Genomic DNA, 132,011 nt, shown 5'->3' with positions numbered 1-132,011 from the left:
GATCCCCATTCAAGCAGGGGATTCTGATTTGTGACTCTACTCCTAAATAAATAACCATCTATTTATCAACTCTGAGCTAGTATGGGATTTCTTTTAAGTGTCCTTCCAATAGAGCCTTTTATCATAATGTATTAGAAAAAGAGAAACAGACATTTGGGGGAATATTGGACACTGATTCTAAAGTTACACTAATTTTCAATGTGTAGCCTTGCAATCAGAAAAAAAAGACACTTATGAAAGTCAAGCAATTAGGCCTTGATAGTGGCTAAGAGCACTGTGTACTCTTCAGAGGACTGAGGTTCAATTCCCAGCATCTAAATGGTAGCTCACAACTGTCTGTAACCCCAGTTATGGAGAATCTGGCACTCTCACACAAACATACATGAAGGCAAAATACAAATGAACATTAAAAATAAAATAAATCTTAAAAAAGGAAAGTCAAGCAATAAATTAAATGGTTTGTAGTGAGCCTGTGGGTCTATAAACACAACCTTGTGATTTTCCCAGTTTAATATCACACAATTAAAATAATCATAGCTGGTTCACTGACCTGATGAGTGAGGGCTATTATAGTTCTTCCATATTCCAAATAAAAGTCACTAGAATTGTCTAAAAAATACCTAACAAAGCTAACATATCATCCCTAGAAGATTGGTGTACCCCCTCATTGACAAATATGAATGGCAGTGTCTTCCAATGCTCAATTTGACTCAATTCCATCACCCTGTGAACCCAGGTGTTTTAAGAGGTTTAGGGGTCTAATGGATTATTATAGTTTTGACTTCATGATTGTCTTTGCCACTGTTCTATCACTTTGAAGAGACACCATAACAATGGCAACTTTTATAAAAGAAAGCATTTAATTGGGGCTTGCTTACAGTTTCAGAGGGAGTTCATTTTCATCCTGGCAGAAAACATTACTTGGAGGTGGTTCATTTACAGCTTCAGCTTCAGAGGTCCCGTCCATTATGGTCATGACAGGGAGCATTCAGGCAGGCGTGTACTGGAGCTGAGAGTGCTACATCTTGCAGACAACAGGAAGTCGACTGACTGTCACATCCAGTAAAGCTTGAGAAAAAGACCTCAAAGTCTTCTCTCACAGTGACACACTTTCTCTAACAAGGCCACACCTTCTAATAATGCCCCTCCCTTCGGGGGGCATTCTCTTTCAAGTCACCACAACAGTGCTATCAAGTCTATGGTAATAGTAATGAAGCTATTGACACTCTCTAAGGAATGGAAGAAGGAAGAGTCGAGAGACCCCTCCCAATATCCCCCATTATCCAACTTCAAACACTCTCAAGAGGTATAAGACTACATAAGAATTGGAAGGTTGATTGAAATTGGAACTTGGTGCAGCTTTCCTGAGAGCACCATCCATGATGGCGTGGTGTTTAATAGTGGCACAACTGTTTGGGACCACTCACACTCCCAGAAGTAACACCTCACCCATAATATTCTCTAAGAAAGCCCAATAAAGTCACTGATCTCATCAAGTCATATTTTGGTGACATTGTACTTTGGACTGTCATTGGTGCTCACCCGGGGATTAGAAATCCATTTATTTCCGCTGGGCTGCTTCCTAGGGCCATGTTTGCGTCCGTGGTCCTGCAGTGGCTAGGGTCTGTGCCACCTGAGACCATGTTGGTGCCTGAGAGCCATGCTGCTACTGGAGCCATAGTGATATGGGTGGCTTTTGCTGCCACCCGAGTCTACGATGACATCTGGGCCTGAGCCCAGGTCCATGTCTGGCTCCTGTTCCTGCTACAGCTGGGGTCTGTGATGATGTCCACAGCCAATGTCAGCAGAGGGGGGTTACAGTAACTACGCATGTGGAAATTGGAGTGCTACACTGAGCCAACTCCTCCCTTCACTGGCTCTGGGTTAACTGGCTCTGCCTCTGACTGGATACTGCAGCAGGAGAGCTCACACACACACACACACAGAGAGAGAGAGAGAGAGAGAGAGAGAGAGAGAGAGAGAGAGAGAGAGAGAGAGAGAGAGAGAAGATGGCCCCAACCTCTCAACACAGGCATGCAACTCACCGGGGCAGCACACTAGAGCTGTTGTTGGGAACACTGTGTGCAGATCATGAGGGTATGAGAGCAGGAGAGCTGATACTGCCCACCCTCCCACCTTGTCTGCCATGTGGGGGCATGGATGAGAGAAAGATGTCCCCCCCCCACCTCACCTATTACAACCTGTGAATGTGAGAGAGTTGACACTGAGGTCACATGATGAAAGAACTAGCCCTGACCCTCACCAGTTGCATCACACAAGAGAACAGGCCCTGCACCCCTCTCTGGGGAGCACACTAGAGATGACCCTGTTGTCTATCAGGGGCACAGGTGAACCAGCCCTGAGGGTGTGAGAATAGGAGAGTTGACCCTGGCCCCTCACCTGTGTGCCTCCTACAGCAATTGGGGTACAGGGCCCTGCATCTTGTCTGGGCAAAACAGTAGAGCATTTGAGTATGAGTGTGGTGTAAGTGTGGGTGACCGAGATCTAAAGACCTGAGGGCAGGACAACTGGCCCTTTCCTTGCTGCAGGCTGTGGTGGGTGAGCTAGCCTAGCCAAGACAGTGCTGGAGAGCTCACTCAAGCAGTGACAATGAGGGAAACCTGAGGAGCTGATCAATCCTCTTACCACCCAGGCCCAGAAGCAGGGTTATGAACTGATCCACTTCAACATCCACCCCATCTATATGAACTTTTGGAGCATGTGAAGGGAATGAACCTACAGCTCCAAAACAACAGGACATCCAAGAGGAGCCCTCATGAGAGCCCTGGTGAGACAGAGTGGTGTAACAGAAGCCAGAGAGCTTAAACCAGACCAATGACTTGTGGCAATGCACACTTGCAAGTAAAGATGAATGGACTAAAGGGTAATCCGTGTGACTCAACAGGCAACACTACAGTTTCCAGGACAGGATCCTCTCGATAGATAGATAGATAGATAGATAGATAGATAGATAGATAGATAGATAGATAGATAGATAGACAGACAGACAGACAGATAGATGGATATATCAATCTCTCTCTCAATCTCTCAATCTCTCTCTCTCTCAATATCTATCTCTCTGTGTTTTGTTTCATTTTTGTTTTGTTTTATTTCTTTGGTTTGCCTGCTTTTTTCTTTTAAATTTGGTTTTGTTTTGAGAGGTTGTTGCAAGGTCAGAGGGCAGATGTGAGGGGATATGAGAGGAATGAAAAAAAGAAAGGAATTTGTTTTTTCAGGAAAAGATAATGTGGCAGGAAACGTCATAGAAATTGATAGAGCAGCAGTAACCTTTTAGGATTTTGTTATTGTTCACATGAGTTGGTAATATCTTGCAATATTGGAACAAGTTTCTCCAGAAGGTCAAATGTGCTCTGAATCACTGCCCACTGTTGCTCTAGTAGTCATGACTCCTAGATCCAAAGATCAAAGGTGAAAATGAAACCAGAGAATAAGACCACCATGGTTGAAAAGGTGTGACAGAGTTCCTAATACTCTGAGTATTCGGTGGAGACTTCTCACATGGTGGATGACTAAAAGCAGGGCAAACTAGGTGGTCCATGGTTACCGTTTATCTAACTATGGATGATATTAATTTCATGAGTTGAAAGTTCTAGTGGAAAGAACTTGCTGGCCAGGTTTTCCCAGAGTAATGCTGGCTTTTCTTTTTGTCATTAGAAAGTATTTTGTAAAGATGAAAATTTGAAATGTTATGAAATATATATATATATATATATATATATATATATATATAATGTTTCTCACCAATCTTTTCATTTACTGATTATTTTATCCTTCTATGGTTTCTATGCCTTTGATGGGTTACAGTATATTTCTACAGCTAGTTTTGGTGTTCTTGGTTTCCTAGATTTAACTACTAAGGGCTTATTTAATTTGATCTTTTTGAGAATTTATAACAAATTCCAATCATTGTCTGAACTCTTCTATGGTTATTTTCACATCCTGAAAGGGGGGATTGTGCTTATGAATTTTTTCTTCTCAACTTGACTCAAACTACAGTCAACTGGAAAGAGAAAACTTTACAGTTACTGCTTCAGTTTCTGCTTCTGCTTTCCTCAATGTTGGAATCAATGTGATCAGGACACATAAACCAAACTTTCCCTGCCAAATTGTGTTTGGTCATCACTTCATCACACAGTAGAAAGCCAAGTAGGAGAGAAATTGGTAACAACGAGCAGGCAATTATTGTGACAGGCCTGCCCATGGTGTTTGGGGGAGGATTGTAGAAGTGTTTGAAACTTTGGACTAAAAATAAATCCATCAATGTTGACAGATTAGTGGGTTATTCTGTGGGAGCCTGGCTGTTGAGAACCGAGACCAAAGCAGATGGTCTACAGGCCTGACTTGTGAAGTTTCAGAGGAAATAGAGACTCCATTCTCAGGTCTGTTCATGTGATGGATTTGAATTGAGATATTGTGGTCTGTGCTTAGCTGGGGATCTGAAGAATAATCCATGATGAATAAGCTACCAGTCCTGCTTAAGCAAAGTCTTTGCTTTACTGGGACAATTGATGCTGGGATCAGCTGTGATTGTGAAGAGACAATAACACTGAGTTGAAATTTTTTGGGAAATGTTTCCTCAGGGTTAGCACACAGAAACTGTGGTCCAAAGAAAGCCAAGGCTGCTGTTAGATCCAGGGGGTCATGCAAAGATGGGGACAGACCAAGACCATCAAAGTCTAATAAACCAGAAGCAAACTTTAAAATAAAAAAATACTACAGGGCACAAAAGTTTAGTTTAGCTGTGACCACAGCCAGAGATAGTGTTTGTTAGGCTGTGACCCAAGGCTGGTTTCTGAACCCATCTTTTTATAGTAGGGGCACCAAGCATTAGGTCTGAACAAAGAAATTTTTACAATCTTGCCCTGAGCTTCAGGTCAGTCAATGGAGACCCTAAGGGGAGGAGTGAGAGTTGAAAAGGACAAGAGATACAAGGGATGGAGACAAGACAGGATTCTGATTAAGTCTCATTTATTAGGGGAGTAAACAGGGTAGAAATGGGGTAATGGGAAGAAGGGAGTGGGTTCTAACTTCAATGGGTAACTAGGCAGCTACCATGAAATATGTTCCAGAGGAGATTACAGTGAAAAACACTAATTACAAGGAAATACATGTTTTTAGCAATTAGTCAGAAAAAGGGACTGCTAGTAAATTTAGAAGGTTAGTAAATCAGAATAATTGATTCTTAGACTGGGAACTTAGAAGATATTAAAAAGCTTCTCACATAATTTCACGGTAAAACTCAGATACAGATTGCCTTATGTTACAAACTTCTTTTTTAGTTAAACTAATGTTTGTGCTTAACCTATTGCCTTCTTTGGTACTTCCAGATAGTGTTTACTGAAGCCCTGTGCCTCCCCTTTGATGCTGCCAGTTTCACATAGCAGGGATAATGCATAACCCAGAGGCCATATATCTATCTCCTAAAAGGTGACTCAGCTCATACCTGTAGGCTAGCTCTCAGTTTTCAGAGAGATGCTTTGGCCTTGTAAATAGAGCTCTGGGTTGTAAAGTCCACTGTTAATAGTTAACCCTCAAGCTGCAGAGAAAGCTGCTGACAGTCTGCTCTCATTCTCCTAGGCTTACAACTTTATATTTCTTTATTTCTACATTTCTATTTTTGGAATCTACACCTCTATTTTCTTATTCTTGGACTCTTTATTTCCCCCTTGGATTTGTAACTCGAATCAAATCTTTGATTCATTTTTATTAAAGTCTCTCTCTCTCTCTCTCTCTCTCTCTCTCTCTCTCTCTCTCTCTCTCTCTCTCTCTCTCTAAGTCTGGTAGCAAGGTGAACTGTGTCTAGACTTTGGATTGGCTCTAAGAGGGTGAGACCTGTGACCTGAATCTTACAGAGAGCTGAGAAGGCAGCTGAAGCCTTGGTTGCTGCTTTTAAGCTGGCAAAGCTATTAGTTGTCAAACTGCATGAGAGTTCTGAGAGGAATACATTTTACCTGAAGTATCGATTTTTAAAAAATGACAGAGACTTACTTGCTGTCGGTCTAGACAGCTACCCTGGGGTCTTCCATGGTCGATGACTTAGACAACTCGAGGCAGTCAGTTTTCCAGTGTCCTGTTTTCTCCACCATCCGAAAAGAGTCTTTACAGTAGTTGAGGTGAAAGACAAGTTTCTTCAACGACTAGTGCTGCCACTTTTTGAGTCAATTATGAGTAGATATTCTTTTGTGCCCATCTGTCTTTTTTGGAGAAAGTAGAGGAGCTGTGTGGAGCTGACATGTCTCTCTATTATAAAAAGCTTTGTAGTAAAACATTTAAATTCCATTTTCTGCAGATCTCTGAGCATTTGAGGACTGTCTGTCCATTAGCTATATCTGAGCAGACAACCCTTGCAACCAGCTATTTGCCCTAAGAACACAGGGACTAGGTAAGGCTTATCTCTGTAATTAATCATATTAGTACTTAGCATGACTATGACCAACAGCTTGTCATTTATAAGCTGACTCTTAGCTTGCATTTCTTTTTTCATTTATTTATTCATTTATTTATAAAAATTTCTACTTCCTCCCCTCCTCCCAATACCCTCCGGCTCCCCCCACTCCCTCTCCTCCTCCCTCTCCGGTCCTAAGAGCAGTCAAGGTTTCCTGCTCTGTGGGAAGTTCAAGTTCCTCACCCCTCCCTCCAGGTCTAGGAAGGTGAGCATCCAAACAGACTAGGATCCCAAAAAACCACTATATGCAGAAGAAACAAGTCCCAGTGCCATTATCAATGGCTTCTCAGTCAGCCCCCGTGTCAGCCACATTCAGAGAATCCGGTTTGATCACATGCTCGTTCAGTCCCAGTCCAACTGGCCTTGGAGAGCTCTCATTAGATCAGTCCCCTTGTATCAGTGGGTGAACGAACCCCTCGTGGTCCTGACTTCCTTGTTCATGTTCTCCCTCCTTCTGCTCCTCATTTGAACCTTGGGGGCTCAGTTCAGTGCTCCAATGTGGGTCTCTGTCTCTATCTCCATCCATCATCGGATGAAGGTTCCCTCTGGTCCTGCCTTCCTTGCTCACGTTCTCCCTCCTTCTGCTTCTCATTTGGACCTTGGGAGCTAAGTCCAGTGTTCCAATGTGGGTCTCTGTCTCTATCTCCATCCATTGCCAGATGAAGGTTCTATGATGATATGCAAAATATTCATCAGTATGGTTATGGGACAAGGCCAGTTCAGGCACCCTCTCCTCTGCTGCCCAAGGAACAAGCTGGGGACATCTCCTTGGACCTGGAAATCCCTCTAGAGTCAACTTGCAAACCCTAAAATGACTCCCTTAATTAAGACATTTACTTCCCTGTTCTCATATCTATCCTTCCTCCCTCCTCCCCATCCCATTCCCCCAAGCTATCCCGAATCCTCCCCTTTTCCCTTCTCTCTAACCATCTCCCCTTACATCCACCCCTCACCCCCCCTCCCCGTGCACCCAAGTTTGCCTGGCAATCTTGTTTACATCCAATATCCAGGAGGATAACTATATGATTTTCTTCAGGTTCACCTTCTTATTAAGCTTCTCTAGGATCACAAATTATAGACTCAAAGACCTTTAATTATGGCTAGAATCCACTTATGAGTCAGTACATACCATATTCCTCTTTTGGGATCTGGGTTGCCTCACTCAGTAATGCGTTTTCTACTTCCATCCATTTGCATGCAAAATTCAAGATGTCATTGTTTTTTACCACTGAGTAAAACTCTAATGTGTGTATGTTCCACACCTTCTTTAACCACTCTTCTATTGAGGGGCACCTACGTTGTTTCCAGGTTCTGGCTATTACAAATAGTGCTTCTATGAACATAGTTGAACAAATGCTTTTGTAGTATGATAGGGCATCTCTTGGGTATATTCCCAAGAGTGGAATTGCTGGATCCTGAGGGAGGTTGACTCCCAGTTTCCTGAGAAACCGCCACACTGATTTCCACAGTGGCTGCACAAGTTTGAATTCCCACCAACAATGGATGAGTGTTCCCCTCACTCCACATCCTCCCCAGTATAGGCTATCATTGGTGTTTTTGAGTTTAGCTATTCTGACAGGTGTAAGATGATATCTCAAAGTTGTTTTGATTTGCATTTCCCTGATCGCTAAGGAGGTTGAGCATGACCTTAAGTGTCTTTTGGCCATTCGAAGTTCTTCTGTTAAGAATTCTCTGTTCAGTTCAGTACCCCATTTTTTAATTGGGTTAATTAGAGTTTTAGTGTCTAGTTTCTTGAGTTCTTTGTATATTTTGGAGATCAGACCTTTGTCTGATGAGGGGTTGGTGAAGATCGTCTCCCAGTCGGAAGGTAGCCTTTTTTTCTTACTGACAGTGTCCTTTGCTATACAGAAGGTTCTCAGTTTCAGGAGGTCCCATTTATTCACTGATTCTCTTATTGTCTGTGCTACTGGGGTTCTACCTAGGAAGTGGTCTCCTGTGCCCATGTCTTGTAGACTACTTCCCATTTTCTCTTCTATCAGGTTCAATGTGGTCAGATTAATGTTGAGGTCTTGAATCCATTTGGACTTGAGTTTTGTGCATGGTGATAGATATGGATCTGTTTTCATTCTTCTACAGGTTGACATCCAGTTATGCCAGCACCATTTGTTAAAGATGCTTTCCTTCTTCCATTGTATACTTTTAGCTCCCTTGTCGAAAATCAGATGTTCATAGGTTTGTGGGTTAATATCCGGGTCTTCTATTCAATTCCATAGGTCAGCTTCTCTGTTCTTATGCCAATACCAAGCTGTTTTCAATACTGTAGCTCTGTAATAGAGTTTGAAGTCAGGGATGGTTATACCTCCAGACTTTCCGTTATTATATAAGATTGTTTTGGCTATCCTGGGTTTTTTGTTTTTTCATATTAAGTTCATTATTGTTCTCTCAAGGTCTGTGAAGAAGTTTGATGGGATTTTGATGGGGATTGCATTGAATCTATAGATTGCTTTTTGTAGAATTGCCATTTTTACTATGTCAATCTTCCCAATCCAAGAGCAAGGGAGATCTTTCCATTTTCTGGTATCCTCCTCAATTTCTTTCTTCAAAGACTTAAAGTTCTTGTCAAATAGGTCTTTCACTTCCTTGGTTAGAGTTACCCCAAGATATTTTATGCTATTTGTGGCTATCATTAAAGATGAAGTTTCTCTGATTTCCCTCTCTGCTCCTTTATCCTTTGTGTATAGGAGGGCAACTGATTTTTTGGAGTTGATCTTGTATCCTGCCACATTACTAAAGGCGTTTATTAGTTGTATGAGTTCTTTGGTAGAGTTTTTGAAGTCGCTTATGTACACTATCATATCATCTGCAAATAACGAGAGTTTAACTTCTTCCTTTCCAATTCGAATCCTCTTGATCCCCTTATGTTGTCTTATTGTTATTGCTAGAACTTTAAGCACTATACTGAAGAGGTATGGAGAGAGTGGACAGCCTTGTCGTGTTCCTGATTTTAGTGGAATGGCTTCGAGTTTCTCTCCATTCAATTTGCTGTTAACTGTCTGCTTGCTGTAAATAGCTTTTATTATAGTTAGGTATGATCCTTATACCCCCAATCTCTCCAACACCTTATCATAAAGGGGTGTTGAATTTTGTCAAATGCTTTTTCAGCATCCAATGAAATGATCATATGGTTTTTTTTTCTTTCAGTTTATTTATATGATGGATTACATTGATAGTTTTGCGTATGTTGAACAAGCTCTGCATCTCTGGAATGAAGTCTACTTTACATAATGGATAATTTTTCTAATGTGTTCTTGGATTCGGTTTGCCAGTATTTTGTTGAGAATTTTTGCATCGATGTTTATGAGTGAGATTGGCCTGTAATTCTCTTTCTTGGTTGTGTCTTTGTGTGGTTTTGGTATCAGGGTAACTGTAGCTTCATAAAAAGAATTTGGCAATGACTCTTCTGTTTCTATATTGTGAAATACATTATGAAGTATAGGTATTAACTCTTCTTGGAAGTTCTGGTAGAATTCTGCATTGAAACCATCTGGTCCTGGACTTTTTTGGTAGGAGGTTTTTGATAACAGCTTCTCTTTCTTCGCTACTAACAGGTCTATTTAGATTGTTCACCTGGTCTTGATTTAACTTTGGTAAATGGTACTTATCTAAAAACAAGACCATTTCTTGTACATTTTCCAACTTTGTGGTATATAAGCTTTTGTAGTAAGATCTAATGATGCTCTGAATTTCCTCTGTGTCTGTGGTTATGTTCCCCCTTTCATTTCTGATCTTATTAATTTGCGTGTTCTCTCTCTGCCATTTTATTAGTCTGGATAGGGGTTTGTCAATCTTGTTGATTTTCTCCAAGAACCAGCTTTTTGTTTCATTGATTCTTTGGATTGTTTTCTGTGTTTCAATTTTGTTAATTTCAGCCCTCAGTTTGATTATTTCCAGTCTTCTACTCCTCCTGGGTGAGTCTGTTTCTTTTGTTTTCCCAGAGTTTTCAGGTGTGCTGTTAAGTCTCCAATGTGTGCTGTCTCCGTTTTCTTTAATTGGGCACTTAGTGCTATGAACTTTTCTCTTAGCACTGCTTTCATTGTGTCCCATAGGTTTGAGTATGCTGTGTCTTTATTTTCATTAAATTCAAGGAAGACTTTAATTTCTTTCTATATTTCTTTTTTGACACAGGGGTGATTCAGTAGTTGACTGTTCAGCTTCAATGAGTTTGTAGGCTTTCTGGGGTTAGAATTGTTGTTGAATTCTAACTTTATTCCATTGTGATCCAACAAGACACAGGTGGTTACTAATATTTTTTTGTATCTGTGGAAGTTTGCTTTGTTACCCAGTATGTGGTCAATTTTCGAGAAGGTTCCATGAGCTGCAGAGAAGAAGGTATATTCTTTCCTATTTGGGTGGAATGTTCTATAGATGTCTGCTAAGTCTATTTGATTCATTACCTCTATTAATTCTCTTATTTCTCTGTTAGGTTTCTGTCTGATTGACCTGTCCATTGGTGAGAGAGGTGTGTTGAAGTCTCCTACTATTAGTGTGTGTGGTTCGATGACTGCCTTGAGTGCTAGAAGTGTTTCTTTTACATAAGTGGGTGTTTTTATATTAGGGGCATAGATATTCAGGATTGAGACTTCCTCCTGATGAATTGTTCCTGTTATGAGTAAAAAATGTCCGTCTCCATCTCTTCTGATTGATTTTAGTTTGAAGTCAATTTTGTTGGAAATTAGAATGGCCACACCCGCTTGTTTCTTAGGTCCGTTTGCTTGGAAAACCTTTTCCCAACCCTTTACTCTGAGTAAATGTCTGTCTTTGTGGTTGAGGTGTGTTTCTTGTAAACAGCAGAATGTTGGATCCTGTTTCCATATCCAATCTCTTAGTCTGTGCCTTTTTATAGGTGAGTTGAGTCCATTAATATTAAGTGATATTAATGACCAGTGGTTGTTGACTCCGGTTATTTTTTTTTATTCTTTTTTTGTGTAGTAGAGTTTGTGTGTTTCCCTTCTTTGGGTTGTGCTTGTGAAGGGTCGCTAGATGTCTGAGTTATTGTAGGTAGTGTTGGCAATGTTAGATTCCTTGGGTTGCGATTTTCCTTCTATTACTTTCTGTAAGGCTGGATTTATGGCTACATATTGTTTAAATTTGTTTTTATCCTGGAATATTTTGTTTTCTCCATTGGTAGTGAATGATAGCTTGGCTGGGTATAGTAGTCTGGGCTTGCATCCGTGGTCTCTTAGTTTCTGCAGTACCTCTATCCAGGACCTTCTGGCTTTCATTGTTTCCATAGAGAAGTCCGGTGTAAGTCTGATAGGTTTACCTTTATAAGTTACCTGACCTTTTTCTTTAGCAGCTCTTAATATTCTTTCTTTAACCTGAATGTTTTGTGTTTTAATTATTATATGGTGAGGGGATTTTTTTTGATCCAGTCTATTCGATGTTCTGTATGCTTCTTGAACCTTCATAGGAATATCGTTCTTTAGGTTGGGAAAGTTTTCTTCTATGATTTTGTTGAATATATTTTCTGGGCCTTTGATCTGCAATTCTTCTCCTTCTTCTACCCCTACTACTCTTAGATTTGGGTTTTTTTTTTATCATGTCCCAGATTTCTTGAATGTTTTGTGATGAGAATTTGTTGGATTTGCTCTTTTCTTTGATCAGAGCATTTATATTCTCTGTGGTGTCTTCAGAATCTGAGATTCGTTCTTCTATCTCTTGTATTCTATTGGTTATGCTTCATTCTGTAGTCTCTGTTTGTTTGCCTAGATTTTTCATATCCAGCCGGCCCTCAGTTTGTGTTTTCTTCATTGCCTCCATTTCAGTTTTCAATTCTTGAACTGTTTCTATTACCTGTTTGATTGTTTTTTCTTGGTTTCCCAGGGTATCATTTATGGATTTACTCATTTCTTCAAACTTTTTGTTATACTTTTCATCCACTGCTTTACTCATTTCTTCAAACTTTGTTATACTTTTCATCCATTTCTTTAAGGGGGTTATTCATATCCTGTTTAAGGGACTCTGTTGATTTCATAATGGCACTTTTTTCCACTTCTTCTGGATTAGGGTGTTCAAGTCCTTCTGTTGTAGGGTCACTGGGATCTGGTGTTTTTATGTTGTTTTTCAGATTGTTGGAGGAACTCTTACCTTGGCACCTGCCCATCTCTTCCTTCAAATGCTCTTTAATGGATCTTTGGGTCCAAGGTCAGGTTCCCTTGTTGGCCAGGGACCTCACTGGCAAAAGGCCTACCTTTCTGCAGGCAGGCTATTGAAACACAGGAACTCCCTCCTGCAGGGTTGCACTTTCCACCCAGTCCCAGCTCCCAAGCAGTCTGAGCTAGGGGATTTTATGGCCCTAAGGAAGGGGAGGAAGGGAGGAATAAGGGAAGGGGTTCCTGGGTGAAAGCTGGGATGGGATAGGAGACGAGAGGGCTTAGCAGGGTGGAGCTGCCCCTGTAGAGTGACCAGGGGGTCAAGGGGGTCGGGTAATGTCTGAGCTCCTCCTTGTCGGGCTTCTGCCATGGGTCAGGAACAAACTCACCCCTCTGATGGATCTTCTGCTATAGGATCAGTGTCCCTTGCTGGCCAGGAATCTCGCTGAGCTGACAAAAGGCCTACCTTTCTGCAGGCAGGCTGTTGAAACACAGGAACACAGGAACCTTCAGGGTTGCACTTACCACCCAGTTACAGTGTCCAAGCAGGCTGAGCTGGAGGATTTTATGGCCCTGAGGAAGGGGAGGAAGGGAGGAATAAGGGAAGGGGTTCCTGGGTGATAGCTGGGATGGGATAGAAGGCAAGAGGGTTTAGCAGGGTGGAGCAGCCCCTGCAGAATGCTTAGCTTGCATTTCTTAACAGTCTATAATATGTTAGCAGCTTTTATAAGACTATGACTTTACATTACATTCTTGTCAAATTTAGTCAAGAATAATGATTTTGAATTGAATTTCTTTTAGTATCGAAATAAAACCTCTTAATCATAGATGATGAGTTTAGTAAAGAAATTGGAATAACTATTCTTTGGGTAATAGCAGAACAAGTTTATACCACATTGAGACTGTCTCCTGAGAAGGCAAAGAAAAGTGATTATATCAGACAATAATAAGAACATTTAGAGGTAAATTTTAAGCTTGGGCAGTCAGTAAGGGCTACAGCCAGTACACATTGAACATGATTAACTTATACATTAGAAATAAACAGTTAGTGGTAATGTTTATACATTTAAACCAGACAAAACTTTTCTTACTTTTTCCAGTTGAATTTTTAGGCAGGGGGAGGGGCTGCAGTCCATTTGAACTTTCCTGTTGGGTCTGCTTCTGCGGCTGCTCCACTCTGGTGTTTCCAAAGTGGTGTGCCACTTTGGAGCAGGAGCCATTATGTGAGACCAAAACCAATTATCATCCAGGAGAAATGATTGACAGTGGCCATCCTTGATACTTGGTATTGTAGTCGTCTCTGCTCACCTCTGTCCTCCTGGCTCCTCCTTGGCATTCGGGTCTGAGACTGCAGTACCTGTAGGGGAGGGGCGATCCTCTCCCTGGTTGTCAGCAGTGTTAGCACAGACAGAAGCCTGTTGAAGCCTGAACTTCTGAGGAAAAGAGTCACAGAGAAGGACTCCTGAAATCCTAGAAGTGATAGAATAGGATCTGAAAGGGCCTGAGGCTCAGAGAAACCTTCGGATATAAGGACTGATGATCCTTTAAGTCTCATTATAGGGCTGTGTCAAATACGGTTGGGAAATTTTTGAATCCTTGTGGCAGGCAAGTCCAGGTGACTGACCACTGAAGACCAGTTCTTGGTCGTCCCATTCAAAAGCAAAAATGGCTGACTCTTGGCTTTAAGAGTTAGGTTGAAGAAGGCATCCTTAAGATCTAGAACTGAATACACTTGAAGCTCCAGGGAGAGAGAGCTCAGGAGATTATAGGGGTTGGGGAACTGTGGTGTGAATGTCTTCAACCCATTTGTTAATCTCCCTAAGATCTTGCACAGGTTGAAAGTCATTGGTCTCTGGCTTTATAACTGGCAGAAGCAGGGTGTTCTACAGAGACTGGCAAGGCACCAGAATTCCATGATCCAGGAACCAATTAATATATTTAGTAATGGCCAACATGGCCTCTGGGGTCATGCAGAACTGCCTCACCCTCACCTGTTGGATACTGACTTTTAAGGTGACTACGACTGGGGGCCCCTGAATTGCTAATCCTGGTGGATTAGTTTTTGCACACACTCCTGGGATGGAGCGCTGGAGTTCAGCCATTAGAGGAGATGACTCTAAAGTGAGAGTCTCTTAGAAGAGCCTGTATTCTTTCAGATCTAGGCATAAGGCATAGACTTCAGGCCATGGGGAGATCGTCACCCACCTCCCAGTGAAATGAATTTGGGCTTTTATCTTAGCCAATAAATCTCTTCCCAGGAGATGGTAAGGGCATTCAGGGATAACTATGAAGGAATACATAATGTTCTTTCTTCCCAATCCTGTGGTCTGTTTGGTGGTCCATGGTTGCAGAGCCATGCTTGTATCCTTGTATCCTTGTATCCCCTTGAACCCACATTTGTTTGTCTGACAGAGGCCCCACTGGAGTTTTTAACACTGAATGGTGAGCACCAGTGTCCACTAGGAAGTCAACAGGTTGCCCCTCCACTTTTAGGGTTACCCAAGGCTTCAATCATCTGGACCTGCCAATTTTAGGACTTTTTGTCCCTTCTTCCTTTGTGGGCATTGCCCCTTGGCTATTTGGAATAGTCTGTTTCCTCTGTCCATCAGATCCCAGCTTTTATCTGCCAGAAAGACTTTAGCCAGTCCCCAAACTTGCTTATCCTCAGGTGTTTCTCTGTTGTTATAAACCTTAGTGGCTATAGCAATCAATTTAGTAAGAATTTTACCTTCAAGTTCTTTGAGTTGCTGAAGCTTCCTCTTAGTATCTGGGGCTGTTCAGTTGATGAAAGCCAGTTTGACTGCCATTTGTCTAAGGTCGGTTGGGCAGTCTAGCAGGTGCTCAGAGACAATCTCGTTAATTGTAACGCCTGCGTCTGTGTTGCCCTCTTGGTACAGTTTGCGTGCCACTGTACCATACACGAGCAGGGCAAGGGCCCAGGTTAGGGAATGTGTAAACAGGACAGTATCTAGGAGATCTGTTAGCACTTGGGGTTTCTCAGTAAAGGAAGGAGTCTGAAGTTTCCAGTTACGCAGATCACTAGTTGAAAGAGGAAATAAACCAGGTGGGGGATGCCATCCTCGTCAGGAAGTGCTGAGGGGGAGAGCAGGAGATACCACCACCCACCACCCCACCTGTGGCTTTCCTGAAGGAGGGCTAAATGGGCTTGACTACAAAGTAGGAAGTTGGGGAGAAGGAGGAAGGGAGGGAGCTGTGCTCTGCAAGGGAGAGGAAGGTCGTGAGTAACTCTGGCTTCACACAGGCTGCAGAGACTACAGTGACATCCTTGAGATTCTGAAAATGAGAAAGAACAAGGTCCAGGGGAGCCTTAGGTTTGGAAGAAGCTTTTCCGATAATGGAAATTACTTCACACACAACCACAGCAAGAAGACTGACAACAAATAGAACAAAAAGAAAATGAAAACAGGGAGAAAGAAGCTGGCAGACACAGAAAAGGAAATGCTGTGCATAGGGTCATGTGATCCTGGTCCAGTCCCAAAAGGCTGCAGCCTCACAACTCAATGGCCAGAGGAGGAGTAAGAGCGTCCCCTATTTTCCTCCAGCTCTGAGATTAGAGAGCATCCGCTAGATCTCCTTGAGCCTCCAGATTGTCCAGACACCAGAAGCTAGAACCAGAAACTTACCAATTGGTAAAAACAGAATAATAAAGTTTATCAAAAACCAGAGACTGAGGTGTCCCCTCAGAACCAGGTTTGCACTCCTCCATATGGGCAACCAAAATGTTGGGTCCAGAGCGGTCGTACAAAGATGGGAACAGACTACCAAATTCTAATAAACCAGAAGCAAACTTTAAAATAATAATAATAAAAAAAAACACTGCAGGGCACAAAAGTTTATCAGCTAGATGAGACGACAACCAGAGTTGGTGTTTGTTAGGCTGTGGCCCAAGGCTGGTTTCTGAACCCATCTTTTTATAGTAGGGGCACCAAGCATTAGGTCTGAACAAAGGAATTTTTACAATCTTGCCCTGAGCTTCAGGTCAGTCAATGGAGACCCTAAGGGGAGGAGTGAGAGTTGAAAAGGACAAGAGATACAAGGGATGGAGACAAGACAGGATTCTGATTAAGTCTCATTTATTAGGGGAGTAAACAGGGTAGAAATGGGGTAATGGGAAGAAGGGAGTGGGTTCTAACTTCAATGGGTAACTAGGCAGCTACCATGAAATATGTTCCAGAGGAGATTACAGTGAAAGTCACTAATTACAAGGAAATACATGTTTTTAGCAATTAGTCAGAAAAAGGGACTGCTAGTAAATTTAGAAGGTTAGTAAATCAGAATAATAAATAACAATAAATCAGACTGGGAACTTAGAAGATAGCAAAAAGCTCACACAATCTCAAGGTAAAACATCAGCTACATCTCAAACTGGTAGCTGATTTTGGTAGTGTGTAAGAGTATTACATATAGTACTGGATTTGGCAGCATGAAATCCATAGGATTTGGTGGGATCAAGAAAGAAGCTGAGGTGAGGCCAGACAAAGTCACTGGTAAAGATACAGTCTCAGTTGTATTGAAAATCACAAGATTGAAGAAGTCATGCAGAGAAGCTGAGGATTGGCACCATGTGGCAGTGTTGGGGTCCCTGAAGAGAGATCAGAGGTTATTGGTGAAGGTGAGGCCTCAGTTGTGGTGGTGATCTCAAGAGAGTGGAGGTTTCAGGACTTGAGACAACCACGAAGGACTGCAGCAGCTGATGCAGTAGAGCCAGCATGAGCCTACGAGCTGGGCTGTGTGTGCTGGGATTAGATGAACCAGAGAGGCATAGCTTGTCCAAAGCCCTTTAATAGTATGATTCCTTGTGACTTTTTCAGACATTGTTATTTCACCCACCTCCTTCTTTCTTCTATATTTACCTCCCCCTTTCCCTAAAGAGTCCTCCCTTTCCCCATATTCTCTATCAGATCAATTGTATCCTGGTAGTCCCCTTTAAACCTCCCACCTTCTTCCTCCCACCATCCTCCTTCCCATTTCTCCTATCAGATGTCTTATACCCTGCCACTGCCTCCTTCCCTAAAGAGCCCTTCTTCCCTAATGGACACATCTACAAAACACTCTTGTACCTAAAGTTCACAGAAGTATAGGCAACTGAGAAAGTCCGGGAATGAGAAAAGTGGCCTTCCCCAGGGAAGAGTACACCAATTGATTGTCCAATGCCAAATAGTCAGCTCTGAAAACACACATACATATGGACTGGACAGGTTATATTTATGAATGTATATGTATATTCATATACGTGCAATAACAAATAGTGAAAGGAAAGAGAGAAAAGAGAGGTATAGAGGGGATTTGAAGATGAAGGGAGAAGTGTAATTAAGTTATTAACTCAAGAAGAAAATGAATACACATATATCCACAGTAAACGGCATATGCTTTGTTTCAAATTCACTTTTGTACTTAAGTCAGTCCCAAAATATCATCAATAATGCAAATTCCATTTGTTGTCCAAACTTTTTAAAAATAAACTTTACATCAAAATACAGCCTGTTAGGAATATTTTCTAATGCAAGCTCTCTGCCAATGCAAATTCCCAATCAAGCCAAATCAAAACAAGCCAAATTAAGAAATATCCAGATTTAATGGGAGTCCTGCGCTCTCAGGTGACCCCCGGGGGAGGGGGGGGAATGGAAGGCCACACTGGGGGAGGGGGAGAGACTATGTGTTCCTCTTTTGGGAGTTCATTTAAATACTCTGTGGGAGTGGGACCTGGCCTGCTGGGATTTGGAGTCCAGACCAATAGAACTCTCAGGCCTGGAGCTGGGATAGATGCCAGGGGCTGGGGTCTATGCTCCCAACTTAATACAGACATGTTCTTAGAGTCAGAACTTCGGTATATGGAGTTGGGGAAGGTAGAACTCAACCCATAAGTATGGTGCTCAGCTCACACCAAGATTATATTTTTTCCTGGAATTTTTTTTTTTTTTTTTTTTTTTTTTTGTATTTGTGTTCTCTCCAATTGCTTTAGCTCTTTTGACTTAAAAATACATCTGGTGAATAATTGTTATCAATGACTCTCATTTGCTGATAATTTTTCATAATGTATTTATTTGCTTGATTGTTTATCATAACACTAGGAACTAAGCCCAGGGCCTCATTAATGCTAACTAAGTGTTCTACCACTGCACCACACTCGCCAGCCCTAGGAAGGCTGAGTGCTAAAACAAAACTGAAACTTCTTCCTCATTCTGATGCTGCTCCAGAGTCCACAGGGCCAGGGCTTGGAAGGCAGAGGACTTTGCAGCTGACGGCCTCAGGGTTTTGTTTTGTTTTGTTTTTGAATAGGATCCTTAGAATTGTTTTTGAAGAAAAATAAGAAAACACAGCTTAAAGTGACTGGTTTCAAGCTTCTGGAATAAAAAAGTTTTCAGAGAAATTCTGGTAAATATCTGAGTTACTAACTCTTTCCTCATTTTTATACCTATGATGGGAAAGCTATTTCCCAAAGTTCTAGCTGTACTTTATATATATGACTGGATATGTGGCTGACACTAACTTTTCAGTGCCTCCCTGGACGGAAATGCTCAGTTAAGTGCAATTATGAAGATGGAACTGGTCGGGGTAATGAGTGGGTTTCTCATTGTGCCAAATGGGCAGTTAAGAAACAGAGACATAACGGAAAGGGAGTCAGGAAATTAAATAACAAACAAACAAAAAGTTGTAGTGGAACCTATGGTCCAGGGTGATTATGTCAATTTCTACATTCCTCTTCTATATAATGTAAGATGTTTTTTAGAGTTTGGTTTGCACTTCATCAAAGGTAATGCCCTCCAGAGCCAGCCATTTGAACCCTCCATCCACATCTACCTCAGGCAGCTACAGAACTGAAGAAGTGGTGGAATCTTTAGGAAAAGAAAGCAACTTTGTGTTGGGCCCCAGCTCGGCAGAACTTCAGAGAGCTGGGCTGGAGCTGCACCTGGGAAAGTCCCTGCCCTTTCAGCAGTCCTGAAGAGCAGCACCTCCCAGGACCCCTGAGGTGAAGGTGTGCTTGCCCTTCTTACTTAGCACCCGAGAGCAGAAAACCAGAGTGCATTCTCCGCATTCTCCGTGCCTGACATCCTGTAGTTGCTTTGAATAATTAACATGGTTAATAGCATGATTTGTATTCACTCTTAACAGGAAGCCGAGGGATTCTAAGCAACAAAGACTTACAATTTGTTCTGGAAAGTTCAAACCAACTGTAGCAATTTAATTTTGCTACGTTCCAACACCACACATCCAGCTGCTCTTAAAATTCGTCAAGTGCAAAGAATTTTAAAGACTTTACTGAATATCAAACATTTGAATCATACATTCTGAACTGCTAGAATGTTGGGAACAAGTTGGCGAATTTTTAACATTTTAGTGTTTCTAAGGAAATTTTCGAAGACTTTAGCATATCATATTGAGAAAAGTTGTTCTCCTTAACAGTTGTTCCCCTTTAGGAAGTAGGCATGTCACCTGTCTGAGAATATGTGTATCCCTTGTGGGATACACTTACTGGAAGACTCTGGTTTTGAGTGGACTGACAGAGGGATGGGCTGCAGAAGGAAATTCCTGATGTACAGTGCTTTCTATAAAGTCTGAGTCTTGCTGAACTTTCTGTTTTTCTTTTTGGCTGCACCCAAAAAGAAAATCTGTCCCCAAGCTTCTAGATAAGCAGAGGGAGAGTGGGCAGTTAAAGACCCTGTGAACCCATAGGGTAAGTCCCTGGAAGGGAGGGCGCTCAGGACAGCAACAGCCCTCATCCAAGGCCATCATGCAGAAGTAGTGGCCTCCCTCTGGGGCTCGGTGCCCCAACAGGAAACTGAGAAAGCATATTGAGAAACCGAACACTTTTAAGAACTACAGGAAGAAATATGCTGACTCATTGTCTTACCAAACTTCCTTTTTGCGTGACCAGTTGGTAGAATCTGGAGTTTGTTCTACCCTAATGAGTGGAATACTAAAGAGATCCCGGAGGGCTAGATCCCATTCTAGCCAAGTACAATAATTACCTGGCAAGATGAGGAAAATCCTTTGACCCACAGAGGGCTTTCAAAAATTCATATTTTCATTCTAAGACAAGAATGTATTCCATTTATTAAGTAAGTTTTTTTTAAGAAGCCAGTATATGACCTGGCATTATAGATGGTGGACAAAAAGCACAAAAACGTAGTTTTATGTAGTACATAGAATAATGGATGAAAAGAATTAAACAAGATAAATAAGTGAAAATGTATGAAATAGTTGTTTGTGATAATTTCTCAATAAATAAAACATAAACCCAGAAAAGGTAGAGGAAATACAGGAAATGGAGTCAGTAAGCCAACAGAGCAGTGCACCATGAGAGGGAAATATTTTATTTAAAAAAAAAAAAAAGAAAGAAAAGAGAAGAGAAGAGAAAAGAAAAGAAAAGAAAAGAAAAGAAAAGAAAAGAAAAGAAAAGAAAAAGCCCTGAAGGAAGTATGTGTTAAGAATAGTCTTAAGACAAGCCTCTTGGCCAAAGCAAATAATTCCAGTCAAACCAAATTAGATCTAATAAAAGATGCCCACGTTTAACGCAGCGCTTCTGGGTGGCCCTGAAAAGCTTGGCGAGGAAAAGAGAGTGAACAGGGCCGGGGCGATCATGTGAAACCTAGAGACCATTTGTTCCTGTTCTGGGCAGCAGCCTAAATAGCCTGTGGGAGTGGTCCTGGCCTTCTCAGAGAGGGATCAGTGCTTGGCAAACTTTCCCAGAGTGGAGTCTCGACAACCCCTAGGGGAGGGGGCTTGAAATGGAGCTTCCTGCTCCACTGCTTCTACACTGTGCTCCAAGGTTGGATACCAGGGCCTGGGGTGATGCTTCCAACCCAAACATCCCAGAGTCCTTGGATATAGGGATGTCAAGGGGCTGGCGTCTCACTTTTGATCAAAGAGTATGGAACCAAGAACCATGATATCCAATGGAATGACAGGGAGAGGAAGAACCCAGACAGGCGCTTGCACTGTCTGCAACACAAAGACCAAGCAGCTAGATCCAATTCAGACGAATGGAAAGCAGCATAGCGGCAGAGGGGTAGCAGCATGCCTGATCATGTGAGGCCTTACACTGTCAATCAGAAGGATGCTACTGGGGAGAATGAACACAACACTGGTGTTTAGCACTTGCAATCCAGTCCCTCCAGGGGGATTTAGAAAAGTCTCTGAAAGGACTGAAAGCAACAAGAGGAAAATTTGTACAAGAGCTATAGAACTCTTCCTGCAATTCAGGAGAGACCAGAGTAGGAGCTTGGACCTGAAGGGAGAGGTAGCAAGTGTTGCTGCAGGTAAAGTCACCAGCTGAAAATTTACCTCACAATGCAAGTAGCACGTGGGAGAGGAGAGCAAGCTTGCAACAGGTTGTTGGGTGTCCATTTATTAAAATAGTTTAAGCATGGGAAAAGGTGCCGTCCAGGGAAGGAGCATTGTTTCCACTGTTCTATAAAGTGTATGTTAAAAATGCTTGGGCTAGGAGATGAAGGGGATACACACAGCACAAACACTTCCTAAACCGTCATCTATCTGGTTGCATTTTAATTTACTGGGACGTTAACTTTGCTGGTGTTTTGTTTGTTCATTTGTTTGTTTGGCTGGTATAATATGTTGTCAACAAGTATATTTTTGGGAAAACTGTACAAGAACTAACTCTGTCCTGAACACATGTGCTTCTTGTTGACCCACGGAACATGACTCTTCCACATTCTAGGTCAAATAGCTCCAAGAACACACATCTCAAGTTTCTAATATAAAAAGAAGTTTTCAGAAAAGCCCTGGTAAGTTTCTAATCTTTAAAGGCTCATTAACCATCTTTAACAGCTGCCTTCAAAAGCCAATTTATAGAGTCAATTGCAATCCCAGCATCTGAGCATCTGGGACTGAGGCAGGAGAATCAGAAGATTGAAGGCAATGTCAGCTACGAAGTGTGTCAGTTGCCCATCCTAAGCTGTATGTGACCCCATCTCACAAACAAACAAAACCCTAAGTCTGAAAACTAAAGCATATCTTTAAAAATATATATACTTCCAAATGCATATGCTATTTCTTATTAAATATTCTAGAAGGATACTTCTTTCATGCATGTACTATTAGATGAGGATGGTGCTAACTGCAGATAGCCTTTCCTTTGCAGCCAGCATGTAGTTAAAAAACAAAAACAAAAAAACAAAAACAGACAAACAAACAAACAAAAAAAATAACGCATTGCTGTAATATACCCTTCAGGAAAATGAAACCAATCGCTCTATGGTTTCATTTCTTCCAAGTGTAAGAGCAGGGTGTGTCTTGGGCTCTGGCCTGGGTTACTGCTCAGACCCAGATTACCTTCAAGTCAGCAACCACGACAACATTCTTCTCTTACTTTGCTGAACCCCACAAATAACAAAGTAAAAGTTCTTTGGGAACAGACTGTAGAATTAAGTATTAATAACAAACTGAACCCCAGAATTGCTCGGTCTCCAAGCAATGCCAACTTCCCCCAGGATCCCACAGTATACTCCAGCATCCCTCCCCCGTGTGAACACAGATTTCCTGTGCATTTCCTCTGAAGAAGGTGAAGGAAAACAAAACTGATTTTCCTGCTATTGTCCCCTTTCACGAAATAACCTGGCTCGCAAGAGACCTATTGTAACCATCACATGGTTTTCCTGATCACATTCCTTTCCTTACAGTCACACAATGGAGCTTTCTGCTCAGTATCAAAGGCCTGCATGTTTAAAAATTCACTGACAGTCCAGGATTTAAAGTTGAAATCATAAAAAGAGCCATTGACAACCAAACCATTGTCAACCTAAACTAAATATGTAGCTTCTGATTTCATGGACATAGAAATGGTTCTTCAGACTGGCAGAGCGCAGTTTACATTCCTGGTAAGAGTAAGAGGCTTATGTCTGATTTCCCACCAAAGTAACTGATGATGTCATTCAAGGGAACTTGCTGCTGAATAAAGACCTCCTTCAGAAAAACTGAGAGTACAATCAACACTACAAATCAAAAGTGTGTGTCAGGGTGGGGGTGTCAGTCATGCAAATTCTGTTCCTTTTTACACTGTGTAAGCTCAGAAGCAACTCTGAGGGACATACACATAATATAACAATTACATATGTCATCAAAATATATATATATTATATATATATATCATCAAATTACAATATTTTTGGCATGAATTATACTCCAGAGTAATACACACACACACACACACACACACACACACACGCATACTCAGGCACACACATACACACTCATAATGTTTTAAGTAAGTTTTTTGTGTGTGTGTTTTTTTTTTCACACGACAAAGCTTTATTTATCCTCAGCGACTTAAGAAAGGCAAGCTCACTGGCGCTTCACTTGAGTATGCTGTCATCTTGAGCTTCTGCCCGTTCTCTTTCAATCCGTTTCAGCTCATCTAGTCTCTTCTTTTCCTCCGCTGCCACCCTCCTCTCCTCCTCTGCCCGGGGCTTTAGGTAACTATAGTGCTTGGCGCCGTAGGCCATGCTGAGGACCAGGGCTGAGTATCGGCCGAGCTTGATGAGCGGAGAGACCTGAACTGGGGGCACCATCTTGTCCGTGACCTTCGCCATTTTAAGTAAGTTTTAACTATGGGTTGGACTATATTTTTAACTGTCCTTGTCTGTGTGCAGCCAGGGAGCCTTGGGTTAGATAAGCCAATGAGATATAAATAAAACACTTTTCTGTCTGCATTCTTGAAATTTAAAGTGGAACAGAATACATGAAAATGTCCTAATTTGGGGATAGAGAGATGGTTCAGTAGATAAGAACAGGAAAGCACTTGCTGTGTGTGCAAGTATAAGAACTTGAGTCTTCAAACACCCAGGAGTAACCTGCCTGTAACCCAAGCATGCTGTGAGACTGGGAGATGGCTGGTTCTTCTAGTTGCCATCTTAACTGCAGTCTGGGTAAGAAAACCTCACTCAAAAAGATGAAATGTAAGTAATAGAGCGAGACTGTCAATGTCTTAAATCACACAAGAACAGGCATATACACACACTCACTCTTACACACACACACACACACACGCACACACACAGAGAGAGAGAGAGAGAGATATGCATGCAACACGTTTAATGCAAATAAGTAAAAATGTAAATACTATTTTAAAAACATTATTTTGTATGCTGACTAAGAATGTTACTGAAACAATGGACAGGAAGGATCAGTGGGGCATTGTCAAAGGACTTTCTGATGTGCTGGGGTTGTAACTTCAGGCAGCTTAAATTCACAGGGTAAGAGTTCTCTTCACTGAGATCAGTCTCACTATTCAGAAAGTTTATTCCACTTCTAAGTCTGCAAGTGAGATGTGAATCTTTCTATTAGACTTTCACCCCTGAAAGGAAATGCACACACACTCACGCACACACAAACACACACACACAGAGCACAGAGACAGACAGAAAGAAAGAGTTCCTTCTTCCCAAATGACCAAGCTTGTGTCAAGCTGACAAAACTAAACAGCACAAGAATATTTACATAAATCTCACAAAACTGGCCAGGCGGTGGTGGCGCATGCCTTTAATCCCAGCACTCGGGAGGCAGAGGCAGGCAGACAGGCTCCAAAGCCACACAAAAAGATGAGATCAGAAATATAAATATGGAAATACCAGTGACATTAGATATGTTAGACCAGGGTGAGTTTAAGTAAGTTTTTCTATACTTATCTCTCAATGTATTTTCACTGTGTTTTCTTCTATCAATTTCATACTTTCAGGTCTTATATTAAAGTCTTTTGATTTTGGGCTGATTTTTTTGTGCAGGTATACAACTAATTTTATTCTTCTAAATTTGGATATTCGTTCTCCTAGAAGTGTCTGTTTCAGAGGCTCCTTTGTTCAATGTATATTTTTGGCATCTTGATCAGCAATGATTTGGCTTGATTTATTTCTGAGTCTTCTATCTATTGGTCTACACTTTTCTGTGTGTGCTAATATCATGCGGTTTTCACTACCAAAGTTTTGCAGTACAATTCAAGATGATGTATTGTGATGCTCACATATTGTTCTTTTAGCTTAGGGCTGCTAAACTCCAGAATATTTTGTGTTTCTATATGAATTTTAAGATTGGTTTTTCTAGTTCTATAAAGAAGCTCTTGGAAGATGGATGGAGTTTGTGTCAACTCTGCAAGACTGTTGTAGCAGAGACACTTTTACAATATTCGTCCTGCCAATTCAAAGCATGGGAGGTTTGTCCATCATTTAGTGTCTACTTCAATTTTTTTTTTTTTTTTTTTTTTTAGTTTCCTGAACTTTTCATTGTAGGGACCACTCACCTTCTTGATTAAGTTTTTTCCTGTACATTGTTTAGACTGCTATGGGTGTTTTTTTTTTTTAAATTTCTATCTCAGAAAATTTGTTAATAATATTCCAAGTTAAAGAATTTTTAATGGCTTTGTGCCTTTCTAATTCACTGAAAGTATTCACTTTCACTGAAAGTATTCATATCAAAGAACTTTCTAGTAGAATTTTTTAAGATGTTTAAATAGGTCCACTACTAAAAAGGATAAATTTGCTTCTTCGTTTCCTATCTGTACCCATCCTATTTCTTTTGTGTTTCTGATCACACTAAAACTTAAGGTATCATGTTAAATAAAAGTGCAGGAAGCAAGTACCTTGTGATTCAGATTATAAAACAAATGCTTTTAGTGCTTGCATATCAGGTATGCTGTCAGCAGGAAGTTCATTGCACATTGTTTGTGTAGAGGCATGCCCCTTCTATTCCTACTTTTTAGTACCTTCTAGAATTAGATATGCCTGCCGGCTTGTTTGCAGCTTCCCTCCGCTTGGTGGGGTCATTTCTGCCCACTTATCTTCACTTTTTGGATATTTCTGTAGCATTTTTTAGAGACAAAACGTAGTTGGTCTTCTTTTTCTAAATTTGTTGTTGTTGTCTTTGACCTGGTCAGTTAGTTTACCTCTTTTTTTCTCGCTTCTCTTTTTTTTATTGATTTTTATTGATCTCTATATTTTTCTTTACTCCCCTCCCTGCCTCTCTCCTCCCCGATTCAACCCTCCCCCAAGGTTCCCATGCTTCCAATTTACTCAGGAGATCTTGTCTTTTTCTACTTTTTTCTTCCCATGTAGATTAGATCTATGTAAGTCTCTCTTAGTGTCCTCATTGTTGTCTAAGTTCTCTGGAATTGTGGTTTGTAGGCTGGTTTTCTTTTATGTTTAAAAACCACCTATGAGTGAGTATATGTGATAATTGTCTTTCTGTGTCTGGGTTACCTCACTCAAAATAATGTTTTTGAGCTCCATCTATTTTCCTGCAAAATTCAAGATGTTGTTTTTTTTTTCTGCTGTGTAGTACTCCATTGTGTAAATGTACCACATTTTCCTTATCCATTCTTTGATCGAGGGGCATTTAGGTTGTTTCCAGGTTCTAGATAAGACAAACAAAGCTGCTGTGAATATAGCTGGGCATATGTCCTTGTGGCACAATTGAGCATCCTTTGGATATATACCCCAAAATGGTATTACTGGGTCTTGAGGAAGGTTGTTTTCTAATTTTCTGAGAAATCATCACACTGATATCCAAAGGGGTTGTACAAGCTTGCAAACCCACCAGCAATGCAAAAGTGTTCTCTTTTCCCCACAACCTCTCCAGCATAAGTTGTCATCACTGTTTTTGATCTTCGCCATTCTTACAGGTGTAAGATGGACTCTCAGAGTTGTTTTGATTTGCATTTCTCTGATGACTAAGGATTTTGAACATCTCCGTAAGTGTCTTTCAGTCATTTTAGATGTCTCTGTTGACAGTTCTCTGTTAAGGTCTGTACTCCATTTTTTTTATTGGATTATGTGTTCTTCTGGTGATCAGTTTCTTGAGTTCTTTGTATATTTTGGAGATCAGACCTCTGTATGATGTAAGGTTAGTGAAGATCTTTTCTCATTGTGTATGCTGTCACTTTGTCTTCTTGACTGTGTCCTTTGCTTTACAGAAGCTTTTCAGTTTCACAAGGCCCCATTTATTAATTGTTTCTCTCAGTGTCTGTGCTGCTGGGGTTATATTTAGGAAGTGGTTTCCTGTGCCAATGAGTTCAAGTGTATTTCCCACTTTCTCTTATTTAAGGTTTAGTGTGGTTGGCTTTATGTTGAGGTCTTTGATCCTTAGGACTTGAGTTTTGTGCATGGTAATAGATACGGTTCTATGTTCATTCTTCTACATGTTGATATTCAGTTATGTCAGCACCACTTGTTAAATATGCTTTCTTTTTTTGATTTGGTATTTTTTACTTCTTTGTCAAAAATCAAGTGTTAGAAGATGTGTGGATTGATATCCGGGTCTTCTACTCAGTTCCATTGGTCCTCCTGTCTGTTCTTATGCCAATACCAGGCTGTTTTCAGTACTGTAGCTCTATAGTAGAGTTTGAGGTCAGGGATGGTGATGCCTCAAGAAGTTCTTTTATTATACAGGATTGTTTTGGCTATCCTGGGGTTTTTGCTTTTCCATATGAAGTTGAGTACCATTCTTGCTGGGATTTTGGTGGGCATTGCATTGAATCTGTGATTGCTTTTGGTAAGATTGCCATTTTTACTATGTTAATTCTGCCTACCCAAGAGCATGGAAAATCTTTCCACTTTCTTCAATTTCTTTCTTCAAGGATTTAAAGTTCTTGTCATACAAGTCTTCCACTTGTTTGGTTAGAGTTACTCCGAAAGATTTTATGCTATTTGTGGCAATTGTGAAGGGTTTTAATTCTCTGATTTCTTTCTCAGCCCTTTTATCATCCGGGTACAGAAGTGCTACTAATTTTTGTGTGTGTATGTTAATCTTATATCCTGCTAAATTACTGAAAGTGTTTATGAATTGTAGAAGTTCCTTGGTAGAATTTTTGGGATCACTTATGTAAACTATCATATTATCAGCAAACAATGAGAGTTTGACTTCCTCTTTTCCAATTTGTATCCTCTTGATCTACTTTTAATGTCTTATTGCTCTAGCTAGAACCATAAGGACTATATTGAATAGATTTGTAGAAAGTGAACAACCTTGTCTTTTTCATGATTTCAGTGGAATCACTGAGAGTTTCTCTCCATTTAGTTTGATGTTGGCTATTGGCTTGCTGTATATTGCCTTAATTATGTTTAGGTATGTTCCTTGTAATCCTGCTCACTCCAAGACCTTTATCATGAAGGGATGCTGTATTTTGTCAAAAGCTTTTTCGGCATCTCATGAGATGATCGTGTGGTTTTTATTTTTCAGCTTGTTTATATGGTGGATTATGTTGACAGATTTTCCTGTGTTTAACCATCCATGCATCTCTGGGATGAAGCAAACTTGATCATGGTGGATGATGGTTCTGATGTGTTCTTGGATTTGATTTGCCAGTATTTTATTTAGTATTTTTGCATCAATGTTCATGAGCTCTCAATTTGATTATTTCCTGCTATCTAGTTCTCTTAGGTGAGTTTGCTTCTTTTTGTTCTAAAGTATTCAAATGATCTGTTAATTCACTAGTGTGTGATTTTTCCAGGTTCTTTATGTAGGCATTTAGTGCTATAAACTTGCCTCTTAACACTCCTTTCTTTGTGTCCCATAAATTTGAGTATGTTGTGTGGTCATTTTCATTGAATTTTAGGAAGTCTTTAATTTCCCCCTTTATTTCTTCCTTGACCCATTGATGATTCAGGTGAGTCTTGTTTAATTTCCATGTGTTTGTGGGTTTTCTGGAATTAGTATTGCTATTGACTTCTACTTTTAAAGCTTGGTGATCTGATAAGATACATTGGGTTATTCCAATTTTCTTGTCCCTGTTGAGGCTTATTTTATTACTGAGTATGTGGTCAGTTTTTGAGAAGGTTCCATGAGATGCTGAAAAGAAGGTATATTCTTTTCTGTTTGGATGGAATATTCTATAGATGTCTGTTAAGTCTATTTGAGTCATAACATCTGTTAATTCTCTTATTTCTCTGTTCATTTTTTGTCTGACTGACCTGTTCAGTGGTGAGAGGGGAGTGTTGAAGTCTCCCACTATTAGTGTGTGGGGTTTAATGCATGATTTAAGCTTTAGAAGTGTTCTTTTACATATGAGGGTGCCCTTGTATTTGGGGCATAGATGTTCAGTATTGATATTTCCTCTTGATGAATCTTTCCTGTGACTAATTGTCTCTTTTGACTGATTTTAGCTTGAAGTCTATTTTGTTAGATATTAGGATAGCTACACCTGCTTGTTCCTTTGGTCCATTTGATTGATATATTTTTTTCCCAACCCTTTACTCTGAGATGATATCTGTCTTTGAGGTTGAGATGTGTTTCTTGTATGCAGAAAAAGGATGGATTCTGTTTTCATATCCAATCTGTTAGTCTGTGCCTTTTTATAGGTGAGTTGACTCTGTTTACATTAAGGGATATTAATGACCAGTGATTGCTATCTCCTAATAATTTGGTTTTCATTGTTGGTGATGTTAATTTGTGTGTTTTTCCCTTCTCTGGGATTTGTTGCTATGAGACCATCAATTGTTTGTGGTTTTGTTGGTGTAGCCAACTTCCTTGGGTTGGAGTTTTTCTTCTAGTATTTTATGTAGGGCTGGATTTGTGGCTAGGTATTTGTGAAATCTAGATTTATCATGGAATATCTTGCTTTGTTCTTCTATGGTGATTGACAGTTTTGCTGGGTATAGTAGTCTGGGCTGGCATCTGTGGTCTCTTAATGTCTGCAAAACAGTTGACCACGACTTTCTGGCTTTCATTGTCTCCAATGAGAATTTAGGTGTCATTCTGATAGATTTACCTTTATATGTTGGTTGACCTTTTTTCTTTGCAGCTCTTAATATTCTTCCTTTACTCCGTATATTTAGTGTTTTGATTATTATGTAGTAAGAGGACTTTTTATTTGGATCCAGTCTATTTGGTGTTCTGTAAGCTTCTTGTATCTTCATAGGCATATCTTTCTTTAGGTTGGGAAAGTTTTTTTCTATGATTTTGATAAATATATTTTCTGTGCTTTTGAGTTGAACTTCTTCCCCTCCTTCTATACCTATTATTCTTAGATTTGACCTTTTAATGGTGTCCCATATTTCCTGGATATTTTGGGTTACGCTTTTGTTAGATTTAATGTTTTCTTTAACTGATGAGTCTATTTCCTCTATTGTATCTTCAGCGCTTGAGATTCTCTCTCCCATCTCTTGTATTCTGCTGCTCATGCTTGCATTTGTGGTTCCTGATCATTTTCTCATGATTTCTGCTTCTATAATCCCTTGGTTCGTGATTTCTTTATTGTCTCTATTTCAGTTTTCAAGTCCTGAATAGTCTCTTTCATATGTTTGATTTCTTTTTCTTGGTTTTCTTTAAGTGATTTGCTGATGTCTTCCAATTTTTTGTTTGTCTTTTCCTCCATTTCTTTGAAGGAATTTCTCACTTCCTCTTTAAGAGTTTCAAACATTCTTTTGGAGTTATTTTTAGGTCTATTTTTGTCTGTTTCATTCATATTTGGTTGTTCATCTCTTGCTGTTGTAGGGTCTTTAAGTTTTACTGGTGTTGTTTGACCTTTGCAGTGTTGCATGTGTTCTTACCTTTTCTACTCATCTTTTCCTCTAATAGGTGTGGTTGGAGCTGTCTGAGATTCTGTTGAATAATCTAGGTACTGGTGAATCCCAAGCTCAGATGGTTGTTTCTTGGTATAGTCAGTGTCACAGTTCTAGTTACCCTGTCAGTCACTGCATGTTCCTGGAGATAGCTCAGCACTCCTGTGCTTTGCTCTACTCCCTTGGAGTTTGCTGTCTCTACTTTGGCCTAGGTTGCCAGCTTTGACCTGTTTCTGTAAATCCTGGTCTGGAACCCCTTCTGCAGAAGTTCCTAGCTTGGAGTTGGACCTGGAAAGGTTTCTGGCTCCAGTCTACTGCCTCAGAGGTCCCAGACTCATGCTCAGACCTGCAGAGGTTCCAGCTTCCTGCCTATTCCCTTTGATGTCCCAGACCAATGCCCGGACCCACAGAGGTCCTGGCTCAGGCCTAGTTCCTGAGGTCCTAGACTCACACCCAGACCCATAGGGGTCCTGGCTCAGGTCTACTCTCTTGAAGGTCCCAGATTCATGCCCAGACCCTCAGTGGTCTCTGGCTCTGGGCTCTGGCTTACTTGCTCAGCGGTAACTCCCCTGTACCTGTTTTGGTGGAGATGGCTGATTCTGGATCTGGTCACTGGCTCAGTCTTGATTCACCAATGTCCTGGTTCTGGGTTGGCTCCTGGGACTGGATTTGCTCCTGGCTTCTGCTCCCAGTGGAGCTTGAGCTAGGAGCCTCTCAGTCCTAGGTAGCTGGTTCAGTCCAACTCCAGTTCTGGTGGAGATCGCTAACACTGAGTCAGGTCACTGGCTCAATCCTGGTCTACCAGTTAGTCTACCTCTTTTAATTGTACAGTTTAAGGCACTTTCACTTAAGATTATTGTTAAGAGGTCTTTGTTCTATTCATAATTTTGCTCTATTTGATTGAATTACTACTTGTTTTATTCTTTCCCTGTTTGTATTAGTGGTTTGTTGGTTTACCTTCTCATGAAATGCTTTGTTTTCTGCACTATTATGGATTATATTGGTTTCATTATTCCTCTATGTATAATAACCCTTTAAATATTTTCTGCACTGCTGGCTTGGATGTCATTAGTTGCCTTAATTTGTACTTGTCTTGAAAAACTCTTATTCGTCCATCAGCTTTAAGAGATAATTTTGCTGGAAATAGCAACTTGCTAACAATATTTTCTTGTGAGCCTTAAAGTACACCATCCCATGCCTTGCATTTATTTAGGCTTGATTATCACAGATCTGATTTATTCTGATGCCTTTGTGTGGGAACTAATATTTCTCTTCCATCATTAATATTTTTTTGTATATTTTTGAAAACTTGACTATTACATGTCACAGAGAAGTTTTTCTCTGGTGTTTTCTTTTGGGGCTCAAAGTGCATCTAGATTGTGTATCTGCATTTCTTTCTGTGGGCTTGAAAAATGTTCTGTAATGATTTCACTAAACTAATTCTATGCTTTTATTCTTTATTTTAGTCCCTTCTTCATCCCATGGATTCTTACATTTGATCTCTGAATGTGTTCCATAGTTATTGAACCATTTGTTCATTTATCTATTTAGTTGACCTATTTGACCACTTATCCTTTTTAAAAGAGGATTTTGAATTATTTTTCTGATATTTTATTTTTTTCTAGCTTCCAGTATTGAGAAGCTGTGAACATAGGGAAGAATCATGGTAACTAATTCCCTACTATGTGTGTGTGTGTGTGTGTGTGTGTGTGTGTGTGTGTGTGTGTGTGTGTATGTGTGTGTGTGTATAATGTGTTTACTTGTTGTGTTTAGCCTGTCTATGAGATACATGTGCCCTCCAGTGTTTATTTTTTTTCTTCTCATACTCTATTTAGTTTGCTTGCCTTTTCTGTGAGTCTTTATAGTTGTTAGAGTTAGCCATTTGTCCTGAGTTTGAGACTGGAGGTTTACAGTAGAGGACAGAATATGCCAACCGGGATAACTATGTTAATAGGTACTTGTGAGTAGGTCCTAAGGAAGACCAGCATCCAGAGTATATTTTGATATTTTAAATAGGCACCTTAGTTAGCCATTCTGAGTTTGAGACCTAAGAGTTAAGTCCCAAAGAAACTCAGGACAAATGGCTGAGGTGCCATTAACATATCAAGACAGACTCTGGCCACCAGGCTCTCTCAGTATCACAAGTACCTGTTACAGAGTCCTAGTTCTTCTCAGGCTTCCCATTCCCAGCCCCTACCCTGAACCTCTTCCGTCCCTGAGCTTGCTTCCCTACTCACATTTCTCATTCATATATAAAGCAGCCTTTTCAGCCACCCACTCTCTTGGTTTCTCTGGGCGCTCTTAGTTCTCCTCTTGGCCTCTTGGTTCTTCTCCCTTTTCTGTTCCCCTCTCCTTCCTGCCACTCCCTCCCCCTTCTCTTCCTCTCTTGTTCTCCTCTCTCTCTCTCTCTCTCTCTCTCTCTCTCTCTCTCTCTCTCTCTCTCTCCTCTCATTACCTGGTTCAGTTGACTGGCCATGTCTAGTCCATTACAGCTTTCTCTAGCTGCCCTAGAGACTCCCAGGTGCCTTTGGTTGTTCTCTCCCTTGTATCTACAATAAAAGACTTCTCCTCCACCATACCTTGGAGCCATTATGTCCTCATTTTCATTCACTGATGAGTTTTCACTTGGACTTTTGTAGTTCATTACTATCTAGAGAGGTCTGTGAACTTCTTTAACCAATATGGAGTTCAGGCAGCTCTTCCAGTTTAACTTGTAGTAGAAGGCACTTGGATCCTACAAATGCATCCCAATAAGAGTAAGAGAGAATGGCACTAGGCTACTGATTGAAGGTAGACTATAGTATTTTTAGAGCTAAGACTATTAAAAATTAAGCGGTAAGTGTTAAGTAAAAATAATAAGAAACAGGAGCTCCACCAGCACAAGAAATCCAATTAGGTCAAATCAAACCAAATCAAAATGTCCATTGTTTTATTAAGAATGACCTAGCACATGGCAGGGAGACAGGACAGCAGGGAGCCCATGCAGACCCGAAAACCATGTGATTCTCCTTTGGAAGTCCACTTAAATACCCTGTGGGAGGGATCAGGACCTGGCATGCTGGGATTTGGAGTCTAGACCAATAAAACTCCCAGGCCTGGGGGGCTGGAATGGATACCAGGATACCCAACTTAACAGTAAGAAAAGAGTTAGAAAAGAAAATGGATAAAGTATGAGTTAGAATTAGGAGACATTATAAAGAAAATAATATAGAGTAAATGCAGGAAAAAGTAAAGGCAGTTATGACCACACTTATTCCAGAAAGATACAAATTAAAACAAAACCACTAAACATCTAAAATGCAAAGAATAAATAAGAAAACAAATGATATTTTAAAATGAATAAAATTAAATAGAAGATATTAGAACATCTAGTGTGTGTTAGTTAATTTGGGAAGAAAATTCAAGGAACAAGGCTTTCCTCTGAAAGGGGTGTTTTGATTGGTAAGAAAGGATACATTGATCAAATTAGCCAGGACAGGGAATTCTGGTCATGTCTGCGATTTGAAAATCATTGTGGTTTTGTTTGTTTTCATGTTTTGTGCTGCCATATCATAAGGTGGTGGCCTTCTACATTAAACCTTTCTTTTCTTTTCTTTATTGTTTTTTATTGAGCTATACATTTTTCTCTGCTCCCTTCATTTCTTTCCTTCTGTCCTACCCTTTCCCATGATCCTCACACTCCCAATTGAATCAGGAAAACTTGTCTTTTTCTCCTTCCTATGTAGATCTATATATGCCTCTCTTAAGGTAGCCTTTGTTGTCTCGGTTCTCTTGGGTTGTGGACTATAGGCTGGTTTTTCTTTGCTTTATGTCTAAAAGCAACTTACGAGTGAGTACATATTATATTTGTCTTCTTGCTATTTCTCCTGGTTGTGCATGGGAACTAGATGGAAAGTCCCTATTGTTGAAGACAGCACACATTTGGATGTAGGACATGGAGAATCAGACTGGAGCTGAGATAGGGACTGTCTTTGTGCTGTCTTTTCTCAGAAATAATGGGTATTTCTCCATTAATAAGGTTCTTTGAATTCTGCAAGTGATGCTTTTAGACAATTGAAAATGTCAAAACAATTATTTAACATCTATTAATCACATATATGTATATGTGTGTGTGTGTATGTGTCAAACTTTCCCTGTAGCACTGCTCTTTGATTGACTCATTTAGTACAAGCACTAATGACAAGAGCAAAGTGATCTAGTGGCGTGTTAGCATTGCTATAAAAATTTTGGTTTATTTGAAATTGGCATGCATTCAGTGCTATAATCTGTAACTTCTTAAAATTTGTGTTTAAAATTGATTCCTCAGGACCTATGTTAATGGTATCTTGCAATGGAGCTTTTGGAGATAATTAGGATTGTATATAATCATGAGGGCACTTAACCCTCATGGTATCTGTAGTAGCTTCATTAGATGAGGAAGAGAGACATAAGGGAGCAAACCTGCTCCACCTCAGCCAGTACTTCTCTGTCTACCTGGGGACATAGAGATCCCAGGCAGCCAGAAGGTGCCCCCTAGGTGCAGCTCCTTCGCCTGGGACTTTCTGACCTCCAAAACTCATAAGGAACTCATTTTTTTAATTTATAAATCACCTAGTCTGTGGCATTCAGTTATAGTAACAGAACATATGATAAAACAATATTAAATATGATAAATAAGAGAACACTGGTATTCCCAGGGGTTCAGTTGAACAGAATCACTCATAGTTTGCATTAGACATCTGGGCTCCCTATCAGTCCTTAAAAATTGAGATTTTTTTAAGTCTTTGGGCTTTACGCAAACCAACCAGAAGGTGGCAGAGTGGCTACTAGAGAGAAACCAGCCAGAAAAAAAGCCTTTCAGGAAAACGTCTTCTCACATCAGAGAATCGAAACTGCAATGGAGACAGCTTTATTTTTTCTCCCACTTCCTTAAGCCCTGACAGCGTCAGACACACCCTGGTACTTTTCAGCCGGCGTGAGCTGGTACCAAGGAGGAAGTATTGTCTGGTAAAGGTTTCATCAAGACTAAATGAAAGTGTTTTTCTCTGACTTCTCAGGAGGAAGAAAATACAGACACCAGACATTTGCTTCACCAAAGTGGACAGTTTTTCCCTTTTTTTTTCAAACATAGAAGAAATCTGAACATTTTGGTAAGTACAAAATCTCTGTTATTATTGGTGTCTACAGCAACCGCTTATTGAACAGGCAGAAATGTTCTTTGTGGCGAAAAAGTTTAAATGTGCTTTAAAACAAAACTAATAATATTCTGAACATAGATCGTCTAGACCCTGTTGTGTTGAGAAAAGAGTATGCTTTATATTAGTCACAGTCTTCTATTGAGATGCAGTTGGAAATCAGGGACACTTCTACTAATACCTCCCAAAGAAAAGCAGCATGTTCAGAAAGACAAAAAAAAAATGTTTTAATGCTTACATATTTTGAAATACACAGCCCCCAAGTCACTCTAAGGACAGGCAGTTTAGAAATGGAGCTCTTGTTAGCTTTTTGAGAGTAATGTCAGATCAGAGCCCTCTGGGAGAGACAGGAAAGGCTGATTTGCTAGTGCTTCCTCTCATAAGTTGGGAATAGGGGTGCTTCATGTTCCTGGTGGGAGTAGAAGGCTTATGTCTGATTTCCCCCGAAAGGAACTGATGATGTCACTCAAGGGAAATGTGTTGCTGAGTTTTGACCTCCTTCAGAAAAACTGACAACACAGTCAACCCGACGAATCCTAAGTGTGTGTCGGGATTTTATATCTGTGTGATCCTGCAGCACCTTTCAGGGTTCTTTTATAGACAAACGGCGTCTAAAGAAACTCTTACTACAGTGACTTGTAGAGAGTTTTGTCTCCTAGAGAACTCTCCTGAAGTAGCCTCTTTGGTAGCACAATTACATCTACAAAGTAGCAATGAAAATGCTTTTATGGGTGGGGGTCACCATAACATGAGGAACTGTGTTAAGAACACAGCACTAGAGGGGCTGAGAACCAGTGCTCTAGAGAAACAGTGTGGAAAGTGAAATTTGTTCAGTTCCATTAGCTAGGAGTGAAAACAGTGTAAATTCACCCTTTTAATTCATTTGCTTACTTTCTCAACCAAATATTCCAGCCAAGATCTCCATGCCTCCACCTCTGACATGGAGACTACACTTTATACTCAGATATGTTTAAGGCATGCAACTTAGGCACAGATAAGTTACCTGACTCATGACTCCACCTTGTACTTTTATGTCACTACACCCGAAGGGGTGGAGACCACGAGTGTATAACTAGGAAAGGTTTTCACTGATAACATTAGAGAGACTCCTGGTGTCCTGATAACATTGGCACCACAACCTTGGTCCTGTACTCAGAAGCCTGGGCACACCAGGCAGCTGGATGGCCATCATGGCTCACACATCATGTCTCAGGAGAGAGAGGGCAGCGGAGGTGACCTGGGCAGAGCAGAGAAAGCAGGTAGTATTTGAGCTCAGAGCCAGACAGTTGCCTGTGAGTGCATGAGGCTTTGCTCTTATACGGGAGTCACTAGTGGTCAGTGGGGTCAGGTGTCAACAATTGCAAATTCAGTAAAGACACAGTCATTTCCTGCCTCTTTTTTCCTTGCACAGAAGTCACATCAACTGTACAGCAGGAAGCAGTGACAGAACAAAGATGGCGGTTCTCTGGCATTCACACAGCTCTTGTATCATGTCTGGGTCATTTCTGTTGAGTCCCAAAGACTTTCATGCACAAAGGTGCAGTCAAAAGATGTGGAAATAGATGCTCTTAAGATCTATGTTGCCTTACAATTCGTTAGTCAAGCAGTATTGGAAAGCTACGATGGTACAAGTGTCAGGAAGTTGGACCTGGCCAAGGTGGGTTACTGTGCACAGACAGGATAGTATGTATCCCCAAAGTCCGGTGTTCTTCAGAATCTTCCCTTTCTGGTCTATCCAATACTAAATCTTCTGGAATGTTATAAATTTATAGAAAATAGTGCACCTACCTGGCCATTTATACATATGAAGCTTAGTTTGGAAACAGAATGCATAATGAATTATGCACCTCTGTCAGGAAAGAAAAGGAAGAAAGTTGCCTTAAAACAAGGTCAACCAAGTGATAAAAGTTACTACAAGGACCTCTAAAGGGGAAGGCAATAGCATTGAGCTGGCTTCTGGCAGAGAAAGCATAGACATTTGGAATGTAATTCAAGTACTTCTAGAGTGATGTGCACTGACCCTGTGATGCTAATGGGAGGTGTGTATGAGGAAGTTGTCTCTCACAGTCCCTTACATGGTGAGCAGAAGAACACTGACATTGTGACAGAGAGTCATCCACAAGGTTCATGTTTGAGAAGCATGCCCTCCACCACAAAATCAATTACATGTAGCATAAGTGTGCCCCCATACACACTCATGATGTTTTAAGTAAGGTTATAACTATGGGTTAGACTATAGTTCTAACTGTCCTTGTCTGTGTGCAGCCAGGGAGCCATGGGTTAGATAAGCCAATGAGATATAAATAAAACACCTTTCTGTCTGCTTTTTTAAAATTTAAAATCAAACAGAATACGCGACAACGTCCTACTATAAGGCTGAAGAGATGGCTCAGTGGATAAGGACAACACTTGCTGTGTGCGCAAGTGTAGGAACTTGAGTTGGAATCCTAAGCTTGCACTTAATAAACCCAGGAGTAGAGACCTGCTTGTAACCCAAGAGAGCTGTGGGGTGGAAATTTGGAGATGGTTGGCTTTTGCTGGTTGCCAGCTTACCTGCAGTCCGGATAAGAAAACTTCACTCAAAGGAATAAAATGGATAGCAGTAGAACAGGACTTCCAATGTTTTGAACCACACAATCGCAGACATATGCACAGACTCTCTTACACACACACACACACACACACACACACACACACATGAATGCATGCATAGGCATGCATGCACACACATTTAATGAATAAGTAAAAAATTTAAATATTATTTTAAAATTATTATTTTGTATGCTGACTAAGAATGTTAGTGAAACAATGGACAGGAAGTGGGGCGTTGTCAAAGGACTTTCTGATGTGTTGGGGTTGTAATTTCCATTTATAAACAGGCGTCTTAAATTCATAGTGTAAGAGTTTTCTCTTCAATGAAATCAGTCTCATTATTCAGAAAGTTTATTCCACTTTAAAGTCTGCAAGTGAGACGTGAATCTTTCACCCCTGAAAGAAAATGTGTGGACACACAGACACAACACAGAGACAAACGAGACAGAGAGAGAGAGAGAGAGAGAGAGAGAGAGAGAGAGAGAGAGAGCACAAATAATCCACAATATATAGCTAAGAATATTGGCTAGAAGCAAGTTTGTCACCAAAAAATCTGCACAGGTATGGATGCAATGTAGTCTCAGGTTGCAGTCTGGGGCCTGGCGAGGTGTTTGTACTTACTCTTGTCTCCTGAGCTGTATTAAAGGGAGGGTGGATACTTCTTCAACTCCTTCAGTTGGTGTTTGTTTCCATGAGCTGGAAGTCTAATCCCAGGTCTACCACTGAGCTATATGCACAAGTAGAAAACGTTGAGGTAAAGTTTTAGAGAAGTCCAGGAAAACAATACTCAGAATGAAGTGTGAGTGGAATAAGCAAGTTGAAGCTAGTCCTGAAATCTGATGTAGAAGTACTGACTGTTTGATAAAATTTGAACACTTGAATACCTTGACTTGGACTCATAATTACCCTCGATTTTGGAGCAGCCTGTGTTGTATTTCTGTCATCTGTTTACTCCATCATGTGCTTTAGAGGCATCATCAGCTTCTTCAGTGAAGGGGGATTTATGTGACAGGAGCGTCTCTCCATGATACAGTTTCACACTGTATTTAAGTCATTTAAGTAGCTTCCCACGTTCCTTGTTCCCATTCCCAGAAAGCACACCCCTAAGCAGAAACTACTGCTTTAGATTACCTCTGTCTGTCCTTGACTTCATGTAAATACACTCATACAGTGTGTTCTCTGTGTCAGTGCCCTAGTTGCCTGTAGCTTGAATTCTAATTGGTCTTAATAATAAAAACCCAGAGTCAGATATTGGGGGTGAATGCTAAAGGCTCAGAGAGGCAGTGCAGCCAGTCACTAGTGAGACCTTTTACCTCAACCAATGCTCAGTCTGAAGGGACCATCTTGTCCTCAGACTTCAGAGACTTTGTCCTCTGACTGCAACTGTCTCCACCAAAACTCAGACTGCACTGAGCTCCTGTCTCCTTCTGCCTTACAGTCCTCCCTCCACCCAGCCATATCAGTCCTGGCTCCACCTCCTTATTGCTGGGATTAAAGGTTTGTATTCCCAAGTGCTGGGATCACCTTTGTGTGAGCTCTGTTTCTCTTTTAGACAGATTCAATCTTATGTAGCCCAGGGTGACTCTGGACTAACAGAGCGGTGCCTCTGCCTCCCAAATCCTTGGATTAAAAGTATGTGCCACCACTCCCTGGCCTCTAGTGGCTTAGCTCTGCACTCTGATCTTCAGGCAACCTTTATTTGTTAAAACCTAAACAAAATATCACCACAGTTTCCTTGCTCTCATGTGTGTGAGAGAACTCTCTGTTTTGCTGAATCAGCACTTTTTGTTTTAACTGAAAATGTTGACTTATGAGGTGAGTATAGACTTAGTTTCATGAAAACACTCAAACTGTTTTTCAGATTTGCTGAAATAATTTGCATTACCACAAGCATTTTCCAAAACCCCATTCACTCTATGCTTTCACCAACATTTGCGATTCCATTGGCATATGTTATGACATCCATGCAGTTTAATTTTTAATGTCTATGACTGGCTAAGATTTTGGAGCTGCTGTAGACTCCAACCTATTGCATTCATCCACGTGATTAGCAAAGGTACTGCTGGTTTGTCATCCTCCAACCAGTCCTGGCTTGTCCTCAGTTCCAAACCAGAATTGGCAAATTGTCCCTAGTTCACCTAGGCAGAGACCTTTCCATTCCCAGACTTGAACACACTCCTGCCATGTCAGCTGTCTTCAGCCACACAACCTCAAAGGTCTACGCTTTCCAAACGTGTGAATCTTGTTTCTTGTCACTCTAGTGGGAACATCAGTGACCTCTGTGATCCACGCTCTTACACTGGACAGTGGGAGTCTTTTCCCTGACTCTTGAGTCAGTTTTGGTAAGTCATATATTTCCTCTCACTTTTCACAGTTTATCCTGTAACGTTGGTTGTGATATCCTCTGATTCACCTAGATTTTGCTGTAGCATCTGGTAAGTTGTTCCATCGCTCTTTATTCTTGATGGATTCTTCCGCATGTGTCAGTTTTATCACCTTGTATTGAGTTTCACTTTTTGGCATGGTTGGGTATCTCCTTTGTGACTGTACTTCCTACTTTTCTCTGTAAATTTCTTCCTTTAACTCTGTTTTCTTCCTCTTTCTTCCCTATTTAAGCTTGCTGTGTTGCATTTTATACTCACTAAATTATCAGTCATTCTTTTATTTTTATAAAAGCATAAAATCCTGTAAGTTTCACAGACATTGATGGTACTGTTTCTTTCATGTTTTGATACTCAAAATTTTCATTACTGTTTACTTTTAAATATTTTCTCTTTAAAGCATGCATGTCTGATTTTTCATAGTTTAAAATTCAACTTTTATTTCCAATCACCACCATCTGAATGCAGTTATAAGAAATAATCATATAGCGAATATACCTTTTATCAAGGGTCCCTCATGGTAAAGTCATTCAACACTACAATACAACACTGTGTTGACATTTGTACATTCAAAACACAAACACTGCAGCACAGACATCTCTCCTGTGCGTCTTTCTAGCTGTGCTCATTCCTCATAACTCCATCTTTCCTTAACTCCAATAGCAACTAATCTGCTGTTCATTATAATGGCCTTGCCATTTCAAGAGTATAATGTAAGTTGCAGTGTAGAGACTGTGACATGAGGGGCTGACATCTTTCTTTCTGCAGAATTCTCTTGGGGTTTATTGTTGTGTGTTGTAGAGTGGATATAAAATATCCCTTGGAGGTTCATGTACTGAAAACTTGATCCTTACAATGTACGGAAATACTGCATCTTAAAAAGGGAGCAGATCATCCAGACTCTGACAGAATACATGAATTAATCCATGGATAGATTCGTGGTTTGATAGCTGTATTGGAAACTAAAGGAAGTGGCCTAGTTACAGGAAGAGTTTTAGCAGAGGCATGCTTTGAAGAGTTTGTTTAATCTACCAGACTCTTCCTCTCTGACTCCCTCTCCCTCTCTGCTGACAAGAGGTAGACAGGTGTTCCCCACTGTGCCTTTCCTCCATTATATTTCTGACCTAACTTTGCTTAACTTAACCTTCTCCATTTCCACCCATTTTCTTCAAGTGTCATAATGTTTTTTTGTGGCTACATATTTCACTATCAAATGTGTGTGTGTGTGTGTGTGTGTGTGTGTGTGTGTGTGTGTGTTTATGTATAATATTTGTGGTAGTTTGAAAGCACTCAGCCTCCATAAGCTCACTGGGAGTGGAAATATTAAGATGTATGGCCTTTGTGGAGGAAGTTTGTCTCTCTGAGGGAGGACTTTTAGGTCTCCTATGCTGATGCTACATCCAGGGACTTAATTCACTTCCTATTGCCTGTGGGTCAAGATGAAGGACTCTCAACTCCTTCTCCAGCACCATGTCTGCCTACCTGCCACCATGTCATGCCATGTCATGATAAAAACAGACTGAACCTCTGAATTGTAAGGGAGCCACCCCAATTAAATGTTTTCCTTTATAAGAGTTGCCTTGGTCATGGTGTCCCTTCAAAGCAAAAGAATCCCTAACTAAGACAATATTCTTTATATTCATATATTCATAGATTGGATATCTGCTGACTGGTTAGCTTTTCTGGTATTATTACTGACATATTACGTATGTACATATAGAAATCTTTATTCTTTCATTCTTTTTATTGCATAACAGAAATAGTATATCTAGATCAAATGTTTCCACATTTAGATAGTTCTTCTAAAGTGAGTATCAGTGAAGAGAGTGGACACACTGGCCTGAGGTTCCCTCCTGGGTGGCCAGGAGAAATCATGGGCCTGTGCAGCACCTGATTAGTTGGGTGATACTATTATAGAGCAAATATATGGTGGGGAGAGAGAGAGAGAGAGAGAGAGAGAGAGAGTAACATGAGGGGCTGGCTTGTTGGGGTTTCTGTTCCGCCCGGTACCCCACAACCGGCAAACCCCAAAGAAAATCACAGACGGGACTCCATAAGATTATAAACTGATTGGCCCATTAGGTCAGGCTACTTATTAGTTCTTATAACTTATGTTACCCCATTATCCTTATCTACGTTAGCCACACAGCTCAGTACCTTTCTCAGCTGGGAAGCTTATATCTTTCCTCTCCGGTGGTCTGGGCAGAACTGGCAGAGGGAGCTTCCTAAAATACTCCCAGTCTCTTTGCTCCACCTCTACTTCCTGTCTGGCTTTCCCACCTATACTGCCTGCCTGGCCAATCAGCATTTTATTAAAATGTGATTGACAGAATACAGATAATTCTCCCACACCAAGAGAGAACTTGTGGAGAGAACCAGATCTGAAGAGGTGAAGGTCATAATGAGAAACAGGCTGATATCGGAGGCCTGCTTGGCACCCTGGACCAGGACCAGGGCTGCTGCCAGGGGCTGTCTGGGTCTGTGGCCCTGCCCCAGCTACAGTATGTGTTGATGTTCATGGCTCCTGTTACCACCAAATGCAGTACAGATGCCCAGGGTCTGCACTACCACCTGGAGCCATGTTGGTGTTGAGGACTACCTTGCAACCCAGTGATGCCAATCTGAGTACCCTGCACTGCCACCTGGGGCCATAGTGACTTCCAGGCCTGGGAAGCTGCTGATGACTATGTTGTGGTCCATGGTTCTACCACAGTAGGTGTCTATGTAGAAATACATGGCCCATGTTGCCCCAGTGTTGCCACCAAAGGTCACACGAATGCCTGGGTTCTGGCTGCCACCTGTAGTCACGCTTGAGTCTAAGGGACATGGTGTTGCCAGGGTCATGTCAATCTGAGTGGCTTGTGCTGCCATCCAGGGACATGGTGTCAACTGGACCTAGGCTGCTGCTAAAGACCATGTCTGGGCCTGTGGCCCTACTGCAGCCAAGTTCTGTGTTGATGTCTGTAGCTTCTTTGCTATTGAAGGCAGTGACTGCTGGGATCTGGGTCGCCAGCATATTGGAGTCCAGGGACCAGGCTGCTGCTGGGCCCATGCTGATCTGAGAGGTAGCATCCAGGCCAATCTGTTACTGATGACAATGTCTGTGGCTCTGCTGCAACTGGGATCCGTGTTGATATGCATTGCCCATGTTCCCACAGAAGTCCATGCAAACCATGTGTTGAACAATGGATTGAGGTGCAATGGCCATGGCAAGCAGGGAGAGCCTCCCTCTCCACTAGAGAGCTAACTCTTCCCCTCATCATGGGTATTGGAGAGCTGGCTCAACCCCTCTTATGAGGGGAGTGGTACCAGGGACCTGAACTGACCAGCTTGGCTACCACCCAGGGAAACATCCAAGATGTTGAGTTGGCATTACCTCCCCCAGCGGTGGCCTGCTGGAGTTCATGAAGTGACTGGCCCTGTAAAACCATAGCCACAGGGTCTTGAGGACTCAGGGCACCAGCAGGACATCTGGGAGAGTGACAGTGAAGGGACAGTACTGATGGTGTACAAGAAGCCACAGAAGGCTTTAATGAGACCAGCAACACATCATACAATGAACATTTGCAAGTGAAGCCATTTGGACAAAAGGGTAGACTGAATGAGACACAGCAGCTCCCAAGGCCACTGTGAGGAATGAAGAGGTGATTGAGAGACAGGAAGGAAGGAGAAGCAAGGAGGTTTTTGTTGCTGATTTTTTTTTGGTTGGTTTGGGTTTTTGTTTTGTTGTGTTATGCTTTTGTCTTACTTTTGTTTGTTTAATTAATATTATTATTTGTATTTTTTAATTTTATCATTTTGTTTTAGTTTTCCTTTGGGGGGGAGGCTACAAGGTTGAGAGGCAGACATGGAAGGACTGGGAGATGAATGGATTGGGGTGCTTGATGTAAAATTCCCAAAGAATCAGTAAAAAATTATGTTTAAAAAATTAAGAGTGAGGGCAGTAGACATGCATGTCTTACTTTCCTGTTTCCCATTTAGTAGACTGCTGATCATATGTTTGCAGTTTGCATGGTTACTTTTATCACCACTGTGACCAAACTGACAAGAAGGAGCCTGGTTTGGGTGGGGGGAAGAGGAGGTTAGAGGGGATTTACCTTAGTTCACAGTTTCATAGTAGGGAAAGCATAGTGATGATGAGAATTTTCTGTATGGCTTGCTCATATATCAGCAGATCAGGAAGAAAGGACCTTGGGGAGGCTAGCTATAACCTCTAGCTTCCCCACTGTGGCCATATAACTGCCAGCTAGGTCCCATGCCCAGAATATTCCACAACCTCCCAAAACAGTATCACCAGATAGGCTCACAGGCAAACCCATGAAGTTGTAGGAGACATTTCAGATTCAAATCATAACATCCCATCCTCATTAGCATCCCATTCCTGACCCCCATAGGCTCACAGTCAACACAATGCAAATATATAAAAATCTCAAAAGTCCTAACAACTTTATACTTCCAAAAATTTCAAAGACGCTAAGACTCAAAGGCAATCATTTAACTATAAGTTCTATCAATGGGGGGAAAGCTATATGCTTCAATATACATAGAGTAAATCTTCCCAACCCATAAAGAAGAATGGTAGCATAGCAAAAAATGATTAAGGATAGTTTGTAGTTTAAGGTATAAAATAATATAAAATAATTATAGAGAAGGTTTAGTATACCACCGAGAAGAATACTTTGTCTGTTGGGCAGACACCTGTTGAAGGCTTAGTATACCGCTGGGAAGAATGCTTTCTCTGTCTGTTGGGCATAGTGTTCTGCAGACACCTGTTGGACACTTGATCTAAAGTATGATTTAGCTCTGAAGTTTCCTTTGCTACACATCACTTTAGAAATACTACCTGGTGGTAAAAGTGGGCTGATGGTTCATGGTTTGGTTTGGTTTTTTGTTCCCTTAAAAAAATGACAAAAAGTAACTTGAGGAAGAATGGGCCTCTTTGGCTTACACAGCCCAATTATATAGTCACTCACCAAGGGAAGACACAGATCACCCCTGAGGGACACTAAGTCAAGAACGTGAACAAGACAGGAGCTGGAGTCATAAGCTGATGCAGACACCATGGAAGAGCAGTGCTTTCTGACTTATTCCTCATGGCTTACCCAGCCTGCTATTTTATACAACCTAAGACCACCTGGCCAAGAGTGGGCTGGGCTTTCCCACATCAATCTTAATCACAAAAATGCCCTACAGACGTTCCTATAGGCCAATCCAATAGAAACAGTTTCTCAATTGAGGTTCCTTTTTCTCACATGGCCATAACTTGCACCAAGTTGACAAAAAAATTAGTAACACAGTTAGCAACTGTCTTAGAGTTTCTATTGCTGTGAAGAGAGACCATGACCACAGCAACTCTTATAAGGAAAACATTTAATTGAGGTAGTGGCTTACAGTTTCAGAGGTTCAGTCCATTCCCCTCATGGTGGGATGCATTCATGCAGATGTGGTGTTAGAGCCCTACATCTTTCAGGGGACAGGAAGTTGACTGAGACATTGGGCCATATCCTGAACACAACAAACCTCAAAGCCTGGCCCCACAGTGATATACTGTCTCCAACAAGGCCATACCCACTCCAACAAAGCTACACCTCTTTAGTAGTGCCATTCCAAAGAGATTATGGGGACCAATTGCATTCAAACTACCACATTTCCCTCCCTGTTCCCATCAACTAGTAACAATATCATAATACAAAATTCATTTAATCAAACTTCAAAAGTACCCATAGTCTATCACAGTCTCAATAATGTTTTAAAATTCAAAATCTCTCCTGAGATTCCTATAACCTCTTAACTGTAATCACCAGTAAAAATCAAAATCAAAAAGCGGATTACATACTTCCAACATATAATGGCACAAGATATGCATTATTGATGTAAAAACAACAACAACAACAACAACAACAACAACAACAACAATCAGATCTCTGTATTAGGAGGCTGCTTGTTTGTTCCCAACTGCCCAGACCATGAAATAATCACACAGAAACTATATTATTTAAATCACTGCTTGGCCAATCACTTAAGTGTATTGCTAGCTAGCGCTTATATTTTTGGTTAACCCATTTCTATTATTTTATATTTTACCACAAGGCTCATGGTTTACCAGCAAGGTTCAGGATGGCAGCTTGTGTCTTTTTCCTCTGGTGGCTCCATGGCGACTCCCTGACTCAGTCTTCTTCCTCCCAGCATTCAGTTTAGTTGCCCCCCCCCACACACCCACCTAGCTCTACTCTGCCCTATCACAAGTCAAGGCAGCTTTTTTATTCATTAACCAATAAAAGCAACACATACAGAAGAACTTCCCACACCAGATCTTCTACTCCATTCACGAGTGAGAAGGAAACACGGAAAAAGCAACAAACGTGCTCAGGAATTTATTAGAGGGGGCGTGCACAAGCCTGGGGAATCAGTGTGCAGAGAGAGAGAAAGATGGCGCTGTCCACCTTTTAAAAGCTGCCTAGCGCATGCACACAGGGGGTTGACATGGCTACCTCATACGCAGATGATGGGGGCTCACGCAAGCATGCAAGGGCTTAGCTGAGTCGTATGTGGATCACACGGGGGTGGGAGCTATAACATCCATTAAGCAGTGCTTAAAGCATTCCACTGTTTTCATAACCCAAAGTACCGAAGACCAAATTCCTCTGAACAAAAACATGATCAAGCCTATCACGCCAATGCCCAATCCTGGTACCAACTTCTGTCTTAGTAAGGTTTTCTGTTGCTGTGAAGAAACAACACAGCTATGGCAACTCTTGTAAAGGAAAACACTTAACTGAGGTGGCAGCTTGCAGTTTCAGAGGTTCAATCCATTATCAACATGGTGGGGAGCATTGTTCCATGCAGGCAGACATGGTGCTGGAGGAATAGCTGAGATTCCTACATCTTGCAGCAACAGGAAGTTGACTGATACACTGGGCACTATCGTGATCACAGGAAACCTCAAAGCCTGCCCCCACAGGAACACACTTCCTCCAACAAGGCCATATTCACTCCAAAAAAGCCACAAACCTAATAATGTCACTCCTTATGAGATTATGGGAGCAATTACATTCAAACTACCATACCAATAACCACCGTGTCAGAATTTAGGAGACTTTTATACATTTTAATATTTGTCTCATGTTTCAAAATTCAGTACATAAATGTTTACAATATTACATCCTCTCAAAGAATTGTTCCCTTTATTAACATGCTGTGGCCCACTTTATCTCTTTTTTCTCAATATTTCTTTTATTGAATTTTTTTCATACACTATATTCTTATCATCCTTTTCCTTCTCATAACTGCTCCAAGATCCTTCACACGTTGCCTCCCATCAGCTGCACTCCCTTTCTACAGAATTATAATAAAATAAGATAAAACAAAAACAAACAAACTAGAATAGGACAAAACAAACAAATGGAAGTTCACCTAAGCAAAAGCATAAGAAACATAGATAGATGAAAAGGACCTCTAAGGTGAAAAATTAATAATGCAATGACAAAATATTATGAGACAAAGACGTCATTGAATTTTGTGTTGGCTATCTATTTATTGTTGGACATTAGGCCTGCAACTGATAGTCATTTACAGTCTTGGGAGACTTCACTAGAGAGAACTAATTTTTCATTTGGAAGTTGCTATCTATTGTAAATAACTTCTGGGTTAGGGATGGAAGCTTGTGTCCACTCTTCCTCTCAGTGCTAGGACCCCGTTTGACTCAGACCCATGCATGTTCTATGCATACTGCCACAGTTTCTGTGAGTTTATGTGTGCATTGGTTCTGCTGTGCTAAAACTTCCCTTTCTTTGGTGTTCTACCTCCCTTATGGCTCTCACACTTTTCCTAACATCTTTCCCCTCCTCCCTCTCACCTTTTATTTCACATAAGCCAGGCTCACATTTTTCTCCTATTCATAATTCACCCTCATCACATATCCCAGTCCAATGCCCCTTCTGGTGTCTTACACTTGTTATAACTTATTGCTATAAATATTTTTAGTGTGCTTGGGTAACTTGTATTATTTATATTTTTAATTCTTTTAAATGGATTCAATAACCTACCCTTTTATCCTATCATATCTCTATCCTCCTTCTTTCAAAGCAAAAACTTTGAATCTATTCTCTTTTGTTCAACTTTCCTCCTGACCTTAACACTTATAACCATCCCCCTAAAACAATGACAATATCTATGAACCACTGAATGACCAAAACCGCCCAACCCACCTCTTGGGAGTATTGGCATCATATTCTTAAAATTACTTACTGCTGTCTGGGGGACAATGGCATCTTTAGGGGATCCTGAAAAGAAAAATTGAGGCTGATTGTCAAGTCTTGGGAGAGGTAGCTTTATTATTTGGTGTCCATCTCTGCATATTGGGAAAGCGAAGGGCTTGTCTCAAGTCCTAGCTAGAGTAGTCTGTGAGGCTGGATCATCTCAGCTAGCCATTTTGAAATTGTTCTGAGCAGTTTGGAGTCCAAAACCGATCTTTAGGTGGTATTTTTTAGTTAGTGGTTTTATCATATTCCTGGAGGAATCATTGCTGTGGGGCCCATCCCCCTTTTGAAGACTTCAAAGGTTGCTGTTAGGCATGCTCATAGTTCACTGCAGAAAACTAATAGAGACTCAAACCAGAAATCATGTACAGAAAAGTAGATGAAACCTTTTTCTAAAATTAGTAAGTACTCTATATGGCCATTAACATCATGACAAAAAGTTTCAATAAATATGCTTGACACTTGGGTGGACATTTAGATTACTGTGACTGTAGGACTTATTTCTGGATTCTCAGGCCTATTCCTATTGGTTTATGAGAGATGTAGTAGGTCCTTCTGTTTGTGTGTTGCTTTCATTAGTTAATGAGTAAAGAAACTGCCTTGGCCTAGTTTATAGGGCAAAACTAAGGTAGGCGGGGAAGACAGAACTGAATGCTGGGAGGAAGAAAGGTGGAGTAAGGGAGAGATACCATGGAGCCACCAGAATCAGAAATGCTGAATCTTTCCTGGTAAGCCACTGCCACGTGGCAATACATAGATTAATAGAAATGGGCTAAACTAAGGTGTAAGAGTTAGCCAATAAGATGTTAGAGCCAAGAAGTGATTTGATGAACACAGGTTCTATGTGGTTATTTCGGGGCTAAGCTAGCTGGGCGGCCAGGACAAACAAGCGTCTCTTTTCCATGTAACATATGAGTCTGTTCTTACGGTAAATCCATGTTGCTTTTGTCACCATGGCTCAGAGTATAATTTGAGGTCAGTATTATATAACTCCACATTGTCCTTCATGTTTAGAGTTGTTTTGCCCTATTCAGGTCACTATTCTGTTTGCTGATCAATTTGGCTTTAGAATTTTTGAGGCTGTTCATTTAATTAAACTATTCTAAGAAAAGTGATTCTGCTACTAGAGACTCTAGTTTTAAATTGCAAAATCCCAGCTTCCACATAGGCAAATCTAAAAGGAAAGTTACCAAAGACAAAAATGTTTGTCACCTCGCTAGCAGCTACTGCTAATTTCAGAATCACAGTTATGACCTGTGAAATGGACAAAAATTAGAAATGACTACCAAGCAGTTTTAAGTTATTCTTGAAAATAATCATATATTTACATATAATTTGTACAGTGTTATAATTGGCTATGTAATTTCAAGGATAAAATATAATGCTAAACTATTATTGTGTTATTTTTCCCAAGGAACAATTTTGAAGTTTTGACATGAGTGAAAAAGTACCGCAACCTAAATTGGTCAAAGACTGGACCAAAGAACATGTAAAAGAATGGATAATTGATCACCTTAACATTGATGAGAAATATGCTCAAATCCTGTTCAATGAAGAAGTGACAGGGATGGTTCTTCAGGAACTAACTGAAAAGGATCTTAGAGAAATGGGGTTGCCACGGGGTCCAGCACTTCTGATAAAACGTATGTATAACAAACTGAATGATTTCCCTGAAAGTGACAATCAAGATTCCAGACAATTAAATAAAACAGAACTCTCAATTAAAAAACACCAAAAAAAGACCAAAAATGAAGAAGAAAAATCAGTTTCATCCAACAGTGATCTTGATCTCAGAGAGATAGCACAGAACACAGAACAAGAAGCAAGTCTTCTGAAAGAAAATGTATTAAGTGGCATAGTGACTAAAGACATGGCAGGTAATAAACCCAAACCAGAACACATGTCTTGCATGCCACATCCCTTTGATTCTTTCCATGATGACAGACGCTACATAGAACATTCTATTCTACAAGTTGCAGAAACAGGGCCTCTCAATCTTATAGACCCAGTACATGAATTCAAAGCCCTCACAAATACAGAGACAGCCACAGAAGAAGACATTAAGATGAAATTTAGCAATGAAGTCTTCCGATTTGCATCAGCTTGTATGAATTCACGTACCAATGGCACTATCCATTTTGGAGTTAAGGACAAACCACATGGAGAAATTGTTGGTGTGAAAGTCACCAGTAAAGACATCTTTATTAACCACTTTAATGGAATGATCAAAAGGTATTTTGAAGACAGTGACATCAAAGAAGCCAGAGCTTGTATTCGGGAACCAAGGTTTGTGGAAGTCCTACTGCAGAACAATACATCATCTGATAGATTTGTCATTGAAGTAGATGTTATTCCCAAACATTCTATATGTAAAGAAAAGTATTTCTACATTATGATGCAAAGTTACACAGACAAAACATGGAAACAAAGCACAGAGAATTCATTATTTGTGAGAGAAGGGGCTAGCTCTAAGAATATCCTGGCCAATGCCAAGCAAAGGGATAGAGAGTTCAAAAACTTTCTAGAGAATTTAAAGTCGTGGACAGCATCTAGAAAAGAGGCTGAAGAACACATGGTGGTGACTAAGAAAGAGAGCGAGGGACTAAAATTAGCTAAACTTTTGACCAGACACCAAAGCTCACTGGATAAATCTTACTACGACTGGTACATTCTTGTAACAAACAACTGTGCACCAAATCAAATAGAGCACTTAGATTTCCTAAAGGAACTTAAATTGTTTGCTGTGCTAGATTTTGATCCTTACTCTCAGAAGAAGGGAGTGGTCAAAGCTTACAGAGAAAGCCGAGTAGCAAACCTGCACCTCCCCAGTCACTATGAAGAAAAAATTACCATGGCAGAGAAAATATCTACTCTGAAACTTTATGAGCAGCCCAGCTGGATCTTCTGCAATGGCAGATTAGACTTACAAAATGATTCATGTCAACCTCTAGAGCCACATTTATGGCAGAAAGATAGAGCTTCTGGGGTCAGGAAAGTGATCTCATTTCTCACGGACGAAAATATAATGGTAAGAGGAAAGCTTTTAGTGGTGTTTCTCTTACTTTCTCCAGTAGAAAACCAGAAAGATCCCCTCATTGAAACTTTCTGTGCTTTCTATCAAGTTTTCAATGGCATGGACAACATGCTGTGTATCTGTGTCAGCTCACATATCTACCAACGGTGGAGTGATCTACTACAAGTAAGACTGGAAGTCAAAGAGGATTTAGCGAAACATAGTATTTCCACTTTAAATATAGAACTGGTCAACAATACTATCCTTAAACTGAAATCAGTGATTCAGTCTTCAAGAAGATTCTTGCCCTCCTGTGGTTCCTCCTCAGTTATCCTGGAGAAAATGGAGGAAGATATCCTGACAGCCCTAGAAATCCTCTGTGAAAATGAATGTAAAGACACAGACATAGAGAAAGATGAATATGAATTCCTGGAATTTAAGAAATTAAGAGAAGAACATTTTTATCGAGGAGGCAGAGTATCCTGGTGGAACTTCTACTTTTCTTCTGAAAACTATTCTTCAGCTTTTGTGAAAAGAGATCGTTATGAAGAACTTACTACTTTAATACAACAGTGTGCAGACTCTCCTAAACCGATATTTGCCAAAGTCATCAACCTGTACCATCACCCAGGCTGTGGAGGCACTACATTGGCTATGCATGTTCTCTGGGACTTAAAAAAGAAGTTCCGATGTGCTGTATTGAGAAACAAAGCAGCTGATTTTGTAGAGATTGGAGAACAAGTAAGCAAGCTGATCAGCTATAAGGCTATCAGCCACCAGGATTACATCCCTGTTCTTCTCCTTGTGGATGATTTCGAAGAACAAGAAAACACCTACGTTCTTCAGAATGCCATCAATACCTTTATAGCAGAAAAGGGTCTGAGATATGAAAAAACGTTAGTAATAATCCTGAATTGCATGAGGTCTCAGAATCCAGATGAAAGTGCAAAATTAGCAGAAGACATTTCACTAAAATACCAACTTTCTCCCAAAGAACAAAGAGCATTTGGGGCCAAACTACAGGAAATAGAAAAGGAACATAAGAATTGTGAAAACTTTTATTCCTTCATGATCCTGAAAGAAAGTTTTGACCCAACTTACATACAAAATGTAGTGAAGAATACACTGAAAGACCTGGACCCTCACAGCAGGAAAGCCCAGCTCATTTCTTACCTGGCATTACTCAACTCTTACATTAAGGATTCTACCATCTCTGTATCACAGTGTGAGCTATTTTTGGGAATCACTTACACCAATACACATGGGAAACCTGAAACTGTAGAAAACAACATGGGAACCTATTCCACACTTGTAATAAGAACAGAAGTTTCAGAGTATGGGAGATATACTGGTATACGTATCATTCACCCGGAAATTGCCCGCTACTGTTTAAAAGAACTGGGAATGAGCTATGGAATGAGTAAGTGTCAAATTGCATTGAATATGTTAGAAGAGAACATATTCTATGACTCTGGATTAGGAAGAGACAAATTTAAGCAGGATGTGCAAACTCTCTTGCTTACAAGACAACGTAGGGAACATGGTGCTGAAACAGACACACTATTTTCCCCATTAATTGAAGAATTGCAGAATGAGGAAACTGAACAGATTTTGACTGCAGGAAATGATCGGTTCCCACAAAATGCATTCATTTGTCAAGCTTTAGCGAGACATTTCTATATTAAAGAGAAGAACTTTAGCACTGCTCTGGTCTGGGCAAATCTGGCCAAAAGGAACGCACCCAAGAATTCCTACATTTTAGATACACTTGGTCAAGTTTACAAAAGTGAGATCAAACAGTGGTTGGGTAAAAATAAGGCCTGTGGAAATATTAGTGTGGATGATCTAACACATTTGCTAGAAATTGCTGAAAAGGCCTCCAAAGCTTTCAAAGAATCTCAGCAGCAAGCTGACAGTAAAGACTATGAAACTGAGGCTTGGGCACCACAGAAGTCCCGAAGAAGATATGACATATACAATACCGCGGGGTTCTTTGGTGAAATAGAAGTAGGACTCGACACTATCCAAATTCTTCAGCTCACTCCTCTTTTCCACAAAGAAAATAAAGTATTGATAGACGCCATGGTACAGTTTTTATCTGGAAAGGGACCCATCCCTCCAGACCCAAAAGATAGCTATTATGCTGTTCTCAGGAACTTTGCATCCCACCTACAGAATTTACAGTCAGACTTGAAACGATGTTTTGATTTTTTTTTGGATTATATGGGTCTTCTGAAGCCAAGAAACACCCCTAAGGAAACGACAGAACTCCTGCTGATTAAGAAAGTCAGCAAGTGTTTCGAGAAATATGCAGAACTTTTTTGCCGTTTGGATACCAATTTGTTACAGGGCAGAGAAGATCTCTTACTCCTAGAAGAGAATTGTAGGAAACGCATAGAAGCTTGGAGAGCAGATACATTTTCAGGACTCCTTGAATATCTTAATCCAAACCATAAAGAAGCAAACAACATGGAAAATATAGTGAAAGACTACACCTTCCTACTACAGCAAGGTATAAAGAAACGACTGACAAAGGAGACCCAAAATTTCATTTTGGCAAACATTATTCTCAGTTGTCTAAAGCCCGGTTCCAAGTACATCCTGCCGTTCAACACGCTGAAAACAAAGCTCCGAGAAGTCCTGCAACTCGTGGGACTAAGTCATCCCTATCCTGATCCTTATTTCCTGGCCTGCCTTCTCTTCTGGCCAGAAAACAAAGAGCTAGATGAAGATTCCACACTCATAGAAAAGTACGTCTCGTCCCTGAATCGGACATTCAGGAGACGGTACAAGCACATGTGCAGGTCCAAGCAGCCTAGCACGCTGTTCTACCTGGGGCAGAAGAAGGGGCTGAACAGTCTTGTCCACAAGGCCAAAATCGAGCAGTATGTCAGAGAAGTACGAGATTCAAATACTTTCTGGCAGAGCGGAGTAGTGTGGGAAAGGAGGGAAGTCAAAGACCTTCTGCGCCTACTGGATGGGCAGGCTGAAGGCAAGCTAATCTCTGTAGAATATGGAAAAGAGGCAAAAATAAAAATACCAGTGACTTCTGTGTACTCGGGTCCACTCAGAAGTGGAAGGAATATTGAAAGAGTGTCCTTCTATCTAGGATTTTCTATCGAGGGCCCTCTGGCATATGGCATAAAGGTCATTTAAGAAGGTACATCAGTCCAAAGATGTTAATTTACAACCATTGTTGTGCTCACTCTTTCTCGTCCATAACATTTGCATGACAATACTGGCTCACTATAATCACAGTTCGCTTCTTTTTCTCTAGTCAGTTATGGAAGACTCCCAGAACTTGGCTCACAGCAGCATCAATCATTCCATATCCTCAATATGCATTCCTGGGTTGACATACGTAGTTAAGATGATCCAGCTGGCTTCTGTGAGTCCCACTCTAAATGGTCAATAAAATCTGTGTACATTAAATCAGTTTTCTGAATGATTTCTTCACTATGAAACCAGAGATTTAACTAAGGAGAATATGTAAGTAGGGCTGGAGAAACAGCTCAACAGTTAGGAACACTTACTGCCCTTGCAGAGGACCTGAGTTCAATTCCCACCACCCATATCAGGTGCCTCACAACTACCTGAACTGAGCATTATCTAATGCCCTTCTGGCCAACATGGATACTTGTGCTCACATGCTCTCTCTCTCTCTCTCTCTCTCTCTCTGTCTCTCTCTCTCTCCCTCTGTCTTTCTCCCTCCCTCTGCCCTCTTTCTCTCTCTCCTCTTACACACATAAAATTAAAAATAAATTTTAATCAAACAGAATCACAGAGACCTCTGCTCTGGGTGGGCTGCTGGAATACGTGTGTGAATGTCTGTATGTGTGTGTGTGTGTGTGTGTGTGTGCGCGCGCGCGCGCGCGTGCGCGCATGTGTGTGTGTGTCAAGTCATCACCTAGGCAGGTTACTGTGCTTCAAGCAGTCACAAAGTTTCCCTCACCTTATCTGACTGATAGTAAAAGCTTGTGTGTAAAGTAAATACTTTGCTCCTCACTCTCCATCAAACCCCCAATAGTTGCATAGTGCACCCCCACCTCTTTACTTTAGGATGCAAAGAACAAAATTCAAAGCAGTCTCTTGTTTGAATTCATTCCATCCTAAGCCCCAATGAGCCTACTCCATTGTCCTTTCTTGCTGCATTCGAAGGCAGACTTTTCCTCACCTAGATTTTAGATCCCATCTCTTTCTTGCCTTCCTTTTTCTATGTATACAGTTTTACTCTGTATTTCTCAACCTGTTCTGGGTGCTTGCTCTTCTCCCCCAAGACTGCCTTATTTTCACCTAACAACCTCCAAATATCTAGTCTGATTCATCAGTCACAATTCTATTCCAGAGTCACCTCCGCCAGGAGCTCTTGCCTGACTGGCTTCCCTGTGGTAGTCTGTACCCTTTCTAGTATCTTTCTAGTACAAGGAATGGCAGAAGTTCCTTCCCAAGTATCTAGGAGCCAGGATATCCTCAAACAGCACACCAGACCTTGGAATTTGAAAGCTAGCCATCACCAATAAGCTACATGGTAAAAGGTATATATATATATGGTAAATGGTAAATAGTAAATACACACACACACACACAAACACACACACATATGTATATATTCTCAAAGGTAACGTAACTTCCCCAGAGTTTATGCTTCTTGTCATCAAGAGGGCTGTTCCCTGTCAGGTCTCTTATTTCCACTGAATCTGGAAGTAACATAGCCCACAAACGCATCCTATTTCTAGAGGCCACAAGTGCAGCTGCCTCTATTCCTAACTGCCACCCTCCTCTACACTACACGTCTCCTCTATTAACAGACTCCCCCAAGTAGCACTGTTCTCTGGAGCATCCTGTGGATGTAACTTTATCCTTAAGTTCCGCACAAGGTAGCCGAGACCAGGCTGTAGCATTTACAGTCTCACATCCCAAGGGAAGACGTAGAGGGGACTTTATAAAGAGAGGATGAAGAACTTCAGATGTTCCTGGGAGCCATAACTGTCTTTATGTCACTCAGGTGAAAAGTCCCTGCCACAGTTTCTAGATCTTGTTATAACAAAAAAGAAAGAGAGAGAGAGAGAGAGAGAGAGAGAGAGAGAGAGAGAGAGAGAAATTGAAGACAGACTCAGAAAAGAACTCACGGTCAATTCATTGGGACTTAGCAAGAACTGGCCAAAGAAGCTAGAGATCTTGACATCTGCCAGGAGGAGAAAGATGGAAGGAGGGAAGTAAGAGAAAGTTAACAGCTTAAACAGAGGGCAAGAAAAATGATACACCCTGGATGATAAGGGGGACACTCCAGGGAAACAATAGAACTCATTGCCTAGGGCCTTTGCACCTAGTAACTTTTATTGAAGGAGATAAAATTGCCCTCCTTCCAGAGAGACCCAGGCTTTGGGTGTAACAATGACAACCGATGAAGAAATATCTAATCTCAATATTATTCATTTTAGCCTTGCAGTAGTTACTCTAGGTCGTCTAAAACATCAAATGTGTCTAACATAATAAAGACAAAAGCTGTGTTTGTCACTCTCATTCCTAGTCTGTTGCCTTGGAATTAGTTTAAACTTCTGGCAGCTCTGAGCCTGCCATTGGTTGATCTTTGGCCATTAGTGGAAAGTGAAAGGATAATGCATCCTTATCACTTATAAAACCAATCCTGGTTTCTCTTTTTTTCTTTTCTTTTTTTTTTTTATTTTGAGACAGGGTTTCTCTGTAGCTTTGGAGCCTGTCCTGGAACTAGCTCTTGTACACCAGAACTCACAGTGATCCACATGCCTCTGCCTCCTGAGTGCTGGGATTAAAGGCATGTGCCACCACCACCCGGCCCTGTTTTTTTTTTTTTTTTAAATCTGGCCACAATAAAAGCTAGGATGGGAATAAAAGCAGTTTGGAGACTTTTCATTATAGCTCTTGAAATCTACTTTCTTTCAAAAACTGTAGTGCCCATCTCTGAAGTGGTGCGGATAATTGTCTGTATTCTATCAATCACATTTTAAATAAATGCTGATTGGTCAGGTAGGAAGTATAGGCGGGTCAACCAGACAGGAAGTAGAGGCGGGGCATTGAGAAAAGGAGTATTCTGGGAAGAAGGAATCTCTTCTCACAGTCCAGCCCAGACCACCAAAGAAGCAATATGTGAGCTGCCCGGCTGTGGAAGGTACCAAGCCATGTGGCTAACATAGATAAGAATAATGGATTAATATAAGCTACAAGAGCTAATAAGAAGACTGAGCTAATGAGCCAATCAGTTTTATAACTTATGGAGATCTCTGTGTGATTTTCTCTGGGACTCAATGGCTGGGGGACTGGGCAGGACAGAAACCCCAGTGAGCAGCCCCTCATGTTACACTGAAGATTGCTATTGTCAACTCAACACTGAAGAGGCAAGCCTCAGGGCACTGCTGAGAAGGGGCAGGCCTCAGGGCACAGCTGAGAAGGGCTGTCTAGTTTAAAGTTGGCTTATGAGGCAGTCTGAGGGATTGTCTTGAGTTCCTGGGCAGGGAGTGGGGACTGTGGGTTGTACAAAAGGGACAGGACAAGATGAGCACTATCATGCATGCAGTAATTCATTGCTCTCTGTTCTTGAGTGCATGCTGTATGACCAGTTTCCTCAACCTCTGCAACTGTGACTCCCCAGTCATGGTGAACTGAAACCTGGAATTGGAGCTTAATAAACTCTTCCTACTTAAGTGTCTTTTTCAGAGTATTTTATCACAGCAACATCAAAAGACCCTAAGACACCTATTGCTAGGATTTTTGACCCCCCATAGGTTTCTTCGTCTTTGCAGAAAGCCCTATCAAGTTGAATTGAAAAGGCAAAACAGGTTTATTGAGCAAAACATCTCCTGGGTAGGTTTTCCAGTCCCAGAAATTTAGGCCAGAGAAGCCACATGCCAGAACTAAGGCAGGGAGATTATATAGGTTGTAGGCGGGGGTGATACTGTGTCCACCACAAGCTGGGCTTGTGCCCAATTATGGTCCAGAACTGAATGCTTTAGGCAGGGACTTGTACAGTTGGCAATTCCAGGAAAAGGATTGCAGAAGCTGCCAAGAAAGAAGAATTGGGCTTGTTGGTGCCTTTCCTTTGTTCAGAGAATCTCAGGGATTGGTTGGGTGTTGGCAGGGGTTAGAGAAACAGGAATGGGCTTTCCAGATCAGGCAGGAGTGAGCAGAAGGTTCCTGCCAAACACTTATCTAGCAGGGACTCACCGACCACTGATCATACCATTTGTCTCAGAGGAAGGTAAGTCTTACATGGTGCCTGGGAAGCAGATGGCTGGAGTTGGTATTTTTGGCCCTTTTCTCACTGCCAGCATCCTCTGCCACTCAGAGGTCATATCCCCTCCAGGAGGTTTCAGAGAGGACTAGCCTCTGCAGAAGTCCCATTTCGACAACTATGTGATAGGCTAAATTTTGCTTATATCTTCCAAGTGCGATAAGGCCCAGGCTACCCTGGAAGGAGAGCAATTGTATACTCCATCAGTAAAAATTACAAGAAATAATTGTACTTTTTCCTTAAAGATATAGGCAGAAGCATCACTCCACCCCAACTAGAATGAAGTTTTAGGATATTATGTGGGGAAGTTCAACATCTCCTTTTAGAGCACTTTTTGCTTTGGCCTGCAACATCTGAAAGGTCACTGAAATACTTTATCTTCCCGCCTCTACATCCTGAATACTGGATTAAAGACATGCACTACCAATGCCCAGCCATGGGCTATACTCTTTCAGAAAACTGATTCTCCAGTAATGAGATCTGGTGTTCTCTTCTGGCCTGCAGGTATACATGGAGGCAGAATGTTGTATACATAATAAATAAATAAATCTTTAAAAAAAAAGAAAAGAAAACTGATTTTCCTTTCCTTAGTATCTATCAATCATCAACAACTCTTTGCCTAGAGATGGAACTGTGTACCCACATGTACTCTCCACCCTAAGATTTGGTTTGGTTCCTGGGCAGTGTTACTACACACCATTAATCCCAGCACTCAGGAGGCAGATACAGGCAGATTTGTGTGAGTTTGAAGCCAGCATGGTCTATACAATTAGTTCCAGTACAAGCTCCAAAGCTACAGAGAAATTGTCTTGAAAAACCAAAAGAAAAAAAGAAAAAGAAAGAAAAAAAAACAGGAAAAACAGATTCAACACAATGCCCATCAAAATCCCAGCAAAATTCTTCAAAGACCTTGAAAGAATGGTACTCAACTTCATATGGGAAAGCAAAAAACCCAGGATAGCCAAAACTATCCCATACAATAAAAGAACTTCTAGAGGCATCACAATCCCTGACTTCAAACTCTACTGCCGAGCTACAGTAGTGAATACAGCCTGGTACTGGCATAAGAACAGACAGGAGGACCAATGGAACCAAATAGAAGACCTGGATATCAATCCACACATCTTGCAACACTTGATTTTTGACAAAGAAGCAAAAAATATCAAATGGAAAAAAGAAAGCATATTTAACAAGTGGTGATGGCATAACTGGATATCACCATGTAGAAGTATGAAAACAGACCCATATCTATCACCACTCACAAAACTCAAGTCCAAATGGATCAAAGACCTTAACATAAAGTCAACCACACTGAATCTTATAGAAGAGAAAGTAGGAAATACACTTGAACGCATTGGCACAGATAACCACTTTCTAAATATAACCCCAGCAGCACAGATACTGAGAGAAACAATTAATAAATGGGGCCTTGTGAAACTGAAAAGCTTCTGTATAGCAAAGGTCTTAGTCAACAAGACAAAATGACAGCCTACACAATGGAAAAAGATCTTCACTAACCCCACATCAGACAGAGGTCTGATCTTCAAAATATACAAAGAACTCAAGAAATTGGACACCAGAGGGTGCCTGAACTGTCCTTGCCCCACTATCACACTGATGATTATCTTGAATATCACCATAGAATCTTTGTTCAGAGACTGATGGAGACAGAGATAGAGACCCTCATCAGAGCAAGGGACTGAGCTCCCAAGGTCCAGTTGAAAGGCAGAAGAAGGGAGAAGATGAGCAAGGAAATCAGGAGTGCGAGGGGCGGGTCCACCAACTGAGGCAGTGTGCCTGGTCTAATGGGAGCTCACCAAATCCAGCTGGACCATGTAAGAATGTGCATGTGATCAAACCCAACTCTCTGAATATGGCTGACAGTTGGGGCTGACTGGGAAGGCATTGATAAAGGCACTGGGACTTGTTCTTATGGCATGTTCTGGCTTTTTGAGACCCTAATCTATATGGATGCACAACTCCCTAGGCCTGGATGTAGCGGGGAGTGCCTTGGACTTCCCACAGGGCAGGGTTCCCTGCTTTCTCTCAAGCAGGGTAGGATAGGGAGCAGGGAATGTGGGGGAGTAGGAGGGGATTGGGAGGAGGGAAGGAAGTGTAAATAATTGAATGGAAAAATTAAAAAAAAAGGAATTGGACACCAAAAGATTACATAATCCAATAAAAAAATGGAGTAAAGACCTATAGCAAGAACTTTCAACAGAGGAATCCAAAATGGCCAAAAGACACTTAACAGCACACCTGAAAGCTCTGGAAAAAAAAGAAGCAGACTCACCCAGGAGGAGCAGAAGACTGGAAATCATCAAACTGAGGGCTGAAATCAACAAAATAGAAACACAGAAAACAATCCAAAGAATCAACGAAACAAAAAGTTGGTTCTTGGAGAAAATCAACAAGATTGACAAACCCCTAGCCAAACTAATCAAACGGCAGAGAGAGAACACTCAAATTAATAAGATCAGAATTGAAAAGGGGGACATAACAACAGACACAGAGGAAATTCAGAGAATCATTAGATCTTACTACGAAAGTTTATATGCCACAAAGTTGGAAAATGTACAAGAAATGGATTGGTTTTTAGATAAATACCATTTACCAAAGTTAAATCAAGACCAGGTGAACAATCTAAATAGACCTGTTAGTCATGAAGAATTAGAAGCTGTTATCAAAAACCTCCCGACCAAAAAAAGCCCAGGGCCAGATGGTTTCAATGCAGAATTCTACCAGAACTTCCAAGAAGAGCTGATACCTATACTCCTTAAGGCATCTCACAATATAGAAACAGAAGAGTCATTGACAATCTCTTTTTATGAAGCTACAGTTACCCTGACACCAAAACCACATAAAACACAACCAAGAAAGAGAATTACAGGCCAATCTCACTCATGAACATCGATGCAAAAATTCTCAACAAAATCCTGGCAAACCGAATCCAAGAACACATTAGAAAAGTTATCCATTATGATCAAGTAGGCTTTATCCCAGAGATGTAGGGCTGGTTCAACATCCACAAATCTATCAATGTAATTCATCATATAAATAAACTGAAAGAAAAAAAACCATATGATCATTTCATTAGATGCTGAAAAAGCATTTGACAAAATTCAACATCCCTTTATAATAAAGGTGTTGAAGAGATTGGGGATACAAGGATCATACCTAAATATAATAAAAGCTATTTACAGCAAGCCGACAGCTAACATCAAACTGAATGGAGAGAAACTCAAAGTCATTCCAGTGAAATCAGGAACACGACAAGGCTGTCCACTCTCCCCATACCTCTTCAATATAGTGCTTGAAGTTCTAGCAATAGCAATACGACAACATAAGGGGATCAAGGGAATTCGAATTGGAAAGAAGAAGTCAAACTCTCGTTATTTGCAGATGATATGATAGAATACATGAGTGACCCCAAAAACTCTACCAAAGAACTCCTACAGCTGATAAACACCTCTAGTAATGTGTCAGGATACAAGATCAACTCCAAAAATTCAGTTGCCCTCCTATACACAAAGGATAAAGAAGCAGGGAGGGAAATCAGAGAAACTTCACCTTTCACGATAGCCACAAATAGCACAAAATATCTTGGGATAACTCTGACCAAGGAAGTGAAAGACCTATTTGACAAGAACTTTAAGTCTTTGAAGAAAGAAATTGAGGAGGATATCAGAAAGTGGAAAGACTTCCCCTGCTCTTGGATTGGGAGAATCATCATAGTAAAAATGGCAATTCTACCAAAAGCAATCTATAGATTCAATGCAATCCACATCAAAATCCCATCAAACTTCTTCACAGACCTTGAGAGAATAATAATCAATTTTATATGGAAAAACAAAAAACCCAGGATAGCCAAAACAATCTTATATAATAAAGAAACTTCTGGAGGTATAACCATCCCTGACTTCAAACTCTATTACAGAGCTACAGTATTGAAAACAGCTTGATACCAGCATAAGAACAGAGAAGTCGACCTGTGGAATCGAATAGAAGACCCAGATATTAACCCACAAACTTATGAACACCTGATTTTCGACAAGGGAGCTAAAGGTATACAATGGAAGAAGGAAAGCATCTTCAACAAATGGTGCTGGCATAACTGGATGTCAACCTGTAGAAGAATGAAAGAAGATCCATATCTATCACCATGCACAAAAATCAAGTCCAAATGGATTAAAGACCTCAACATTAATCTGACCACTTTGAACCAGATAGAAGAGAAAGTGGGAAGTAGTCTACAAGACATGGGCACAGGAGACCACTTCCTAAGTATAGCCCCAGTAGCACAGACAATAAGAGCAACAATGAATAAATGGGACCTCCTGAAACTGAGAAGCTTCTGTAAAGCAAAGGACACTGTCATTAAGACAAAAAGGCAACCCACTGAATGGGAGAAGATCTTCACCAACCCTGCATCAGACAAAAGTCTGATCTCCAAAATATATAAGAACTCAAGAAACTAGACATTAAAATTCTAATTAACCCAATTAAAAAATGTGTTACTAAACTGAACAGAGAATTCTCAACAAAAAAAACTTCAAATGGCCAAAAGACACATAAGGTCATGTTCAACCTCCTTAGCGATCAGGGAAATGCAAATGAAAACAACTTTAAGATACAATCTTACACCTTCCAGAATGGCTAAAATCAAAAACATCAGTGATAGCCTATGCTGGAGAGGATGTGGAGTAAGGGGAACACTCATTCATTGCTGGTGGGAATGTAAACTTATGCAACCACTTTGGAAATCAGTGTGGCGGTTTCTCATGAAATTGGGAATCAATCTACCTCAGGATCCAGCAATACCACTCTTGGGAATATACCCAAGAGATGTCCAATCATGCTACAAAAGCATTTGTTCAACTATGTTCATAGCGGCATTATTTGTAATAGCCAGAACCTGGAAACAACCTAGATGCCCCTCAATAGAAGAATGGATAAAGAATGTGTGGCACATATACACATTAGAGTACTACTCAGCGGTAAAAAACAATGACATCTTGAATTCTATACGAATTTTAAGATTTTTTTTCCTAGATCTATAAAGAAGTTCTTAGAAGATGGATGGAGCTTATGTCAATTCTTCAAGACTGTTATAGCAGAGATATTTTTACAATATTCATTCTGCCAATTCAAAGCATAGAAGGTTTGTCCATCATCTAGTGTCTACTTCAATTTCTTCCTTTTTTTGGTTTCTTGAAGTTTCATTGTAGAGATAGGTCTGTCCTATCCCTTTAAGAGACAAGCCCTGTCCACTCCCTCCCCCATACACCACTGAGGAAGGCAGATCTTCCTTAGGCTTCCAGTCTGAGTCCTTCCCTTTTGTTCTCTCCCAAAAAGGTAGCTGCTGCCATGGCTCCTCTTCTTTTCTCCTCTCCCCCTCTCTGTTTCACTTTCTCTCTCTCTTTGCCTCTTTCTCCTTGTCTCCGCTTTTCCCTTCCCTTCCATAACCCACTAAATAAATATCCAAACTCACTCTGCATGGTGTGCCTATTCATCTCTGTCTCTCACCCACCATACATGCCTAATAGGTCTCTGTCTCTCACTCACCACGACTGCGACTCCTCATGGGTCTGGCTGCCCCACCCGACCCATGGCATGCCTACCCATCTCTGTCTCTCACCCACCATGTGGCTCCCTGCCTGGGATCTGCTGCCCCTAGTGGCCCGCAGGCCCCTTGGCGGAACAGTGGCATTTTATTTTTACTGTTACATTGGTACTTGTGACTCAGCCAGTCTGTCCATGTTCCTCCCACCAAGGGCGGCCCTGCTGAGGACATATGGAACCCTGGGCTCTGGAACCAGGTGTCTTTCTAATGGCTCTGCATATTATCTGCCTGAATGCCAACCTCTATACACACCAGCAGCATTGGTGGTGAGTTTTCCCCTTCCAGTCAGCCAGCCACAGCCTCATGGCTAGACTTGAGACCTTTGCTAACATTCATCTCTGGTTGTTTTCCACACCTAAAAACATGACTGGACAGCCCAGGATTGGTCCCCCCATGCTAGAACAGCACATGCTGTGTTCATTCAATTTGGGTGCCCAGGTTCCCTTGAATTTTTCTTTCTTCTTTCTTTTTCTCTTCTTTTCTTTTCTTTCGGCCCACTCGTAAGTTGTCCCCGACATGAGAGACTGCTCAGAGCAGCCTCTAGCCTCTTTGGCTTCTGAGTCACTTGGACTGGAGCCAGTCAGGCCTTAACACCCCACCTATGGAGAGAGGATGCTCTTCTACAGGCCCTGTAGTGTTTTTCATGGCTTTCATGTTTACAGCTATGGTATAAACCCTCACAATATGCTCCACTGGTGTCACGCCAGCTCTGCTTTTCCTCAAACTGTCCCTGCCACTGCTACTGACAAGATGGGTTGGATCCATGAGGCAACTGTTTTCAATTCCAGATTTGTGCCCTGCCATGGCTTGTGGCATGGTGGTTTGGCAACAGGGCAGATCACGCTTCTCGGTCTCTCTTATTATGTTTAAAAAAACCCTGTAACTGAAAAATCATGGTTTTTCCATATAATATGACTATTGCCATTTTGACTAAGGTCAGGTTACCTTACCACCATCTTAACTGAGGTCAGGTGACTTCACCACCATCTTAACTGAGATCCAGGTCAGGTGACCAAGTTCTGTCATCTTTATTGAGGTATTCCATGCCTGGTTCCCCCATGCTGACTCTGTTACATTGTGTGTTTTCCCAGTGGCATGCCTTTGCTAGGGCCCACTAAGAGCATCCACTTCACCCAATTCCTGTTCACTACTTGTGTGTGTTCATACATGTAACTTAAATACATCTATCTCTACTGTTAAATGTTATAATTGTCTGTTCATTATATCTCATTCCAGACTAACAAAACATTAAGTTACATGTTTTCGACTGGTATGTACTTTTAGGTATCTTACAATTAAATATGGTATATTTAATCCAACCCTGATGTAAAATATATTAAGTATTTCTCTAATATTGTCAGTTCTGCTATTAACCTTCTATTGCAAGCAGGTTTTCTTCTGACTTTTTACAAGTGTAAATCTTGCATGTTAAGAGCCAGTAGAGTCAAGCTCAGACCCAGCCCTCCAGGCAGATTCTATACTGTAGTTATCACTCTTATCTACACCTGGTAAACAGCCCTCAACTGCTCAGAGATGTGGAGAATATGGCATTTAAATATTTATTTATTGAAAGACTTTTCATAACAGAGAGAGACAGGTTGGCTCCTAGCAGCAGCACTCTATCTCTTCCAAAGAAAGAAGAAGACAAATGGGCACAAAACAATGTCCATCCACAATTTGTTTCAACTGTCAAGTGCTGACAAGTGGGAAAAACTACCTTTCATCTAAACTGAAGATCTCCAGATGTGGACAGAATTGCTGGAATTGACAACCTAGCTACTGAGATCAAGGTAGGCTTGTCTTCCTACAAACTTCGTAGCCTACAGGAACTTCTGGAGCCTGGCAGGCCCTGTACTAAACAGCAAAAGAAAAATATGAACCTCATCTACCATGGAGGACCCTGAGGAGGAGCTCTAGGTGCCAACCAAGTAAGTTCTCTATTGATTTTAATCAATTACTCAAGTAAAATTTTATCCTTCTCAAAGATCTCTGATGCAGTTTGACAGCTGAGAGGTTTTGTCATTTAAAAGGACAGCGTCACCAAACAAATTTCAACAAATACAAGTTGTCAAATCTCTCTCATGCTGCCTTCCATAGTCTTAAAAATATTTTTCATTGTGAAAAATCATCAGTCACAGTCATTCTGACATAAATATGCTACTGTTTATACAATGTATATGTCTAAAACTTCTGTTTTCACAAACCTAAAGAATTCTTGTGAGATCCAGGGAGCTGAATTGAAGGACCCACTTTAAACAGGTCAGATATACCGCTCTCAATTCCCTGGTCCTATTTTTTTTCCCTAAACTTAACTTTGTCCTCTGTTCTGACAATACCTTAAGAAGATGTAAGAGACACCAGACATTTCATACCACAAACACCAAACAGGAGCAAAGAGACTATCTACACCAGGATGTGACAGGCACCTGGCTTTATCAGGTTCCCCCAAAAAGATGACACCTACAAATAAGCAGGAAGCTTATTTGAGAATCTGCCATCCCAAATCCTTTAACATGTTATGCCTAACCTCCTGCCCTTTTATTACAAAAAAGAGATGGGAATGCTATGATCTGCCCTGTCCTTTTAAGAGACAAGCCCTGCCCACACCCTCTCCTGTCCATATGCGGATCTTCCTTCAGCTTCCAGTCTGAGTACTTCCCTTCCATTTCTCTCCCAAAGAGGTAGCTGCCGCCATGGCTCCTTTCTTTTCCCCTCCCTCCCACATCTCTCTTCTTCTCTTTTTTCTCTCTCTCTCTGCCTCTTTCTCTTCCTCTTCCCTTTTCCCTTTCCTTCCATAACCCACTAAATAAATATCCAAACTCACTCTGCAAGGCATACCTATTCATCTCTGTCTCTCACCCACCACAGCTATGGCCCCTCATGATACTGGCTGCCCCACCAAAGTCTCTCACCCACCACATGGCTCCCTGCCTGGGATCCGCTGTCACTAGTGGGTCACTTGGGGAACAGCGGCATTTTATTTATTCCATTACAGGAAGCACTCACCTTCTTGATTAACTTTATTCCTATACATTGTTTAGACTGCTGTGGGTGTTTTTTATTTTAATTTCTTCCTCAAAAAATTTGTTACTACTACTCAAAAAAATTATGGGGTTTTGTACGGCTTTGTATCTTTCTACTTCGCTAAAAGTGTTTATCATACCTAAGAACTCTCTGGTAGAAATTTTAAGATGTTTAAATAGGTCCACTACTAAAAAGGATAAATTTGCTTCTTCATTTTCTGTCTGTACCCATCCTATTTCTTTTGTCTTGTTGATCACACTAAAACTTAAGGTATCATGTAAAATGAAAGTGGAGGAAGCAAGCACCTTGTAATTCAGATTAGAAAAGAAATGCTTTCAATACTTGCATATCAGATATGCTATCAGTACTATGCTATTAGTACCTTATAGAATTAGATATGCCGGCTTATTTACAGCTTCCCTCTGCTTGGTGGGTCATTTCTGTCCTCTGATTTTCACTTTTTGGATATTTCTTCAGCATTTCTTAGAGACAAAAAGTAGTTGGTCTTTTTTTTCCTTAAATTTTTTGCTGTTGTTGTTTTTTACCTGGTCAGTTAGTCTATCTCTTTTAACTGGACAGCTTAAGGCACTTTTATTTAAGATTATTGTTGAGAGGTCTTTGTTCTATTCATGATTTTGCTCTATCTGGTTGAATTACTACTTATTTTATTCTTTCCCTATTTGTATTACCGATTTGTTGGTTTGCCTTCTCCTGAAATGCATTCTTTTCTGCACTATTATGGATTATATTGGTTTCATTATTCCTTTGTTGTATAGTAATCCTTAAATATTTTCTGAGGTGCTAGCTTTGTTGTCATTAGTTGCTTAATTTGTGCTTGTCTTGAAAAATTCTTATTCCTCCATCAACTTTTAGAGATAATTTTGCTGGATATAGCAACTTGTTGTGAACCTTGAAGTACACCATCCCGTGCTTTCTTGCATTTAGGCTTGATTATCACAGATCTGATTTATTCTGATGCTTTTGTGTGGAAACTAATATTTCTCTTCCATTATTAATATTGTTTTTTTATATTTTTGAAAACTTGACTATTACATGTCACAGAGAAGTTTTTCTCTGGTGCTATCCTCTGTGCAGAAAATGCATCTAGATTGTGTATCTGCATTTCTTTCTGTGGGCTTGAAAAATGTTCTGTAATGATTTCACTAAGCTAATTCTATGCTTTTATTCTTTATTTCAGCCCCTTCTTCATTCCATAGATTCTTACATTTGATCTATGAATGTGTCCCATAGTTATCGAACATAATTTACTCATTTATCTATTTAGTTGATCTATTTGATCACTTATCCATTATAAAAGAGAATTTTAAGTTATTTTATTGAAACTTCATTTTGTCTAGTATTGAGAATCTGTGAACTTAGGGAGGAATCATGGTAACTTATTTCCTCCTACTGTGTATGTGTGTGTGTGTGTGTAGTGTATAGTGTGTTTCTTTCTTGTGTTTTGCCTGTCTTTGAGATACATGTGCCCTCCAGTGTTTATATTTATTTTGTCTCTTCTCCTATTTTTTTAATCTGATTGTCTTATTTTCTGTGAGTCTTTATGGTTGTTAGAGTTAGCCATTTTTCCTGAGTTTGAGACCAGAGGTTTACAGTAGAGGACAGAATATGCCAACTGGGATAACTATGTTAATAAGTACTTGTGAGTAGGGCCTAAGGAAGACCAGCATTCACAATATATTTTGCTATTTTAAATAGGCACCTCAGTTAGCCATTTTGAGTTTGAGACCTAAGAGTTAAGTCCCAAAGAAACTCAGAACAAATGGCTGAGGTACTAATAACATATCAAGACAGACTCTGGTTACCAGGTCTTCTCAGCTTCAGGAGTACCTGTTAAAGAGTCCTAGTTCCTCTCAGCACTTCCCATCCCCAGGCCCTATCCTGAACCTCTCCCGTCCCTGAGCTTGCTTCCTTTCTCCCATTTCTCATTCATATATAAAGCAGCCTTTTCAGCCACCCACTCTCTTGGTTTCTCTGGGCGCTCTTAGTTCTCCTCTTGGCCTCTTGGTTCTTCTTCCTTTCCTGTTCCCCTCTCCTGCCCTTCCTTCCCTTTTCTCTTTCTCTCTTGTTTCTCTCTCTCTCTCTCTCTCTCTCTCTCTCTCTCTCTCTCTCTCTCTCTCCCTCTCCCTCTCTCTCCTCTCATTACCTGGTTCAGTTGACTAGTCATGTCTAGTCCATTGCAGCTTTCTCTAGCTGCTCTAGAGACTCCCAGGTGCCTTTGGTTGTTCTCAGCCTTGTAACTACAATAACAAAAAACTTCTCCTCAACCGTACCTTGGAGCCATTATGTCCTGATTTTCATTCACTGATGAGATTTCACTTAGACTTTTTATAGTTCATGACTATCTAGAGGGGTGTGTAGACTTCTTTAACCAATATGGAATTCAGTTTAACTTGTAGTAGAAGGCACTTGAATCCTGCAAATGCATCTCCAATAAGAGTAAGAGATAATGGCACTAGCGTAGTGACTGAAGGTAGACTACAGTATTTTTAGAGCTAAGGATATTGAAAACTAAGCAGTAAGAAAAGACTTAGAAAAGAAAATAGATAAAGCATGAGTTAGAATTAGGAGACTTTAAAAAAGTAACATAGAGTAAATGCAGGAAAAAGAAAAGGCAGTTATGACCACAATCATTCAGAAAAGACACAATCTAAAACAAAGTCACTAAACATCTAAAGTGAAAAGAATAAATAATAAGATAAATGATATTTTAAAATTAACAAAATTAAATAGAAGATATTAGAATATCTGGTGTGTGTGTGTGTGTGTGTTAGTTAATTTGGATAGAGAATTCAAGGAAAAAGGCTTTTCTATGGAAGGGATGCTTTGATTGGTAAGAAAGGATACATTGCTCAAATTAGCCAGGACAGGAAAATCTGTCATTATGTATGATTTGGAAATCTTTGTGGTTTTTTTGTTTTGATGTTGTGTGCTGTCTTATCATAATGTGGTGGCCTGCTACATTAGTAGTTTCTTTTCTATTCATTCCTACTTTTTTTATTGAGCTATACATTTTTCTCTGTTCTCCCCCTCCTGGCCTTCCACTCCCCATACTCCCAATTTACTCAGGAGATCTTGTCTTTTGCTCCCTCCTATGAAGATATATGTATCTGTCTCTTAAGGTAGCCTTTGTTGTCTCGGTTCTCTTGGGTTGTGGACTGTAGGCTGGTTTTTCTTTGCTTTATGTCTAAAAGCAACTTACGAGTGAGTACATATTATATTTGTCTTCTTGCTATTTCTCCTGGTTGGGCATGGGAACTAGATGGAAAGCCCCTATTGTTGAAGACAGCACACATTTGGATGTAGGACATGGAGAATTGGACTGGAGCTGAGATAGGGACTGTCTGTGTGCAGAGCTTGTGCTGTCTTTTCTCAGAAATAATAGGTATTTCTCCATTAATAAGATTCTTTGACTTTGAATTCCCTAAGTGATACTTTTAGACAATTGAAGATGTCAAAACAACCATTTAAAATCTATTAATAATATATGTGTGTATGTATGTGTGTGTGTGTGTGTGTGTGTGTGTGTGTGTGTCAAACGTTCCCTGTAGCACTGCTCTTTGATTGGCTCATTTAGTACAAACACTAGTGACGAAAACAAAGTGATCTAGTGACATATTAGCATTGTTATAACAATCTTGGTTTATTTGAAATTGATATGTATTCAGTGCTATAATCTGTAACTTCTTAAAATTTGTGTTTAAAATTGATTCCTCAGGACCTATGTTAATGGTATCTTGCAATGGAGTCTTTGGAGATAATTAGGATTGTATATAATCATGAGGGCACTTAACCCTCATGGTATCTGTAGTAGCTTCATTAGATGAGGAAGAGAGACATAAGGGAGCAAACCTGCTCCACCTCAGCCAGTACTTCTCTGTCTACCTGGGGACATAGAGATCCCAGGCAGCCAGAAGGTGCCCCCCAGGTGCAGCTCCTTCGCCTGGGACTTCTAGCCTCCAAAACACATAAGGAACTCATTTCTTTAATTTATAAATCACCTAGTCTGTGGCATCCAGTTATAGTAACAGAACATATGATAAAACAATATTAAATATGATAAATAAGAGAACACTGGTATTCCTAGGGGTTCAGTTGAACAGAATCACTCATAGTTTGCATTAGACATCTGGGCTCCCTGTCACTCCTTAAAAATTGAGGTTTTTTTTTTAAGTGTTTGGGCTTTACGCAAACCAACCAGAAGGTGGCAGAGTGGCTACTAGAGAGAAACCAATCAGAAAAAAAGCCTTTCAGGAAAACGTCTTCTCACATCTGAGAATCGAAACTGCAATGGAGACAGCTTTATTTTTTTTTTCCACTTCCTTAATCCCTGTCAGCATCAGACACACCCTGGTACTTTTCAGCCGCGTGAGCTGGTACCAAGGTAGAAGTACTGTCTGGTAAAGCTTTCATCAAGACTAAATGAAGGCGTTTTTCTCTGACATCTCGGGAGGAAGAAACTACAGAGACCAGACATTTGCTGCACCCAAATGGTCAGCTTTTCCCTTTTTTTTTCAAACATAGAAGAAATTTGAACGTTTCGGTAAGTACAAAATCTCTCCTATTATTGTTGTTATTATTGGTGTCTACAGCAACTGATTATTGAACAAGCAGAAATATTGTTTGTGGCTAAAAAGTTTAAATGTGCTTTAAAACAAAACTAATAATATTCTGAACCTAGATCATCTGGACCATGTTGTGTTGAGAAAGGAGTCTGTTTTACATTAGTCACAGTCTTCTATTGAGATGCAGTTGGAAATCAGGGACACTTCTACTAATATCTCCCAAAGAAAAGCAGCATCTTGAGAAAGAAAAAGATAAATGTTTTAATGCTTACATTTCTTGAAATACACAGGCCCTAAGTCACTCTAAGGACAGGCAGTTTAGAAATGGAGCTCTTGATAGCTTTTGGAGAGTAATGTCAGATCAGAGCCCTCTGGGAGAGACAGGAAAGGCTGATTTGCTAGTGCTTCCTCTCATAAGTTGGGAATAGGGGTGCTTCATGTTCCTGGTGGGAGTAGAAGGCTTATGTCTGATTTCCCCCCAAAGTAACTGATGATGTCACTCAAGGGGAATGTGTTGCTGAGTTTTGACCTCCTTCAGAAAAGCTGAAAACACAGTCAACCCGACAAATCCTAAGTGTGTGTCAGGATTTTATATCTGTGTGATCCTGCAGCACCTTTCAGGGTTCTTTTATAGACACACGGCGTCTAAAGAAACTCTTACTACAGTGACTTGTAGAGAGTTTTGTCTCCTAGAGAACTCTCCTTAAGTGGCCTCCTTGGTAGCACAATTACAGCTACAAAGTAGCAATGAAAATGCTTTTATGGGTGAGGGTCACCATAACATGAGGAACTGTGTTAAGAACACAGCACTAGAGGGGCTGAGAACCAGTGCTCTAGAGAAACAGTGTGGAAAGTGAAATCTGTTCAGCTGCATTACCTAGGAGTGAAAACAGTGTAAATTCACCCTTTTAATTCATTTGCTTACTTTCTCAACCAAATATTCCAGCCAAGATCTCCATGCCTCCACCTCTGACATGGAGACTACACTTTATACTCAGATATGTTTATGGCATGCAGCTCAGGCACAGATGAGTCACCTGACTCATGACTCCACCTTGTACTTTTATGTCACTACACCCGAAGGGGTGGAGACCACGAGTGTATAACTAGGAAAGGTTTTCACTGATAACATTAGAGAGACTCCTGGTGTCCTGATAACATTGGCACCACAACCTTGGTCCTGTACTCAGAAGCCTGGGCACACCAGGCAGCTGGATGGCCATCATGGCTCACACATCATGTCTCAGGAGAGAGAGGGCAGCAGAGGTGACCTGGGCAGAGCAGAGAAAGCAGGTAGTATTTGAGCTCAGAGCCAGACAGTTGCCTGTGAGTGCATGAGGCTTTGCTCTCATACGGGAGTCACAGTGGTCAGTGGGGTCAGGTGTCAACAGCTGCAGACTCAGTAAAGACACAGTCAATTCCTGCCTCTTCCTTGCACAGAAGTCACATCAACTGGACAGCAGGAAGCAGTGACAGAACAAAGATGGAGGATCTCTGGCATTCACACAGCTCTTGTATCATGTCTGGGTCATTTCTGTTGAGTCCCAAAGACTTTCATACAGAAAGATGCACTAAAAAGATATGGAAAGGGATGCTCTTAAGATCTATGTTGCCTTAAAATTCATTAGTCAAGCAGTATTGGAAAGCTATGATGGTACAAGTATCAGGAGGTTGGACCTGGCCAAGGTGGGTTGCTGTGCACAGACAGGATAGTATGTATCCCCAAAGTCCGGTGTTCTTCAGAATCTTCCCTTTCTGGTCTATCCAATACTAAATCTTCTGGAACGTTATAAATTTATAGAAAATAGTGCACCTACCTGGCCATTTATACATATGAAGCTTAGTTTGGAAACAGAATGCATAATGAATTATGCACCTCTGTCAGGAAAGAAAAGGAAGAATGTTGCCTTAAAACAAGGTCAACCAAGTGATAAAAGTTACTACAAGGACCTCTAAAGGGGAAGGCATTGAGCTGGCTTCTGGCAGAGAAAGCATAGTCATTTGGAATGTAATTCAAGGACTTCAAGAGTGATGTGCACTGACCCTGTGATGCTAATGGGAGGTGTGTATGAGGAAGTTGTCTCTCGCAGTCCCTTACATGGTGAGCAGAAGAACACTGACATTGTGACAGAGAGTCATCCACAAGGTTCATGTTTGAGAAGCATGCCCTCCACCACAAAATAAATTACATGTAGCACAAGTGTGCCCCCATACACACTCATGATGTTTTAAGTAAGGTTATAACTATGGGTTGGACTATATTTCTAACTGTCCTTGTCTGTGTGCAGCCAGGGAGCCATGGGTTAGATAAGCCAATGAGATATAAATAAAACACCTTTCTGTCTGCTTTTTTGAAATTTAAAATCAAATAGAATATGCGACAACGTCCTACTATAAGGCTGGAAAGATGGCTCAGTGGATAAGGACAACACTTACTGTGTGCGCAAGTGTAGGAACTTGAGTTGGAATCCTAAGCTTGCACTTAATAAACCCAGGAGTAGAGACCTGCTTGTAACCCAAGAGCCCTGTGGAGTGGAGACTGGGAGATGGTTGGCTTTTGCTGGTTGCCAGCTTACCTGCAGTCCGGATAAGAAAACTTCGCTCAAAGGAATAAAATGGATAGCAGTAGAACAGGACTTTCAATGTTTTGAACCACACAAGCGCAGACATATGCACAGACTCTCTTACACACACACACACACACACACACACACACACACATGAATGCATGCATAGGCATGCATGCACACACATTTAATGAATAAGTAAAAAATTTAAATATTATTTTAAAATTATTATTTTGTATGCTGACTAAGAATGTTAGTGAAACAATGGACAGGAAGTGGAGCGTTGTCAAAGGACTTTCTGATGTGCTGGGGTTGTAATTTCCATTTATAAACAGGCGTCTTAAATTCATAGTGTAAGAGTTTTCTCTTCAATGAAATCAGTCTCATTATTCAGAAAGTTTATTCCACTTTAAAGTCTGCAAGTGAGACGTGAATCTTTCACCCCTGAGAGAAAATGTGTGGACACACAGACACAGCACAGAGACAAACGAGACAGAGAGAGAGAGAGAGAGAGAGAGAGAGAGAGAGAGAGAGAGAGAGAGAGCACAAATAATCCACAATATATAGCTAAGAATATTGGCTAGAAACAAGTTTGTCACCAAAAAATCTGCACAGGTATGGATGCAATGAAGTCTCAGGTTGCAGTCTGGTGCCTGGCGAGGTGTTTGTACTTACTCTTGTCTACTGAGCTGTATTAAAGGGAGGGTGGATACTTCTTCAACTCCTTCAGTTGGTGTTTGTTTCCATGAGCTGGAAGTCTAATCCCAGGTCTACCACTGAGCTATATGCACAAGTAGAAAACGTTGAGGTAAAGTTTTAGAGAAGTCCAGGAAAACAATACTCAGAATGAAGTGTGAGTGGAATAAGCAAGTTGAAGCTAGTCCTGAAATCTGATGTAGAAGTGCTGACTGTTTGATAAAACTTGAACACTTGAATACCTTGACTTGGACTCATAAATACCCTCGATTTGGGAGCAGCCTGTGTTGTATTTCTGTTCTGTTTACTCCATCATGTGCTTTAGAGGCATCATCAGCTTCTTCAGTGAAGGGGGATTTATGTGACAGGAGCTTCTCTCCATGATACAGTTTCACACTGTATTTAAGTCATTTAAGTAGCTTCCCACGTTCCTTGTTCCCATTCCCAGAAAGCACACCCCTAAGCAGAAACTACTGCTTTAGATTACCTCTGCCTGTCCTTGACTTCATGGAAATACACTCATACAGTGTGTTCTCTGTGTCAGTTACCCTAGTTGCCTGTAGCTTGAATTCTAATTGGTCTTAATAATAAAAACCCAGAGTCAGATATTGGGGGTGAATGCTAAAGGCTCAGAGAGGCAGTGCAGCCAGTCACTAGTGAGACCTTTTATCTCAAGCAATGCTCAGTCTGAAGGGACCATCTTGTCCTCAGACTTCAGAGACTTTGTCCTCTGACTGCAACTGTCTCCACCAAAACTCAGACTGCACTGAGCTCCTGTCTCCTTCTGCCTTACAATTCTCCCTCCACCCAGCCGTTATCAGTCCTGGCTCCACCTCCTTATTGCTGAGATTAAAGGTTTGTATTCCCAAGTGCTGGGATCACCTTTGTGTGAGCTCTGTTTCTCTTTTAGACAGATTCAATCTTATGTAGCCCTGGGTGACTTTGGACTAACAGAGCGGTGCCTCTGCCTCCCAAGTCCTGGGATTAAAGTTGTGTGCCACTACTCCCTGGCCTCTAGTGGCTTAGCTCTGCATTCTGATCTTCAGGCAAGCGTTATTTGGTTAAAACCTAAACACTCTCTCATGTGTGAAAAATCTCTGTTGTTGCTGAATCAGCACTTCAGTCTTTCTGTTTTAACTGAAGTTATTGACATATGAGGTGAGTATATACTTAATTTCGTGAAAATAATCAAACTTTTTTTCAGATTAGCTAAAGCAATTTGTATTCCCACAAGCACTTTTCAAAACCCCATTCACTCTATGCTTTCACCAACGTTTGCGGTTACAGGGTTTAATGCCAGCCATTCCGTTGGCATGTGTTATGACATCCATGCAGTTTAATTTTTAATGTCTACGACTGGCTAAGATTTTGGAGCTGCTGTAGATTCCAACCTATTGCATTCATTCATGTGGTTAGCAAAGGTCCCGCTGGTCTGTCATCCTCCAACTCTTCCTGGCTTGTCCTCAGGTCCAAACCAGAATTGGCAAATTGTCCCTAGTTCACCTAGGTAGAGACCTTTCCATCCCCAGACTTGAACACACTCCTGCCTTGTCAGCTGTCTTCAGCCACACAACCTCAAAGGTCTACGCTTTCCAAATGTGTGAATCTTGTTTCTTGTCACTCTAGTGGGAACATCATTGACCTCCATGATCCACGCCCTTACCCTGGACAGTGGGAGTCTTTTCCCTGACTCTTGAGTCAGTTTTGGTAAGTCATATATTTCCTCTCACTTTTCACAGTTTATCCATGTAATGTTGGTTGTGATATCCTCTGATTCACCTAGATTTTGCTGTAGCATCTGGTAAGTTGTTCCATCGCTCTTTATTCTTGATGGATTCTTCCGCATGTGTCAGTTTTATCACCTTGTATTGAGTTTCACTTTTTGGCATGGTTGGGTATCTCCTTTGTGACTGTGTTTCCTTCTTTTCTCTGTAAATTTCTTCCTTTAACTCTGTTTTCTTCCTCTTTCTTCCCTATTTAAGCTTGCTGTGTTGCACTTTAAACTCACTAAATTATCAGTAATTCTTTTATTTTTATAAAAGCATAAAATTCTGTAAGTTTCACAGACATTGATGGTACTGTTTCCTTCATGTTTTGATACTCAAAATTTTCATTACTGTTTACTTTTAAATATTTTCTCTTTAAAGCATGCATGTCTGAGTTTTCATAGTTTTGAATTCAACTTTTATTTGCAATCACCACCATCTGAATGCAGTTATAAGAAATAATCATATAGCAAATATACCTTTTATCAAGGGTCCCTCATGGTAAAGTCACTCAACACTACAGTACAACACCACATTGACATTTGTACATTCAGAACACAAACACTGCAGCACAGACATCTCTCCTGTGCGTCTTTCTAGCTGTGCTCATTCCTCATTACTCCATCTTTCCTTAACTCCAATAGCAACTAATCTGCTGTTCATTATAATGGCCTTACCATTTCAAGAGTATGTGTAAGTTGCAGTGTACAGACTGTGACATCAGGGGCTGACATTTTTCCTTTTGCAGAATTCTCTTGGGATTTATGAAGGTATTGTGTGTTGTTGTGTGTATATAAAATATCCCTTGGAGGTCCATGTGCTGAAAACTTGGTCCTTGCAATGTATAGAAATAATGCATCTTAAAAAGGGTACAGATTATCCAGACTCTGACAGAATACATGAATTAATCCATGGATAGATTTGTGGTTTTATAACTATATTGGAAAGTGGTAGAAACTAAAGGAAGTGGCCTAGTTACAGGAAGAGTGTTAGGAGAGGCATGTTTGAAGACTTTGTTTAATCTACCAGACTCTTCCTCTCTGACTCCTCTCCCTCTCTGCTTCCTGACTGTCATGAGGCAGGCAGGAGTTACCCACTGTGCCTTTCCTCCATGATGTTTCTGACCTAACATTGCTAAACTTGACCTTCTCCAGTTCTACCTTTTCTTTTACAAGTGACATAATTTTGTTCTGTGCTGTTTCACGATCATTGCTTACAGTTTCAGAGATAAAGGACTACTTTTATCGTCATGGCAGGAAACAGTGCCTGAGAGCTAAATTGTGATATGAAGGCCAAGATAGAGACACTGAGCTTGGCATGAGCTCTGGAAACCTGCTCCCATTAACAAAGCCCACTCCCATTAACACTGTCCCTCCAACAAGGCCACACTTTCAAATCTTTCTAATCTTTCCCAAATAGCACTGGTGCCAAACATTCAAATGTATGAGCTTATGGGGGCCATTCTTGGTATTTGAGAGCAAATGATGCCAACTTGATCATGGTTGATGATCTATTTTGCTTGAATTTTGTTTGTAACACTTTTGCAGAGAATGCTTGCATCTGTGTTCATAATGGAAATCAGTCAGCAATTCTCTTTCTTTATTGAGTCTTTATGTGATGTAGGTATCAGGGTAACTGTGGGCTTGTATAAAGAATTGGGAAATGTTCCTTGTTTCTTTTCTGAGAAATAATTTAATGAGGTTGGTGTTAATTCTTCTTTGAAAGTCTGAAGAATTCTGCCTTCTAAGCATCTGATCCTGGACTTGTTTTGGTTGGGAGATTTAATTACTGCTTCTATTTCATTAGGGCTTATAGGTCTGCTTAAATCACTTGTTTTATCTTCATTTAACTCTGGTATTTGATATATATCAAGAAAATTATCCATTTCTTTTAGATTTTTTTTAGTTTGGTGGAGAACAGGCTTTTAAAGTTGTTCATATGATTAGCTGAATTCCATATCTGTAGTTATGTCTCCCTTTTGTCTCTAAATTTTGTTAATTAGGATATTCTCTCTCTGCCATTTAGTTAATTTGGATAAGGGTTTGTCAATATTATTGATCTCAAAAAATCGATTTTGTGTTTCATTGATTGTTTATCATTTGTTTACTTGTTTCCATTTTACTGATTTCATCACTGAGTTTAACTATTTCTTGCCATTTACTCCTTTTGGGTGATTTCGTCTTTCTGTTCTAGAGCTTTCACACGTGCTATTAAATGCTGAAATAAGATCTTCCAATTTATGTATATCTTAGTGTTATGAACTTGCTTCTTACAGCTGCCTTCGTTGTTTCCATAACTTTGAGTATGTTCTGTTTGCATTTAATTCTAAAAAGTTTTTAATTTTTTAAAAATTTCTGTCTTGACCCATTTTTCATTCAGTAGAGAGTTTCATGAGCTTGTAAGCTCTCTGTTGCTGATGTGCAGTTTTAATCTATGGTGGTCAGATAGGATGTAGGGTGAAACTTGCTTTGTGTCTGAATCTGCAGTCAGTTTTGAAGAAAGTTCCACCAGGTGTTTCAGAGGAAATGCACTGTTTTCGTTTGGATTAAATGTTCTGTAAATATCTATCAAGGTAATTTGGTTTAAGATGCAAGTTATCTCCAACTTTTCTCTGTTTAGTTTTTGTCTTGGTGAAATTTGGGTACTGAATTCACCCACTCTCAGTGTGAGAACCAATATGTGATTTTAGTTTTGTGGTGTTTCTTTTATAAACTTTGGTGCCCTTGTTTTTGATATATAGATTTACAATGTCCTTTTGGTAGATTTTTTTCTTTGATGAGTATCTAGTGTTCTTCCCTGTCTCTACTGAATAGTTGTGGTTTGAAGTTTATATTTTTCAGATGTTAAATGGTTACACCAGCTTAATCCTTGGGTCTATTTATTTGGAATATCTTTTTACATTTTTCTACTCTGAAGTAGTTTTATCCTTGATGTTAAGGTATATTTCCTGGACACAGTAGAAGAATGATTCCAGTTTTTCTATTTGCTATGTTAGTCTTTATCTTTTCATTGGAAAATTGAGACCATTAATACTGAGTCATCTATGAACAGTATTTGTTGGTTTCCCTTTGTGCTGGCTAGTTTTACATCAATTGGACACAAACTGGAATCATCATAGATGAAGGAGCCTTGATTGAGAAAATGCCTCCATAAGATGAGGTTCTAGGTAAACCTACAGGGCATTTTCTTAATTAATGATTGATGATGGGGGGGTCTAGTCCATTATAGATGGTACCACCCTAGGTTGGTGGTTCTAGGTTCTATGAACAAACAGGCTGAGCAAGTCATGAGAAGTAAGCTAGTAAGCAACACTCCTCTATGGCCTATGGATCAGTTTCTGCCTTCAGGTTCCTGCTTTGTATTAGTTCCTGTTCTGACTTACTTCATTGCTGAACAGTGATAGGGAAATGTAACTCAAAAACCTTCTTCCTCCCCAAGTTGTTTTAGATGTGGTGTTTCATCACATCAGTTGCAGCACCAACTGAATCACCACTATTTTGTTATGGTGTGGGATCTCCCCTCCCTTTTTTAATTTGCAGGTCTGAGACGATTATTTCTTGGGTTTTCTTGGGTGTGGTCATGTAGATAGATGCTGCTTATATTTGGCTTATATTAGAATGTCTTCCTCCATCTATTGTTATTGAATGTTTTGCTGGTAATAGTAGTCTGGGCTGGCATCTGTGATCTCTAAGTACTTCTGGCTATTAGAGTCTCCACTGAAAACTGGAATGTTATGCTAAAAAGGTCTATCTTCATATGCTACTTGATGTTTTTCCCTTTACATTCTTCCTTTATTCTGTACACTTACTGTTTTGATTATTTTATGTCATGGGGAGCTTCTTTTCTGATCTAGTCTATTTGGTGTTCTGTATGCTTCTTATACTTCGATAGATAACTCTTTCTTTAGATAAGGGAAATTTTTTCTATGGTTTTTGTTGAAAATATTTTCTGTTCCTTTTTTCTGAGTTTCTTTTCCTTCCTCTATTCTTGTTATTCATAGTTTTGGTCTTTTCACAGTATGCCAGATTTCCTAGATGTTTTGTGCCCAGATTTTTTTATTTTTATTTTTATTGTATTTAACATTCCCTTTGACCAAGGTATTGATTTCTTCTATCTTGTCTTCTGTGATTGAGAGTCTCTCTTCCATTTTTAGTTGTAGTCTATTGATGAAACTTTCCTTTGAGCTTTCTGCATGAATTCCTAAATTTTTCATTTCCAATTTTACCTCAGTTTGGGTTTTCTTTAATGATTCCATTTCCACATTCTTTTCATTCCACTGTTTGTGTTTTCATGGATTTCTTTAAGGGATTTTTTCCCCATCTCTCTTTAAGGAGCTTGAGTATGTTCATAGACGTCCTTTCTTGTGCATCAGCTATATTTTATTTCTCAAGGTCTCCTGTTGATGAGTTGATGGGCTTTAGTAGAGACATGTGGTCCCAGCTATTATTGGTTGTGTTTTTATGCTGGTGGCAAGACATCTGAATTTGAGATCATTGTAATTCTAGCTGCTGATAGCTGCTCTTGTCTTTGTTAAGAGGGTTTCATTTTTGGTTTTCTATTGTTCTCTCAGATTCTTGGGAGAATGTGGTTTGCCTGGTAGGGTATATTCCTGAAATCCAGGTGTGGCCACGCGGGTAAAACTTGTTTCTAGGTATTGGGAGCTGACACTAAGGAATGTGAATGAGTTAGAGGGGCGGGACTGTGGGAGCAGAGGGAGGAAATCTGGGTGTGCCACCAAGATCTATGCAGACCTGGGAAATGGAGGCAGAGGAAGGAGAAGCCACAAGTTGTCTGCTACAAAGATGAGGCTAAGACTGGAGAATTTTAACTGAAGAAGAGGAGGGAGAGTGAAAATCGCCTACCTGATTCCCTGACCACCATGGCCAGGGGGTTTCCAGGGAGTGCCTGTGGGTGGTGGCTGGGACATAGAACTGAAGCAGTAGAGGAAGGCTGTAGGAGAAGATCTGCATGATCACTGGGAATGGGGACAGAGAGGAAGGGGGGCTGCAGTGGATGGTTTGCTATAAAGCTCTTTTTATTGCTCCTGGTTAGTTTGGATTTGAAATCTTTAAGAGATGTGAAAAATCTCTGTGTTGATTTATTGGTCTACTGCAACTTCCATTTGCTTGGAAGATGAATTTCTAGCCCTTGACTCTCATATTTTAGATGTCTTTCTTACTTTTATAGTTAGAGTTTCTATTGCTGTGAAGAGACACCATGACCTGAACAACTCTTATAAAGGAAAACATTTAACTGGATGGCTTATGGTTCAGAGGTTCAGTCCATTATCACGACCCCAGTTCATTTTAGTGTGCATGCAGACATGGTGAAGAGCTGAGACTTCTACATCTTGATCTGATAGCAACAGGAAGTTGGGTGTGGCTTGGACATATATGAGACCTCAAAGACCTCCTCTACAGTGACACTTCCTCCAACAAAGCCACACCTCCTAATAGTGCCACTATCTATGAGCTTGTGGGGGCAATTACAAACTACCACACTTACTAATGTTAAGTTCTGAAAAACAACAGATAGAAAGTTCTTGCTTTTTATCTAGTCAGTCTGAGTATTAATAACTAGCACACAGTAGTTGTAAGAGTGGCAGTGTAATGGTGTGACAGCAGTCCCAGTGTCAGCTGGTAGCCTACTTGTAACCTTTATGATTTGGAAACAGAAGCACTAGGGTGTTGATTTGGTTGTGGAATATGCAGCTTACAGAGAGTTTGGGAGGAGGAGTTGTTATTTGCTTTTCTCTTTTTGTTTTTGTTTTGTGCAAGGAGGGAATTGATATTTAAGTAGTGAAGTAAAGAGTGAGAAGAGGTAATAATGGAGATGGTAACAATGAAAAGGGAGAGAAATAGGCTGGGGGTAGAAAACACAGCAAAACACATTGTATATTTGGTGTAAAGAAAAGAAAGATAGATATAAGAGCCGTTTCCAACAACACACAAGCCAAAACATCAACTGAATGCTTCAAATACACAAATGTGCATATCAAAAAGAATCTTAAAGGTCAAAGAGAGATATGCCTGTAAACTAGGAAATTCAAATTTAAAATTAAAAAGATATTAAGTCAAATAAGCAGTAAAATGAAATAGAAGGTATTATGTTCTCAGCTACTGCTTCTTTCTGCTTTGGTGGAGCAAGTGTTGCCTCTGTTTACCTTAGTTCTGTCAAGTACTAGCTGGCCTGCCACAGGGGAGTCATTGCCAGAGTACACTGGATTAGGCCTTGGGAGAACTGGAGTTCACCTAAAGCCAAGATTGCCTGTGTGTTGTTACCAGGGCTGCAGGGCTTGCCTTGTGTTTGGAGTTTCTGCTTTCTCTTGTCCCCTGCAGTTCCCAACTATGGGGTATAGGGATGGGGGTATTGTCTGTTTCCTACTTGCAATGCATCATCTATGTGCTTTTTCATACCCTTTTGGTGTTCTACCACCTCTTTCTCAATTTCCAATGTTCTTTCGTTCCTCAAGACATGGTTTATCCTTCACCACCCTGACTCTTCTTATTCATGGAGTCATACAGGAAATTTCTAGCCTGTCATCACTCCCTGGAGTGACCACCGTCACTACTTTTTGCTTTAGTCAAATGAATGCATATTAACATCTCTTTGTGGTTTTAATTTACATCTTCCTGATGGCTAATTATGTTTAACATTTCTCTTTCTCTCCTTTTCTTAGTTTTCTAGTTGTATGTTTTCACTTATGAGTTTTAAGTGTTTAGTATAGATACAAGTCCTTCATGTGGTTTGAATATAAACAATTCTCTCTACAGCTTGTTTTCTGATTATCTTTATGTTGCCTTTAATTTTGATTAAGTTAAACTGATTAGCCTTTTCATTATTAATAATGCTTTTGGTGGCAGGACAGGCATTTTTGACTATTTCTAGATTATGAAGATTTTCTTCTATACATTTTCATAATATTGTTTTGTATTATATATGTAAAACTATGACCCATTCCAAATTCACTTGGTGTATAAGATGGATTTCCCATTATTCTAGCATCCATTTGTTGAGACAACTGTCTTAGATTCTGTCACAGAATCAACTTTTGAATCCGTCTGAAGTATCATTTGGGTATATTTGCATGAGTCTATTTCTGGGAACTTAATATAGTGATATATTTGTCTCTTCACTATTAGCACAGACCTTAAATATTTCTCAAAATATCTTGGAAGATTTTCCCCACCTTATTCTTTAACCTATCCTACTGTATCCTTTGATTTTTCCGTATAAATTTTATAATAATACAAGGAATACTGTCTACTCAGGGAATACTGTCTACTATTGCTATTGAAATTTTGCTAAAAATTGTTTTCAACCTTTTTTGAAAAATTATGTGCATCAGATGGCCCTGATTAATCTTGGGGGCTTCAAAACAAAATGAATAGACATGAACATGAGAAAAAGATTCATGGGGAGGAGGGAGAATGGACAGAGCGGTAAGGAAATGGGAAGTATATACATGAAACTGTAAAATAAACAACCAAAGATAACATAAGAAACTGAATGTAAAATAAAAAATTAAATATGGAGTAAGTGTGTGTGTGCACGCATGTATGTGCATGTGTGTGAACATGTTACACAAGGCAGGTAAAGGTCAGAAAACAACTATTTTGGAATTGATTGTCTCTTTCCATCATGGGTTCCCAGTCAAGAAGCAGAGTGGTGTAGGAGGTTCTTCTGTTTATGTGTTGCTTTTATTGGTTAATGAATAAAGAAACTGCTTTGGACCTGATAGGGCAGAACTTAGGTAGGCAGAGAAGACAGAACTGAATGCTGGGAAGAAGGGCAGAGTGAGAGAATTCCTGGATCCTCTGCCTGAGACAGATGCCGATTAGAATCTCCGGTAATCCACACACACAGATTAATGGAGATGGGTTAAACTATATGTAAGAGTTAGACAATAAGAAGTTAGAGCTAATGGCCAAGCAGTGGTTTAATTAATACAGTTTCTGTGTGGTTATTTCGGGTGTAAGCTAGCTGGTCGGCTGGGACAAACAAGCGGCTCTCCCTTTGCAGCAGCAGAGAGTAATGAACACTTGTGTGTCATGGAGTAATCTTCTTGTACACTGTGAAGATGTGTCTTTGCCAGGGTGCCTTCTGATTAGTTGAATAAAAGGCTAAGTGGCCAATAGCCAGGCAAGTAGAAGTTAAGCGGGACTTGTGGACAAAAAGAGAGACTAGGGATGAAAAAAGGCAGAGTTGTGAGTCACATGCAGAGAAAGCAGGAGATGAACATGCCAGGCTGTATAAAGGTACCACCACATGGTAGAGCATTGGTTAGAAATATGGGTTAATTTAAGATGCAAGTGCTGGTTAGCAACAAGCCTAAGCTATCAGTTGAGCTTTTATAAGTAATAATAAGTCTCTGAGTGGTTATTAGGGGACCAGTGGTCCAGATAAAACCCCACCTACACTTGTTCTCACCTTGCTTTCTCCTTATTCAGTCCTGAATCCCAGCCCTTAGAACAGCACCACTCATATTTAAGTTGGATTTTCCTACCTCAAGTAACCCAATCTAGACAACCTCTCACAGAAATGCCTGTCTTAGGTAATGTTCTATTGCTATAAAAAGACACCATGATCCTGCATTTAATTAGGGCTGGCTCGCAGTTTCTGATGTTTAGTCCTTTATCAGCATGGCAGGAAGCACAGTAACATATAGGCAGACATGGTGCTGGAGAAGGAGCTAAGAGTTATCAAGTCCTCAGGCAGCAGGAAGAGAGACTCACTGGGTGTATTAGTCAGGATTCTCTAGAGCTTATAGAATGACTCTGTGTGTGTGTGTGTGTGTGTGTGTGTGTGTGTGTGTGTGTGTGTGGTGTATATATGTGTGTATGCATGTATATATGTATGGATACAGAATTTATTGGAATGACTTACAGACTAAAGTCCAGCTGAACAGAAAGTCTAAGAATCCAGGAGTTGCTCAGTCCACAAGACACAAGGATGTCTCAGCTAGTCTTCCAGTATAGGCTGTAATCCTAAAGAAGTAGGCACTAATATACCAGTGAAGGAAAGAATGTGCTGGCAAAATAGGGAAGCAGGCAAAAAATGCAAACTTCCTTCTTTTATGCCCTTATATAGACTTCCAGCAGTCGTAGTCCAGATTAAGGGTGTCATCCTGTCTCAAGATCCATATCAAAGGTATGTGTCTTCCTACCGCAAAGGTCTGGACTAAAAGTGGGTTCACCCACTTCAAACCAAGCAAGAAAAAATAAACCTCTCACAGGTGCACTTGGTTGTACATTCATTCATTATTTTATTGTAGTTACTTTTAAGATTACAATCTATTACTTGATTGTAGTTTATTCAAGATGCAGTTAAATTGACAACCAATAATAGCCATTGCATTGGGCTTGGCCTGCCCTCAGTGATACTCTTCCTCCAGAAAGGTCATACTTCATAAGTCTTTCAAATAGTACCATTCCCTAAGCATTCAAATATATGCACTTATGGGGGTCATTCTTATTCAAACTACCAAAATGCCCAAAGACTTGTTTCTATAGTGGTTCTAAAATCCATCAGTTGACAATTATGTTCACCCATCAGGTGTACACACGTAAAATATACACCCAAAGGCACTAAATAAATGCATTAAAATCTTAAGGATTATATTGTGATTGGCAAACATTCTATATGATTTCAATTATTTTAAATTTGTTGAAGTTTGGCTTATAGTTTAGGAAATGGAAAATCTTGACTATTAAAAATGGTATTTTGTGGTTCTTAGATTATTATATAAAAGCAGTTTACAGCCTATTGATTGATGGTAATCTTAAATTTTTCTATATGTTTTCTATTGCTGTTTAACTATTGTATCAACTATTAAGGCAAAGAAAGATATTGAAGCCTCTAGTTATATATGTAGATTTGCTTAAAATTGTAAAATCCCAACAGTGTTTACATCACACATTTTGCAACAATTTTGTCTTGTGCAAATACCTTTAGCATTTATGTGACATCTTGTTGGGTAACCTTTTATCAATATACAATATCCTTGTCCCTGATTATTTTCTTTATTCTGCTATCAAGTTTTCTGCTTTGTCTGCAGTTTGTTGATATAACTACTTCTGTGTTTGATTGAATAATATTTGAATGATATATATCTATATATACTTTTACTTTTAATTGCTCATATCATATTTCAACTGGGTGTCATATAAACAGGATTCGGTATAGCCATGTTTATAATCCAATCTACTAATTCTGTATTTTTAATTTTATATAAACATTTATATTAAAAGTGATTATTGACATGTTAGGACTTAATCCTACCTCTGTGCTTTCTCTATTCTCTATTTTTCTTTGTCCATCTTATCTGTCTGTCTTCTTTTCAGTTACTGGACAGTTTTTCTGTAATTACATTTGTATGAATATTTTGATGAATTATTTAATAGCTTTTTAAATGTTTCTTTAGATATTTTACCATATATGCACAAATTATGGTCATCTAATAACATCCTTTTGCTAATTAAAGTGCTGGAACCTAAATGCACCCAATCCCATCTTGTCCAAAATGTTGAAATCTACCTCTCTTTCTGTGTTTATATTTTGGGTTTATCCAATGGGATTGAACAATAGAAAAGGTTCTCAGTCAATGGCATATACTTGCTCTAACCAGAAAGATGTAGACAAGTAATTACACCTGACCACATCTAACTGTCAATTACCTTGGTAATCTACCCTGGAATTTATGTTTTCTGAGTAGATAGCACAAAATATCAGAATATTTTACCAATGGGAAACCCAATTAATATCTCTACATATTAACTATTTTATTTTTATCATGAATCATTAATTATTATTTGATTGTTCTTTTCTGACTATGCTTAATGCTCATATGTTCTGTTTCATTTGTCTGTATCACATCAAGTTGAACAAACTATACTTAGCTCTACACTTAGTTTCAAATTTTCCTTTTCTTCTATATACCAGATTTGAACATTTTTAATAATACAGAAAATACACAGTATAGTTGACAACCATACAAAGGATGATCTACGAATGGAAGTATCCCCAAATACTTCATATATACAGAAAATCAAAAAAGAGAGCTGCCAATGATGTGCACAGTTCGTATGAAAGTGCTGTGCATTTGTATTTAGTGGTTTTTCTCTTGGTTGACATAAAATAAACTGAACTTTTCAAATGTTGTGACATACACATATTTTACCTACTTAAAAATGGCATGTTTCACGTTTTCACTTACAAACTACAACATCATGTTTCTTCTTCTCTATACAGATATCAGAATGGCAGAGAAACTCAACCTTCCAAAAAATACTGATGACTGGACTAAAGAGGACGTAAACCTGTGGTTACAAAGCCATAAGATTGACCAAAAGCACCGGGAAACCTTGATGGCACAAGATGTGAGTGGAGCAGTCTTGAAGTGGTTAAATAAAAACAATCTTATTGAAATGGGCCTAACCCATGGACCAGCTATCCAAATAGAAGAGCTATTCAAAGAATTGCAGAAAGCATCTTCAAAACATTCTACTCAGACATCTAAGGGGAAAAAGGGTAACAAAATGACTCCTAAAACACAGACAGAAAGTAGAGAGACTTCAAAGCAAAACCAAAGGAGTGAAGAGAATGCAGATAAGGCTGATGCCTCTACAGTGAGGCCAGAGACTAAAGGGTCTAAATCAGAAAAAAGAAATGAGCTGATGGAAGACAAGACAGAGCAACAGGGTGAACAGTCACCTCCAGGACCAACATGTGTTGCATACCCTTTCAATGAATTCAGTAATCCATATCGTTACAAATTACATTTCATCCTACAGCCTGAAACAGGGCCGCTTAATCTCATCGACCCAGTACATGAATTCAAAGCCTTCACAAACACAGAAACAGCCACAGAAGTGGACATTAAGATGAAATTTAGCAATGAGACTTTCCGGTTTGCTTCAGCTTGTATGAATTCACGTACTAACGGCACCATTCATTTTGGAGTCAAAGACAAGCCCCAAGGAAAAATTGTTGGCGTGGAACTAACCATGGTCACTAAAGACGCCCTAATTGACCACTTCAATCTGATGATAGACCGGTATTTTGAGGTCCATCAGGTCCAACAAGCAAAGAAGTGTATCCGAGAGCCAAGATTTGTGGAAGTTTTATTGCCAAACAGTACTCCATCCAACAGATTTGTTATTGAGGTAGATGTCATACCACAATACTCTGAATGCAGAGAAGACTTTTTCCAGATCAAAATGCAACATCTTAAGACCCAAACATGGCAACCAAGTTCAAAGTACTCAGTCTTTGTGCGAGATGGGCCCAAAAGTAAGGATATCATAGGGAATAAGGTTGATTTCAAAGCCTTTAAGTTAGACTTAAAAGCAGTGACAGAGTCTAGGAAAGAAGCAGAAGCAAAATGCAAAGTAAAACCCGACGGAAACAAGGGCGAGGGACAGAAGCTAATTGAACTGTTGACAGGAAACCAGGACCTGTTAGATAACTCATACTATGAATGGTACATACTTGTCACAAATAAATGCCATCCTGATCAAAACAATCACTTAGACTTCCTAAAGGAAATTAAATGGTTTGCTGTGTTGGAGTTTGATCCTGAATCTGAGAGCAAAGGTGTAGTCAAGGCTTTCAAAAGAAGCCGAGTAGCAAATCTCCACTTTCCAAGCCAATTTATGGAAGGAAAAAATACATTGAATGAGAGAATTTCCAGTCTGAATCTTTACCAGCAACCCAGCTGGATTTTCTGCAATGGCAGGTTAGACCTTGAGAGTGAGAAATACAAACCCTTAGATCCAATTTCTTGGCAAAGAGAAAGAGCTTCTGAGGTCAGGAAGCTGATTTCATTTCTTACACATGATGACATAATGCCCAAAGGGAGATTCCTGGTAATATTTTTATTACTGTCCCCGGTGGATGACCCAAGAGACCCTCTTATTGAGACTTTCTGTGCTTTCTATCAGGATCTTAAAGGAATGGAAAATATACTGTGTATTTGTGTACACCCAGACATATATCAGGTATGGAAAGACCTTCTTGAAGCAAGGCTATCAAGACAGCAAGATGAAATATCAAGCCAAAGCATTTCTACTTTAAATATTGCAGAGATAAATGGCACTATTCTTAAGTTAAAATCTTTAACTCAGTCTTCAACGCGATTCTTGCCATCTGTTGGTTCATCTACAGTCCTTCTGAAAAGGGAAGAAGAAGTCATGACTGCCTTGGAAATTCTCTGTGAGAATGAATGTGAAGGTACACTCTTGGAAAAAGACAAAAAGAAATTACTTGAATTCAAGACATCCAAAGAGGAAGACTTCTACAGGGGTGGTAAAGTATCCTGGTGGAACTTCTACTTCTCTTCTGAGAACTATTCTTCATCATTTGTGAAAAGAGATAAATATGCAAAACTTGAAAAAAAAATTCAAGAATGGGCAGATTCTTCTCAACCAGTTTGTGCAAGAATTATCCATCTCTATCATCATCCAGGCTGTGGAGGAACTACTTTGGCCATGCATATTCTCTGGGAGCTAAGAAAGAAATTCAGATGTGCTGTGCTGAAAAATAAGACAGAGGATTTCTCAGAAATCGGGGAACAGGTGACTAATTTAATCACCTATGGAGCAACGAGCCATCAAGAGTACTTACCTGTGCTGCTTCTTGTTGATGATTTTGAGGAACAAGATAACGTCTACCTTCTTCAGTCCTCCATTCAAACTGCTGTTGCTAACAAACATATTAGATATGAGAAGCCTCTGGTGATCATTATAAATTGTACAAGGTCACAAAATCCTGAGAAAAGTGCAAAGACCCCAGACAGTGTTGCTCTAGTACACCAACTGTCTGACAAAGAGCAGAGAGCATTTGAGCTTAAATTGAAAGAAATCAAAGAACAGCATGAAAAATTTGAAGATTTTTATTCTTTTATGATCGTGAAAACAAGCTTTAACAGAGAGTATATAGAAAATGTGGTCAGGAACATTCTGAAAGGGCAAAATGTCACCACCAAGGAATCAAAGCTCTTTGCTTTTCTGGCTCTTCTTAACACATATGTACCTGACACTACCATTTCCCTCTCACAGTGTGAGCATTTCCTAGGAATCTCAAACAAGAAGGCTTTCTGGGGAACAGAAAAGTTTGAAGACAAGATGGGTACCTACTCTACAATTCTAATCAAATCAGAGGTGATAGAATGCGGGAGCTACTATGGAGTGCGCATCATTCACCATGAGATTGCCACTGCCTCACTGGAAGAATTGAAGAGAAGCTACAACTTGAACAAAAGTAAAATCGTGATGGATATGCTCACAGAAAATTTGTTCTATGACACAGGTATAGGAAAAGACAAGTTTTTCCAAGACATGCAAACACTTTTGCTCACAAGACAGCGTGATGAGCATGAAGGTGAGACAAGGAACTTGTTCTCCCCATTCATCGAAGCATTACATAAAGAAGAAGGAAATGATGCAGTTAAAGATGTATTACTTGAAGCTAATCGTAGGTTCAACCCCAATGCATTCATTTGCCAAGCCTTAGCAAGACATTTCTACCTTAAAGAGAAGGACTTTACAAATGCTCTTTTTTGGGCAAAACAAGCAAGAAAGATACAACCTGATAATTCCTACATCTCAGATACACTAGGTCAAGTCTACAAAAGTAAAATAAGATGGTGGATAGTTGACAATGTAAGAAATGGGACTATCTCAGTTGATGATCTAACTGATCTGTTAGATTTAGCTGTGCATGCATCCAATGCTTTCAAAGATTCTCAACACCAAACTGAAGATAGAGAGTATGAAGGGAAAGAAAGGATGCATCAGAAGTCTAAAAGGAGGTATGATACTTACAACATAGCTGGTTATCTAGGGGAGATAGAAGTGGGACTCTTCACTATCCAGATCCTCCAACTCATTCCTTTCTTTGACAACAAAAATGAACTATCTAAACGAGATATGATCAACTTTATATCAGGAAAATGTGATATCCCAGGGAACCTAAATGAATTTAAGTCAGCACTCAAGAATTTTATTCCTTATCTAACTAACCTGAAGTCTTCTTTGAAGAGATCCTTTGACTTTTTTGATGATTACTTTGTCCTTCTAAAACCCAGAAACAATATAAAGCAATATGAAGAGGCTAAAAGTCGGAGAAAGGTAGGTTTATACTTTAAGATGTATGTAGAAATATTTGGCCCCGTGGAAGAATCACAAAATCAAAACTTTAGATCAAAGCTCAGTCTACCACTTCAAGTAGAAAAGACTCGGAGAAGCCTAGAAGCTTTAAAAGCAGACAAGTTTTCTGGACTCTTAGAATATCTTATCAAAAGTCCAAAAGATGCTGTGGGTTCCATGGAAGACATAGTGAACAAATACACTTCCCTTCTTGAGCAAGGTGTTATCAAAACCCAGCAAAAGGAAAAGCAAAATTTCATCTTGGCCAACATCATCCTCTCTTGTATTAACCCTACCTCCAAATTAGTGCAACCACTGAAAAGACTGAAAGAGCAGCTTCGAGAGATCCTGCAATCAATTGGACCGAATTACCAGTTTTCAGAACCTTATTTCCTAGCTTCTCTTTTATTTTGGCCAGAAACCCAAAACCTAGATCAAGATTCTAAACAAATGGAAAAGTATGCTTGGGCACTTGAAAATTCTTTCAGGGGGCAATATAAACGCATGTATCGCACAAAGCAACCAATTGCATATTTCTTTCTTGGGAAAGGCAGCAATAGAAACAGACTTATCCACAAAGGGAAAATTGATGAAAATTTCGAAAAAGTATCTGATATTAATTCTTGGTGGCATAGTGGAAAAGTATGGGAAGAGGAAAAAGTTCAGGACCTTTTGAATCGTTTACAGGGACGAGCTGAAAACAACAATTTATACATAGAGTATGGAATCAATGAAAAAATCACAATACCAATTTCACCTGCTCACTTAGGTCAACTTAGAAGTGGGAGGAGCATAGAAAAGGTGTCTTTTTATCTAGGGTTTTCCATTGGAGGCCTTCTTGCTTATGACATTAAAACTGTTTAAGATCTTGAGTTTCTTTATCTAGAAATGTGGTTTTAGTATCATCTTTTTTTCTTTAATTTGCTTATAGATATAATTCAGTAATTTGTGTAGTGGGAATGGGAGTAGTCGAAGAAAAGTAAGATTGAACTTCAGGCTATTTCTGTACAATGGGTACATAGAATCCTTTTTACTTTTCCCTCTGTATAACCATGTTGTCAAGAAATTACTCTAAAATATCCACAAAATAAAATGAAGCCAAAATATATAATTTGTTTTGATCATCATAGTCTCACTAGAATCCTCCTGGGAGGAGATTCCTTCCTGCCTCCTACATAAAATACATCTCCATAATTTATCAGTTCACTTTTTACTTTTACTTGACAAATACATACTTATGGTAACCAATGTGATGTTTTGAAATATGCATACATTACAAAATGATTAAACTAAATTAAGTTGAAGAATATATCTATTGATTCTCAAACTTACATCTTGTTATAAGAATATCTGAAATTCTCCTAGCAATTCTCTATCTGTGTGTGTGTGCATGTGTTTGCTTGTTTTGTTTTTGTTTTGAATCAGGGTCTCTTTATGTAGTCCTGCCTGTCCTGGAACTCACTAAGTAAAACAGGCTGGCCTCAAACTCAGAGATTGACCTGCCTCTGCCTTCCAAGTTCTAGGACTAAAGGGGTACGCCACCATATCCAGCCTAGAATTTTTAATAATGTGCTGCTTTGTTCTTAAGTATCATCATACTATACAATAGAGCCTCTCGTCTACCTTGAGCCTCATACCCTTTTACTAGTATCACTTCATTTTCAATACTTTCCTAGTAATTGCCATGTACTCTTTTTCTAGTGCCTTTGCTCCCATGAGTTCAGTTTCTTGGGTTCCACATTTATGTGAGATTATAGATTTTTCCATACTTATTTTATTCCTGACAGATGGTGATAGCTTAAGATTATTATTGGTGAAGATATTTTAGTGATTTCTAAAAATAATCCCTCTAAGCAAACACAGTCTCAGTATAGAAGTTAGGGTATCTGGTCATGTTTTTTTCTGTCTGAGTCAGGTTTCAGTGCATTCTGCATAGAATCACCACTGCTGAAGTCTTACCTTCACAGCTGATTCTTTTGAGCTCAATATCTTTTGGGTCAAGCACTGTCTCCCTCATGACCCACCCTGAGTACACAGCAAGCACACGTGTTTATTTCACCATTGAAAAATGGTGCAGCTGATTTCTAGTTGCAATTGCAAGATGCCTTGTAAATTTAGGGTGATATGCATCAAGCCCTCTCAGAAAGCTATCTGAACAATTTCTGTGCCTAGATTCCTTTGGTAGACTGAGGAACTTTTTTCAAAAGTACCTCCTCATAAATGGTTGGTGCTTCAGAGATCTCATCTAGATACATGAAGCTCTAGTTCAGTCCCCAGAGCTAAAATAAATAAATAATTTTGAGACAGAAGACAGAGTTCAGTGATAAATCACTTACCGGGCATTTTCAAGGCACTACGTTCAATCCCCTGTACTGAAACAGTAATATTTTTAAAGAGTCTCTTTCTAAACTCTGATTTTATCAATGCCAGCAGTAGGCAAGCTACAGACTATAGGATAAAGCAAATATTTTTACAAATATTGTTTTATTTACCCCAACATGAGTAAGGAGTACCTCTTTTTGAGTTTCTAGTCATGGGGATCAAAAACACTAATGATGGCCTATGCTGGAGAGGATGTGAAATAAGGGGAACACTCATCCATTGTTGGTGGGAATGCAAACTTGTGCAGTTACTTTGGAAATCAGTGTGGCGGTTTCTCAGGAAACTGGGAGTCAACCTCCCTCAGGACCCAGCAATTCCACTCTTGGGAATATACCCAAGAGATACCCTATCATACTACAAAAGCATTTGTTCAACTATGTTCATAGCAGCACTATTTGTAATAGCCAGAACCTGGAAACAACCTAGGTGCCCCTCAATAGAAGAATGGTTAAAAAAGGTGTGGAACATATACACATTGGAGTTTTACTCAGCGGTAAAAAAAAAAAAAATGACATCTTGAATTTTGCATGCAAATGGATGGAAATAGAAAACGCTTTACTGAGTGAGGTAATCCAGACCCAAAAAGAGGAATATGGTATGTACTCACTCATAAGTGAATTCTAGTCATAATTAAAGGCCACTGAGCCTTTAATTCATGATCCTAGAGAAGCTAAATAAGAAGGTGAACCTAAAGAAAATCTATAGTTATCATCCTGGATATTGGAAATAGACAAGATTTCCAGGCAAAACTTGGGTGCACAGGGGTGTGGGAGGTAGATGTAAGGGGAGATGGGTAGAGAGAAGGGAGAAGGGAAGGATTGGGGAGAGCTTGGGGGAATTGGATGGGTGGGATGGAGGAAGGGTGGTTATGGGAGCAGGGAAGTAAATATCTTAATTAAGGGAGCCATTTTAAAGTTTGCAAAAGACTTGACTCTAGAGGGGTTCCCAGGTCCAAGGAGAGGTCCCCAGATTGTTCCTTGGGCAGCAGAGGAGAGGGTGCCTGAACTGACCTTGTCCCATAGCCACACTGGTGAATATCTTGCATATCACCATAGAACCTTCATCTGGTGATGGATAGAGATAGAGACAGAGACACACATTGGAGCACTGGACTTAGCTCCCAAGGTCCAAATAAGGAGCAGAAGGAGGGAGAACATGAGCAGAGAAGTCAGGACCACGAGGGATGCGTCCACCCACTGAGACAGTGGGACTGATCTAATGGGAGCTCACCAAGGTCAGCTGGACTGGGAGTGATGGATCATGTGATCAAATATTGGACACTCTGAATGTGGCTGTCAATGAAGGCTGAGAAGCCAAGGACAAAGGCACTAGGTTTTGATTCTACCGCATGGACTGGCTTTGTGGGAGCCTGGTTTGTTTGGATGCTCACCTTTATAGACCTGGATGGAGAGGGGAGGACCTTGGACTTCCCACGGAGCAGGGAACCCTGACTGCTCTTAGGACTAGAGAGGGATGGGGAGGGGACAGGGGGAGGAGGTGGAAATTTGTAATAAATAAATTAATTTATTTAAAAAAAAGAAACTGCCAAAATATTATAAGCTGTTGCCATTATGCTTAGCTATCTGCCAGACATGAACGTAAGGCCCTATTGCTGAAGAAACCACACTTTGTCACAGGTCTTGACTAAATCAAGCTGGTACTGACATGGAAGCCTCCTTCCTGATGGCTAGTTTCCAAATGAGAAAAGAAATTAGTACTCCCACCCAGCTATAAAGCTTAAGAATCACAATAAAAATATGACCAACATTATGTCCTCAGTGGAGTGATACATGGACTTGTATCTTGAGAGTAGCCAATGGCTGTCTAACTTAGTCTAAAACTCATTCTATTGGAGAGAATTCACATGTATAAATCTAGCAAAGAACCTAGGCCCCAGAGGAGACTTCATGACTACCATGTTTTTAAAGTACTATAGTTTCCAACTACTTTGTAAACACTCATTTTTGTACCCACATAGATAAGTGCAGCTCTCACATCTCATCAAAAATCTTCTCTTCCTAACATGTGGAGACTATTAGAGCATTCTACAACTTGACAAAATTCAGACAATGACCATGGTGTGGTTGGTTTTAAATTGGAGCCCTTGTACCTAGGGCTCAGAGAACATTGTGGGAGGGGTGACAGAAAGACTTAAGTCAGAGGATCAAGATGACTATGCAATAATTTTTTGTAGACAGTACAGGGATGTTTCGATCATGAACTCAGAACAAAATGGCAGCCTACACAAGACCTACAAAGACCACACAAATTGGCATGCCAACATGGACAGGAAAAAAGTTCACAAGTCTCCACCCCTAAGTGAAGAACTACAGGAAATGAATGACTGTTGAGAAAAGAAGAACTGAAGTGGTGGTGGTGTTGTTATTGTTTTTGTTTGTTTGTTGATGACTTTCAGGTATGAGATTCCTACCCTAAGCCAAGAAATAAACCTTAAATACATGCAAATAGGACAACACTAATTGGGCTTAGATATTGTGTGTGTTATTTTCTGTATCCCAATTCAACCTAACCAGGAAGGCAAAATGATTTCTTAGAAAAAGTATTGACTGGGTCACTGTAAAACAGCTAAATTAATTAACTCAATAATCAAACAAATAGATTTAGCAATGCTCCCCAAAGAAGTAGCAGCCTGGAAATGGGGCTTAGAAAATATACAATATCAACCACAAAGAATCAATTATAAAAAAGTCTTTAAAAAAAAGAAACAAGAAGCCAGAGAATGGGACTCTGTTAGGCACCCCCAAGAAGTAAGTTCAAGAATAAAAGGACTTTTTAAATGATTAGGAAGAAGAAGGAGTAAATGTCAGAGATCTGGCAAATGAAAGATGCTTCAGTCTTTTCTCTACCCTCTCGCTTGGGGTCAAACTTGCAACAGTCTGATGGCTTTTCTCACTCTCACCAGAATCTGTTTACTCTATATACACATAAGATAGGTACATATATACTTTATATACACAAGGAGAAAGATGAGTATCCTCTTGAATCTACTATTGATTCTATTTCCCTGGAGACCTCCAACACTCCCCTGGAAACCCACATGTCATCAGATGAGCTGTACATCTCCCAGAAACCAGCCTTAGAGTACTTGTGATCAGTTCTGAGTCTAAGGTAAGAATAAGTCAGATATGTTAAACTAAGACAATTTGTTTCCAAATGCTTATGAAAGTGAGACGCTTTATTTCAACAAATGTCTTTCTGGAAGCTTTAAGTGAACTGAGAATTGAATAAAAAGGTTTTTATTATTGACCCAAATGTGGACTACAGAAAAAACTAAGGTATCTAGCACTGGAAAAGAAAGGAGCTGACCAGTGCAAAAAAGATCCAAAGATCATATAGCATGCAAAAGATCGTATAAAACAGGAAGTGGGTAGGAGACAGCTATAGCAGCATAATACTTGGTAAATAAACAAGGGGACCTGTGTTCAGTCTCCGGCACTGACAAAAAAACCCGGGTGGTAATCCCAGTGCTGGTGAAGCCTACTCTAATTGACAAACTCCAGGTCCCAGACTTTCTTTGGACCACCACCAGCTCCCAAATAATGACACGGAGACTTCTTAGTAATTACAGAAGCAAGGCCTTAGCTTAGTCTTGTTCCCAACTAGCACTCATAACTTAAATTAACCCATTTATATTATCCTACATTCTGCCAGGTGGCTCATTACCTCTTCTTCATACTGTATATCTGACTTCCTCCTTGTCTCACAGGCAAATCCTCTGCCTCCCTACTTTCCAGAGTTCCTATGTCTTCCCAGAAGTTCTGCCTAGATAATGGTCATTCAGCTCTTTCTTAAACCAGTCAGAAGGTGCCTGGGCACAGACACATCTTCACAGTGTACAAAAAGATTATCCCACAACACCAATGAGAGACTACATCCACTGTGAACACTCCAAACCGACCTATAGCTTCCACACATGTGTGCACACATATGCACATGAACATATACACACAGAAATAGAGAGGGAAGAAATATTCTCATATACAGATTAAGCATTTTCTAAATTCCTTTACTGTGTTTCATATAATATGCAGAAATCTAAAGTGGGGTTTTATGATGTCTGAGGTTTTCTGTCTGCCCAGTTCCCATCATCATTAAGTCCCAAAGAAATCACACAGAGATCTATATTAGTTATAAACTGATTGGCCCATTAGCTCAGACTTCTTATTAACTCATATAACTTATATTAGCCCATTATACTTGTGTATGTTAGCCACGTAGCTTGGTACCTTATTCGGCGAGGCAGTCTCATCTTGCTTCTTCTGTGGCTGGGTCACGACTGCAGAATCAAACTTCCCTCTTCCCAGAATTCTCATTGCCCCGCCTCTACTTTCTGCCTGGTCACTGTGCCTATACTTCCTGTCTGGCTACTGGCCAATCATCATTTATTTAAAATGTAATTGTCAGGGTACAGACCATTGTTCCACAGCAACTCCACATGCTGGTTTGGTGATAGAAACCACGACCAAATGAAACAATACTGTTCTTTTACTTACTTCAGCCTGCATTAAATATTACCTCATTTACTCATGTTTCAAAAATTATAATAATAAATCCTGACAACTCACATTCATCTGAACAAACAAACTTTTAACTATGCAGCAGGTTCCTGAATCTTCCTGGGGTTTACCTCACATCCTTCAAGGCATTGGTCCTCACAAAACTGTCAAATGAATTTGTCATTTCCTGTTCATGCAACTCAATTATCATGCTATCATCAATTTAGGGGTTCAATATGACATTCTATAAGATGTCTGAATCTATTCAAATGTTGTTATAACTAGGGGCTCAAGAATTTACACAGTCCTGTGGTAAAATTATTGATGGATAGTCTTATCCATTTTATATTATTCCTGGTTTCAGGACTAGACTGTATAAACTCTTACCAATTTCAAATAATAAATATAATAGGGACTCACACTCTCAGACTACAGTGCAAAGAAGCTGAAATGGAGGCAGAAAAAGCGATAGATTAACATACAAATAATTGGAAGTCTATCAACAAGATGTTGCATGAAGAAGTATGACCATAGTTAAAAGAAGAAACAGAAATCCATAAAAGAAATGAGGAATAATGAAACATAATAAATAATAAAGGCTATAAAGAACTACACAGAAATTTTACAATTGAAATAGAAAAGTCAATGGATTGGTCGAATAGCAAAATTAAGAAGACAGAAAAATGGGTTGGTGAATTTGAAGAAGGCACACCAGAAAACATTCAGTCTGAGCAACCAAGGAATGATAAACTGAAAAATGCAGACTCAGGAACCTGTGGACAATAAATATACATATAAGCATATGTAATGTTATATATGTATATATTAGATAGGTAGTTGGATAACAGGTAAATAGGTAGATCTATATTATAGATAGATAGATAGATAGATAGATAGATAGATAGATAGATAGATAGATAGATAGATAGATAGATAATAGATTGACAGACAGATGGATGATAAATACAGATATAGATAGATAATGTAGATGATAGACAGACAGATAGATAGGTAGATACAGAGAAAATAGATGTTTGTTTGTAGGGAATCTCAGGATGAAGAAATAAAGCAGAGCTGAGAGAGTACTTGAAGAAATAATGATGAAAAGTACTCTAAATTTGGCAAAAGGATTAGCCAGATAATTTCAGAGAAAAGCACACCAAGATGCGCTTCTTTTTAAGGGAACAGCCAGGAACTGGCAAAATTAGATTTTAAGATGACAACAATAAGGAAAAATCAAATTTTAAAAATTACTATAAAATATCAATAAAACAGATGACCTCTATCATGACTCACACACAAAAAAGAAAAGGCACAAATTATCTAAAACTTTGAAACTACTGGAGAAAAACCTAAATGAAACCTTTCAGGGTACAGGAACAGGCAATGACGTGGGTGCACCTCTAACCTCATCTCCAGTGAGCATGGGCTAGAGATAGGCAAATGATGTCTGGAGCCTGATGGCTGACTAGTTTAACCAAAACTCCACATTCAGCTCCGAAAATAAGGTGAGTAGTGACTGTGAAAGACACCCAACCTCTGGCCTCCACATATATAAACATGTACACATACATGAACATGTATTCACACAAAAAACTCCTAAACTAGCCTCAAATAGTTTTACTTGAGAATTCTACCAAATCGAAAAATTTAAGAATTCTAACTGTTCCTCCAGATCCAATTCCCAGCCTCATCCCCAACTCTTCAGCAGAACACCTGTAGCCTTCACTGCATCCCTGTTCCCATCACCTGTCAATCTCACTTCTAACCTCCCACTCCCTACTCATTGCTTTGTCCCGGTCCACAACCCCAGGCACCCCTAGTTAACCAAAGAGTCACTCCTGCGAGGGCAACAAGCAGACTGAGGGCAGATCCACACCTCTCATTCTACTCCTCCATATTCTCCAGGCTTCGCCCCAGCTCTGTATCAGAAAACTCGATGCAGTCTCCTTTTTCTTTCTGCCCTCATCCCTAACAGATCACAAAGACCTCTTCATCCATCTTCTTCCCCCACTCCCACCATACCAGAATCCTGGTCTCCAATACCAGCAAGCATTCCCTGTGAACACACCAACTGAACAGGCCAGGGAAACATGTAAGCTAACTGAAAACCGTACTCTCCTCCAAACCCAATCACCAAATCTTATCCCTATCTCTGCAAAATAACACCTGTTGACGCCTTCTTTCTCCCTCTTTCCACATCTCCTGTGGACTCCACAGACTTCCACTCCTACAGTTCTTCCTCCTTCTTATCCCAGCTCACAGTTGTAGCAGGCACTCCCTGTTGACCCACAGACCACTGCTATCATGGAGGCATGGAGGCTGTTTGTGGATATTCTTCTCTCCTTCTGTTACTCTAAATCCAAACTCTAGTCTTATCTGCAGCTCCATAGCAAACCCAGCTCTTTAGAAGACCTTCTCTTCACCATATCCCCCATTCTGAGGAGATGAAATACGTAGGTCCTAGGAACATTCTGCTCTCATTTCTCCTGTTAACTGCTTCAGACCCCTATAAAATCCCTTCCTGCCTATCCCCATTCCTAAGAGTCAGATCCCAATACCCAAAAATACATTTTATCTGGAAATCCTTTTCAGATCCAAAGAAAATTTCCTACCAGGCAATGCATAGCCATCACACTCTGCAAATGCAAAGAGAAACAGAAACCAAGGAACAAATCACTCACCCAACAAAGAAAAACCCAGAAATCAACTCCTATACCTATAATAATCCTAAACCCAACCTAAATACCAGCATAAAAAAACACAATCAATAATAGTTAGGGCAATATGTCTCTACTAGTGCCCAGCTGTTCTACCACAGTAGGCCCTGAATATTCCAGTACAGCCAAAGCACAATAAAAAGACCTTAAAACTACCTGTATGAAGGTGATAAGGGTCCTTAAGGAAGAAGAAATTTAGGAAAACACAGTAAAAGGAAATGTATGAAACTGTTCATGACCTGAAAATGGAAATAGAATCAATAAATAAAACCAAAACTGAGGGAATCGCGGAAATTAAAAATTTAGGAATTCAGAAAGGAACTACAGAGGCAAGCTTCACCAACAGAATGCAAAAAGATGGAATAGAGAATCTCAAGTGTTAAAGAAACAATAGAAGCAGTCAAAAACTGTTAAATCTAAAACACTTGCACAAAACATCCAGAAAATCTGAGAAACTATACAAGGACTAAACCTAAGAATAATAGAAATACAAGAAAAAGAAGATTCTAAGCTCAAAGGACCAGAGATATTACATATTGACCAAGGAAAAATCCACCAAGAGAATATTGCAACTCTTAGCATTTATGCACCAAACAAAAGGACACCCAAGTTCAGAAAAGAAACATTACTACAGCTTAAATCACATCTTGACATCACATATACTGATAGAGGGAGTCTTCAGTACCCCACTTTTAACAATGGACAAGTCATCCAAAAAAAAAAAACTACAAGAGAAATAGTGGAACTTACAAACATTATAGACCAAATGGACCTAACAAATATTTGTAAAACATTTCATCCAAACCAAAGAATACACATTCTTCTCTACACCTCATGTCACAGACTCCAAAACTGACCACATACTCAGACACAAAGCAAATCTCAAAAGACACAAGAAAATTGTAATAACCCCCTGTGTCCTATTATAACACCAAGAATTAAAGCTGGATTTCACCAACAAAGGAAACAGATTCATGGGAAGCTGAATAACTCCCTACTGAATTAAAAATGGGCTAAGACAGAAATAAGGAAAGAATTTAAGGACTTCTAGCATTCAATAAAGTAAAGGGCGTACTTAAGGACTTTCTAGAATTCAATGACAAAGAATATACAACATACCCAAACTTATGGAATACAATGAAGGCAGTTCTAAGAGTCAAGTTCATAGCAATAAGTACCTACATTTAAAAAAACTGGACAGATCTCAAACTGTCATCTTAACAGCACACCTGAAATTTCTAGAACAAAATGAAGTAATCATACCCAAGACTAGATGGCAAGAAATAAACAAACTTGGGGCTGAAATTAATAAAATAGAAACAAAGGCAAAAATACAAAGAATCAATAGAACAAAGAGTTGGTTCTTTTAGAAAATCAACAACATAAGCACTGATCCAAATTATTTACAAGACAGAGAATAATATGCAAACTAACAAACTAAGAAACAAAAGGAGTACAAAACAACAGACACCAAGGAAATCTAGAGAATCAAAAGGTTATACATACTTTAAAAGCCTACACTACAACATTGGAAAATCTAAAAGAAATTAATAATTTTCTTCAAAGATAGCACCTACCAAAGTTAAATAAATCAGATAACCAATTTAAACAGACCTATAACACCAGAAATAGGAACAATCATTAAAAGTCTCCCCCCCCAAAAACCAGGTCAGATGATGTTACTACCAGATGTTGTCAAAGAAGAGTTAATATCAATACTCCTCAAATTGTTCCACAAAATAGAAACAGAAGGAACATTGCCAAATTCATATGAATTTTTTTAAATTTATATATTTATTAAAAATTTCTACTTCCTTCCTACCTCCCTTTTCCCTTGCCTTCCTCTCCTCCCCCTCCCTCTGCAGTCCTAAGAGCAGTCAGGGTTCCCTGCCCCATGGGAAGTCCAAGGTCCCCTCCATCCAGGTCTATAAAGGTGAGCATCCAAACAAACCAGGCTCCCACAAAGTCAGTCCATGCGGTAGAATCAAACCCAGTGCCTTTGTCCTTGGCTTCTCAGTCAACCTTCATTGACAGCCACAGAGAGTCCATTTTGATCACATGATCCATCACTTCCAGTTCAGCTGGCCTTGGTGAGCTCCCATTAGATCAGTCCCACCGTCTCAGTGGGTGGACGCACCCCTCGTGGTCCTGACTTCTCTGCTCATATTCTCCCTCCTTCTGCTCCTCATTTGGACCTTGGGAACTAAGTCCAGTGCTCCAATGTGTGTCTCTGTCTCTATCTCTATCCATCACCAGATGAAGGTTCTATGGTGATATGCAAGATATTCACCAGTGTGGCTATGGGACAAGGTCAGTTCAGGCACCCTCTCCTCTGCTGCCCAAGGAACAATCTGGGGACCTCTCCTTGGACCTGGGAACCCCTCTAGAGTCAAGTCTTTTGCAAACTTTAAAATGGCTCCCTTAATTAAGATATTTACTTCCCTGCTCCCATAACCACCCTTCCTCCATCCCACCCATCCAATTCCCCCAAGCTCTCCCCAATCCTTCCCTTCTCCCTTCTCTCTACCCATCTCCCCTTACATCTACCTCCCACACCCCTGTGCACCCAAGTTTTGCCTGGAAATCTTGTCTATTTCCAATATCCAGGATGATAACTATAGATTTTCTTTAGGTTCACCTTCTTATTTAGCTTCTCTAGGATCACGAATTAAAGGCTCAATGTCCTTTAATTATGAATAGAATCCACTTATGAGTGAGTACATACCATATTCCTCTTTTTGGGTCTGGATTACCTCACTCAGTAAAGCGTTTTCTATTTCCATCCATTTGCATGCAAAATTCAAGATGTCATTTTTTTTTTACCGCTGAGTAAAACTCTAAAGTGTATATGTTCCACACCTTCTTTAACCATTCTTCTATTGAGGGGCATCTAGGTGGTTTCCAGGTTCTGGCTATTACAAATAGTGCTGCTATGAATATAGTTGAACAAATGCTTTTGTAGTATGATAGGGCATCTCTTGGGTATATTCGCAAGAGTGGAATTGCTGGGTCCTGAGGTAAGTTGACTCTCAGATTCCTGATAAACCACCACACTGATTTCCAAAGTGGCTGCACAAGTTTGCATTCCCACCAACAATGGATGAGTGTTCCCCTTATTCCACATCCTCTCCAGCATAGGCTATCATTGGTGTTTTTGACTTTAGCTATTCTGACAGGTGTAAGATGGTATCTCAGAGTTGTTTTGATTTGCATTTCCCTGATAACTTAAGGAGGTTGAGCATGACCTTAAGTGTCTTTTGGCCATTTGAGATTCTTCTGTTGAGATTCTCTGTTAAATTCAGTACCCCATTTTTTCATTGGGTTAATTAGAGTTTTAGTGTCTAGTTTCCTGAGTTCTTTATATATTTTGGAGATCAGACCTTTGTCTGACGCAGGGTTGGGGAAGACCTTCTCCCAATCAGTAGATAGCCTTTTTGTCTTAATGACAGTGTCCTTTGCTTTACAGAAGCTTCTCAGTTTCAGGAGGTCCCATTTATTCATTGTTTCTCTTACTGTCTGTGCTACTGGGGTTCTACCTAGGAAGTGGTCCCCTGGTCCATGTCTTGTAAACTATTTCCCACTTTCTCTTCTATCAGATTCAATGTGGTCAGATTAATATTGAGGTCTTTAATCCATTGGACTTGAGTTTTGTGCATGGTGATAGATATGGATCTATTTTCGTTCTTCTACAGGTTGACATCCAGTTATGCCAACACCATTTGTTACAGATGCTTTCTTTCTTCCGTTGTATAATTTTAACTGCTTTGTCGAAAATCAGATGTTCATAGGTTTGTGGATAAATAACTGGGTCTTCGATTTGATTCCATTGGTCAACATCTGTTTTTGTGCAAATACCAAGAAGTTTTCATTACTGTAGCTCATAATAGAATTTGAAGTCAGGGATGGTAATGTCTCCGGAAGTACTTTTATTGTAAATGATTGTTTTGGCTATCCTGGGTTTTTTGTTTTTCCACATACACTTGATTACTATTCTCTCAAAGTCTGTGAAGAATTTTGTTTGGATTTTGATGGGGAATGCATTGAATCTATAGTTTGCTTTTAGTAGAATTGCCATTTTTACTATGCTGATCCTCCCAATCCAAGAGCATCGGAGATCCTTCCACTTTCTGGTATCCTCTTCAATTTCTTTCTTCAAAACCTTGAAGTTCTTCTCAAATAGATCTTTCACTTCCTTGGTTAGAGTTACCCCAAGATACTTTATGCTATTTGTAGCTATCATGAAAGGCAATGTTTCTCTGATTTCCCTCTTTGTTTCATTGTTCTTTGTGTATAGGAGGGCAACTGATTTTTTGGAGTTGATCTTGTATCCTGCCACAGTACTAAAGGTGTTGATCAGCTGTAGGAATTCTTAGGTAGAGTTTTAGGCGACTCTTATGTACACTATCATATCATCTGCAAATAATAAAAGTTTGACTTCTTCCTTTCCAATTAGTATCCCCTTGATCTCTTTATGTTGTCTTATTGCTATTGCTAGAACTTCAAGCACTATATTGAAAAGGTATGGAGAGAGTCGACAGCCTTGTCTTGTTCCTGATTTTAGTGGGATGGCTTTGAGTTTCTCTCCATTTAATGAGATATTAGCTGTCGGCTTGCTGTATATTGCTTTTATTATATTTAGGAAAGAACCTTGTATCCCTAATTTCTCCAAGACCTTTATCAAAAAGGGGTGTTGAATTTTGTCAAATGCTTTTTCAGCATCTAATGAAATGATCATATGGTTTTTTCTTTTTTATTTATATGATGGATTATGTTGATAGATTTTCACATGTTGAACCAGCCCTGCATCTCTGGGATGAAGCTTACTTGATCATAATGTATAATTTCTTGGATGTGTTCTTGGATTCTGTTTGCCAGTATTTTATTGAGAATTTTTGCATCAATGTTCATGAGTGAGATTGGTCTGTAATTCTCTTTCTTGGTTAAGTCTTTGTGTGGTTTTGGTATCAGGGTGACTGTAGCTTCATAAAAGGAGTTAGGCAATGACTCTTCTGTTTCTATTTTGTGAAACACATTAAGGAGTATAGGTATTAGCTCCTCTTGGAAGTTCTGGTAGAATTCTGCATTTAAACCATTTGGTCCAGGACTTCTTGGTAGGGAGGTTTCTGATGACAGCTTCTATTTCCTCACAACTTACAGGTCTATTTAAACTGCTCACCTGGTCTTGACTTAACTTTGGTAGATGGTATTTACCTTAAAAAAAGTGTCCATTTCTTTCACATTTTCCAATTTTGTGTCATACAGGCTTTTGTAGTAAGATCTAATGAATCTCTGAATTTCCTCTGTGTCTGTGGTTATGTCCCCCTTTTCATTTCTGATCTTGTTAATTTGTGTGTTCTGTCTCTGCCATTTGATTAGTTTTTCTAGGGGTTTGTCAATCTTGTTGATTTTCTCCAGGAACCAGCTTTTTGTTTCATTGATTCTTTGGATTGTTTTCTGTGTTTCACTTTTGTTAATTTCAGCCGTCAGTTTGATTATTTCCAGTCTTCTACTCCTCCTGGGTGAATCTGCTTCCTTTTTTTCTAGAGCTTTCAGGTGTGTTGTTAAATCTCTAATGTGTGCTTTCTCCGTTTTCTTTATGTGGGCACTTAGTGCTATGAACTTTCCTCTTAGCACTGCTTTCATAGTGTCCCATAGGTATGGGTATGTTGTGTCTTTATTTTCGTTGAATTCAAGGAAAACTTTAATTTCTTTCTTTATTTCTTCCTTGACACAGGGCTGGTTCAGTAGTTGACGGTTCATTTTCCAAGAGTTTGTAGGCTTTCTGGGATTAGAATTGTTGTTGAATTCTAACTTAATTCCACGGTGATCCAATAGTACACAGGTGGTTACTACAATTTCTTTATATCTATGGATGTTTGCTTTGTTACCAATTATATGATCAGTTTTTGAGAATGTTCCATGAGATGCTGAGAAGAAGGTATATTCTTTTCTGTTTGGATGGAATGTTCTATAGATGTTTTTTATGTCCATTTGTTTCATTACATCTGCTAGTTCTCTTATTTCGCTGTTAAGTTTCTGTCTGGTTGACCTGTCCATTGGTGAGAGAGGAGTGTTGAAATCACCCAGTATTAGAGTGTGGGGTTTGATGTATGCTCTGAGTTCTAGGAATGTTTCTTTTACATATGTCGGTGCTTTTATATTAGGGGCATAAATATTCAGGATTGAGGCTTCCTCCTGATGAATTGTTCCTGATATGAGTATAAAGTGTCCATCTCCATCTCTTCTGATTGATTTTAGTTTGAAATCAATTTGTTAGATACTAGTATAGCCACGCCCACTTGTTTCTTTCGTCCATTTGATTGGAAAACCTTTTCCCAACCCTTTACTCTGAGGTGGTGGCTGTCTTTGTGTTTGAGGTGTGTTTCTTGTAGGCATCCTGATTTTGTATCCATTCTCTTAACCTGTGCCTTTTTATAGGTGAATTAGTTCATTGATATTATGTGATATTAATGACCAGTGGTTGTTGACTCTGGTATTTTTCCTGGTGGTAGTGTTTGTGTGTTTCCCTTCTTTGAGTTGTGCTGGTGGAGGGTTGTCAGATGCTTGTGTTATGATGGGTGTTGTTGGCTTCCTTGGTTTGTGATTTTCCTTCTAGTATTTTCTGTAAGGCTGAGTTTAAGGCTACGTATTGTTTAAATCTGTTTTTGTCCTGGAATATCTTGTTTTCCCCATTGATGGTTAATGCAAGTTTGCTGGGTATAGTCCATGGTCTCTTAGTTTCTGCAGCACATCTATCCAGGACCTTCTGGATTTCATGGTTTCCATTGTGAAGTCAGGTGTAATTCTGATAGGTTTCCCTTTATATGTTACTTGACCTTTTTCCCTTGCAGTTCTTAATATTTGTTCTTTATTCTGTATGTTTTGTGTTTTGATTATTATATGGCGAGGGCATGCTTTTTTTTTATCCAGTCTATTTGGTGTTCTGTATGCTTCTTGTACCTTCATAAGAATATCCTTATTTAGGTTGGGAAAGTTTTCTTCAATAATTTTGGTGAATATATTCTCTGGGCCTTTGAACTGTGTATCTTCTCCTTCTTCTACACCTATTATTCTTAGGTTTGGTCTTTTCATGGTGTCCCAGATTTCCTGGATGTTTTGTGTTAAGAATTTGTTGGATTCGTTTTGTTCTTTAATCAATGAGTTTATTTCCTCTATAGTATCTTCAGTGTCTGAGGTTCTTTCTTCTATCTCTTGTACTCTGTTGGTAATACTTGTCTCAGTAGTTCCTGTTCGTTTACCCAAATTTACCATATCCAGCCTTCCCTCTGTTTGTGTTTTCTTCATTACTTCCATTTCATTTTTCAAGTTTTGAACTGTTTCCTTTACCTGTTTGATTGCTTTTTCTTGGTTTTCTTGGTTATCTTTGAGAGATTTATTCATTTCACCTACCTTTTTGTTTGACATCTCCATTTCTTTATGGCAGCTTTTGACCTCCTGTTTAAGTTCCTCTATCATTTTCATATAGTTTCATTTAAAGTCGATTTCTTCTATTTCTTCTGGAGTAGGGTGTTCAATTCTTCTTGTTGTGTGATCCTTGGATTCTGGTGATGTCATGTTGCCTTTCAGGTTGTTGGAGGGATTCTTGCATTGGCGCCTGCCCATCTCTTCCTTCAAATGCAGCCAGGAGAGTCTTGGCGTCTTGGTCTAATCTTTGCTGTGATTGACTCTGGGTAGATCTCCTCAGTGCAGGAGCAGGAACCGTTCCCTGGTCCCTCTGGGTGGGTAGCCTCAGTGCAGGAGCAGGAACTCTTCCTGGGCCAAGGACCTCGCAGACAATAGGGCAGGCTTGGGGGTGGGGGGTAGGGATGTGTGAAACAAAGAAGCCCCTGCAACAGGAGCTAAAGGGGACCAGTGCTCCTTTCCCGAATGTTCTGCCCCGCCCCGGGAAGACACCCACTCACCAGTCTGAAAGGTTGTACTCAGCACAGGGACAGGATTCTTGGAGGTTGAAGGATCACGCAGACGAAAGGGTGAACAGTCTGAAAGGTTGTCCTCAGCACAGGGACAGGACTCTTGGAGGTCAAAGGATCCCTCAGACAAAAGGGTGAACTTGGGCGGGGAGTTGTGCAGAGCCATAGAAGCCCCTGCAGCAGAAGCTGGAGGTGCCGTGCCGCCAAATTCATTTTACACAGCCACAGTAACCCTGATATCTAAACCACATAAACACCCAACAAAGAAAGAGAATTACAGATCAATTTCCCTTATGTACCTAGATGCAAAAATACTCAATAAAATATTTCCAAATTGAATCCAAGAGCACATCAAAAAGATCATCCACCATGATCAAGGAGACTTTATCCCAGAGATACAGGGATGGTTCAACATATGAAAGTCAATAAAATGTAATCTACCATATAAACAAACTGAAAGACAAAAATCACACAATCATCTCATTAGATGCAGAAATAGCCGTTGACATAATCCAACATCTCTTTATGATAAAAGTCCTAGAAAGATTAGGGATATAAGAGGCATGCCTCAACACAATAAAGGGAGTTTATAGCAAGCCTATAGCCAACACTGACTTCAATGTAGAGAAATTCAAAGCAATTCCACTAAAATTAAGAACAAAAGAGGGTTGTTTACTCTCTCCATGTCCAATAGACATTCATACATATAATACTTGAAGTCTTAACTAGATCAATAAGACAACTGCAGGAGATTAAGGGGATACAAATTGGAAAGGAAGAAGTCAAAGAATTGCTATTCACAAAACAATATGATAGTATATGTAAGAGACTCTAAAAATTGCACTGGGGAACTCCTATAGCTGATGAACAATTTTTGCATAGTAGTTGGATACAAAATTAACTCACAAAAATCTTATTATAATACCTTGTAGTAATATAGCAAGTGAAAGACTTGTATGATAAAACCTTCAAATCTTTAAAGAAAGAAATTGAAGAAGATATCAGAAAATCAAAATACGTCCCATGCTTATGGATCAGCAGAATTAACATAGTAAAAATGGCCATCCTACATAGTCAATGCAACTTCCAACAAAATCTTGACACAATTTTCACAGACCTTGAAAGGACAATATTCAATATTATATGGAAAAGCAAAAACCTAGTGAAACAGAAAAGCTTCTGTAAGGCAAAAGACACCATCATTTGGGCAAATAGTAACATACAAAATAGGAAAAGATTTTTTACCAGATCCACAACCAATAGAAGACAAATAACTAAAATATATAAAGAATTCAAGAAACTAAATATTTTTAAAATATACATAATCCAATTAAAATGGGGTACAGATCTAAACACAGAATTCTCAATAGAAAAAATTCACATGGCTGAGAAACATTTAAAGAAATGTTTAACAACCTTGGTCATGAGGGAAATTTAAGTCAAAACTTCTTTGAAATTCTCTCTTACACCTATCGGAATGGCTAAAAATCAGGGTAAGCTCATGCTGGTAAGGCTGTGAATTAAGGAGAAGTCTCCTCCACTGTTGGTGGAAAAGAAAACTTGTACAGTCACTACAGAAATTAATATAGTGGTTCCTCAGAAAGTTGGGAATTGATCTACCTCGAGATCCAGTTATATCAATCTTCAATCTTGAGCATGCTTCATCCTGCCACAAAGATGCTTGTTCAACAATTTTCATTGCTGCTCTAGTCATAATATCCAAAATCTGGAAACAACATATATGTCCTTCAACAGAAGAATGGATAAAGAATATGTGACACATTTACATAATGGAGTATTGCAAAATGGAGTTGTTACAAAAAATGACATCATTAAATTTACAGGCAACTGATAGAACTAGAAAAAGAATAATCCTCTGTGATGTAACTGAGACACAAAAAAAAATAAATATGATATATATTCACTTCTAATTTATTTAATGGTTAACATCCACATATAACAAATCTGTAGACCCAGAAAGGTTAGATGTAAAGGAAGAGACTGAGGGTGGAGAACACATGGATCACCCTGGTTGGGGGAAATAGAATGGATGGGGATGAGAACAAAAGTGTCAGCTGGGAACAGGGAGAAGAGATAGAGTTGGGGAAGGGAATTCAGGAAGAGACAGTTGGAATGGAGCGGTATTTGAGGGGTGATATGGAAACACAGTACAACGGAAACTTTCTAAAATATATGAAGACATTCCTAATAAGGTCTCCTAATAATAGTGGATATGGAGTCCCAACTGGTCATCCCTTGTTACCAAATGAGGTTTCCAGTACTTGGAATAGATTTGACTAGTTGTTGGCTAAGGGGGAATCCCATGAAAATCCCCAAACAACGCAGATTGAGGCTAAACAATGGGCGTTTCTCTGCAAACTGACAATGATACCCCATTGCTGAGGTTAGCATCCACACAGCTCATTTTTCACGGAGAGTCAAGCTGGTGCCTACATGGAGCCCACAACCCTACATTCTAGTGTCTTTAGTGTTAGAAGGTACTCTGCAGGCTGACAAAAGAGAAATGTAAACACCAACTCATTCACAAAACCTTTGACCTACAATCTGTCCTGCCTGCTAGTTCAATTGTGGCACAAATCCTGTGGGAACAGCCAACCAATGTCTGATTAGACTTAAGGCCCACCCCAAAATATGGAACCCATACTCAACACTGTTTAGGTGACCAAGAACAGGAAACTAGATAGCACAGAGACCAAGGGTAAAATCAAACATTACTGGTCTAAGGGGGGAGGGTAAGTATCAATAAATTGACTTGTAAAGATATTCTGCCATACTCATATATTATTTATTGTCTTATTTATCATCAGAGAAGTTTCTTCCTGCAGCAGATAAAAACAGATGCAAAAATCCACAGCCAGATATTACAGAGAGAGAAAGAGAGAAACTTTGGTACACAGCTTGAAATAGGTTGTCATAGTTAAATCCCTCCTCTCAGAACTCAGGGAATCTCATCAAAGAGGAAGAGGAAGCAGTATAAAAGCAACATGGGACGGAAGGCATTGGGAGAACAAGGCCCTCGGAATCAACCAAGCAAGGCTCTTGTGAACTCATAGAGAGTGAAACAGCAAGCAAGGTCTACATGGGTCTGCACCAAGTCTTCTGCATGTGTACTATAGCTTCCGGCTTAGTGTTTTTATGGGAATCCTGAGTGTGAGACTGAGTGGGTCCCTGGTTCCTGTGCCTGCCCTTGGGGCTCTTTTCCTTCTATTAGATTGCTTTCTCCAGACTTGGTAGGATGGCTTTTTTATCTTATTATATTTTATTTTTTCATGTTTGGTTGCTATCTTAGACTTATCTTAGATGCCTATTCGAAGACAGAAATAGAATGGATCATAAGGGAAAGGGAGGGTGGAGGAGCTTGGAGGAGTAGATTAGGGGAAATATAATCAGGATATTTTTGTATGAGAAAAATAATCTTGTTTCAATAAAAAGAAAAAAATGAGGGATCAGATTCTATTTCAGCAAAAAATTAAGCAAGAATTTTTATACAATCTCTTTCAGAAAATACAAGAAGAGAGCTCACTCTAAGTCCATTCATGAACTAGAACTACCCTGATGCCAAAATCAGACCAAGATGGTGTCCTTCTCAAACTGGATGTTACTTAATATGCTTCGCAAACACAAATATAAGATCCTTAACAAAATAGAAGCAAATGCACATATAAACACTGTGTCATAATAAGTGGTACTTGTATGTGGGATGAAATATTGATTCATTACATGAAAGCCCATCTTAATAAGCTAACTTAGAAAACAACACGATCATATCAACAAACAGAGAAAATGGGGAAATGTTCATTCTGGCTCATGGTCTAAACTTAGGAGAGAATCCATCATATGCAAAGACATATATTATGTCTCAAAGAGACCCAAGGCTGTTAGCATGAAGGCACATCTGGCCTTGCCCCTTGGGGACCTTGCAGAGCGCATCACCCCTGTGCATGCCTGTGTGCAGAGCAGGCAGCACTTTGTCCCTTTAAAAGGTGAAACTCTGCCTACTTCTACCTCTTTTTCCTCTTCCTCTTTCTCTCTTTGTATCTCACTCTGTCTTTTTCTCCCCTTCTTCTTTCCCTTCCCCCTCTCCCTTCCCTTCCCCCAATAAAACTTCCCACTTAAGTTCCATCTGCAAGGCATAGTGTGTCCATCTCTCATCTACTGAGCAACACCTTGCACCAGTCAAGGTACAATATCATAGACAAATGGGTAACTGAGGTGTCTGTCTAACAAGTCAGAGCAGGTATTGGCCATTAGTACCTGTTACACTGGCTCCTCAGCCCTCTCACCCTCCTGCCTCCTACCCTAAACTTCTCCAACCCCTTAGCTTCACTTTACCTCCCCAGATTTCTCTTCCCTATATAACCCCACCATTTTGACTGCTTGGCCTCTTGGCCTCCTGGTTCCTCTCTTCCTCTCTCCCTCTCCCCACTCCTCTTATGGCCCAGTTCAGTCTGGACCTTTCCAGATGCCGCTAACTGAGCTCTCCCTCAAATCTACAATAAACCTTATTCTCCTCCATCATACCTAAGAACCATCATACCCTCATTATTTTTTTCCATTTAACATGGGGACAGAAGCTACATTTGCTGTGGCCATGGGCAGGAGTTTTCTCACACCTGGGAAGATCCTCAAGAAGGGAAAGGAAGATAGTTTTAGGGCAGGTCTTCACCCCTCATTTAATCTTCTCTGGAAAATCTTCACAGACACACCCAATGGTAACGCCCTCCATCCCGTCAAGCTGACAATCAAACTTAACCACCACATGTGGAGTCTAGCTTTATGACAAAGGTGATATAGCAGATTAGGGAAAGGCTGTGAGCCGAGCCGGTAATTCCACTGCTAAGCAGTTTTCCCACCCTTTACAGCTACGTGGCTTTCAAATGCTCTATATCGGTGCCAATACTAAGCATTATTCTGTTTATTCTTTTCTGTTTAATGTTTTACCCAGCTAACTACCAGCAGCTTTACTGGTCATTTCGTTACCAGCTATAGGAATTGGAAAGAGCAGGCTTCTCAAGTTTCTTGGTGCTGAAAGCTTCTACTGTTAGATAAGTGTTGACATTTACAATTAAAGTATGCACATGTAAGTACAATATGAGCATCTCATGATATAACTTGACACGTTATAAGAAATGTTTACACAGAAGCCTGTCTCGATGCCTCCCTCCTCATGTCGTCTCCACAGCTCTCTTCTCCCTTGCGCTCTTTCCTTCTCTTCTTTTATGTAATTATCCAGCAACACCCACGGAAAACAACACTGGAAGGTCCTTCTGGTAGTGTGGAAGACAGGTATTCCCTCCCACTTCCTAAAGCACTCGCTCCACTAAGGCCTCTGCAAAAGTTCACTCTTGAGTTCTTTCCAACATCACTGACTGTTCATTCTTCATTTGTTTTTATGATTCTACCCTATTTTTGTTCGAGGTTTAAAAAAGCACAAAATCTACATATAACTGTAGTGATGTTTACAAATCTCATGTATCCAAAATGAGAGTAAGTGTATATAGATGTATGCTATGTATTACGTGCTAAGACAGACAAAGCAACACTCCAAGTCTCGAGTTCAAGTCCTTTCCATGTCCTGAGAGCTGAGTCTTATCTCTTCTCTTTTTCATTTATGCTCGCTCACTTGGTGGTTCTGTCCTGATTCTTGAACTTCAATGCGATCTATGTGGTTATGACTGCACCTTTATTTTTGTATCTTACTTTTTCCTCTGCTTTTCTATCTTAATATACTAAGAAAATGTCTAATGGATATCACAAACCTTGAATGAATCCTGACTGAACTTATTAGCATTTCCAAATGTGTTTCTATCAAAGTTTCCCCAAATTTTGACAATTTCACTCTTCCAGTCTGACAAACTATTAATTCATCTCTAACATGTATCACGTTTCTTTTTCTAAGATGTATTTATTTATTTTATTTATTATGCACACAGTGTTCTGGCATGTATGCCTTCATGACCGAATAGAACACCAAATCTCATTACAGAAGCTTGTGAACCAACATGTTTGTTGCTGGGCATTGAACTCAAAACCTCTGGAAAGCTCTGAGCATCCATCATATTTTTTCTGTTCCACATTTTATCCTCAACTTTATCTATAACACTTTTCAGAAAATATTAATGGGGTGGGGGGTGACGACCTGCCCTAATAAAGACTTTGCTTTCTCTTTCTGGTATGCATCTGCATCCCAGTCTCTACTTGGCAATCCATTGCTGCGAACATGGTCCTCACCTCCACTACTCCTCACCTGAGGGCTGTGTCCATTCTTTTATTATTTTGCCTGTCCTTCATATACTCCAGAGGATTTAGGAGAACCCAAGTCAGCCTGCAATCCCTGTGCTCAAAAGCCTTCCCTGGCTTTACGAGGGACTCAGTCGGCAGTCTTTACAGTGACACTCAAAGGCATGTAAATTTGGGTTCCTACTGCCTTATCTTTTCTACAAAGGTAATCCATCCTGCTCCAAATACATGCCTACTGTGACTGCTAGTAACTGAGGTGGAAAGACTGCATATAGGCATGGTGAGAAAAGAATAGCAAAAACTGTAATTCTGGTAAAAAGAGGTGTGATGTGTATTACACACCAAAGTGAGAATGCTGAGTTTGCAGGATAGAAAATTCCTGGTTGGGAAAGACTAGACAGCTGCAGAGCTGAGCTTGGGAACCACCGGCGTGATGTACTGATTCCCATAAAATTGGAAATACATGTCCCATAACTAAAGGCAATATAGATCTTTAAGAAAAAATATAACAAAAGTAACAAAGAGTCATTGTGTGCCACACAAAAATCTTTTAATACGTTGCTAAAGAAAAGACCAAAAACAGTAGAGGCAGACAAAAGAGATGAACACAGTTTGTGAGAAGGGAACCTGAATACATCAGACTATACATGAAGAGATGGTCAAACCCAGTAGCAAAGAAGGAAATATGAATTGAAATATACCGGAGACATAAGTTGCACCCACTAGATTGGAAGAAAATACTCTTGAAAGTGAAGGTTCTCAAAGCTACAGAAGAGCGGTGCACAGCCCAGGGGAAGGGAACCTGCGACAGAGTGTAGGTGTGGAGCCCCGATCGCTCTTGCTCACGCATCTCCTCAGGCCTGGCTCTCTGCAATGCAGTTCACGACTTTCAAGGACGTGCCACTGCTTCTCTGACACATGAAGATGTGGAGAGAAAATACAACTTCACACTTTCAACTTTCCTATCTATTCATTCCTAAAAGTGATACACAGGAAACCGCTCACTGTTCACTCAAGGCTCCTGCAGTTTGGTTTTTGCCTCCTCCCATTTGACAGTCTCCTCATTCCACTACACAGATACTGAATTCTCAGAGCAAATACCTCCAGGGAACTTTTCCCTTCACAGTAACTGGCAACACCCTGGATGAAGGTCAGTCTGCATTCCAGAGTGGGATAAAAGAAAAGGGAATCCTCAGCTAACCCAAGAGAGCACTCAGGGACAGCCCCATGATCATAAACAGTAGTGTATTGGCCAGGCAGGTTTTATTGGTATATCCAGGAATACACACACACATGCACATGCACACACAATACACACATGCACACATACACACACATGCACAAATATATGCACAAGTGCACACACACATACACTATACTGACTGATACAAAGACATGCCTCTACCTACTCTAAACTGTATTGTAGTGCCTTACCCTACATGTGAAAACTTCAGGATCATCAACTATAGGGCAAATTTGACATATTGGTTTCTCCTTTAATAATCAAAGATCTACAATATAAAGGCTGTTTATTATGCCAATTATAGTGATCTCAAATGGTATTAATTTTATAAAATTTATAAGATATTGTCACCTTATAAACTGCTAACTGTGTCTATTTCTCCTGGATTATGTTCTAATGCATTTTCAATAAATATATATATCCCTTTTTAAATAGATAAATAGGAGTCATTTGATTATGATGTCCAATAAAATTACTAAAGTTATTCTGAGTTTCAAGGACGTCTAATGAAAGACCCGGACAAATCCAGACCCCTCTAGCAGAAAAAAATAGAGCCAAAAATCTAAGCAGGGAGAGAAGAATCAAAAATCTAGATTAGCCAGTTCAGTGACTCTGTTTCAGGAGCTAGCTGAAGATAAAGTTAGGTTATAATCTTGAGAAACAGGGAGTTACCCACTTGTGATTATCACTAGTATTTTCGGAATTTTCCAATGATGCCTTCCCTACCTCCTTCGGGTTATTGGGTTATGGTTTCTTCTCTTAAATACCCCTTCTCCTCTCCTCTTTGACCCCTCTTCTCGGGGTCAAACTCCTCCCCTGCATGGGATATGAATCTCGGCCCCAGTGCACTGGTTCCTGTCTTCTCAATAAACCTCATGTGATTGCAGCAAGGAACTCTTGTGAGTTCTTGGGGGGTCGTGTTATCTCGAGACTTGAGTGAGAGTCTCCCCACACTGGAGGTCTGTCACTAAATGCTAACCCAATGTTCAATACACATGTGTAGCATGGGTAACATACTCTCACACATTTTAAATTTTTTCCTGTCATTTTTAATTCTCTGTGTGGGGGCGAGGTGAGAACACATGAGCACAGGAGAGGAGCAGAGGCATCTGAATCCTGGGGCTGGAGTTACAGCATGTTGTGCTGGGAACCACACTCAGGTTCTCTGCAAGAACAACTTGAACTATAACGATGCCACCCTCCAGCTTCCCACACCTTTTCACCAAATGAAACCGCGAGTCCTCACTCCTGTTTCACAATTATTGAAAATCATTGTTATTTCAAAATGAGTAAGGATTGCCATTGCCCTGCTTTATTTTCGACTTTAAGGTGGACAGCTTTTTCCAGCTTGGTCACATGACCCTTCTGTACTTGTCTGTTCCCAAGACGCCTGTCTCTGTCTTCCTGCTGTACAGGACAGGCTTGGAAATGAGAGCTGATGTGTTTTCTGGACTTTTAAAAAGAAAGACACCTTTCCCCAGGCATTTTCATTTGGCTGAGGAGCTTGACAAAGGGGCCAGTGAAGACTTTATGAATTAGATTTCAGGCTGCCATGTCCAGTGGGTTATTAGTTAACACTATCAGTTGACATTTTTGTGACAATACTGTGAAATGGCAGTGTTTCATCAAAGTTGTGATTAGCAAAGCTTTACTGACGCCCCCTGAACTGTCTGGTGCTGTGGCCAACCACTTGTCTCTACTCAAAACAGCAGCAGAGAAATTCACCATTTGGTCCCCGGGCTTGGAATAGTCCCAGGAAACAGGGCCAGTAAATGACTATATCCATATAACAAATGCTTTTGCAGGCAACATTGCTTCTAAATAATTGCTGATAATAAAGTGGATAATAATCCTAATTATAACATCAGTTGACATAATTTTTATGACATTAAACTGTTCTTGCAATGGGTTGATCTTTATTGCAAATCGTAGCATTTTGATCCCAGGGACAAAACTGCTTTCTTCGGAGTCCTTCAATTTGGATGACAGCAACATTAAGTTTTAACAACATAATTTACCATGAGCCCAAATAGCTGATAAAAGCATAGTGGGATTCCCACTCATCCATCACTCATGCAAACATGGGTCCTGCAGGCTTCAGCTGCAGTCAGAGCAGAGGTGGGATGCACGTGCGATGTCGTAACAGTGCAGCTGCTGCTTGGGCAGCCAGATGGCAGCTCATATACTTCATCCATGCACGCTTCTAGTTGTTTTGATATTTAGGAAATGTTTACAAAAATAATTGCCCGACTTTGATCAATTTTACGGTAGCCCTAATCATCCCAAGAACCCAATCCTGATTAAGATATTTGCACATTAAAGGTTTTCGGGCACAGAGAGAAGGCTTTTACTTCTTCATTTATACTTTGTTAGAAAAATATGAGACTTGGAAAATACTTCCAAATGTTAAAAAAAATCATTTAAAAGACCAGCAAGTTGGTCCTGCCTCAGTGTGGCATGCCAGACTTTGTTGAAGCCCTTGGGGGCCTGGGGGGGGGAGATGAATGGAGGGGTAGAGGCGAGGGGGAGGTAGTACAGGCGTCTGAACACAAAGATACATAAATCAAAAAATATTCTTTAAATACATATATTATAATATATATAATATGAGTGGAACACTACTTTGTGGAACTAAAAATAATCAACCAGAGGTATAAGAGGCAAGAAGAACATCAAAACAACAAAACCAATGAAATACATTTTTTGACAAGAGAAGACAGAATAATTTGTAAAGTATGGATTTAACATTACATACCCAGTTCCAAGGTGGGAGAGAGACACGGATTCCAAGTGCTCACTGGCCATTCAGTCTAACCAAAATAGCAAAATTGCACATCTGCACACACGCAGACACCCATGGAAGACAGATGAGGGGTCAGGCTCCTGAGCTGGAGCTAGGGGTGCCTTCAAGCCAGCCATGTGGGTGCTGGGAACTGAAGTCAGGTCCTCTGGAAGAGCACAAGCATTCTTAGAAGCTGAGCGGTTTCTTCAGGTCCCCACGATTTCTCACCGCTTCAGAGAGAGAACCTGTGTCAAAAATTAAAGTGGGGAGCAATAGTGGAAGGCCAACATGGACTCTTCTTTACACATGCGTGAACACACATGCACGTGAGAGAGACAGAGACGCTCGCGAGGATAAGGGAGCCCGCAGGCAGAGGTAGTCCTGGAGGAGATGCAGCAGTGACTACAGTGGCAAAGATGACAATGTGATGAGAAACTGCAAATCAGAGGCAGAGAGTTTGTCATCTGCGTCAGAAAAACAGTGCCATGTCACTTCTGTACGCAGGAATGTTACAAAACTTAAAGCAACCCAATTAATATTTAACTTGCCATGTTAGATGGACATTTACACACATGAACATAAAAGAAAAGGGAAAGAGTGTATTTCACCAAATGCTCACAGAACTGTGACAATGCCCCAGCACATACTAACTTTGAAAGGAAGTCTCAATAAATTCTAAAGTGATGTATCGTTTCTGTCACAGTCTGTCACCAAGATAACACTAAATCAAGAAACAAAAACTGAAAGGATACTTTCTAAACACTAGCATCTGCCTGACGACCTCTGATTGGCTCTCGTTAGTAACCTCTGCTATTAAAACAGGAAGAAGGAACTGACTCTCGGGTTCATTCCTTCCAGGGCAGACAGCTGCTTAACTGCTTTTAGAACCTGGGATCCAAGCAAAGTACAGCGCTGCCTCGAATGGTGACAGTAACACAGCATTACCACTAGATGGCAGTGTTGCCTCACACTTATCCTCATTTATCTGCATCCTTATCATACAAAGTACATTACATTTCAGATTCAGTTTTGTTCCCTTCCAGGTTTATCTCAAATAGCTAATAATGAAAAAACAATACTATTTATGGTCAATAATTTCATTATTCCATACAAAAAGTATTTTTTCTCAAACAGATGTTTTCTAAGTCTGCATATTTCCTGTTACTTTCTTAGCTTGCTGAAGCACTTTTGGGCTCCTTGGGTGATAAGAGAAAGACATTTGCTGTCAGCTGAAGCGTTAGGAAGAGAATCGGTTATAAAGAACAGAAGCTTTCTAGACTATCTCTAATTTGAATATATAGTAAATGATGGAGAAACTGGTCTTCAAAAAAAATCCATCTTGTGTATTTTCATCCCATCAAAACAAACAAACAAACCAGAAACAAAACAAATAAATGGGAAGTTACTCTATTTTTGAAGGTTCTATGGCAGGAAATCACCAATGAGGAAGTTGCTCCTGTCTATCCAAATCACCCCTGGTGCTTCCTCTAGCTGGGGCTTGGAGGATGAAGGTCCTCTGCAGATGGGGATGGCACCGGCCTGGCGTGCTGGGGTATGCCTGTGGTCACAGAGGTGGGTGCGACCTCAGGTAAACCAAGAGCTCCAGAGTTGTCATAGAAAGAAACTCTCAAACAAACGCCTGATATAAAGCCGGGTGAGTGCTTGCGTGAGTGCAATTAAAGAAAAAGAACCATGAATTTGAAAAAGACCAAGGGAGTATATGGTAGGATTTGGAGCGAGGAAGAGGAGATAGAATAATTATACTCTCAAAAACGAGAGAGAGAGAGACAGAGACAGAGACAGAGACAGAGACAGAGAGACAGAGAGAAATCCTACTTGAAGTTCAAAGATAAAATCTTGAAGTAAAGAGATAGAGGTATTGAACATAGTTAACAAGAGATGTTCTGGAATCTACTACTGTTTGTAAAATAAATATTAACCGACATTAGAGGAAGCCGGATGCTAAAGTCAAGACATTGACCAAAAATTCCTTCCTCCCATGAAAGTTCCTATGATGAATTTTCAGGATCAAGATTGGGACTGCGCTAAGGCCTGCTTGCCTTCCTCTCCCTCTCCACCCAGTCCCCTTTCCTCCTCCCCCAGCACTGGATAGTGCCCACACCCAGGCTACACTCCCAGACCTCCCTCCTTCCCTTTTCTCCTTTCTTCATGTCCTCCCATCTTTTTCTTCTTTCTTTCCTTTCCTAACTCTCTGTTTTTGTTGTCCTTTCCTCCTTTCTTTCTTTTTTTATTATTTTTATTGAGCTATATATTTTTCTCAGCTCCCCTCCCTTCCTATCCCCTCCCCCTCTACCCTCTTCCACAGCCCTATGCTCCCAATTTACTCTCTCCTTTCTTTTTTAAGTTACAAAAACAACCAAACTTACCTTGAGAAGAAAGTTCAAACAATACAGGCATAGCAAACAATGAACAGGATAAAGCATTGCCACGGGCTAACCTTCCTGGACTCTCTCTAATCAGCCTGCTCAGAGAAGGTCAGAGAAGGGAGCCACTTCTACACTTCATCTGGGGCAGTACTGCACACTCTGCCCTGTGGGCTACTTTGCACACTGAAGCATCCCAGGATTGAATGTGTTTCTTTTAGTTGCTGTTACTTTGTGAGCATAGATATGACCCCCAAGTCTGGAATTTCAGCACTTGGGAGGCTGGGGTAATAGGATTACCAAGGGTCTTTGACTACATAGAGAAACACTGCCTAAAAGAGAAAAAGAAAAAAGCAAATAAACACTGGAGATATTTGGGTATTTGGGAAGGTCTACAGGATTGTTTGACCATTTCCCCCTTTTTAAAATGCTGCAAAATCCCCAGGCGGTTCCCAAGCAGCCTGCCCAAGATCCCCCAGGGAAGTTCCTGCTTCCCAGGAGAGCGGCTTGTGGAAACGTGTACAGGTAGGCAAGCGGGCCTGGTGGGCCATGTGATGGCAGGCAGCGGGCTCTGGGAGCAGCCAGTCCCAGACAGAGAGAGACTGGCTGTGGGTCCCTGCAAGATCCCGGCAAGCGGGCCATGTGGCGGCAGGCAGACACATGGTAGGCAGGCAGGAGACAGAGACATGGATAGACACAACATGTAGAGTGAGATTGAAATATTTATTCAAGGGGTTATGGAGGGGAAGGGGAAGGGGGAAGAGGGAGAGAGAGAGAGAGAGAGAAAAGAGAAAGAAGAGAAAGAGAAAGAGGGAAACAGGGAGAGGCACACACCCCAAGACCCCAAGAGAGGACAGTAAGAGAGTGATCCAAGATGGCGGGGAGACGTCAGGGGTCACCAGGAGTGGGCGTGGCTTGCCCCTTAAAGGGCCAAAAGCATAACACCCCTGACAACACATAAACTCTGGTATTGGTTGGTTGCCACTCCCCACAGTACAGAGAGGTCCCTGTCCATGTGTCACATTTCATGTGCTTCTATTAAGTGGATTCCATGCCAGGCTGTCCTGAGTCTCTAGAATGTCATACTTCTTCAACTCTATCCATGGATTAGAAGTCATTGCTATTTTCACAGAACAGGCCAATAAAGTATAAATGCTGATGTGGGCTCCTTGCAGTCTTAAGCAGGTCTGGGCTGTACAATGCATTCCAGGTCAGTATAAGACCATCCAGTGAGACCCAGTCTTGGGAAACCAACCAACTAACCAACCAACCAACCAACAAACAAACAAACAAACAAACTAAGAATAAAAACAAGACAGGCAAACAAAGATGACAGAGTAAGAACTTGGGAATCTCCAGCTAAAGGAAACTTCTCTTTTCTTTGTGTTTTATGAAAATGTGGCATTTATGATGTCTATTTGTGGTTTGGTTTGGGGACATTCTACAAAATCAGTATATGGTGAAGGTTATAAAATACCTCTGCGGTACATTCAGTGAGGACGGTAAATGGGGAGAGCAGTATTTCTTGCTTTGGAAGTTTGTTAGTACCCTTTCCAAGAACTCCCAGCCTCCTTGAACAGTCTCCTTCTGGTTTCTGTGGACATGTTTTGGGTTCTTTGATTACATGCCTCAGGATGGAGTTGCTGAGAGACGGGTTTCTAGGGGTAATTTCCCCATCTATGAGCCAGCAGAAACATGGAGATGCTTCCATCTCAATCCCCTTGCCACCTGTACAGCTGCTAGGTCTGTCCAGCTTCTCAAGCTGGGGTTTTAATTTGTTTTGTCTTAATTCTGCAATGACTAATGATGTCTGAGAGTCCATCATTGTCCATCAAATCTGAGTTCCTGTATTAACTCCTGCTTTAAAACTATTTACTGAGAGGAGGCACCCTGCATGTCCAAAGAGACTTTCATCAGTTATAGAAATTAGAATTCTTTTCTGTCTTGAGCCTATTATTTTATTTGACGACAGATTTGATATTCTCCTCATGTTTTTTCTAATAACGTCCTGGTTTTTATGTTTAAGCTCACATCTACAATCATCTGTATGTTGATATTGTGTGAAGTGGGAACCAAGGCTCATGTGTAATTTTCTTTGTATGAATGTTAGGGTATGTGCAAGACTGCATGCTTGTATGCACATACATGTGGAGGCAAGAGGTCAACTTGATGGTTCCTCACACCATCCACACTGTTTCTGGTTTTGCTTTGTTTTTTTGTTGTTTTGTTTTTTTTTTCAGACAGGATCTTTTCCTGGCCTTTCTCTGACTGATTAGGCTAAGTGGGCCAGCAAGTAAGCCCCCGGGACTTGCCTATCTCTGCCTGCCCAGTGCAGGAATTACTGGCTCCTGTCACCAGTCCCAGCTTTTTATATGGACTCACACTCAAGTCCTCCAGCCTGCACAGCTCATTACCAACCGAGCCTGGATGGTGTGCTTTACTGTCTCTGCAGCCAATAACGACTCCCAGACTCCCATGCCATTTTTGGAAATGAGAGAAAGGGTGCTTTCATTCATTTTTGGTGAGTGCAAAGAACAAATCAAAGGCCGGGATGCCAGGTAAAGGAATTCAATGATGCGGGAAGTTAAAGGTGTTTATTCTGTGGACTGTGGTTTGGAGATTCCTGGGTGGACCATAGAGTTCTGGGTCGGTGCCATACCACACAGGAAACCATTTTAGCCTGCTCTGGGAGGGGGTAGAAGACTAACAGATTCAGTGAGCGTTCACCAGCAGCCTCTGCAGGCCTACCCTCTCTGCTGGGGCACTGACCTAATGAGGGCACAGTCATGGCCACTGTCTGGCAAGCATGAAAAGAAGACAGACAATGGATGAGAAGGGGACACGCACGGGGGAGAAAATGCACTCGTTCAAGGGATTTACTGGTCAGGGATGTCATGTCTCACGTCCAGGTTGTGAATGCATGCGGTGGTGCTTAAACCATGCATATTGGGTTGAATGAATATAAGGAATGGCTGTTATCAACTTGTGAGCATAAAACATTCCTAAGAATCAGCAACTATTTGGTAGCAGAGCACAAATGCGGTAAAAATCTGTCCTTGGCTATACAGTTTCTAATCAGCTTTTAAAAGCTTTAGATCATTAAAATTGATTAGAGTGTCCTGCAGACTGTTTTCAAAGGCATTCCAGACTCTGAAACCCACCTGCAAGTCAAAGAAAATGCAAATCCCTGCAAGGTGTGTGTGGGGGGGATGAATTTGGGTCACAAAGTGGTTAAGTAACCTTTCTCCAACTCTCAGACATCTATTTCCCCACTCGTTTACCGAGTAGGCACTGCTTTGATAAATAGTCCCAAGTCACGAAGGTTTAGCTGTTTGTTTGTCATTTTCCCTTCCCACCCGAAAAAGATTTGCAAGCTTTCTCATGCAGAAAATATGCCAAAGTCACCCTTTTCAGAATGAACCTCTGCCATTCCAACATTTCCCTGTGTCCCTATGGCCACAACTACTCTGTTCAGTGTGACACCTGTGGAATTATGCAGAAAGCAGTTCCTTAAAGTCTGTTCCAAGTGGAAACAAACTCTTGAGAGACAGTCGGCCAGGACCTTCTGTCTGCCTCCAACAAACACTTGAGAGACAGTTGGTCAGGCCAGGACTTTCCTCTGCCTCCAACAATCAAGCACTTGAGAGACAGTCGGCCAGGACCTTCTGTCTGCCTCCGAGTGTCTGCAATTCACAACTTTAAAACAGTCGTGAGTTTGAGCTCTTTACTGAAAAGATTCTGACATTTCTACTTCTTTCCTATCAACATACTACTTGTTCATCAGCATATTATTCCAATGGACAACTGAGCTCCGCAGACAGATCTGCAGAGACATGCATCCCAAGAACTCCAGTGTGAAGCAGTTTTGACTGCACACACTGCCACTTCAGAGGTCGGCACGCAAAGTGCTTTGTGCCACTAGGACCATCACATTTCATAGTCAGGAAGTTTGCTCAAGGGCATCTCAAAGACGGCATCCTCAGAACGCATCTTGGGGGGCATGCCTCCTGGTTAACAGTGGTTTAAGGAAGGTAACACAAGTTTAATGGTAAACAGACCCACCATGTGCATTAGACAGCAGAAAGAATAATCCTAGGGTGTGTCTTATGGCTGAGTAAAATTTATTTCTATTATTCATCAATGAAAAGTAATCCTTCCCACTAGTTTCTTGTAAGTACATGCAAGTGTTTCTTAAATCCTAAGTGTGTACCACACTGGCAGCAGCTTCACTCATGCACATGGTAGTATTAATTATGCAAGTCTACAAAAGTCAAGAAACTAAATCCTGGAGAGGATAGCATCACATTCACTTTAATGAGCATAGAACTGACCTTCCTGGCTGCGGACTAGCATCTCCTCAGGGTGGCAACAGAGCTCCTTCAGGTCTGCTGCCTAGGACAGGATAATTCCTGTGAGTCCTGATTGAAATGAAGCACTGGAGAACACTGAAAATGATTAACATCGTCACCCCCCACACAACATAGGTGTCTGGGTGATTATTTTCTAGGAGATTTTAGTCTGTCACATAAGAACTCACTATCACGCATGCAGCCTAAAATACCACATAGTTGTGTTGAGCCCCTTGGCACACAGCTAAACTCTTTGGATATATTTTTAATTTGTTCTTAATGTTCCCATTCCCTTTCAAATCTCTTTCTTGGGAGAGAGAGGAGGATCCACACTTAAATTTAATAGAGACAACGTTGGCCAGAATTTTGAGGAAACGGTGTGCATTCACCACACCCGCGCCATCAGGAGCAGCTTCCCGTGTGAAGTGGGAGTGAAGGCATATTAATTTGTCCCAGACCATACCAAAATTAAGCTGTTCATCTCTAAAACATTCACAATTTCAGCTGCGAGGGGAACTTGTTCAGCCATGTTATGGATTCGTCCAGTGTCCTTAATAAGGGAGACCGCCTCCATTTCCCACAGTGTGGAGAGCTAAATAAATACTCTCTCACAGTCAATGCAGAGGTAACTTTTTTTTAATGGATTAAAAAAAAGCCATTCTGAGAGTCCATCACTGTTCCAGCAACCCCATTCAGAGAAGGGCTTTTGTCTCTCTCTCAGTGGGAGCTGCCATTTTAATGGGGCCTCCAGCGGGGCCTGGTTTGATGATGTGAAGTAGGCCTGGAAGAATCTCAGAATTTTTTTTTTAATTTAGATTTTTGGTTAATTTAACCACAGTAGTTTCAAAAGAACTGTAATGTTAAAGTGAACCCACAGAAAGTGTCGCGGAGAAGCAGCTACCAGATCATTCCAAGGACTCTTTTCTGAAGCTCTCTCATGTGAAAACCAGTGTCTTGAGGTTCTAATAGGCATTACGTGCTCCCTACCTCGCGACCCCCAGTCTATTTGCAAAGAAGAAAACCGGGAGAAGAATTCATTCTCAGAAATATGCATAAGTGTACACAGACACAAACACCCGCCCTGAAACCAGATAAAACAGAACTGCTCTTGAGCCGACTGGTGAGGCCAACCCAGGATTTGGATGGCTTTGTGGTAATTCTGGGGTTTCCCTCCTGCCTGAGTCATAGACACCACAGTATGTGAAAGACTCCCCCACCCTAGAGATTCCGGGTGCCAAAGCTACATTCCACACTCTTGCTCCACGTGAGGATACCAAACTCCTGGGCACACTTCCCAAACTGCTGCTCTGGAGCTGGCCAGATGGAGCCTGAAGAGCCAAACCTGAGGGCGGTCAGCTCCCCGAGGGTGGCGGTGAGCGGCGCTTTGCCTTAGCGGTACCCCGCGGCCACACGCTGACTGTGCCTGGCAGCTGTGAGCCCAGATGCCAACCACTGGAATGTGTTTTATGTTCCCGCGCCTCTTCCTGGACTGCCTGGGGGAAGGCTCTGGCTGGGCCTCGCAAGTGAGGCACTGGGTGGCAGCAGCTGGGGAATGGAGGTCCCTCAACATGTGAGAGCTTGTCATCCTTCTGGAAACTCTTATTCCCGGATCCGCATCTGATCCTCTTTGTAGGGCTAAAGGCCCACGGTTTCCACCTAGAACGATTGGTTTTGTGTGGCCCTACTGTACGGATCTCAGGTGTTCAGGAAATTCATTTGCTGTTTCTTGCAAAGAGTGAGTGCTATCGTGTAGAAGTGAACACACACACACACACACACACACACCCCGCTCAGGACTAGAATCATTCTGGAGGTGTGCAATTTTGTGGTATTTATCCATGATTCTGGTATTTAGGAAGTCCACACAAAAATACATACAAGTCAACTGGCAAACAAAATCGCTCAAAGGAAGTTCTTGAGTTGAAAGTGGAAGGAGAGAGTTCCATCTTAAAATTAACTTGAAATCCAGCTTTGTTTTTTCCAATAACCAGGCTGCTTGGGAAAGTCCAAGGCACTTAGAGTGACACACAGCAAAAGAAACAGCAAAAGCATTCTAGGTAGTATGGATGGTTTGAGGTTGCTTCTCACATAAACTTTTAACTCTTTCAATTGATAATGTGATATCATGCCACTGGTGGCTAATCCATTTTTTTATTCAGATTTATTTGTTGGATATAGTTATTCTCAGGTTTTTGTTTGTTTTCTTTTTCTCCTTGTTGAAATGGTTGGTCCAAAGTTTCCTCAGCCCATCACCGTGTCTCTTGGTTATGTGGCTAACTTCTCAAATTAAAATATTACCTTCTGCAAGGGAGAAGTGAGTAAAATTCGTAAGATAAAATGAAGGAAACATACAAGGTCCAGGAAATGTAAGAAACTTACCAGGCTCTGGAAAGCCATAAAACTTTAACAAGATTTACGAGGTTGTGTCCCACCTGTCCCCAAGGATGCAGGTTTTCTTTATTATCATCCATGCTGGAATAAACTCTTCAGTGAAGTAATGCCCTGAGTCATCCTGCTGTATCATTAACCCCAGGAAATCCTCTGGCTCAGGACACTGCACATGACCTGGCTGTCCGTGCCCTGTGTGGGGTAGGCAGAAATCCTCACACCTCTCCCCAGGAAAGTCAGACAGTGTAAGCCATCACCACCAAGAGCTTGTAATAAAAAACAAATTTAATTTCCTTTGCCTTTCTGTGCTTCCAACAGAAAATGACAGTTGTATACCAAGAGTCTAGACAAATATTTGGCCCTAAGTTATCTACTGCAAACTCAGTATAAGGTAGCTGTGGGTGTTATTCCTTTGAGTCTGGTCCCTTTAAGGGCAAGTCACACCCACTCCCAGTGACTTCTGACCTCCTGGTCGCCATCTTAACGTCTTCTGTCCCCATCTCTCGCGTGTGCACACGTGTCTCTCTCTGTCTCTATGTTTTTATGTCTCTATGTCTCTCTATCTCTGTCTCTTTGCTTCTTCTTTAAGTAATAAATGTTTAGCTTTATGTATAGTCTTATGTTTATTTATTCCGCCATCTGCCGCACCTGCCCGCCTGATTCGCCCGGCCGCATGGTGGGACCAGCCTGCCACCCTGGAGATCTTGCAGGGACTCACAGCCATCCTTGTCGGACTAGCGGCTGCTCTGCGAGCCTGCCAGGGAACATGTTAACATTAAACAACAACAGTAGGAGCATGTAAAAATTGCTCATAAAATCAAACCTGGAGCAGGTGCTCTACCTTTAAACATGGCTTCGATTGTGAACATATTCATTACCTTCTTGTAAAAAATATGACAGTACAAAATGTTGGAAATTTTAAAAAGTGAACATCATCGCCATTCCAACTCCATAGGAAAAATCAAAGACCTCATGAGAATCTTTCTGGTCTTTTACACACACACACACACACACACACACACACACACACAGACTTATGTTAGCTTGACTGACAATTTTCAACTTTATGTTGGTGCACAAGAAATACATTTTCAGAAAACTATATACTCTGATGTTTGAATTTTGATATTTTCCCAGGCTAGTCATCTGTAACACTTTACCCTACCAACCCCACACACACCTCCTAGTAACTAGAAGCAAAAGAGAAAAAAGGGTCCGAGGCCCACGTGTCCCTGTTGAGGGCCTGCCTCCAGGGATCTGACATCCCTCCTAGTCTACAAATGTTCTGCCACTCTATAACCCTATTGATTCAGCTAGCAACACACAGGCCTTCCGGGGATTGAACCATAACACTTAAAATGAGCAGCTGTCAAAATGGAAGACTATGGAAGGAGACACAGCTCAGCAGGAAAGGTGCTTGCCACCAAGAGCACGAGCAGTTCTGTCCTCAGGATACACATGGTGGAAAAGAGACTTGATTCCTACAAGTGATCCTTTGACCTTCAGATGTGTACCATGGCACACGCTTATGGCCACACATGCACACACACATTGAATAGGTAAATATAACTAAATTTTTAAAAGTCAAATTTAAGTACTCAAGTCTAACCTTCAGGAGCCTATGGCATAGCTACACTGTAAATTTGAGATCCAGATTTCAAACACCTCTTTGAAGGGTCTTACTTTTTCCCTTCTCCTTAATCACTAGCATTCTCAAAACTGACAGATTTGTGTCAGCAACATCATTGCTTTTGAAACCAGGTCTTTATATCACAGGCTGGCTTCCAGTTCACTATGCGTCTGATCCTCCTGCCTCCGCTTCGCAAGTGCTCAGGTTACCCTAGTTTTATCCTGCTCT

At 40.4% G+C, this 132,011-nt stretch overlaps 2 protein-coding genes and 1 pseudogene across 5 annotated transcripts; 2 read left to right on the top strand and 1 right to left on the bottom strand.

Annotated features, from left to right (window-relative positions):
• Nucleotides 1-23,850: 23,850 nt before the first annotated feature.
• Nucleotides 23,851-24,128, bottom strand: LOC125402170 (ATP synthase F(0) complex subunit e, mitochondrial pseudogene; annotated as a pseudogene).
• An 11,966-nt stretch (nucleotides 24,129-36,094) lies between these two features.
• Samd9l (sterile alpha motif domain containing 9 like) lies at nucleotides 36,095-55,956 on the top strand. 2 transcript variants are annotated; one of them, XM_087901835.1, is made up of 4 exons: nucleotides 36,143-36,235; nucleotides 40,311-40,369; nucleotides 41,134-41,214; nucleotides 50,926-55,956. In XM_087901835.1, exon 4 carries the CDS (start codon nucleotides 50,947-50,949, stop codon nucleotides 55,678-55,680), a length of 4,734 nt encoding a protein of 1,577 aa, XP_087757961.1. In that variant the 5' UTR covers nucleotides 36,143-36,235; nucleotides 40,311-40,369; nucleotides 41,134-41,214; nucleotides 50,926-50,946; the 3' UTR covers nucleotides 55,681-55,956. The 2 variants fall into 2 exon arrangements, with proteins under 2 accessions (XP_087757960.1, XP_087757961.1); XM_087901834.1 differs by lacking the exon at nucleotides 40,311-40,369 and having other exon boundaries at nucleotides 36,095-36,235.
• Samd9 (sterile alpha motif domain containing 9) lies at nucleotides 36,143-94,307 on the top strand. 3 transcript variants are annotated; one of them, XM_087901833.1, is made up of 4 exons: nucleotides 72,704-72,999; nucleotides 77,911-77,991; nucleotides 87,141-87,200; nucleotides 89,301-94,307. In XM_087901833.1, the coding sequence occupies exon 4, from the start codon at nucleotides 89,309-89,311 to the stop codon at nucleotides 94,058-94,060; it is 4,752 nt and encodes a 1,583-aa protein (XP_087757959.1). In that variant the 5' UTR covers nucleotides 72,704-72,999; nucleotides 77,911-77,991; nucleotides 87,141-87,200; nucleotides 89,301-89,308; the 3' UTR covers nucleotides 94,061-94,307. The 3 variants fall into 3 exon arrangements, with proteins under 3 accessions (XP_087757958.1, XP_087757959.1, XP_087757957.1); XM_087901832.1 differs by lacking the exons at nucleotides 72,704-72,999; nucleotides 87,141-87,200 and adding an exon at nucleotides 36,143-36,235; XM_087901831.1 differs by lacking the exon at nucleotides 87,141-87,200.
• Nucleotides 94,308-132,011: the final 37,704 nt, after the last annotated feature.

Source organism: Myodes glareolus, chromosome 25 (genome assembly GCF_982192425.1).
Source record: "Myodes glareolus chromosome 25, mMyoGla1.1, whole genome shotgun sequence".
Classification (NCBI taxonomy): domain Eukaryota; kingdom Metazoa; phylum Chordata; class Mammalia; order Rodentia; family Cricetidae; genus Myodes; species Myodes glareolus.
The sequence above is the reverse complement of the archived record's forward strand: the minus strand, read 5'-3'. Positions and strand labels throughout refer to the sequence as shown.

Bases quoted from the DNA above. Each gene is read 5' to 3' on its own strand.
- Samd9l (XM_087901834.1), top strand. From the start codon at position 50,947: ATGAGTGAAAAAGTACCGCAACCTAAATTGGTCAAAGACTGGACCAAA.
- Samd9 (XM_087901832.1), top strand. From the start codon at position 89,309: ATGGCAGAGAAACTCAACCTTCCAAAAAATACTGATGACTGGACTAAA.